Source organism: Cololabis saira, chromosome 19 (genome assembly GCF_033807715.1).
Source record: "Cololabis saira isolate AMF1-May2022 chromosome 19, fColSai1.1, whole genome shotgun sequence".
NCBI classification, from domain to species: domain Eukaryota; kingdom Metazoa; phylum Chordata; class Actinopteri; order Beloniformes; family Belonidae; genus Cololabis; species Cololabis saira.
The window spans coordinates 18,849,476-18,971,371 of record NC_084605.1 but is presented as its reverse complement, the minus strand read 5'-3'; the positions used below and the strand labels follow the sequence as shown (position 1 = coordinate 18,971,371).

The 121,896-nt window shown below is 38.2% G+C and overlaps 3 protein-coding genes across 3 annotated transcripts; 1 reads left to right on the top strand and 2 right to left on the bottom strand.

The window, feature by feature from the left end:
* Positions 1-5,490: 5,490 nt before the first annotated feature.
* LOC133418960 (ras-related protein Rab-37-like) lies at positions 5,491-18,873 on the bottom strand. Its single transcript, XM_061707917.1, has 9 exons — positions 18,654-18,873; positions 9,938-10,048; positions 9,108-9,149; positions 8,946-9,012; positions 8,799-8,851; positions 8,415-8,480; positions 7,805-7,861; positions 7,650-7,726; positions 5,491-6,512 (listed from the first exon to the last, which is right to left on the bottom strand). The coding sequence occupies exons 1-9, from the start codon at positions 18,807-18,809 to the stop codon at positions 6,407-6,409; spliced, it is 735 nt and encodes a 244-aa protein (XP_061563901.1). The 5' UTR covers positions 18,810-18,873; the 3' UTR covers positions 5,491-6,406.
* Positions 18,874-34,233: 15,360 nt separating this feature from the next.
* mrpl27 (mitochondrial ribosomal protein L27) lies at positions 34,234-37,551 on the bottom strand. The gene is made up of 4 exons (XM_061708673.1): positions 37,488-37,551; positions 35,950-36,078; positions 35,527-35,594; positions 34,234-34,814 (listed from the first exon to the last, which is right to left on the bottom strand). The coding sequence occupies exons 1-4, from the start codon at positions 37,525-37,527 to the stop codon at positions 34,608-34,610; spliced, it is 444 nt and encodes a 147-aa protein (XP_061564657.1). The 5' UTR covers positions 37,528-37,551; the 3' UTR covers positions 34,234-34,607.
* A 268-nt stretch (positions 37,552-37,819) lies between these two features.
* Positions 37,820-47,332, top strand: eme1 (essential meiotic structure-specific endonuclease 1). The gene is made up of 9 exons (XM_061708113.1): positions 37,820-37,955; positions 39,301-39,953; positions 40,061-40,188; positions 40,305-40,394; positions 42,769-42,890; positions 45,045-45,183; positions 46,172-46,287; positions 46,372-46,561; positions 47,141-47,332. The coding sequence occupies exons 2-9, from the start codon at positions 39,314-39,316 to the stop codon at positions 47,330-47,332; spliced, it is 1,617 nt and encodes a 538-aa protein (XP_061564097.1). The 5' UTR covers positions 37,820-37,955; positions 39,301-39,313.
* Positions 47,333-121,896: the final 74,564 nt, after the last annotated feature.

Genomic DNA, 121,896 nt, shown 5'->3' with positions numbered 1-121,896 from the left:
ACATATCACATGATTGGACTCTTTTGTGTTCCTCATCCCTTCGTCTCTGTGTATCACTGTTGGTGTGGTCTAGCCTTGTAAGATTTGACCTTGGATGTTCACTTCTGGGAAGATTAGCAGTTTTTTATTTAATTATTTTTCTTTCTTTCTTACTACGATAGGCTCCAAAATACTTGGAAATGACCACGTAACTCTTCTCAGACTTGTGCGCAGCAAGCTATCTGCTGGTGCTTTTATTTTGAAGGCCAGCCAGGAAGTTAAGAAATTGAGCGTCAACCTTAAATGTTTGGAGTTAACCTGATTGATTGCAAAAAGCCACGAGCCCCGCCAGTCTTTTGCTTTCACTGCAAATACCCACGCTGTGGCGGGGACTGCAAACTTTCTTAGGTCAGTGCAGGAAGGCAGCAGCTTGATTGATTTATTTTAATCCTGTGTACAGCACATCACACACAACTTTTGGCTGGATGGGCAAAACAACGAAATACTAAATATATACGGTCCTTACAGGCCCCAATGTAAACCCGTTTGAAAGACATACAATATTCAAAGCATAGGATTTTCACACAATATTTAAATATAAACAGCTTTGCATACCATTGTAAAAATAAATGAAAAAACAAAATCCATATGCATATATTTGGCAGTATTTACAATATATCACAGCACTGTTGCCTAGATATCAGAATTGCCTTAAAGCTGCACCAAATAAATCCTTTTATGCTGTTATTTAATAAAGTGAAAATATATGGAAGAAAACTCAGAGCAATACCGCCCAGCGCTGCAGATCACTAGATTTGACCATGGAGCTGAAGAATGAGACCCAGCAGGGCTCTGTATGGGCCCCTCCTGAATTTACCATTTGTATTCATTTATGTGGTTTGTCCACATGGGACACAGGTAAGACACCCAGTTTAGGTCCATTTTTCACCCATGAGCCTAAACATAACGATTACAAACAACCCACACACACTATGGAACTTACAGACAAGACAAATCAATTAATGCAGCTTTAATGTCTTCATGCGGAAATCAGGTATTTTCAAAACAACTGACCCAATTGACCTAAAATTTACGGAAGAGTATTAGGGCCACTTAAAAAAAAATAAAAATAATTCTGAGAAAAAAGTCAGAATTCTGACTTTTTTTTTTTTTTTTACTTTTTTTTTTTTTTTTGGGGCAGCACGGTGGCTTAGTGGTTAGCACTGTTGCCTCAGAGCAAGAAGGTCCCCGGTTCGACTCCCAGGCCCGGCAGGGGCCTTTCTGTGTGGAGTTTGCATGTTCTCCCCGTGCTTGCATGGGTTCTCTCCGGGTACTCCGGTTTCCTCCCACAGTCCAAAAACATGCATGCTAGGTTAATTGGTGATTCTAAATTGCCCGTAGGTGTGAGCGTGAGTGTGGTTGTGAGCATGGTTTGTGTGTTTATATGTGGCCCTGTGATGGACTGGTGACCTGTCCAGGGTGTAACCCCTGCCTCTCACCTGAAATGAACTGGGATAGGCTCCAGCAGATCCCCGTTACCCCGCAAGGGATAAAGTGGGTATAGATAATGGATGGATTCTGGATTTTTTTTAGTGGCCTAGAATTCTGACTTTTTTCTCAGAATTTTGAGATTAAAGTCAGAATTCTGACTTTTTTCTCAGAATTCTGAGATTAAAGTCAGAATTCTGACTTTTTTCTCAGAATTCTGACTTTTTTTTTTTTTTTTCTTCTTCTGAGAAAAAAGTCAGAATTCTGACTTTTTTCTCAGAATTCTGAGATTAAAGTCAGAATTCTGACTTTTTTCTCAGAATTCTGACTTTTTTTTTTTTTTTTTTCTTCTGAGAAAAAAGTCAGAATTCTGACTTTTTTCTCAGAATTCTGAGATTAAAGTCAGAATTCTGACTTTTTTCTCAGAATTCTGACTTTTTTTTTTTTTTTTTTTCTTCTGAGAAAAAAGTCAGAATTCTGACTTTTTTCTCAGAATTCTGAGATTAAAGTCAGAATTCTGAGATTAAAGTCAGAATTCTGACTTTTTTCTCAGAATTTTTTTTTTTTTTTTTAAGTGGCCCAGAATTCTGACTTTTTTCTCAGAATTCTGAGATTAAAGTCAGAATTCTGACTTTTTTCTCAGAATTCTTTTTTTTTTTTTTAAGTGGCCCTAATACTCTTCCGTAAAAATTTGATTAAATATACAAATATTTTTTTAATGTATTTTTCTTATGATGATGCAGATATAAACATTATTAAATACATTCTGAAGGGAGCTGCATAAAGTAATGTTACATGCAGCCATCTCACATGCAACTGAGCTTTATAGTGGGCTCCAGAATTAAACCATCAAAGCAAAATATATATTTTGGGTGGTGGTTGTGCTGGAAAGGGGGGTTCTAGGGGTGGGGCCACAGATGCATAGCCCCCAACTTGAATCATACTGGCCCCCCGCGAGGCCCCACTGCCAATTAAGCTTACAGAAGAAGAAAAACCCTGAATTATACTGCAGCATAAGAACCGAAGACTAGCACTTAATGTTTTGTGGCGTTTGTTGGTGAGCCACAAATCTCAACCCTGGTTGCTTTTTATATGTGGCAGAACATTTGAATGTTGTTCGGACTCAGCTCAAGTCTGACAAACATTAAGTTAAGAAAGAGAAACTAGCTTTTAATTAACAGCAACGCCAACATAACAACTTCTGGATTGAGGCCGGACTTGTAAGAAAGTTCCTTGATTGACCACCAGGGGCTGGATCCACCAGCAACTCATGGCGTGGATCGGCCTGAGGGACCAGGAGCCAGGAGCCAAGGCTCTGGCAGCACACATTTCACATGTCATTCCAGTTGCTGCGCTTGAAGGGAGGATGTTTGGACAGATTTAATGAGAATTAATGTACAGTAAAATAATAAGTTAGTGGGGCCTAAGTCAGCCAAGCTAAAATAGCTAAACGTGACTCACAAAGGTGGGTGTGCATCCAGTTTCCCCGGTGCATTTGTTTAATCCATTTCCAACATGGAGCCATGTAGCACGACTCACGAGTGAGAAAAGTCTTCAAATGCACTCTTTAGAAAAGCTATGGGTGAAGTCACGAAGGAGTTTGTCCAGTTCTTTTTGTCTATGGTGTGAACGTCAGCATTTTGCTGTCTTGCGTTTTGTCGCACAGTAAAAATAAATGTAACTTTGGTGACATGTAGGCCCTTTGACGAGGTGTGCCTGGCAAAATTTATACGGGAAAGGTGGCACATTAAGGGCTCCTTAGAAATATCCAAATAACTTTTTAAAAGCCAACAAAATGCAGACTGCATTTACAACACAGTATTTACACAGATGTTTCCTTAATTAAAAATCCAACTTCAATGTCAAGCGTCGTCCCCACAGAGACGCATTCGTGTGCATGCCCAGCGTAAAAGCTCACTTGTCTCACCATCACCTGCGTTCACGGCCAGTTAGCTCTAAGCAGCGGCGGAGGGTCACTGATCAAGAACAGGATGCCAAGAATGAGCCATGATCGTCTCAGACAGACGGGGCTTTTGTTCATGTTTCCTTTCAATTGCATCTACGGCACGGTTCATGGCTTTCGTTAGGATCTGCTGCATGACACTAACGATTACAGCAAACTCCTTTTCAGGAAGATTTGTGTAACCCGTTTGTTCCTTAATGAAGGGTTATATGGTTGCTAATTAGAGGGTACTTGTAAATGCCTCTGGCCGCTGCAGCCTGATGTCCATGCAGAGCAAACAAGCAGTGGAAAAAGCTTAGCTCAAAGAGGCAAAAAGTCCAGAAAATGCAAATTTTAACTCCTTTTAGGAGTAAGATTAAAAAAACCAAATACCTGTGATATGTATTCACACACATTTACGCTGATTGTTATACAACATACAAATATTCATTGTCTGGACATGAAGCATACGTCAAAGAAGAAATGTTTATTCTCACAACATCAAACCTGTTTGTGCTGCTTGTTAGCGAAGGCATTTTTACAGTCATTTGCATAAACGATGACCCTCTGGTTTAATCAGTTTCTTTTGTGTAAAAACAAATTAGAAATCATCTGATCGTAGACATAAACAACCTCAGACAAACGATGTATCACTCTTTTCACCATGCCATCATGTATTTGACAAAAATTTGCCAAATAAAATAAAATAAATGAATAAAAACCATGTGGTCAATACTAAGTACCCCCATGAGTGAACAACTTGTCTTTTTTACTTCCCATTGCTTCTTTAATATTTGCTCGGGGATCATGTTCTTGGTTTCTAAAAGAACCCGGTAGAGAAAATGTGTGTTGTAATTGATGCTAATTAAATAGAACTGAAGTTAAATTAATTAAATCTACCTTTAGCATCAAAAACATGAAACTTGACCATTTTTTGTATGACGTTAACCGGAAAAAATGTGCAGAAGAATGTGTCAAAAATCCTTCCTCAACAATGTGAATAACGGATCAAGTCTCTCACTACTAAAACCTGTTAACATAATTTTTTAAAATTGTTATTACACAAAAAATAAAAGATTTAAAGAGAGGGAACTTATTTAATAACAAAAGAAACATTAAAACAAAGAGAATCCACAAAAAAGCATCATCTCAAAATCAACATCATAATTATTTTATAATCCGTCTGTAAAACGGTTCTGCCATGAATCCAGTCCCTGGATGTTTCTATCACTTATAAAACGATCCAAGCACAGCGAGCGCCACCTGTTGTTATGAAATCTTTACTTAAAAGCTGTAGGGTGGTGATGTGAGGGCACACTGAGGGGAGGAAATGCTACTGCAGCACACGTGCAGCCTGCAGGCGTCGTCTTCGGCTCGTGCAGCAGATGAGCAGTTTTTATTCCTCTGAGAGCCATCTGGCTGGGATCCAGTTCTCCCAGGGTTCGGGAACCATAAAACTAGTGGTGGTTCAGTCTTTTACACTGTTTCTTACAACTGCAGCAGATATCAATTCCCTAAAAACTACTCTTATTCCAAAAATTGTAAACTTTTCTACGTTTTTGCCATGAAAACACTCCCGTGGCCTAATAATGGCTCGATTATGGCTGTAGACCTTTTGTCTTAATTCATCAAAATAGAAAAATGTTTATCTGGAACATGGTTGGCTTGTAGATGTTTTGACGGGTGTGACTAAATGTTTAAAACATACCAGCAGCGCGAGCCCTTGGTCTGACATCGTTATCGGCTGCTAAGGCTGCTAAATTCATGTTGGTGAAACCTTTTCTCCAGCTCTAAGACTATACTGTAGAAACCAAACAGCTTATAATGGTCCTGATGGATTAGTCGCCCCCCACTGAGCATTAAAACTTGCGGCTCTTTTTCTTTTCAAAGCTGCGTACAAAGACTCACTGCCTGAAAACAAGAGCTGGGAATGAAAGCAGAACAGAACCGATGCCACCGAGGTGAATCGTACCAGCAGCATCACACTTTGATTGTTTTAGTGGCTGAATTCAGCTGATTTGTTTGTCAAATTCACAAATCAACAGCTCAGACCTGTATATATCTTCATGTTAGTATCTTGGGGGATACGACATGAGGGCCTACAGAATCTGATTTTGTGCTTTGAGAACTGCGAACAGAACATGTCAAGTTTGCTATATTTGCAACAAGAGCGGAAATGCACCAACAAGCTTCTCTTCCTCCTTTCTGCACGATTCTCCATCAAGCTCATCGTTGCTTCTCCTCTTATTTTTTGCAGCTTTTCATTTCATCAGTTTTTCACAGTGCATTCGAATTCCCCTCAAAGCCCATCCTGGATCAATTCCTTCAGTGTTCAGCCGGTCCGGGCAGATAGCCGTCCCTCCCATCCCTGAGTCTAATTCTACTGGAGGTTGTTTCAGCCTTGTCAATAAGTTGTTGCCGGACTTTAAAAGTGGACGCTGAACTGAAGTGCATTGAATTGGATTGAAATTGATCAGAATCGAAGAGAACTGGATTGCCCTTGTTGGTGAGGCTGTTGATTTATATTTTGTGTAAAGTGCCTTGAGATTACTTTTGTTGTTGAAGTGTGGTATTACATAAACGTGACCTGAACTGGTGCTCTGCAGATTCAAGGCAGCAATGACGGCGGATGTTGTCCCAGACATGTCTTGGAACCCATAAAACCACCTGACCACCGTTAGCATGGTTTTTTCTTCCAGAGAGAGATTTTAACAAGTATTCTTGAAACTAAACAGCAGACGACTGAAAAAGATAGTTGATAACAAATGCCCTTTCCTCCTAACTTTAAGGGTTTGGAAAATATGCCATTGGTTAGATAAAAACCGCAGGCTCCGTGAGTTAAGAGCTTGTTTCTTAAGTTCGGACTCCAAAGACAGATTTACGTTCGGCTTCCAATCCTGCATGAATGATAGCGTGCTATTTTGTGGGCGCCAGCAACTTCCTCCCCCTTAGGAGCCTTCGGTTTGTCTTTGTCGGTCCGTTTAGCCGGGATGAGACTCAAAAGTAGCTGCAGCAGCCCGTCTTCTCCTTCTGCGCTTCAATGTACTCGTGAATCTGGAACTTGGGTTCGTTGGGGTGCTGCACGGCCCGGTGCTTCAGGTCCCTGCAGAACAGAGGCAGAAATCTCACATTTTTTGGACAAATACAAAGCAAAGATTAAACCTGCAAACAGCGATGAACGGGCCCTTGCACCCTTGTGCATGTTCAGGCGTACTGCAGTGGAAACGCTTGTATGACTTGCATGTAGATTCTTCAGGCCTGGACATTTAGCAGATGACACCAGCCACAACTCTCTATACCAAACCATTCAAAAGTTATGGCAGAATGTAGGAACTATCAGTTATCGACCAATCAGATGAAGGGGCGGGGTTAATTTGCAGCAATTATGTTCAAGGACTCAAAACTGAGTCCGATGACACCACCCACGAGTCTTTATGTCAAACCATTCAAAAGTTATTGCAGAAAATCGGAACTATCACATATCGAGCAATCAGAAAAAGGGGCAGGGCTAATTAAGGCCAATGAAGGTCAAGTACTCAATACCGAGTCCGATGACACCACCCATGACTCTTTATATCACACCATTCAAAAGTTACGGCAAAAAGTAGGAACTATCAAATATGGACCAACCAGATGAAGGGTGGGTGCGCTTTTTGGCATCTATCGTCGCCACGGTAACGCTTTTGACTGAGAAAAGTAATGCGCGTCGTCGCAGGATGGAGACGCACATTTTGATGTATAACACACCAGGACGCACGTTACGGTTCGGGCCGTATTAACTGCCGAAGGAATGGCTTAAATTTCGCCAAAATGACACGATTAATTCAAAATGGCTGACTTCCTGGTCAGTTTTGGCCATGGCGCCAAGAGACTTTTCTTTAAGTTGCGACATGATACAGGTGTGTACCGATTTTCGTGCATGTACGTCAAACCATATTGTGGGGCTTGAGGCACAAAGTTTTCTAGGGGGCGCTGTTGAGCCATTAGGCCACGCCCATTAATGCAAACCATTAAATATAAAAAATTTTGCCAGGCCTGGCTTGCGTGCAAAGTTCGGTGACTTTTGGGGCACGTTTAGGGGGGCAAAAAGGCCCTCATTTCATCAGAAGGATAATAATAAAAATTCCAACAGATACAATAGGGCCTTCGCACTGTAAGTGCTCGGGCCCTAATTAGGTCCATCTCTGAGCTCAGCATCCAGAGATGCTCGGTAAGAAGTGGCCTGAGGGCTGCGTCGTACTTGGCCACGGCTATGAAGGCCAGCTCGACGTTGACTCCCGTCTTGGCACTCGTCTCCATGAAGGGAACCGAATACTCCTAAAGGTGTAAGAAGAGTAACATAAATAAGTAAGAGTACACAGCTGGTGCGGCTTGTAAATGAGTTAGGATTCTCACTCTTGCCAGCCGCTCTCCTTCATCTCTTCTGATGGCGCGATCGCTGCTCATGTCGGCCTGGAAGACAGACGGTTGGAGTTAAACTGCAGCGTTAATATTAAATGCACATTTCATCGCGCACGTACATGTCTAGTCTAGCAAGAGAAGAGTGCTTTGGGTGAAAATCTGCCTTTACTTTGTCAGATAGATACTTAAAACAGTCAATTCTGAGTTTTTTCAGTAGCCTTGAAGCCCACGCGTCTTCAACCTTTAACCTGCTAAGCTGTGACGCTAATGAAGACCTGGAACTCTTACTATGTTAAAATGTATAGAGGCTAATATATATGAGTGTCTTACATCCTTGTTTTTAGCACAACCTGGCAATATGATGAAATAATTATTACTTATTTAATTTTCACCACCTATATGAACACAACAAGAAATTGCTTTAAGAGCACGATCAGACGATCGTTTTTATGAACAAAAATAACAGAAAGACTGTTCATCTTGTGAGTTCTGTTCTTATTACTACTATTTGCGGACATTAGTTCAAAGCTCATACTCTTACCGACTTTAATGTCACCACAAGTATGTTTATTGCAGCTTCTCAAACCTTGACGCTTGCTCTCACCTTGTTGCCCAGCAACATGATGACGACATCGCTTTGTGCGTACTCATGGATCTCTGTTAACCATGCCTGGGGCAAAGGACAGACACACATGCTCAGGGATGACTAGAAGCATTTATACACACATGTGTGTATAAATGCAGATGTACATGTTTATCTAAGCAGTTGGAATTAATCTCAGCCATCGTCACCCTCATTTCAATTAAACCTGGATTTAATTTTGATTCAAAAGCAAACTGTAGTGTAGTTAATGTCTGTATTATACCTCAATTAAGAATATCCATGAGTGAATAGTATCAACACAAATGAATAATTTCTGGGGCTTTATTATTTCTTTAACAACCATTTTTTGACATTTTACAGATTGTAAACTGATCCCATGCTTACCCTGATGTTGTCAAAAGATGATTTGTTGGTGATGTCATATAAAAGGAGCAAAGCTGCGGAAGAAAGAAGAAATTAAATTAATAATTTAAGACAAATCTCTATGTGAGACTGAATGCAACTGCAGAAGCTGTGATTGATCCGTCTCACCGTGTGCGTCCCTGTAATACGCATGTGTCACGCTTCTGAACCGCTCCTGTCCTGCTGTGTCCCAAATCTGAGACAGAAGACAGATCATAAAACAGAATAACGCAACTGTTATTTTGTCCTGATAGCAGGTTGATGCTCACTGGGACTGATTCCCGCACTGACCTGCAGGTTGACCTTCACATCGTCAACAGTCACCACTTTATTCTGAGAGAACGACAAAAAGGATCATATCATTTAAATACAGGTAATAAAACATGGTGATATCTCCATCCATTCATCCATCTTCTGCCGCGTATCTTAGTATCTATAATACTTTGATCCCACCTCACTGTGCTACAGTCCCTGAAAGACGTGACAAAAGTAAAACAAGCGCTATATATATATGTATATATATTATATATACAGTATATTGCGCTTTCATGGGATGAGTGTGAATGCGCGGCTGGAGAGTGGAGGTGGGATAAAGAGGAGATCTCTGGTGCATCTTTATGTCGGTGTAACCTCGCCAGGGAGTCCTGGTTTGTCTCGATGATTCTTTGGATGTGTCACGTCCGAAACTCCTCCACCTGGAAGCATCTGGCACCACCATCCACTCTCCCCTCCCACTGATGCAGATAGATACCGTTCCTTCGATTGTTTCCGTTGGAGCTCATGCACAAGGCTCTCCTGTGGCCTTGTGCATGCTCAGGAACGGAAGATTTTATTTAACCTGTCAGGTTATATTATGAGAATTGTTATGAATTAGATATTGAATTGTAATAGGATTGAACCTGATGATATTTAATTGGGCCTTTTTGCTCTCCGTGTGCAATGAGAGGACTTCTGTCGTGAACTGGTTCTCTATTAATGTAGTAATAGACCTGGGGATCTCCCGCAGATCTCTGAAGGGGGACTAGAGGCAGGGTGGATGGATGAGCTCAGCAGACATCAACCTATTCGTCCTGCTGCTTGTCCTGCGCATGTAAAAGGTACATCCGTGAATCTCAACACACCGTGAATCCAATGCCGACTGTGGCAGAGAAGGAGCCAGGGATGAACTTGCCCTGATCAAACTGCACCAGCAAGGACGTCTTCCCCACACCGCTGTCCCCCACCAGGATAGTCTGAAAGACCACACACATAAACACACACTGGTTCAACAAATAAAATATTTCACATCGATATATTGCCAAATGTTGCAGATGACATGAAATATGAGTTTATTACGTCAGTACCGGAATCAGCCTTTACGGTTCGGATTTGGGTGAAGCATTGCAGTCCATTCATAACTGTCTGCGTCACAGTGAACCTTTGTTGTTCTGAGCTTCACAAATATGTCTTTTATTAGAGCTTGGCATGACTATTACAGGATGACTCACAGGCAGGAGGATACCACTTCCAATAACACGAAATCATTGAAAGGCAGTCTTCGGAATCACTCAAGTTAGTCACCGTGGCCAAAAGTCAATATTTCATTTTCTGTAGAGTCACTGCGGGGTCTTCACCACCTCCACCACACACGCAGCGCTCTGCCTGCGACGGAAACAGCCAAAGCATCCTCCATCTTCTTAAAGGAGTGATGTGGGCGTCCTGATTCAGACAATACAGGCCAAGTTCCTATTTTATTCTGTCAAGCACCTAAACTTTCTATCATGAATGTATACAGATCTTTAAAAAAAACAATCACAACATGTCAATGAGCCTCTTAAAAATGTCACACAACAGCAAAGTGATTCATCTACCGATCAACAAAGATGAACTGAATGCAAATCACTGTTTTGCTGCTTTATAATTTCCCACAGTGACATAAAAGGCAATAAAAATGTGAGTAAATAGTTGACTTATGGCAATTTAGTTACAGCTTAAGGTTAGGAAAGGATTACTGGCTGAAACTGCTGTGCTACTCATGCATGAATCACAGATCGGAAGTGTACTTTTGTAGCAACAATGCTTAAAAAACAGCCCTTTAGAGGACATGGGAATCTAAATAATATTGCTCCCCTTGTGATCATCGTCCAAAACGTTTCAGGTGAGCGAACTGTCAGGTTTCAAGAGAAAGACCCAAATGTAAATCACAGAGGTAGGACAAATCATAACAAAGTTCTTAACAACAAAGAAAAACTGTCAGTGCAGGTATAACCAAAATAAATTGTACCACGCCAGGAATATTTAAATAAAACATTAGCAGTTATGACTTTGTCATCCATAATTGTCATGCAGATGAAGAAGATTTGCGCAACCAGCTGATTGTGCTAACACAGTGTTGGCTAAACACAACATAAATCTTTTATTTTGCCATCGAGTCAACACGTTAAGCAGTATATTCTGTGTAAACGTCTACTAGCAGCTCTGGAGATATTCTGGTGGGGATTCGCTGAACGAGCTGGTAGCTACTGCTAACTTTGATTGACATACTACGTCATTTTATTTTTATTTATTTTTTTAAAATGTACTTTATGAATTGACATTGTATGTTTGATTTTGTATTTTATTGTCTGGACCCCAGGAAGAAGAGCTTTTGTTTTGGCGTCAGCTAATGGGGATCCTTTTAAATACCGTAAACAAATAAACATACAGTGAGTGTGGTCCCGTCGGCTTCCAAAGAAACATAGCTACGAAGAAAATGCGGCTTCTACACCGGTCTTCAGAAACCAATGGGTCACATCACTAAATGCTTCCTCCATTGTTTTATACAGCCTACAGTTGACGCCAACAAGAAGCGATGAAGAATTGCAGTTATTCGACTGACCTGGGTTTAGGCTAAACACAGCAGTCATGTCTGATTTCACCACAGAAACAACATTTGAAATGGGCGTTTCTTGTTGCAAACGCTCACTGGCAGCTCTGCAGCTCCTCTGGCGGGGATCTGCCAGAGGAGCTGTTTTCAACGATAATCTCAGGATCCTTCCAAGAGGAAGTCTGCTGGGACCTGCACTATATCAGGCGGTGATACCTGCAGGTTTTCCTGACTAGAACGGCTCTAACCCCGCTAGCAGCCGGCCAAGGGACCACAGGTCCCAGTTAGCTCTGCTGGTCCTCATCTCAGGTCTGCAGCCCTTGTTTTGGATGTCGTTTTGGTGGCGACACTTGAAATGATGATGTTGGGAATGATTCGAAAAAAAGGAATGAAAAGTAATATTAAGCTAAAATGGCTTATAGTAAAATGGATGGGAAATGCGACGGACAAAAAGTTGGCCGTGTTGGGGCCATTAGTACTGAAATCCTAGGACTCATGCCACTCACGCCCACTCTGTTCCCCAGTACGAGCCACCATTAGTGTGAATGTGTTTGTGTGAATGGGAGAAAGACAAACACTGTAAAATGCTTGAGTGGTGTTTACTTAGACAGTCTCTGCAAGTGCAGATCATTTAGCACTGTTGCTAGCTGCTAGCCATACAAACAAGACTAAGCAGAAAAGTGATGCATGGAAATAGGGCAGCTACAGTTTAAGCTATGCCACGATTCAAGTGTAAGCGAGTTGGTCTTGATGCTTTGTGAATTTTCAAGGATATAAGACATAGGAGGGATGAAAGGAAAGGATTAGAGATGAGAAGTTGCTGCAGCTTTTCTCAAAAGCTAGAGGATTTTTTTGCCTCTCAAGTTTCCTTTGATCTCAGCATTTAGTGGGATTTTAGAAAAGTGTCACAATTCAGTGGTTGATTAAATGTGGATGCTGCTTCAATAGTCTTCCAGTTAATATTCATTCATATCAGCTTTGCTCTTTCATCTCAAGAAAGTGAATTATGCTGAGTTCTGCAGTTTAACGAGTCAAAAGTTGAGGAGCAGCAAAGTAAAAATGGTAGCATTTCGTACACAAGGAGACCTTCCTCCCCCAAAATCCTCTAAAGAGAATAATAAATATCACCAACATGGGCAACAATCTCTTTATGTTAACTGGTATGCATTCGTAGAGCTTATATAGCTTTTATACGTTCCCACTGCACAGCGTTGAGCACTTTGTCTGAACAATCACACGCCACCAATCTTCCCATGATGGAACACCCACTTTATAAACTGAGCATATAAATACTTGATAATTCACTGGCTAGTAATTTAAGCACAAAAAAATCTAACTTTAATCACTGACTCAAAGGTCCAAAATTGACTTAAATTGTAGAACACTCCCTTTTTAGGATGTCTGTCATTTCCAGTGGTGCATGATTGATTAAGAAGTAAAATAAACGTTTTGAAAGAGCAGTCATAGCAGCAGCCTGTAAACGGTTTAGCTTTTGGAGGTATTTCCACTCGGCCCATGCATCTATCCTCACGTCAGGCTGGTCCAGCCCCCTCCAGATGTGGCACATGTTCCAGTTGTTCTCTGTCGTGATGGCGGTGAAGCGTCTGATTGGTTTAGAAAGGTAACGAGTAGGAGGAAGACTGGCTTTAATGAGGGCATAATGAGGGCATAATTTAATGAGGGCATAATTTAATGAGGGCCCAGAACTGGGCCCTCATTAAATTATAATTTTTTTTCTCTCTCATTAAATGATGGGATAATTTTTCAAAATGTTTCAAAATATGCCTATTTGTGGAAAAAATATGTAGTATTTGAGTTACATAAAAGCTTGTTATTTGTTTTCTTCCTAATTGTCCTTGAGATAGTGGTCAAGAACCCCCACACCCTCAACACAAAAATGGTTTGGCCGCTGATCAAAATTTGATGTTATCATTTAATTTAAAGTTCAGTGCGCTCAAAATGTCCGGTCAGCACAAGTCCGGTGCTCAGAAAAGAAGAGAAAAGAGAAGAAGAAAATAGAGGCCTCAGAGATTCTGTACACAAATATTTTAAAAAGGGTGGTGACGGTGAAGCTGGAATTAATAAAGTCAGCGTAGAGCAAGGTAAGAAACAGCGCAGCCAACGTTTACCAACCTTGTAACTTAACCTAACTGGCTAGCTCTAATGTTAACGTCCATTAGCTTGTATAAAAACCTGAAGAGCAGAGGGAGAGGAGAGGAAGAGGGAGAAGGACAGATCCAGGCGTAGGGGGCCCATCTTAGATTATTTTGTCCGGGGCCCAGGCAAGACTGTCAGCTGGTGTGCTGTAATTAACATCATAGGCTAACATAGGCTAAGGCCTGTCAAGCTTATTGGCTAACTGAGACTGACATAAGGTGTCCAGTAAATTTGGCAGTTTCTGAGAGGAACTAGTGGAATGAAACAACAATTACATGCATGATGATGATGTGGTTGTCTATGTGTTTGCGCTGTAAGAGGAAGATGATGCAGCTTCACTATAAACAGACGTTAGCTGGGAAATGAGGCTGCCTCACCAAACCCCTCTGGAGCCTGGATGCAATTAGGCCTCCACTCCTCAGATGTTCAATAATAAGCCAAGGATGATGTCAAATATTGTGCATATTTGTTAACGAGGCAGACAGAGACAATTCAATTTTACTCAAGGATTCATAACGGGATTATTAAGAACTTCCATTTTCCCTGATCGTGCCAATCGTTTCCAAGAAGTGAGCTTTGCTTTCAGTTGTCATGATGGTGATAAGGATGTATGTCTGTTAATAGTGTGGAAAGTTAGAGTCACAGCTTTAGGAAACTGGGCTTGCTCAGATACATCCCTTCCTTCCTGTTTCTTCCTGGAACATTTGACTTGTATGACACTTTTTAAAAAGCGATTTAGATTTCAAGTTTCAGTGTTGCCACTAATTGAAACTGCTGGATGTTCGTCAGAGATGGGATTTAAAAACTCAGATAATTAGCAGATTTGTGTACAGTGATTTAATCTAGACTAGACTAAGCTTGTGGTGTCCCCAAAGAACACCCATGAGAGATAAAAAAAATAAAATGAAAAGTGTATTCATGTTTCCTCAGGGGAATGAGGTGGCCTTGACCAAAACACAGGATACAGCCTCCAGAGAAAGAAGTGATGGCAAAAAGTATCAAAAAAGGGCAACGTGGGTTGACCGATGACTTGAAGCAGTTTGATTGTAATTACTGCTTTATTTCTGAGAGAAAGAACAGCTTGTATTGCTGTAATTTGCCCATGAGAGATGCACCTGCTTCCATCACGTGTGTGTGCAGACACACATGCAATGTTTAATTACATCTATCTTTGTAAGCACCCTTATTATCACAGTATATTTATTATCCCTGTATCAAAACCTCCACCATTCATTTCCCAGCAAGTCCCACCAAGAGTTATGGCATCAAAATGCATTTTTAAAGTGTCTACTACTGACATAATGCTAAAACGTAGGTTTCCAAAAGCATCTATTTGACATCATCTCTACTATTATTACTAAGTTATCTCTACTCCTGAAAGATATATATACAAGCACTCAAACACTAATCACACACACTTTCAAAGACATTTGAATGTCTGAATGAATAAAACAGACTTTTATTGATTTAGAGCCAATCCCCTAATAAAACCACTACTCTCATCACAAGATCTTTTTACAGCCACTTACTACTGGCCGCATTATATTCCTTATTGTTAACCACTTAGAGGTTTCCTATCAACAGCTAAACATCCTCTAACAACCAAAGAGCAATATTTGAAAATCATATAATTTTGTAACTTTTGGAGTCCCAACATTTTCCAGGGACTTTGATTAATCTGTTCTGGACCATCTATTTTACTCGCCCATCCACCTAATGGCTTCTCTGGATGGCTTCCTGCAACGCAGAGCATTTTTTACATGACCCCATCCAAGTCACTCAATCCAAATGCCAAATCCTGATAATCTTTAGTTCAAATTCCTAATCCTAATGCCTTCAGTCCAATTACACGATGCTCCGCTATGTAGCATTACCGATTCTCACCACGTGGGGGCAGCGAGTCACCTTAATGTGTCACACAAGCCGCAGCGAGATTCACCTCTAGTGGGGAAATATGGCTTTACAAGATGACCATCTTCGCTCATTGGCACAGTGGCTCTTGTGTCAACACCACAGATCTATATGCTCCTGTGTGGTCAGAAAAGGAATTGGTACAAAGAATGACATTAAGCCACATATTTGGATTTTCAGACAGGAAACTTCTGATCCAGCGTTTTCCTCATGTTTACCCAAAGAAAATCAATCTAAAAAAAAAAATCTTGATTTACATTTTCTCAAGGAAGCAGCAAACTTGGTCTAAATCTGACGGGAACCTTGGTCCTTGAAGCAATATTGAAGTTAGAAATTCAAAAACCATTTTGGACTAGTGTATGATAAGAAACAAATATAATGTGAAGGCAGTTATGAGATTGGAGAACTGCTTGTTCACTTTTTTGACGGCACATTCTCAAGTACTAAGTCTGTTTTAACCCGGCGCTTAACGTAAGCTTGAAGACATACTGAGCAGATTAGTCCTGTCAAAATAACAAGATAAAAAATATATATTACAAAGAAAATCCCTTCTAGTCATATTGAAGTAGCTAAATGTTGAAGCTACATGTAATAAGAGAACCCTTGGCTTTTGGGAAAACTTGGTTTATGATGAAATCCCACTAACAACATAAAAGCCACTTAACAACAGTCTTGTCATGAGGGATGTCATCATCGTAATCTGTGCATTAAATGCAGTTACATTATCTCTGTATCAGTGGGTTTGTAATCTTTCTCATCAGATGATATTTAAAAAGGAAGTGGGCCACTGCCGACTGAAGACCACCAGATTCAGGCCTGTACTAAAAAATGGCTTTTACTGACACAGGTCTGTAGACGGCTCTGGAAGCTGCTCCTGCAACGCAGCTTCATAATATATTGTGACATTTCACAGAGGCCTAAAGGGAATTTTCCTTTTATTTTTGCTCCATCTACAGTGAGGTCACTAGGCAGCAAGGAAGAAAAGGACTCACCGGATCACTGAAGCCTTACATTTAAACCTACAGACTAAAACAAGCTTATCGTTCTGACATGAGGTTGAGATGAATGAAAGAACTCAAGGGATCAATCATGAAGCTTTTTAGACTTTTTAATATCACCCCAGTCCAGTCAGGGGTATGAGTTTGTACCCTCTCTTTTAATCCTGTTTTTTTCTTCTTTTTTGGTTAAACCATACAACTGCTACTACTAACAAATCACGTGGGCAATGATATATATGCCTTTATTGCTTCCACAGGATGTAAGAGGGTAAGCTGCAACCAACCAGGTGCTGCTGATTATTTTGACAGTTAGATGGTCTGGAGTATTTAGCTGTGTGTTAACACAATGCCTAAAAGGAAAGACAGAAGCAATGCTGTTAGACATGCAGTTGTAGCTGTTCATTAATCTGAAGTCACCTAGCCTGATATTTTTTGAAAACGTAATACATTAAGGCATTGCCAATAGGTTTGGAGATCAGCACCTGCATTATGGAATAAATAGTAACATAAATCATAACTGATCAATGCTTTTGGCATTCCACAAGAGGGATTGCATCTGAGCTCTATCTGTTTTGCTCATTTATTTTACAGGAGACACAATAGGTTACCATGGCAATGCAGTAATTTGCAACAGCCTCTCTTTATTAATAATACTATTATTCTTATTTCTAAGAGCTGTCAATTTTTGTCTTTCTCCTTATAGAAGAATAATGTGGCAGAACTGAAATCAAAAGATACATCAAACAAACAAAAAAAAAGAAAAAGAAATGTAAACACTGCAAGTCATCCAGGTGTCAGGAATCTATTTTGACAAAATCATTCACTGAAAGCCAGTAGTCACAGACATTTCTGCCACGAAGGCATTTAGGAATCTGAAGGCAGCGCAGATGGAGAAAATAGACAGTTTTTAGAAATGCCCACACAATTACAGTATTAATCAGTGATGGCAACTTAAAGATTATGAATGAAAATAAGTTTTGTTTTAATTTAAAAAAGAAACCTAATACAGATAAAACATTAAAATTATGGAACTCCTTAACAACTGATTTAAAGGATTGTAAAAATATTCACCAGTTCAAGAAATTGTATAAAGACCACACAATTAGAAAATATGAATTTAACGGGTAAAATATATTTTGTTGTTTTTGTTTTTATATTGTTGGTGAGTTAGTGTGTATGTTTTCTTATTTTTTTGTTTTGTTTTTTCATTATTTCTTTTTTTTTGGTATTATATAAGTAGTGATTGTTGAACAGACGGACAGACCATCTTCATATGAATTGTTTTATTTTTTTTTAGAAAGGGGCTTGGTATATAAGGCTTTCTTCTTCTTGCCCCTTTTCCATCATGGAATGGAACATATGTGAACTATTTCCATGATATGGAATAAATAAAAATGAAATGAAATGAAATGAAATGAAATTAAGCTAACCTATCATTCTTTGGGACTATAAATAATAAAATGGCAAAACATTTGAGTGTGCTCAACAGTAAACATTATATTGTACTATTTTTCACATGTAGTTACTCCATGCATGAAAAATTGGTTGAGTAGAATGACTTGCAGATTTTGAAATTATAGGTGGGCAAAAAAGTTCATTTCTAACTCTGATTGCCCCGGATCATCTGAAAAGGTTTTCAAAACGGGGGGGCCTCAAACAGAAGCTTGCATAAGACACCAAAAAAGCTGGACTCGGCCCTGGAAGTAAGTCTGGAAGAAAAGCAGCAACAGGGAAACTACAGCTGTGTTACAGTAAGTGAGGATCAGCACCATGGAGAGCGCTGAGGCGGGCTCGGTTCTGGTGGAGACAACTGATCCAAACTGACCCGCAGAATAAAGAGTCTAAAGACCAACATCAGGAGTACACAACACATTTCTGTTTGAATAAAAACCACAAGTGGTTTGGGCAGCAGCTCCGTGGTCGTACCTTGTGCACCAGCTCCTCGTCGTAGGTGGGAGCCGTGGGGGTCTTCGCCTGCTTCTCGCTGCTCTCCCCGGAGCCGAGGCCGCTGTCGGGCTGGATCTCCGGGTAAGACGTGGTGTAGTTGGCCGAGATCGGCTCCATCGACTCCATCCGCTCCATCCTGTTGTCTCGCAGGGATGCGAGGACCGCCGCGGGTGGGAGGAGGAGAAAAGGCTGACAACAAGCAGCCCCCTCCCCACGCAGCGCTCCACGCGTCTCAGCAAGCTCCTCCTTCCCCTGAATCACGGTCCACAACCTCACAATTAAACACGTCGTGATCGCTCACGCTTCAGGAACTTGGGTGGGCGGGGAGTCACGTGGATGTGAGGAAGCAGGGAGGATGCAGGGAGGATGGAAGGAGGATGGAGGGAGGATGGAGGGAGGACCACTGACCCGAGCTCTCTGTGATGTGGAGCAGGTCACGTCTTCAAATGCTCATTCTTCACAGTCAAGATGGTTGAATGCATGCAAGGCAAGTTTATTTATATAGCCCAATTCAACACAAGGTAATTCAAAGTGCTTTACATCAACATTAAAAGTAGCAAGACATAATTAAACAATAAATAACAAATAAAATGAAATAAAATTATGAGAAAAGAAGGTAAAATAATAAAAAGCACAAGTTGCTGAAAACTAAGGGCAGTAGAGTACCGCAGGTACACATCTCATTGGCAGTTTTCAGAAAGTATTTAATTTAAGAGTACGCTTAAATACCAAATAAAATGAAATAAAATGATAAGAAAAGAGGTAAAATAATAAAAAGCACAATTTGTTAAAAATAAGGGCAGGTAAGCACAGTTGAGTACAGCAGGTAAGTATTTAATTTAGGAGTATGCTTGAGTAATGTTTTTAGGGCTGATTTAAAGGAGCTGACAGTTGGAGCAGACCTCAGGTCTACAGGAAGTTTGTTCCACCGGTGAGGAGCAGAATAACTGAACGCTGCCTCACCTTGCTTGGTTCTGGTTCTTGGGAACCACAACAAACCAGATCCAGATGAACCTCAGGGGTCTGGGAGCTTCATAGGAACTAACAGATCAAGCATGTATTTTGGTCCAAGATTTTAAACTCTATCCTTTGACTAACTGGAAGCCAGTGTAGCAATTTCATGACCGGTGTAATATGGTCCAGTTTCCTGGTGTTTGTAAGGACTCTGAATGCATGAATATGTTCTTACATGTCTTGTTTAGACAGAATGCCCTTAATTCTAGCAATGTTTTTTAGGTGGTTGTGAGGCACCAGAGCGGCCTCCCCACGTACAGTACAAGGGGATCAGGCAAACTGGACCTGGGTGATGAGGTGTAAAGGAGAGACCCCGCAGAGCGTGGAATGCCAAAAAATAAGGCTTTTTATTGTATGCAAAAAAGCACAAAGACATACAGGCGAAGGCAAAAAATCAGTATTCTAAAAAATGGCACATTGAGGATAGCCTCTCAGCAAGCTACCTCCACTCAGCAGCCTCCTTTCTGGTATGCAGCCACTGGTTATGAAGCCAGTTAGGGTGGGGAGGTTGATTGGGCACAGGTGGGCCCAATCAGCAGAACCAGGTACACCTGTGTGCTGCTCCCCGCAGACCACGCCCAATCCTCCACCCTGCCACATACATTAAAAAGTCCGGTGACGGTGAGAAGGGGAGGGGTTGCTCACTTTCTCACAGTGGTAATATGCAGATTTAGTGATAAACTTTAAACTTAGAATGCAGGAGACTCCTTTCAAAATAATTTCTTTTACTTCACACATACCATTTATTCTTTAATTTCCACTGTGTTTAACAGCAACCCCAGCTTTTTAAAACAGTTTTTCTACATAAACCCACTGTAGAAATGTTAACATTTCTCTGAAATACATGGAACAAGTGCCTCAAACAGTCATGTGAAAGTACTCCCCTGTAATCCATGTGTTCTTTTCTATAAATACAGTAAAACATATTCCCATAGTATTGGGAATACCTCAGATGTTCAAAAATATATTACTTGTTTCACCGTGTCATAATTCATTGAACAACAATAAAGGACAGTCATGTGTGGGCAGCGCTTGTACGCCCACTTCTAACAGCATTGAACTGAAGTACCGGTAGTCATTTCCTGCATGACTTCAGTCGTCTCACATTGTTATTCATCTTCTGCCACAACAGCGTCCTTCAGGATTTATGCAGTTCCTTCTTATCTTGACTTATGTTATCAAATCTGTTCTACTAAGTAAGTAAAGTTTATTTCTGCAGCACCTTTCACACACTGGGGAACGTCACACGATGCTTCACAAAAGAATAAACACAATACAATAAATGTAAAATACAATAACATGAGAAGATAGAATAAAAACCCCTCGGAGTAAAACATGATGGTCATAAAACAACCCTCTCACTACTGAAGATGAAATAAACACCATAAAACACAACTGCTACTAGGTCTTCAAGCATATTTTATTTAGATGTTTTAAATCAAACTTGATTGGCTCAGAGTTAAAGTGCAAAAAAAAAATAAATAAATAAATGAAAAGGGAAAAAATGTAAAAGAATAAAGGAAGTAAGCAAAATCATGAATACAAATTAAGGAAAACTCAAATTCAAAATTATTTACATAAACTAATGTACAAATAAATATAAAAGGTAAAGAATGCTTGTAATGGCTCTTATGTTTTTTCCATGACTTATATATCCATTCATTCATTCATTTATTCATTCCTTCATTACATTCAGCAGATGTTTTCATCCAAAGTAACTTTCAATAGAGCAATACAATCAGGTAATTAGTTTAAAAAAACTTTCTGTGTATTAATTTGATCTTTTAAAGTTTTTTACGCCACATGTAGGTTTTAATAAGTTAAAGTTTCATTTATCCAATCATGACTTTTACAAAGCTGCAGGCAACAAGAAGAAGAAAGTGACACGTTCCTGTTTTTTCCAGTTTATTGTCTGCATTTGACTCATTCGCGTAGTTAAAAAAAACAAAAACGCCACATGTAGGTTTTACTAAGTTAAAGTTTCATTTATCCAATCATGACTTTTACAAAGCTGCAGGCAACAAGAAGAAGAAAGTGACACGTTCCTGTTTTTTCCAGTTTATTGTCTGCATTTAACTCATTCGCGTAGTAAAAAAAACAAACCAGAAACAATAATTCTTTATTTCAGACCGTCACTAAAGTGTAGAAGACGTCAACTACTGAGCTTTATCCTGCACGCACTTCCAAAAATCTCCACTAGAGGCTGCAGAAGTCACGCAGAGCATCTTGTTTTAATTCTCCCCAGAATAAGGGCAGGAAAGTCACCCTCTCTCCTGACATGGTGTTAATGTTTACTCACTAGTTCATCCAGGGAGATTTGGAGTGGAAAAAAAGAAAAAAATCCCCTCAACTTCAGTCCAAAAGGAAGCGCTGATTTACATCTTAGCACAGCGGTGCAGGAATCCTGACTGAATGTTGGAAGAGAGGAGAGTTTGGTGTGATTCAGTCTCCCGCCATGGCTCAAGAGCTGCTGACTGTGATCTTGACTTCAAGTGAGTGCATCACTGCCTTTTTCATCCTGTGTAGCTGGAACGAGCACAACTCTGTCTAAAACAGGGTAGTTGTGAGGAGGAAACGCTTGTGTACGAGAGTTCAGGTGCAGTGAACTGATCAGATATGGATCTGATTATAACTATCAACCAAGTTAACTTGTTAAAAACTGTTAAACTTGATGATAACTGCTGGGATTAGACTCTTTAAGTGGAATCTGGAGAAAGTATTTACCCAAACTGGAGATGGATCAGTGAACCCACATAAAAGGTGTTTCACAACCAGCTGGACTTAAATCTGGCTCAAATGTTTAAATTTTGATGTTCTCGAGAGGTATTTACTGCTGTGAAACGATTCTTCTGGTTGTTGGTGGACAGATAAATGGTTCTAGAAACTGTCAGCTGTTTTTGGAGGGTCAGTTTGAAGCCGAGCACCAACCATCATAACTTAAACCAGGTTTAGGCTCATGCAGAACTGAGACGCGCTGCAGTTCCTCGACTGGCCACTAGGGGCGGGCTGAAAAAGTGAAATTAAAATTTTAGAGCAGAAATAAACATATTTGCAGCCTGGTTCATAGAAATATTTTGGTCACAAGTGTTTTATTTCAAATCCTTGACAACTATAAGGGGGGTGATTTTTTTGTTCTGCGTCAGGGGATAAAGCAATAAATTACTTTTCTAAATGATTGATTAGCAGTCAACTCAGCCACTGCAGAAGCAGTCGCTGCAGGTCTTTTTTTTGTAGAATTACTAACGCCATAAGCTATATATCACTAAAAATATCAAGGATTATGCTCTGTTAGCTCTTCAGTCACAGCTCATAGGTCAAGCTCACCAAATAAACCATGAAGCTAAAGATCAGGCTTCTAAAAAAGTCAAGCTTGGTCCGAGTAAAGAGAGCTGCATGGAAGAACTGGTTAATGTTTTCCCAGCCTTGACTGGGTCAGATGTTTATCAGATCTGTGGAAACCCGAGAACTAATTTCAGTAAGAGACAGTAAGAGCTGTGTGTGTTAGTTGGAGGTTAATTTTTCTCTCGTCTCGTTTTCCATTGTCTAGATTATGCTGTTTTCAGCTTTCTGAAGCAGTAACGCTGCCTTTCTCTGTCTCTCTGCTGCACCTCAGTCTCTTGTATAGCCTTTTGTCTGGTGATTCTGCTGCTGGTGGTGGTCCTCTACAGAAAAGACCCCCTCTGCTGCAGATATAGACCCCACAGGACACAGGACTATATAGTAAGAATTCCTATCAACCTCTGTCGCCACACACACTCATCACTAGCACAAAAAAGCACCACATCCAAGCACAAAAGAGGTTCAAACATACTACAGAGACTCAAAGAAACAACCACAGAAAGAACTTTATACAAGTTCGAAGAGGTGAAACATGACCACTTGTACTAAGCAAACCACAAAAACAACAAATCAATTACAAATCCATACATCCATCATCTACAGGACTGTCTCAAAAAATTAGAATATTGTGATAAAGTTCTTTATTTTCTGTAATGCAATTACAAAAACATGTATGTCATACATTCTGGATTCATTACAAATCAACTGAAATATTGCAAGCCTTTTATTATTTTAATATTGCTGATTATGGATTACAGTTTATTCCCAGAATATTCTAATTTTTTGAGATAGGATATTTGAGTTTTCTTAAGCTGTAAGCCATGATCAGCAATATTAAAATAATAAAAGGCTTGCAATATTTCAGTTGATTTGTAATTAATCCAGAATGTATGACATTTTTGTTTTTGTAATTTTGAATAACGGGGGGGTTCGGGGGCCCCCCGATTAACCCTTGAGCCCCCCTGAAGGACTCAAAAGGACTCAAAAGCCAAATTTAGCGGGGGTCTCAATGTTGTCAAAAAAATAAACAAATTAGGCTATATAATATAATATGATAATTTGATTGACATCGCCACTCTTCTTCCTGGAAACCAGGACGGAAAGCACAAGAAGTCGAGAAATGTCACAACCCCCCCCCGCAAACAAAAAAAACAAACAAACAAAAAAAACTCACTGGGTTTGTATGTGTATATATGTATGTGTATGCGTATGTATGCATGTATGTATGCGTATATATATATGTATATATATTAAATATAGTAACAATGCACATATATATGCCTTAGGTTTTTACCAGCATGGTATCAACCATTAATATGTGTGCAGACAAGGTAAAAAAAAAAAAAGAGAGAAAAAAGACACATTTGGTCTATTTTAACTTAAGGTAAGAGGCCAGCCTGCTTAATATGGCCTGAACCCACCTGAGAGCTAATGTTTTTTTTTTAATTATTGTTATTATTATTTTGCGTTATGGCCTGTTATGAGTGTGATTTGTGAATGTGTAAGCTGCGAACCCACTTGTTGAGAGCCATCATATTTTTTTTTTATTTTGCGTGATGACCTGTTATGAGTGGAATTTGTGAATGTGTTCACATGTTTTAACACAGCTGCAGCTGTGTTAAAACATAATTTCCTGGATGGTTACATAACGTTAAATAATCAGTCATCATTGTGCAGGCTGAGGATCTGTTTAAGTGCACTGATTGCACGTCTCCGATAGTGGCATTTGTTGTTATTACTGTTATTTGAATGCACAACTCATTTTTATTGTATTTTTTTTTATTTATCTAAAAAAATACATTAGCCTAATTTATTTGTTTATTCGTTTCTGCAATGCACTGATCGTGCGCCAGTGTCTTATACCTGGTATTTATTCATTAAGTGCACTAGTGTGGTGCCAATTAATGTCTTTTATTTATTTTAATTATCGGATTTAATTTGTAAATAACATTCTGCATCGTAATGCACAATTTTGCTTCCTATTAGTAAAACAACGTGCATCTAAAATGGTTAAAAGTGTGGGTGTATTTGTCATAGGCTATAGTAGGCTGATTGTATTGGTTTATTGTATAGGGCCCCCCCGAATATGGATGGGTATTTCGCACACTGGTTGTAACCCACCAGGCCACTAAATAAACCAGTAACTAAGTACAAGTGTGTTATATTTGTCATAACCACATAAATCCTGCTCAGCATCATGACTGTCTGCTGGAGTCTGTCCCACTTCTCCATCCAGTCCTATCCCTCCAGTTTATTTTGCATTACTCTATTTAATTTTTAGATAGTTGTGGTGCTTCAAAAAGCAACCACATAGGTAAGCTGGTTAAAACAAACCCTCAAATACAATCTGACCAACAAGAGATTAAAAAAACAAATCATAGAGCCACTTCTCTGAAGAAACAAGGACTTTTTATCAGTTTATGTATCAGTTCAACTCCATTTGAAGGGGTAGCTGTTTACTTTCATCTTCCATCCCTACTATGGACAGAAACAGCCAAAGTAACCTTTACAGCAGCACGTCAAGCTGCATGAATGATGAACAAGCTCACAGAGGAGCAGTGGACATCATGTCGTGTTATAAAGTGAACAATGATTCTAATTACACACACACACACACACACACACCGTTAATGGGTTCTACGTGTCGTCATCTCTCCCCACAGGAGGATTCCCCCCACTTCCTCAGCAGGCCCTCTCTGTTCGGCCCCACCCTCGGTCCAATCACACCGTCTGCTTCCGTCTCCGTGGTTGATCAGCTTCCTGGGGGTCTGTTCGTCATCGGGAAGCCGCACGACTACCACCTGGACGGCCCTCGGCCGCGGCTGCCGTCCTACGAGAGCGTACGCAAGACAGACAGGCAGAGACACATCCACGCCATGATTGCTCAGCGCTTCGGCCTGGATGAGGTGAGGAACTACACGACCTGCACTCCGAGGTTTCAAAAACAACCTACGGGCCACAACTCTGACCTGGGTCAATGAGTGGTTGGCATACTTTGATATGAATATTGATCTACTAATAGATAACAATAAGCATAACATTAAGGGTATATGGAACATATTTGTCAAGGTTGACATTCCTCCCAGCTTTCAGTTTCTGTCTTGCCGCGCCTGTGTTCCATCTGCCCTGATTGTGTCTGCACCTGTGTCTCGTCATGTCTCGTTACCCCCTCAGTATATCTGGTCTTGTCATTCCCTTGTTCCCTGTCGGACCGTACTGTTCTTCCCTCCATGTGCTCCAAGTTTTGATCCCTGTTACTTTGAGTTTTTTTATCCTGCTCGGCAGCATTTTAGTTTGGCTTTTTGGGGGAATAAATCTTTTTGTTTTTGAGAACTCCTGCTTCCAGCCTCCCTCTCTCTCCTGCGTTTGGGTCCACACCTTACCCCCAGACGTGACAATATTAAACAGCATAATCAGAAATAACTATAGGCAGATTAATTATCCGCAGTATTTTAAAGAAAATGATAAGATCATACATAACATGGATGGAGTGGTTGATAAATGTAATACATTTTTTGTAAATGTTGGACCAAATTTAGCAAAAAAAATCCCAGATCCAGTGACATCTAATGATAATCTCATAGAAACAAATCCTAACACAGTGTTCCTTAACCCTTGTGCTGTCTTTGGGTCAAGGAAGGAGGAAGGGAAGAAGGGAGGAAAGAAGGAAGGAAGGAAGGGAGAAAACAAGGAAAGAAGGAAGGAAGGGAGAAAAGAGGAAGGGAAGAAGGGAGTAAAGAAGGATGGAAGGAAGGAAGGAAGGAAGGAAGGAAGGAAGGAAGGAAGGAAGGAAGGAAGGAAGGAAGGAAGGGAGAAGGAAGGGAAAAAAGAAGGAAGGAAGGAAGGAAGGAAGGAAGGAATGAAGGAAGGAAGGAAGGAAGGAAGGAAGGAAGGAAGGAAGGAAGGAAGGAAGGAAGGGAGAAGGAAGGGAGAAAACAACGAAAAAAGGAAGGAAGGGAGAAAAGAGGAAGGGAAGAAGGGAGTAAAGAAGGAAGGAAGGAAGGAAGGAAGGAAGGAAGGAAGGAAGGAAGGAAGGAAGCAAGGGAGGGAGGAAGGAGGGGAGGAAGGGAGGAATGGAGGAAGGAAGGAAGCAAGGAAGCAAGGAAGGAAGGAAGGAAGGAAGGGAGAAAAGAGGAAGGGAGAAGGAAGGAGAGAGCAGGAGGATAGAAGGAAGGAAAGGAAAAAGGAAGGGAGAAAAGAAGGAAGGAAAGAAGGGAGTAAAGAAGGAAGGAAGGAAGCAAGGAAGGAAGGAAGGAAGGGAGTAAAGAAGGAAGGAAGGAAGCAAGGGAGGGAGGAAGGAGGGGAGGAAGGGAGGAATGGAGGAAGGAAGGAAGCAAGGAAGCAAGGAAGGAAGGAAGGAAGGAAGGGAGAAAAGAGGAATGGAGAAGGAAGGAGAGAGCAGGAGGAAAGAAGGACAGGAGAATTAAGTAATTTTGACCCAAAGACAGCACAAGGGTTAAACCTGTGGAGGAAAAGGAGATTATAGATATTGTGAATAAATGCAAAAACAAAACATCAACTGACTATAATGAAATAGACATGAAAATAGTTAAAAGGGTTGTTGACGGGATCTCCAAACCTCTAACGCATATTTTTAACTTATCATTACAAACTGGTCAATTCCCCAATGGCATGAAAATAGCTAGTTATGCTGTTGTACAAAACTGGAGACAAACACCACTTCACAAATTACAGACCTGTCTCTCTTCTCCCACAATTCTCAAAAATATTGGAAAAACTATTTAATAACAGATTAGACAATTTCATAGATAAACACAATTTACTATCTGACAGTCAGTATGGATTCCAGAAAACCCGAACAACAGCACAAGCGTTAACTGAACTCATTGAAGTAATCACAAATTCCATAGATGAAAAGAAATACGCAGTTGGTTTATTCATTGATCTAGAAAAAGGTTTCGATACAATAAATCATGACATATTATTCAATAAATTGGAACTATATGGGATAAGGGGGTGTGCATTACAGTGGGTTAGAAGCTACTTAAAGAACAGGAAACAATTTGTGAAGATGGGAGAAAATCAGTCACAATGTTTGGACATTGAGTGTGGAGTCCCCCAGGGGTCAGTGATGGGTCCTAAACTGTTTATCATCTATATCAATGACATATGTAAAATATCACAAATACTGAAATTCATACTATTTGCCGATGACACAAACATATTTTATTCTGGTGAGAATTTACAGCGACTTTTGGACAATATTACCTCAGAATTTGACAAAATTAAAAAATGGTTTGACAACAAGTTATCATTAAACTTAAACAAAAAAAATGATGGTATTTGGAAACAATAAAAACAATCAAGCACAGGTACAGATTGAGGGTGTAAACATTGAAAGAGTACATGAAACTAAATTTCTTGGGGTAATTATGGACGACAAGATTTGCTGGAAATCTCATATTAAACACATCCACAACAAAGTATCTAGAGGCATCTCAGTTCTGGCCAGAGCAAAACAATTCCTGGATAGCAAATCACTCCTCATTCTGTTCTGTGCCCTGGTTTTACCCTATCTAAGTTACTGTTTAGAGGTTTGGGGACAGAGAGGGGAAGTATAATTTAAGGGGTACTCTAAATGTTAAGACTCGTAGAACACGAACAACTATGAAAAGATTTTTCTATATCAGTCAGTGGAGTTAAACTATGGAACAGAATGGATTCAGAATTTAAAAAATGTCCAAACATTAACCAGTTTAAAAATAAATATAAAAACATGATTCTCACGAGGTACAAAGAGGAAGGGGTTTAGCGGCTTTTAGGGGCCTGCAGATAACACTATCGGGTGAATGAGTAGATTTGTGTATATTTATGTACAGAAATGGGCAGCTAATTATATGTGTATGTATGCATGTGTATAGATATGTGTATGTATGTATATATGTATATATATATATATATATATATATATATATATATATATATATATATATATATATATATATATATATATATATATATATATATATATATATATATATGTAGGTATGTACGGGTGTATGCGTATGTATGGGTATACATATATATATGTGTCGTGTGATTATGTGTGTAAGTACATATATACATAGATAAAGAGCACATACAGTATAGTGTAAATAAGTATATTTATATAAATATTTATATGGGCATGTGTGTACAAATATATAGAAATATTCAACTATGTGTATGTATGCATGTATAAGTATGTGTGTGAGTATAATTTCAGTATATAATAATAATAATAATAATAATAATAATAATAATAATAATAATAATAATAATAATAATAATAATAATAATAATAATAATAATACTGTTATTTAGCAGTGTGAGTACAGTGTGTGAATATCTATAAATACAGGTTAAATGATCAGTGAATGGGGTAGGACTTTTTTGGCACATGTAAATCAAGAGAGCAAGTTTTAAAAGATGAAATTCGTTTTAAATTTGTTTTGTTGTTTTTTTTTCTTAAACTTCTCATGAAGTGTTTTTTTTTTTACATGTTCAAAAATAAAATAAATCAAATCAAATCTAAGAACGAGAAACAGTCCAGTGGCCTTTATTAATGGAGAGAGAGAGAGAACAGGTGAAGACACACAGTAAGGGGTCCTGGGCCAGGACTTGAACCTGGACCACCAACACCTAGGGTTGCCAAATCCCTGAGAAATAAATAAGGACCACCTCATCGGCAGGGCCGGCCAACCAGATTGCTTTCACCCTTCCTGGTGTGGTGAATTTTTTTAGCCCCTTTTTTGGCGAGTGAAACGATTTTTTAACTATTTGACTCAAACCTGAATTGAATTTGATCCATATTTTTTAATGCCATGAACACGTGGAAAACAAATTATTATCCAGCAATTCACTTTAATACAAAATAACAAAATGAACTGAATAAAATAAGTATCTTTCTTAAACAGAAACCTGTCCTGTTTAACTTAAAATTTTATAAATTAATATAAAACAATAGAAAGAAAGCAGAACATCCATTCTGTAATAGTGCACATTTTTAGTGCAATAACAAAAGTGCAAACAGAAAGTCTGTAGTAAACATATTTGTGCCTCAAAGGTCATGACTGTAGCTACAGTTGTAGTAAAAAGGAAAAAAATAACTTATGAACTCAACAGCTCAATGCCATTTTCTGACTATTTTTTGACTCTCGCAGTAATACAGGACAAAGTGCGTCCCTTTTCAGCTCAATACTGGATGCGTCCCGTATTTATAAATACGGGATGATTCCGTTTCTCAAGGGACGGTTGGCGACCCTACCGACACCAGGCCGAGTCCTGCATATTATCGCGGTGAGCCACATGGCCCCCCAAAGAACGCCTAAGAATCTGCCCTAAGAAACGACATCCAGACCAGCAGCCGGAGCTGAAATGAGGACGAGCAGAACTCCGCTTGGACCGGCGGGGGGTCAGACCCGTTGACCTTTGCCCTCGGACTCATCCTGACATCCTCCATGGAAACAGTGGCAACTCAGTGCTTTGAAATCTGTTTTCCTGGAGACATCACATCACGTGACTTAAGTTACTATATTGAATGTTTTAGCCATTTTCATGGTGGAATAGTTTTATATTTATGCAGTTGTACATTTTATATATATATATATATATATATATATATATATATATATATATATATATATATATATATATATATATATATATATATTTTTTTTTTTTTTAATATATATTTTGTTCTAATATTAGCATTAATTTGTTTATTTGTTGTTTTCTTTCTTTCATTTCTTTTGTATTTAAATTATTATTTTGGAAAATGACCGCAACATACATACAAACAAACAAACAAACAAACAAACAAACAAACAAACAAACAAACAAACATCAGTCACAGCGATCCGTCAGAACAATTAAAAGCCCAACAAAACACAATCTCTTCAAAATAAATCTGCAAAGTCAAGTTCAGGTGACGGCAGCTAGCAGTTAACACCAAAGACAGTACAGTACAGTCAGTTAGGACACAATCTAGAGTCATATACTGTACATACGCCACTAGACAGGCAACAAAGGGCCGGGTTTTCACTTCCTAAGCCAAACACTAATTTTCTGAAGCATACAGTAGAATATAGATCAATGAAATCATGGAATTCTTTACCACTGCCTTTGACTAAATTAACACAGAAATCAATATTCAAAAAGTAAATTAAGAAACACTTTGGAATATCATATGTATAGGATACCACACACACTTATACAGATACATATACATACTGGACAGGGTAAGGTGTATTTTTTATCTGATTTTCATGGCCTAAATGATGTTTTACTGTATATTGTAATGTTTCCTATGTTTTTTTGCTTTAAGATAATGAATTATATGTACGGTAAAGTTTAATGTAGGTTTGTTGTGTTATTTCGTTTTCTTTCTTTATGTCTTGTTTTTAACTGTATGTTTTAAATGTATTGTTTTTTAATGTGGACCCCAGTAAGACGAGCTTAGCTAATGGGGATCCTTACAAATAAACAGACTGCAGTGCAGCTGTCACTCAAACGTCCTCCTCCTCCTCCTGTCATGGACAGTTTTACTCTTCTGGAGTAAAAACCTTGATAGAGATGTCAGATTCTAACTCCTCCTTTGTCTCATTCCTTCCTAGCCTCCTCCGACATACGAGGAAACATGTCTCCACTCCCTGTCATCTACACATATTCAGCCTCTGGAGGCGTCGTCCCACAGCGACTCCCCGGACCCCCGTGATGATGAGCAGACTCCCAGTCCACATTCCACAGCCTTGCAGGAAGCAGTTCCCTCTTCTCTCTGAACCCTCCTCTGTTTGCTGCAGCCGAGCAACAGGAACAAGGAAAGGCTTCGGGGAAGAGAGCGGTTGAGTCAGAGCTGCTGATAAACCTGCGTGTTTCTGAAGCTTTTCACATGATAATGAGTTAATGACTGACTCAAGCTGCGAACCCCTCAGAGCGCCGCACGTTTCTGGTTCTGGGAATGGAATAACAAGTGGAAACTTATAATAGTTAAACCTTTTATTGAAATGATTCGACACCCATGAAATCCATGTTTGTGTAAACTGCAGATTTGCGGCTCTTTAACTTCTTTTCTGTTCATCACCTTTTATACCTCCATTCCACGACACAACATTTACGAGCTGAAGCAATGCAGCTTGATTGATCTGTCACTAATAAATATTTAACAGTTTTGCCAATCAGTTAAGCCCTTGTTTACGGAAGAAACAGAGGCAGAGAAACCGAGTTCACAAGTTTTCCTTCCGTCATTATCATCTTCATAACTTTGAGGTTTGTACTGACAGTTGGACAAAACTTAAAATGACTGAAAAAGTTAATTTGGGATCTAGAGACTGATGCACTCTGATCCACATGGAGACGACATCAACGCCATGGCCGAGTGTGTGACTGATGACATCAGTTAGCCAGAACAGCGAGGAGCTTCCCCAGGAACAAACCCTGGATCACCAGCAACCTGAAAGAAATCCTCAAGAAGAAGAAGACGGAGAATTACTGAGGTCAAGATCAGGACAGGACGGAGCTGGAGAACCGCGGAGAGGTGGTGGTGGGGGGTTAAGGATGAAGGAGGTCACAGGCTTCAAGCAGGAGGACCAGATCGATAGAAGTCTGGACAGACCCACTGAACTTCTTGATCAGGGCTCCATGTGATCATAAAAACTATTCACAGCCGTCTCCATGGTAACCGGATGTTTAGTTTGTGCAATTTTTCCTTTAAAAATAAAATTAAGAACACTGCCGTCTTCTTTCTGAGGGACGATCACTAAAAACCACAAGGATGGGAACTGATGGAAAGTCAGGATGGAGAAAGTAGAGTTTTCTTCTCCTCTCGCTCAAAGACCTCAGAACCAAACTGATTCTAAGTTTCTGTTCAAATGCACAATAAAAAGCTTAAACAGTTACTCAGTTGGGTTCAGTTACTCTTTAATCCGGATCAAAGTCTGGCCAGGGAAAACACAAACTGGAGAGAAACATGCTGATGGGGGGGGGCAGATAAAAGGTCTGGGGGGGAATGAGGAGACGGCTCCACGACTGCAGGTGTTCAGAACTGTTTCAGAACTCCCCTCCATGTTGTGTTCAGATGGGGGACTGCGCTGACCCGAACACATGCCATAAGGCTCTGAGTCTGCTGACTCCCCTCATCCATCACTTATTGATCTTCATGACAGCGGTGCTCCTCCCGCACACTCCCCCCGCATACCACAACCTCAAAACAACACTTCTGTCTCATCAGGATAGTTTCGTTTTTAAAGTTTAGAGCACGGCCCGAAAGATCCAGGTGGGAGGTTCTCTTCTGCAAATCCAAACCTGCTGTGTGAAGAATTAAATTAAAAAGCCTCCAGACCTCAGCGGCGAGGCGCCAGTGAGGAAAACCCGGCGCAAGCGTGACACCTCCTGGCCAACATGCGGTACTACACGGGTCCAAATATCTCTGAAAACTCAGGCCTCAAATCCAAATGGTTGATGGCACTTATCCATGAGAAACAGTCATCAATAATTAGGGTTAAACTAAGGTCATTTCAATCATGGCATATGTATTTTATTTCACTTAACGACGTTATGGACGCCACCTGGATGTAACCTTGATAGATGAGAGGCCTACAGTTCTCTTAACTAACTTTTTTCCCCCTCTAATGTGTGCCACTCTCGCTACACATGCCAGAGTTATTTTTCTTTAACCTTTACCTCAGCAAATATGTACTGTTAGAGATTTTTAGAGGTTTCCAGGTGGGTCTCATCTCTGACTTTCTTGTTGAAGCGTGGCTTCTTTTTCGTGGTTTTGGAAACGAAGAAATGATTAAAGTTGAATCAGATATCCCTTAAACGTCTGATGAGATATAATCAAGTGTGGACTCACTGCAGCGTCTGATGACGCCAGCAGGAGCGTCTCCACACGCTTCATTAAAGCCTTGATTGACTTTAGAAATTAAAAAATGTATGACCAAATGTTTGCAGCCATTTGATCAGAAAAAAGAACATTCACTTCAACAATTTTATAGACTCCTGATGCATGCGTGAGCAGAAAGACCTTCCCTCCTTATAAGGTAAAGATCATGGTGGCAACTCCATGTGTTTCACCAGGTCTCGTTTTACCGACTGAACATGGACAGATGTTTTTATCCACCGTCTCACATCAAACCTACAAAACAAACCTAAAAAGCAGCAGATCCACCTCAGGGGACGTAAATATATCAAATAATCAGCCATCATCTGTTGAGATATTCACATCAAAACCTTTAATATGATGTTCAGTGCTCAAACTGACAGCAGCTGATGGAGAACAACTGGATTCAGTATCGGGGGTTTTGTTGTGTGCTGTACATTTATCTTCACTGGAACATGATTAAATACAAGAGTCCAACTATTCCGACAGAGAACCTGTTCTGACTGCAGCAGGAACTCGTTACCGATGACGTTCAAATCCGTTTAAGAGTCACATGACTAACTCGGAGGCACAAGGTCAGACGGAGTTCGGGAGTCACTCAGGTCTCAGATCAGAAAGTGTGATTCAAAACGAATCCTGACCGGCTCCTGAATACGAGACTCGTCAGTCAGATCCGGTCCAGACCCGGTCCAGTCCCGGTTTCAGACCATGTCCACCAGTTTGAACTTGCCCCCCTGCTTGGCGGGCAGGACGTTGATGAAGGTCTTGTAGAGCACGGCTCCTTTGGGCAGCTTGGTGATAACGGTGGTGGCCTCGGGGCTGCGCGGCGCGGGGATGTACACCTCCTTAGTCATCTTGACGTGGCCGTCTTCCAGAGCATAGAGAGTGTTGTTGGTTCCCTTCCCCACCTTCAAGACAGAGACAGAGAAGCAGGACGAAATCATTGATTGGACACAGTTGTTATATAAATATGCACTTAAAAAATAAAACAACAACTAGCGGCTGGATGCATTAGCACCTTAAATTTCCCCTTAAAACTGACGATGTCCACTGAAGCTCTGGGAGCTACATCCATCGTTGTTGATGGGAAGTAAGCAACACGGAGACATCGGACGAGAGAACTGGGAGCAAGTTCAAAGTTACTTTGGCCAGTTTTTTTTAACAGCACAATCCGAAGACGTGACAGCGAAACCACGACCCCCAAAGAAAGAAAAGAGCCCCTCAAGTCTGTGTAAACGTTTTACTAAGGTGTCTAGTGCAGGGTTTCCAATGGCTACTTTAGTTTCAGGGTTTTTGATTAACTGGATATTGATTGATAGTTGATGATGTTCATGTTGCATGGGGGTCTGACTCCTGATGTTATGGTCTTGAACAAACTGGGGGGAAGGCAGGGTTCAGTTGCCTGTTCGAGCGTGAGGTTCTGCTGAAGAAACGGATACCAACCAAGGCAGGGTAAACAGTTTTTACGGTGAAGTACGGAGGTAAGATCAAACGCCCAATGATACCTACGAGTCCAGAGGGTTAAAGACTTAAATCTCAGCTGAGCTCCAGAAGGAGCCAGAGTTGCTCTGTCTCTGCTCAATCAGGTGACCTGAGGTCAAAGTTGAAGGTGTGACTTACATGTGCTCCCGGATGGTACCTCAGCTGCCGCTGCGTTGCCAGGATGTTGCCAGCATGGACAAAGTCACCTTGTAAACAGGAAAAGAAGAACATTAGTCCCATCCACAAGGGACAGATTTACAAAAGGGCATCAGGAGGTTTGGTGACACAGTTTATTGTTTTTGTGGACCCAATTCAAAATTAGCTCCTTGTGTTTAATATAAATTCTTGCTTACAGTTAAGTCACAAAGCATCACCCCTGGGTTGATCCCAAAAGTCTATGTGTGATCTGGGGAGTCCGCTTTTATATATACAATCTATAACTTTTGAGGTGAGTGGAAACAGCTTCAGCTCAAGTAATGCAGAACCTGTGAAACGTTTGGACACAAACTAAGACAAGACGCATGTACGGCAGATGGTGTAGCTGCACTGGGCCGGTATTACTTTCCGATTTCTTCAAGCCGTATCTCCGGCCCGCGCTCTTTCCTCCGAGGTTCTTGCTGCTGCCACCAGCCTTCTTAGACGCGAACCTCACCGAATCTGTCAGAACAGACTTACTGGGAACCAACAGACCTGAAATCAGAAAAATAATCACGTAAAAATAAGATCCAAACTTCAGCTTTGTTTATACCGAAGCACATTTACACTAGTTGATCAATAAGAGCATGGGAAGATTACATTTTTATTTTTTGGATATGCTGCAGCTATCACAGCAAAACACACCCCAATCAGTAGTATGCTTTTTTTGTTTTGGCTTCAGAAGAGTCAATTCACCATTGCTAACTGTAATCACCCTCAAGACCCACCTCCAAAGGTCGTTGACAAATAAAGTCAAATGAAACTGAAGTGATGAGGGCAGACAGCATATTTGTGGAAGAAAATGTGTAAGAGAATAAGGCTCTGTGTTGTTATGAAACACACACAGGCTCCTTAGCAGCCAACGGGGGAAAATAGTGACGTTTGATAGTAAGTGATTGCTTACCAAGGCAAGGCAAGTTTATTTGTATAGCACAATTCAACACAAGGTAATTCAAAGTGCTTTACATCAACATTAAGAGCAGAAAGACACAATTAAACAGTAAATAACAAATAAAATGATAAGAAAAGAGATAAAATAATAAAAAGCACAAGTTGTTAAAAAGTAGTACAGCAGGCAAGTATTTCATTTAAGGACCTTTTTAGCCCTGATTTAAAGGAGCTGACAGTTGGAGCAGACCTCAGGTCTACAGGAAGTTTGTTCCACCGGTGAGGAGCAGAATAACTGAACGCTGCCTCACCTTGCTTGGTTCTGGTTCTTGCGAACCACAACAAACCAGATCCAGATGAACCTCAGGGGTCTGGGAGCTTCATAGGAACTAACAGATCAAGCATGTATTTTGGTCCAAGACCATTCAGTGCTTTGTAGACCAGCAGTAAGATTTTAAACTCTATCCTTTGACTCACTGGAAGCCAGTGTAGTGATTTCATGACTGGTGTAATATGGTCCAGTTTCCTGGTGTTTGTAAGGACTCTGGCGGCAGCGTTCTGGATCAGCTGCAGCTGCCTGATAGATTTCTTAAGGCCTGTAAAGATCCCCTTGCAGTTATAAGTTATAATGACAATAAATAACTATCTATCTATCTATGAGGAGAAACATGAGGACGTCCTAAGCTGGTATTCTGTATGAGGCTGGTATCTGAATTGCCTTAATTTACCCAGAACAATTTTTTCCTTCTCTAATATGTATTAATTTTCTTCCACTCTGTATTTTGTTTTAAATTACACCTTTTATAGAAACGTGTCTGCTTGAAAGAACAACCGATGTTAATAAAGTTTATTCAACAACACGACCGCACAGTTAGCCACTCGCGGTTAGCATTCAACACGTTTTCGTTATATTTAACCATCAACAAACATTAAAATGGCAGAAAATGTTATTTTTTGTCTCAATAAAATCTGTCAGCATCTTTTTATTTTAACATACAACTGGAGATCTTTGATACCTGCTCTGAGCTGCAGCACCAAGGACGTCAGCGCCGCCATCGCGAAAATTACGTCACATCCGGATATTTTCGTTACATTCAAACTCCCGTAAAATGTCGGGAAATATCATTCACCTAAGGAAAATTAGAGCCTGATTCCAAAGAAGGGTGGTAATAAAACAGGGGGTAATTTATTAGGGTTTTTGGCAGATGGGCTACATATGCAGTCTATTGTGTAGTGTTTTCAGGGTCTAGTAGTCTATGGTCTACCGTCGGAGCCAACGGCACCGTGAAAAAACCGAATTGTCCCATAGGCATGAACGCAACATCAGCCGCGGAAATCAAACTGCTTCTCAACCGGAACGAGTGTAGTTGTTCTTATGTGTAGTTATTGCAAACATATTATAATCTAATTTAATAATACTGACGTGCATCGCTCTGATAAACTGGAGGACTGACCGCAGCGAGTGAATGATAAACTAATCTGAGGTAAGGTTACTGTCTGGCTGGGATTCTTCTGTGTTTACATTTCGTGCTTGAATAAAGCGACTTTTGCTTTCTAAAAAAACATTTCCGCTAATTCAAAATAAATGACAGTCCTCAAAAGAGTGTCTTCCCCCCTTGAGAATCAGGTAAGTAGGTGCGGATCAGTATTGTCTTGAACTGGCTTTTCTCTGTTGTTGCTTTTATAGAGGTGGACCATTAAATATTTAAAAATATTGTTATTTACATTTTAAAAGTGCTTGTTTACCTATAAACTTATTACTGGTAATTCATTTTTAAAATAAAGTTAGTGATTTTGTCCTCACCTCTCATCAAAGCCGCCATGTGATTCTCAGATAAACTGACCTCAGGGTTTTTTTCTAAACAACACTCACAAAGTTTTGATTATCTCCCCAGGTTGTTACTTGATAACTTTAGTTTTTTTCTGTCGGGTGGTTTATTCACTTACAACCCAGAGATAAAAAAAAACAAAAACCTTTGTGGTAATGAGCTGCTGCTTAATTCTCAGAGGTGGACAGAGTACTCGACCCCAGTACTTGAGTAAGAATACAAATACTACTGGTCAAAATTTACTCCGTTACAAGTAAAAGTAGCTCAGTCAAAATATTACTCGAGTAAGAGTAGAAAAGTACTTGCTTTTAAAGGTACTTAAGTATCCAAAAGTAAATGCTTTTAAATTTACTTTAAGTAAGAGTAAGAGTAAATTTCTTATTTTCCACATCAGTAAATTACTATATTTTTTCTAAATTAATTGTTCATTAATTGTTGTTGAAAGCAGAGAGGTAGTTCTGCTTCGGCAGACACAATAAACATTTGAAAATAAATGTCTGTGGTTTGTCTGTGCCCTCGTTTTTTACTCGGTCGAACTCAAACATTGAGTTAAGATACGGCCGAGGATTTTGTGAAAGTCCCTGCTCCGAGTCCGGCTCATTATGATGTCTTGACAAACGCAGGCTACTTTGGCGGTATCGTTTTGAGGAGGCTTGACGTATTTCCGCTTTACATCATCCCAGTGGAGAGCGTGCACTGTGATAGGTCTCCTCCTTTGACAAAAACAGCTTGTGTCCAATAGGATTTTAGGGAAGAAGAAAAAAGAGCAGACCTGAAAGTAACGAGTACTTTTCAGCCTTCCTAGAAATTTACTCGAGTAAAAGTAAAAATATTTGTCTTGGAAATGTATTCAAGTAACAGTAATAAGTACCAAAGAAATCTAATACTCAAGTAAAGTACAAATCCTCTGGATATGTACTTAAGTACAGTACTCAAGTAAATTTACTCCGTTACTGTCCACCACTGTTAATTGCTGACATTATTCTTGTATGTGTGGCAGCGGGATACAGAGCATGGACAGCTGCAGCGACCTGGACGAGGAGCTGCCTGTGTTTGACTTCCTCCAGCCTTGTCCACGTTTCAGCCAAGCCCCCCAGAGAAGCCCACAGAGACCAGAGTTGGTCGGCCTGAAAGACTGGGATGCTGAACACGCAGCCAACTCCTCCCCGGGGAGGGCGAAGGCGGCAGGGGCGGCTGCTGTGATGATGATTAGCAGCGATTCTGACGATGACACGCCTTATGTCCCTCTGGCTCAGAGACTCAAACTCAACGGGACGAGTGCCTCGTCCACTGGTCCTCGTGGGAAAAGTGCAGAGCAGGATTTGCCATCTGATCGAGCCGACTTTTCTCACTCAGGACGCCCTCTCAGCTTCCATCAGGTGAAAGCAGTTCACACGGAGGGGCTGGAGGACTGGCCCCATCGGCCTCTGAGGCCACTCCCAGACAATGCTCCTGCCAAGAAGAAAGCAACCAAGCGGACGACAGAGGACATCCAGGCCTCCAGAGAGGAGGCCCTGAGGAAGAGGAGGGAGAAGGAGGCACTCAGGCAAGAACAGGACAGACACAGAGCGGAGAGGAAAGCTCTGGCGGAGACTGCCAAGGCCCTGAGGCCAGAGGAGTGTATCAAGCATATGGTGGTAGCTGTTGATCCAGGTGAGGAGAAAGCTTTAGATAATACCTCCTTCTACAGTTACTTTTGTCTTCTGTTTAAGATTAAGGTTTACAGTCCTGAGCTTTATTCAGCTTTATTGTGTTCACAGCTCTGTTGCAGACGGAGGGAGGCGGGACTCTGCTGGCTTCGCTGCAGGCTCTGGGTTGTAGCTGTGCCATCGAGAAGCAAGTCGTCCCACAGAGTGTTGGGTGGTCGAGGAGAAGCCCATGTGGGCAGGTGAAAGACACCCAAGTTCCCTGTTGCTGTTGTTTTTTAAGTCAAACTGAAGCATGAACACTCAGTTTACATTGTGAGGTCATTAATGATGCGTATGCGTGTCCTTTGTGTCCCAGCTGGATGAGGGGCGGCGTGACCCAGAGCCCTGCGTGGTGCTGCAGATGACAGTGGAGCACTTCATCACACTGATCCACGGCTACATCCAGGTCTGGTGGAGCTGCTGATGCTGCTTTTAATACAATATGTTCAACTGCGTCACTTTAAAAACACTCCAAGTGGAACATCGATGACTTGGCCCGAACACCCAGAAAATGTTCTTTTATCATATCAGAGTTATAACTAATTGCACAGGCTGCAGTGTCTGTTTCACACTGTTTCAAAAGATTAGTGAAGTTTGTGTTTTATCACGATTGAAAGAATTTACACCCAGACGTATGTTTTGTTAAATAATTATTGTCTTGAATCACACGATCCACAGAAAGACTTCAGTGACAAAACCTGAAAATGATGTAGGCTTATGTGCTTAAGTTGCCATGGCAATGGTAAACTGAAATGGGAAACCTTTAAGTAGATTTTGTTGAAGCTTAAAGTTTCTTCGTGTACCTGCATGCAGCGACGCAGGTCCTCCTCTCATCATCGGTCCTCTGGGCTTCTTGCTTTAATGCGTCTCCTCGAGTGACGCTTGATGCTGACTAATTTCTTATTTTTTTAAATTAAGGTATAAGCATATATGATATTAAAAAATATAATATCGTTTTTTGCTGTATGTGGCGCTTGCAAGCTAATATCATTATACAATACCACTATAGCCATGGCATTTCCCACTAATTGTACAGAAAACAGGTGACTAGAGTAAATGAAAAAAGAAAAACAAATTGTCATGACCTCTGTGTTTGAAGTAGGGGAGCTTATTTGTGGTTATTTTGGTGGTTCTACTTTAAACCACAAACTGGGTGCATTCAGACCGGATTAATATCACAGACATCCTCTGTAATTACTACAAACAACCGCAGGGCCCCTGGTAAAACTACACCTGTGTGAACAGGCCATAAGACCGTTTACTTTGTTTCCTTTAGGTTCTATCAGCGCGTGCATCATTCGATGCTTCTTCTGCATAAAAGGCTGGATTCTCTTAGACTTAATCCAGAAAATCCAATTTTCCTTCCTTCCTCCTCAGTCCCAGTCAGAGCAAGCTCGACCGGTTTACGATGAGAGATGGTCTCTCACTCTCCGGGGCGATCAACATCCCTCCAGGATCATCTCCATTTTTTTTTTTTCTTCTTGACCTCTAGTCTTCAATCCGCCTGAGTTTCAGGGTGTTTTTTTTTGTTTTCACTGCTGTTTCAAGGCATGTGACAGCGGTCAGGGCTGTCATTGGTCAATATCAGAGCAGAGCAGAATGTTTCCATGACAACCGGCCTAAAAAGCATGGCAACTGCGTGTTTTTTTTTTTTTTTCTTGTTTGTATCAATCCAGACAAACTATACGGTTTAATAGCGGCTAAATAAGGCTTTGCTGGACGTCGTTTGTCTCTGACTGTTGGCTTTACTGTCTTCAGCCATGCTTGTTTGCTCCCTAACAACCCAGAAAGCATTATCCAGCTGTCCACGGAGGCTTGTTTGGCTCAAACTGTACGTGAAGTTCTGTAGATCTGAAGCAGAAATCTACAACACTCATTTTTATTAAAGTTAGGAAGACCCGGGGGGGGGGGACAAACCTTGAGCAGGACCTGGTTCATAAGGGGGGCACACATATGTTGTCAATGGTACATAAAACAAAATATATTAGTATGAATTATCCGTTAACTGGAGAACTAAGAGTTCTACAGTATGTTCATATGACTGATACCTGGTTAGCTGATGGACTACAGAGACGCCTATAAAAGCAGGCGTAGATGGCAGACACAGGGATGGTCAGAGGGTGGACTGGACAGCTTGGATCGTTAATTTTACGAGGAGCCGATGGAGGGAAGCTGACACAGGAGAGACGTGGTCTCTCTTGCTGGTTCCTGTCGGCACTCGTACTGCTGCATTTTCAGGATTTGATTTGATTTGATTTATTTTATTTTTGTACATGTAAAAAAAACAACACTTCATGAGAAGTTTAAGAAAACAAAACAACAAAACAAAGAATTTCATCCTTTAAAACTTTCTATCTTGATTTACATGTGCCAAAAAAGGAGTAGGAAGAAGTGTAAACTTATTTAGTCCTACCCCCATTCACTGATCATTTAACCTGTATTTATACATACTCACACTGCTAAATAACAGTATTATTATTATTATTATTATTATTATTATTATTATTATTATTATTATAATAATATACTGTAATTATACTCACACACATACTTATACATACATACATACACATAGTTGAATATTTCTATATATTTGTACACACATGCCCATAATAATATACTTATTTACACTATACTGTCTCTATTAACTGTATCTGCTCTATATCTATTTATATATCTACATGATCAGCTGGATACCTGAAGTTTGGCCCACGGCTTTCATGTTCCTGTAAGCAGAAACGCCATCAAAGTGAAATGTCTCTCTTCCGTGTCCCACCCAGGAGGAGAGGCTCGGCAGGACGGACTGTGGTCCCACCCTGACGTCCTGGGTCCAGGAGCAGCAGAGGCGTCAGCCCAGCAAGACCCTGAGCCTGGCAGTCATCGAGCTGGAGAAATACTTCAGGTGGGACGGCTGAGCGAGGAGCAGTGGAAACCAAGACGTGCACCAAAGGCTGTGGTTTGCTTGTCCTTGTCTGTATTTTTGCAAGAACAGTCAGCAGATGAGATGCAGAGTGTGTTTCAGTCTCGGTGGAGCAGCCAGCCAGAGCCAAGATGATCTGCAGATTGCATCATCAGCGGGATAAAACTAACAAAAAGTAAAGCACAGGGCCCATCCTAGATCTCTGTATTCCTGACAAGAGCAAGAGAGTTCAAACGAGCACCGCTCTGCAAACCAGCCGGTGTGAAGAGATAAACCCTCATCTTCAGATTGTGTCACTGCTGTGACAAACAGGTCCACACTTCTTCAGATCTAGTGAGGATGCTGCATTTTCTGCTTTCCCAACCGTCCCTGTTTCTACCCCACCTGAACTCACCTGTTTCTCTCAGTATATGATCAGACAGACGTGCAGCAGCTCTTTGGTTATTAACTGTCAGCTCAAATATAACTTCATTTATCCAGATTATAAATGGATTTATTCGCCGACGGTCAGAATAGGCCAAAAAGACATGCTTTTTCCTGATATAAACCACATACGGAGGTGGTTTCAAATGTGATTCTCACAGATGCGTTTCCGTCGCTACGGTCTGGATGCTCTTATGATTATAATTAGTCATTTCTGTCATTTGCAATAGGATGCAAACAACAACAAGTGCATCTAGCAAAGGGATTAAAGTGGAAACATGACTCAGTCCGTCCTGTTTGATCTGTGGTTCTGGCACGGCGGAGCGTTGACGTGACGACAGCAACAGCCTGTGGACAGATGCTGAACTAAAGCTCCCCATGGTGCCGTCCTCTGTCTCGGGCGCTTCCTTGTTGCTTGTAGAGAATGTGCAGCGCGGCTCTTCGCAAACCATCCGAGACAACAGCAAAGCCGGTTCACCACGCTCCATTTTGCTCTGTTTACGTCAGTTCTGTGCATGAAGGTTACCATAGCAACCATTTGGACTGGGAAAACGGCAGCGAGATAACCAGATGGGATCAGAAGCAGTAGAAGCAAATAATGTGAAGCATCAGTCTGGATGTGGAGGGGAATGTGTCTCTGGTAGGAGGGTCAGGATCATCCGTCCATTCATTTTAATTTGGGGCAGAATCTGATCCCCGACCTGGAGAGGCCTCTCTGCCCTTGAGTCTTGGTCTGATTTTCATCCAAGTCGCTTCACATGTGAACCGCTCCAGCGAGAGTTGAAGGTCTCGGCCTGATGAAGCCAACATAACCACATCATCTGCAAAAAGCCTGAGCAGAGTCTGAGGTTCCGGATCATTAAGAGCAAAACCAACAGACTTGTGAAAATGCTTAAAGTGTGTATTTAATGTTTGAGCAGCCCATGGAAAGAAGCTGTTTCTATTTTTTAACCTCTTATTCAAACAAGAAGGGCAATCCTACAGATGGTTATCATTCATTTCCTGTTTTTTTTTGTTTTTGTTTCACATCAAATTGACTCACTGAAGCTGCTTTTATAAATTTCGATGTTCAGGTGACTGCATAATGACGACAAAGACTGTCTTTTTGTGTAGGAAACAGGTGTTTCTTTATGGGACGTACAAATTGGTGTTAGCGACATGATCATTTTATAAATAACTGTACTTCCCTGCGTTGAACAGCAGGATGCATGTTCTGTGTTTCATATCGACTGCCAGCAGACTAGTGGAAAGAGACGGAAACGACACCGGACTTCTTACACATTTTATTGTTGTTAATGCTAGAGAAAGGTCCGATCTGGTCCAGTATCGGCGTCAGGGGCCGGTGCTGATGTAGTGCACCGATACTGGATATTGGAACGACAAAACTGATCAAAAACATTCAGTTAAAATTCAAACCTTTTACGTTTTTACTGTTGAAGTGATCCAACTTGATTTATCCGGGTCACCTGCAGCTCGTTTGTTTTTCCCTGTTGAAAGGTTGGACAATGCAGTTTAGGTTTTTTAAGCAGCTTTTACACCTTTGTTGCAAATATTCAGTTTAAAAGCCACAAATACATCTTTACTGGTATCAGTCATCAGGAAGTATAATGCAGATCCACAAGTGGTTCTCTATTTAATAGTTTGTTTCTCTTCTGAAATCATGTTTAATCAGGCGTATTACTGTGAGATCTCAGCCAAACCTTTTATTTCCAGACTGCAGAAGTCACGAAGCCAGAAGAGGTTGAGAGAAGCTGTGGCGGTTGAAGGTAAAGGGAGTGGAAAAGGGAAGAAGAGAAGGAAGAATGACGACGCTGAGACGCTACCGGAGGTGTCCCGGGTTGATGTTGAGGAGGTTTGTTGGGCAGCGGGTCGAAGCATTATTTCAGTATTATTATTAATTAGTTCATTGCTTTATATGGTTAAAATACACTGCCTGGGAAAAAGTCAGCTTTAGCTTTGGTTACAGCCCTCACCATTTAAAAGACTGTTCAGATCGTCTGATAAACTCGCTTGTTTTTTCAACAGATGATGTTTCTTGATCTAAATCTGACCAACTGAGGCACCCCATATTATAATACTGCCGCCACAGGTTTACACCGCTGTACCAGAGCATGATGGGTACATCCCTCACTCCGCCACTAACGATGATGCATCTATCACTCCACATGCCCCGTTTCCATTTCCAACCTCCAACATGTTTTCTAGAAGAGTTTTCTGGAGGCTTCACATCTTTTAATTCCCATCATGCATCTCTCACTGTTAAACGCTGGTTGGTGTTGCTCTGTCGATGTTCTTCGTGTAGATTTCACGCACGTTTAAGTAACCCAAGTAAAGAGGTATGGTTTTCCTAGAAGATGGCAGGTTACTGCGACCTTCTAGGTTTTAACGATGTGTTGAACATTTCTGAACACAAATGTTCACGCTTTCATGACTCTCTTTGGGTGTTTTGCGTCTTTGATCCGGATAAATAATTTGACCTGACTGAAGGATGCATCATCCTGGTTGTTGAGAGATGAGAAGCTGCTCACTGCTTCAGTTTGGGTTAAATAACTTTATAACAGGCTCTTACCTGTTTGTCAAATCCAAATAGTGACTTTTGTTTGGTTAGTGTACTTGCTACTGCTTTAGTCATTGTTTTTATTCTTTGTTGATATGTTAAAGATTTATTATTTTCTCCATAATTTTTGATCTCTGAGAATTCTGAAGGTTAATTCCTACTAATCTGTTCGATTGTGGGCATCTTTGGCCGCAAACAAGTGAAGCATCAATCAGTTTAAATCAAACAATCTGATGTTTTTTTTAAAAGGATAAGAGCATTTTACATTTTCTCGTTCCATCAGGCCGCGGTGCATCTCCAGCTTCACACCGGCGTCTCGCTCCACTTCTTGTCTACGTGGAAGGACTTCTCAGACTACATCACCATGACAACCAAAGCGGTCGCGGAGGCGCCTTTCAAGTGAGCGCTCTCTCAGGTCTTGGCCGTTGGCCGCTCCTTCCTGATCAAACGCTCGTCTCCCACGTCCCTCTCCTCGTTTTTCAGGAGAGAGCGGGAACAGACGGGCTTCTCCTTCTACCTGGAGAGCGAGTGGGCGGGAGGTCAGCGGGTGGACAGAGCCGGTGGAGGACTGCTGCAGGTGTGGAAGAGGCAGATCCAGCAGTTCAACAGGGTCAGCCCCGACATGGCTGCTGCCATCGTGGCGGCTTATCCGTCCCCGCAGCTGCTGGAGAAGGTACACCAACACGCTCGTTTGCAGCCAAAGGTCCTGCCCACGACAGAGAATCACACAGCTCCCCTTTGTTTCATTACATAAGATTTTCTTCACAGTTCAAAAGGCGGACCAACACAGACGCACACGCAGAGATTAAAACACTAACAGACCTCAGACGAGCAAAATCTCATGAACTCTGTTCCAACATCTGAAAATATCAGGTCATTTTGAATTTGATGGCTGTGAAATTCCCATAAAAAGGTAAGAAATGGACAACAAGTGGCCTGGGAGTAAAGAGAAACTCCTGCAGGAACATCTCGCTACTAACTGGGTTAACTCCACCGGTCAGCGTGAGATGTCAGGTTGCAGACTTTGCTGACATTTCCTCCGAGTTGTTTTGATTCATCGATGTTGAAACACCAAATGAACCAGGACTTTATGACGAACGAACCAAACTGGATGTACCGTTTTCGGCTTTGGTCTGGACCAAAAGTGATGTTCTGCAACTGTGACGCCCCCGAGGCTTTTATAGAGATGAAGTTACCAAGTTTATGTCGTAAATCCTGTCTGAAGTCCAGATATTTCTCCGTCTGTCTGCAGGCGTACGGTCGCTGTAGGACTGAAGGGGAAAAGATGTCTCTTCTGTCCGACCTGCTGATCCGCAGAGGAGAAGGCGTCACGTCCACGACTCGCAGAGTCGGTCCAGAGCTTTCCAAGCGCATCTACCTCACCATGCATTCCTGGGATCCGGAGCAGAATCTGATGACTGCCGCTTTCATCGGTTACATTTAATAAGCTAGCAATTACTTTATTCACTCGGCCTTTTAATGATCAGTATTACGTTTTATGAAACTATCATGTTTGGAATCCACCTTTTCTTTGTAGACGTTCTATCCTCAAAGTTGAACTCTTCATGCTGCTCTTAATATCAAGTTATTAAAGAGGCATTCTGACAATTCTTTTGTTTTGTTGTCGATCTTTCTGATCAGGGTGACTTCCCCCTCTTAGTTGTACATAAGATGTTTCAAATGTCTGTCTCAGGGAGCAAACATGAGCCTATGATTAGTCTAAGTTGTCCCAGAAATGTATGTGCAACCCAGGGTTGTCTTTTGTGCCCTTAGTTCAATCTAATCATTAACAATCCTAACATTCATTCTTAAATGAGGAAGTGAAGTGGACGAACGCCACATTGAGACTGTTCATACAGATCATTGAGAGAAAGGTGATCATGGACAGTTTTCTCCAAGACTCACGGAGCAGGGAGAGGATGTAGCTGACAAGTAGATAACTTGGATTTGTGGATGAGTTCAGATACGGCAGCTGCAGAGGCCAGTATTAAACTACTGAGTGGATGAGAGAAGGGGATTTGGACCTCCTGGAAGGTGAGGAGTAGATATGACGCTGATGAATGTCTTAAAGAATACTGCAATTGAGTTGCAAAGATTAGTTGAGCAGGGAGATAATCTAGTGGATGCATTGATTTGTTAACCAGGGAAAATAATGCCAGTGAATTACCATGACGGAGACTGATCAAATCTGCACCCTAATTGGATTTTGCAGCGGAGAGAGTCCTTACCGAAGAGGATGAGATTCATAAACACGTCCTTGGGCAGCGAGACCAGTTGTCTTGTAGACACGTTGCAGTCGATGAGCTTTGGCTTTGAGCTGGTGGAGTTCGGACGTAAACCAGGATGCAGACTGGGTAAAAGAGACGTGCTTTTAAAGGGGCCAGAGTGTCAAGCAGATTGTGAAAGTTGTAATGGGAAAGCAGTTCATCAGGACGATGTTGGGGAGATTTGTGATTCCAGGGACCTGTGCAGTTTAATGTCCTTGATATTGCGAAAAAGACTTGGGACGAGACAATTTACTCAACACAAGCTTGTGGTCAGAAATGGGGACATCAGTAACACGGCAGCAGATGATGTCAGAGGTATGACCTTTGGAGTGGGTGGGAAAAATCAATACACTGCTGCAGCTCCGAAACCGGTGAAATAAGTGGGAGTATGTCAGTATGAACAATGAAGTCACCAAGTAAAATTAGAGTCGGTGAGAGGGAAGAAACGTAAGTGAGAAAAGCAGAAAATTGACTGATAAAGTCAGAATTGGGTCGAGGTGGGCGGGAAACAGAGACGCCCCGTTCCGTCATTATAAAGCTGTGTAGAGTTCCCTAAAAAAAACGGCACAAACACAAAGGTCCTGTAGATGAGGAATTCAGGCTTAAAGGAGCTTGAGGCCGGATTATGGCAGGATTTATGAAAAAAATCTGTATACATTTTAAGTTTTCTAGTAATAATGTCAGATGAAGCGTTCCAAACCCAAAAGAATGATTCCTCTAGTGTATCTCTCCGTTGCCTTGAACAGGCTGTGTGCTGCAAAATGTGCTGCAATTCGGTCCTGAATTTCCTGCGCTGCGCTGCGGATGTGACGTCACATGACGCTGCATGCACGTTCTCCCCGTTCTCCCGTGCCGGCTTCACTGTTGGCTGCAGTACCCCTGACGGCCGTCGTGGTGAAGGGTGGCGCTAGAGAGTCTCATTTCTTAAAAGGAGCCTCAAGCTCCTTTAATGCTGAGCTCCATGTCATGAAAACAGTACAATTCAGTAGTAGCACATCATGCCCACTCTCCAGCACGGCAGTGGGCGCATGATGATTTTAATAGTATTCCAGAGGCAAATGTGCAGCCATCTGTCCAGCTTGGCCAGGACGATGACCCACCTGTCCATCAGAAGAGCCTCAACCCACCTACAATGTTGTAGCATAAGTAAGCGACCGCTGCAGAAGTCAACCCCTAAAACCTCGATGAACTGGTGGGTGCTGTGGTCAAAATTATGCCACAGCAATGTGAAAGACAGGAACTGACCAGCTCAAGTCATTGCTGCTGAAAGTAGATGTCCAAGCCACAGAGTCGTCGGGCTGTTTAGTATTGGCCTCTTTTATTTCTCTCTGGTTTTATTTTTGTCAAATAAATTATCACAGGTTATATTTGGCAAATACCAAGACCCACTACAATCAGATTATATTATACTAAAACGCAGCCCACTAAGGGAGAAGGCTTTTATGAAATCAAGGCTTTTGCTCCGTCTCTATAAATAATTATTTTTATACCCGTCTTTCCAATCCTTTATTTCCATCTTTCCATGCTTCAGCATGAATTCCAGCCGCTGTTTTTCCACCATAAGGACATCATGTTTCTCTTCTTCTGGTTTGATTGGGCGTTGTGCCCCGGCTGTATTTAACTGCTGTTCAGTTGAACCGCAGGCGTCGTCCGAGTCGCTGACCCCTGTCGTGCGTGTCGGGCCTTGTTTGTGTTGCCGCGTCGTGTGCAGTGGTGAAATGCTGCTACAGATCCGCTCCACTTCGTTTTGCAATGCCCCACGGCTCATTTCCACTGCATTAGCAAAAATGGAACCTGACCAAGAAGTGACAAGTGTCTGGAACCGAGAAGAAGAGGGGGAAGAGGCACGGATGGGTAACGAGCTGTTAAATGGGCTTAAGGGATGAGCAACATGCCTCAGTCCAGGCTCTGTACGCAGAGACGCTCTGTGGTGAGACAGTTAACAGGGACTCGGGAGATTCACAGCCAGGAAAAAGCCACACCATGGACGAAAGCACCAGAATATAGATGTAGAAATGAGCAGAACCATCTCATGATTCCCTGAATCTTTACTGGTGGATTTCTCTGTTTTAGTGCATGTGAAACTCATCTGCCAGGAGAGAATTAACAGCTAACTTTCCAGTTGCTCCCTGAGTTCTTCTAAACTTTTAGAGGGTCTTTAAAACTCAGTCTTGGCTCTGCAGCCAGCAACTAAAGTCTTTTAATTTGTCCTCGAAAGAGATGTCAAGCGTTCAGCTTTAACAGATTACGAAAAAAAAAGAAGATTCCATTAACCCTTGATCTGCATGTTAGCGAATCAGTACCAAGACAGACGAAAAAGCAAAGTTTGTCACAAGCTGGTGCAAAGTTTAAATGGGAAACTTTGTTTAAGGAACAAAACAGAGTTAATTAGATTTGTGGGGCCGCCAGAAGTGCAACCCTCAATTGAAAAACGTTGTTCCGTGTCTGTTGGAGGTGGAAACGTGTCATCTTGTTATTAACAGTTATTTTTTTTAAATCACAGACTTTCGATCTGACAATTCCCAAAGATGTGAAACAGCTTAGGCCAAGCATAAACCAGGTTGAATTTAGGCTTAAATCAGGCTTTATAGACTTGAGCTCTGTTGGAGGCCTGACTGTCCTCAAGTACTTTTTTTACCAAACCAAATGTTGTTTCCCTTTGTGCTCGTTTGGTGGCATTGGTAACAATCATTCTTCAAAGTACTTTAAGCTATCACCACTTTTCTTGTTTTGGTGTTTTGATGAGGCCTTCTTTGCATTTGCGTCCAAGTGATACGTTGGTTTATTCCTTCACGCCTACGGAGACCTGCGCTGACGTAGTTGGGAAACGTCCCAACCCAGTGTCCTTTGCATTGTCATTTGCCTCACGCACCTTTCAAAAACTTTAAAACTTGCGCGGTGGATTTTGGAGAGAACGCATTCACTCTGTTTGTATCTACTGTTAGCACACTGCAAAAAATCAGCAAGCTTTTAAAAAACAAACTTCTTTCAGTTTGTTGGACTATGTAGTGAAGCTGCACAGGTATAAGCTGTTAGCTTTTACGAACTAGAGAATAAGTTTGTCCCCTGTGACAGCAAAGAGTCGGCATTAGCAGCATTAGCATGGAGCCAACCCATCCATCAGGAACCTTGGGATTGATGGAGGATAAATGGAAATGAGGCACAGTAATCTTTTACCCAAGAGTAGATGGATTTGTTGTTAATTAATGAATTTTCTGGGTTGATCGATGAAATACAAAGTTAAGATTCAATCATGACGACGAAGTTTATGATCATATTGAAATTATTATTATTTATTTCAATGATATTTACAAAAAGTACCTATGAAGCTGGTTAAAAGGTAAGAACTTAACAGACTCCACAAACTCCAGCAACTCAAAGACAGTTTTTGTTGTTCCTCGCGTGCATGAGGATGTACAAAGTACCATTGAAAGGAACCAAACCAGAGAAGGGCGGACTCAGTAATAATGCAGCGTATTTGAGACTTTGACCCCGTTTTTAAGATTTCAAGGCAACCCTGTCTTGTTGGAACACAGGCACTCCAATAAAGCACGTAGATGCTTCATAAAGAGCTGTATAAAGTGCCACTCAAGCTCTTTGTTTCTAATCTCTGAACAACAAGATGCACTCAAAGCTGACACTACGGTTAAATTCTGCATTGCTTTTACCGTCCTTCAATTCCACCAAATCTCCACTTAGTCCAGAGATGCTGTTAAATTAGAGAAAGTTTTAAATAACAAGTGCAGTCACGCAAAAAACATAGAACACCGACTGTGAAGGTTCATTTTTCTGAGGTTTTACACATCAGTACATGATCAAACAAATAATCTGGCCCTTAAGTAGTCCTAAAATATAATTAATATAATTTGATGACTAACAACATGACATATTGTGCTGTATAATTACTTATTGAATTAGTTGTCACTTATTTATCCTCAGGTGCTTCTAATGAACTGAAATGGATTAATTGATAATCAACGCACTTCGGTGTTCGGTCAGTTTGCTGGTGTGGAGTATTTAAGTGTGTGTTAACACAATGCCAAGAAGAAAAAACATCAGCATCAATCTTACACATAAAGGTTCTGGGAAGAATAACAAAGTCATCATTCTGCGGTCAGAAACATTATTCATGAGTAGAAAACCCTTCCCAGGAGGTGATATCCCACCAAGTTGACCTCAAAGTAAGACCATGTAACGCTTGGAGATAAAACCCAGGAGCTTCCTCACATACTGATGAGAAAGCAATTTAGAAAGAGTTAAACACGACTGGATTTGTTGGAAGAAAGTCCCCAGACACCATGGCTTAGGTTTGCATAGGTGCATCCGAACAAACCACAAGACTCCTGCACAGGCGAGAGCAGCGTGGAGATGTTTGGTCTTACTAGTCATCAGCTAAAAACAATACAGGCATTATAAATGATGCATGTTTCTGTGGGCTTATTTGCAGCTGTAGTAATTTACTTTGTGTTTTATTTGTGTTGTGTGTTTAAATGTCCTGAAGCAATGTTGTAAAGATGAGCTGGCCACAGTTCCTTCACAGTTTAGTGAAAGGCTGAGAAAGTCACAGAAAACACATTTCACATTGCTGTATTTTCTTCAAACAGCAAATGTTCCAGGTTTACCAAAAGTCCCCACGAGTAGTCTTTAACATTATTGATTGTTATTAATGCTGCAGCCTTGTTTTTATCAGTATTATTATTATTTTTGAAACACTTAAAGAGGTCCTTATTGGTTACAGATAAGGTGTAAAATATCAGCTCCCGCATCCAGCCCGATCCTTATTTTACACAGATTCATCTGATTAGAGAAACACCGCCTCTGCTGAGCTCTGGCACACCTCAAAGGTCGCGTCTTGGACCCCTCTGGTTTCTACATCCTACATCTTGCTCAGTTTGTTCCATACTAAAAAGGTGCATTACCATTTTAACACTGATGAAACTCGGCCATAAATCCCACAGAAACTGGAAGCACTTGAAGATTCACAGCCAGTGTTTTTGATGTAACTGACATTAAGTAAGAAAGTGGAACTAAAAGAAGCATTTGGAAGCACATCTTGCAACTAATGAGGGTAATTGGCAAGAGGTCGGTGCGTCTTATGACAGGCAGAGGTTCACCACTGAATTTGTGAACACTTAGCACCTTTCATCATCAAGATTCAACGATATCATCAAAAGATTCAGAGAATACAGATAAATCTCTGTGCCCCGGGTGACAAAGCTGTAAATCAATATTGGATGCCCGTGATCTTCAGGGCCCTCAGGCAGCACCGCATATATATAAATGACTCGCTGGGGGTTAATGAAGATTTCCAGAGATCTCTGTCTAAGAACTTAGTTTGAAACGCTGTCCACAAATTCAGGTTATCATGGAAAGGAGAAGCCACGTGTGAACATGGCCCAGAAACCGCTGCGTTGTCTCTGGAGTCAAACCGAAAATGGATCGAAGCAAAGGGGGAAACTGTTCTGTGGTCAGACGAATGAAAATTTGAAATTATTTTTAGAAACTACGAATGAAGGAACGGACGTCTCGAGTTTGGAAGGAGAGGGACCATCCAGCTTGAATGTTTAGTTCAAAGATGTGCAACTGTGATGATATGGGGGTGCGTTAGTGCCTACAGAGGGCAGCTCCAGCATCTTTAAAGGGAAGCATCAGTGCTGAAAGGTAAGTAAGTAAAGCCTTTATTGTCACCATGCATCCAGTAAACAACGAGATTACCTGTATAAACAGGTTGTTGGCCAACATCTGCTCCCATCCAGACAACGTTTACTGCATCTTTCACTCAACTGTGGCTTCGTAGTTGAAGGGTCTGGGTTCTGAGCTGGACTTCCTGCAGCCTGGACCTTCCACCAAATGAAAACATTTGGTGCATCATGGTGCAAAAACATACAAGAAACAAGACCCGGCACTGCTGAGCAGTTTCAGTTCTGCATCAGGCAAAAATGGGACAGCATTTCTCCTCCGCTCCCAGAGGTATATGGACTGTTGTTAAAAGAGGAGCAGATGCTACACAGTAGTAAACATCACCCCGTTCCAGCTTTAGTGAGATGGTAAAATCTTTTCTATGTTGTTTTGTGATTAAAATCTGGGTTTGAGAGGTTTGTAAAGCATTGTGTGTCTCTTTTTCTTTACATTCTACACAGCATCCCGGATTTCTTGGAGCTGAAAAGATACAGTCCCCGTGCTCTTACCTGCTTCATTTGCTTGTAACTTCATTGATACATTCAAGAGCTTTGAGAACTGCGTAATAAATTGACTTTATTACAAACACTGTGAAGCATAAATATCTTTACATTTGCTGTGCTTTAAGCCACATCAGTTCAGCTGAGCTTCATCAGGAAGACAACGTGGAATGTTTGGCATCAATAATGCAGTAACTCTTGAGAGCTGGAGGTGAGAATCTTGTGGAAAAGATGATGCATAATAACCACATTCCACTTGACCTTTTGAAAATACTCAAGCAAAACACCGCTAAATAAGAAGTATTGATTAAGTCCTGAAGAGATTTATAAAATAGTTAGTAAAAAGTGAAGGTTTGCAGTATCTTCTCACGGGCGAGGCCTGGGACCTCGCCACCAGGGGGCACACTTGCACCACATTCAAAGCTGCACTGGTTTCCATAAGACTCAGATGGAGGTTGATAGAAAAACATCAGCATGTGTCAGGATTCTGGCAGCAGGACAAATTATCAGGCAGGCAGGAAATGCATCATGTAAACTAAAGGACAGGAGAAAGATAAATATTCACGAAGAAAAAAGGACTGCTGAAGAATTTGATAAATTGCGCTGATAAGTTTGGGAGGATGTCCTGTTTGCTGAGATAAGATTTCAAAGTGAAGGGCGTGTCACATCGGGTTTTGTTTCCACATGGGATGTTTAATATCTGGAGGTTGGTCTGGCTTTCAGAGGTTGCAGGGTGGTATAAGTCTGAGGTGTCAGCGAGGATAAACATGAAACAGGTTCTTTAAACCCTGTTGTTTGCCCCGTTAATGATGTTTCATCATGGAGGCTGACAGAATGTCAGACTGCCGAGGGGGATTAAACCGTCTCCGTGTGTGTGCACAAGGGGTCAGTGTAATACGTGGCTGAAAGTGGAAATGCACGAATACAAACCTGATAAAAGGGAAAAAAACTGAGTCTGTCATCCGTTTAACAAATGAGTTATTGCATCGCAAGCAGCTCTTCCATAAAACCCTGCCATACATATAAATAACTGATACAGCAGTTATGGCGAGTGTCAGTTTCCGATGTGAGTCGGATGTCGACGCATTTTGAAGAAGGTAAACACTGTTCTGCAACTGATATAGTAACATTTAAGCAAACTCATAATTCAAGGTTTCGGGTAAGCCTGAGGTGCTGCCCATCTGGTGACTGAGCAGCTACGGTGAAACCAACGGGCAACAATAACGCCCAATAATGCGATTGTGACGATATCTGCAGTTCCCTGAGTCACCACTAGGTGCTGACCTCCATGTCTTAATACCCAACTTTACAGCAGAAACAAAACACATCCACATCCTGGTGGGAAAATAAACCAAACAGTTTTGGTCAATGACTTAATGGGCCTGATATGGTTTGGGGGCAAAAGTGGCTCATCTGCATCAGCTAGTCTGTGCTAGTTGGGCAGTGGCCTTCGGCTTAGCTACTGCAGCTAGCAGCAGCTATGGAGCTAGCAGCAGGGGTTGAGTCTGCAGCTGAAGCAGGTCTTTGGCGTGCATGAAGGTCGCTGACTAGCCACAGCGACTGCTGCTGGTGTCCTGCTGCTATTGCCAAGGCACCAACCCAGACAGCGATTAGGTTAGCATGTCTTGTTTACCAACAGTCCTCGTTTGAGACGTTGCTACTGAAATGATATCACTGAAATGATGGACGGTGTCAATTTGAATGAGTTAATTTAAGCTAAAATGCCAGGCTTTTGGTAACTGAGGTTAGTTGGTGGGTTTCAACTGACTGTCAGGAAAGTTTGTTCTGCCCATTCCCCCAATTTTGGATCAATCGAGGTTGAGCAGAGTCAGCTCCTGCCACATTTGTCTGAAAATAAAAGTTTTTCAAGACCGTAGACTGTAACTGTTTTCTGAAGAGTGGCTTTGAGGCCTCGTGTTCTTTGTGCTGCACAGCACCATGATGCTAACACGCCTGAATTAATAAATGAGCCAATGAAGATGATGAAGACAATTCAAGTTAGCAATGGCTACCAGCTCCCTCAGCCGAGCAAGGAGCTGCAGGGCTGCCAGCAAACTTCTGCAGTGGAATACCGTAAAACACTGCCGGGTGTAGCAAAATATTTTTTATATTAAACACCCATCCCAAATAAAGGCTGGTCAAACATGGTTTTTGTGGTGGCCAAAAAAATATTCTACCGTATGCAAATATAGCCTACCTAAACACAAACAACTAACATTAAACAAATTGAAAAGTGTGTGACTGTTCATTTCATTTTAGAGGGACCTCACTGATGACGTGTTATGAAGTTGAGCAGCTCGAGTATCACAGAGAAAAGCAAGCATTCAGCACCATGGACAGCACCACGGCTTCTCACAAGAAATATGATGTTCAAGTTAAATGTAGTTCAATATGCAGAGCAAAATAGCAGAGAAGCAACGGCCAGAGAATTCGGCGTGGACAGCAAAAGAGTGAGACTGGGAAAAAAATAAAACCAAACTCCAAGAGTTATACGGAAAACAGCAAGCGGAAGATTTTGCATGGTGGAGGGAGAAAAAAGCTAGAGGCTAAAATCATAGCTTGGATACTTCAAAAGCGTGCCAGACACCAGGATGTGTCGCGGAAGATGATACGAGTGATGGGGAAAGAGTTGTATCAGACCTCCACGAATGACCGCTGTGGTCAGGTTGTAGCCCCGTTTGAGCTTGGCCTTCGTTGCGGTGTTGATGTGGCACCTATACGCATGTCACATGAGGAGTCGGTGTCCCAAGTTAAATTTTTCCACCACTCGTTTCAGTGGCAAAATCAGAAATTATGACTGCATTTAGTTGACACCAGTTTAGCACAAGCTAAGCTTCATAAGCTTAATTCAGATGGCGACTGATGAGGAACTGATCATGTTTAGTCATCGGCTAAAGCCAGATTTATGCATCTCCGTTGAATCGACGGCATCGCAACGCAGAGCCTCTTCATCAACACAAACCCTCATCTGCGAACCCTCTTCATCGCTCAACATGCACCTCTGACTTTCTGACTAAGAGCTCTGATTGGTCTGCTGTATCACTTCATTTCCGGTACTTCACTTTTTTTTGCGTATTTGGCAAACTTGAGGTACCCAAATGAGCAACTGGAGAATCTGTGTGGTGATATTTTAACAAAAAACCGCTGGAGATCCCGATTGCCTTCAGGAATTCTCTTTACTTTGGTACAGTTGCTATCAAGGAGTACATAAATAGATCTAGCTGCGTTTCTGTTGCTAGTGTGTTTGTCATTATGGTGCTTTCAACAGTCTAATCTGAAATTAATTATGGTCAAGCAAAAAAAAAACAACATTTTCCTTTGGTCATGCATGACAATAATACTAAGGATCCTGGAAATACATTATTTGGGCACTTTGCTATCCACAGAGACCAAGACTATGAATATGGCCTTTTTGGTTGTGAAACTATTCCTGATTTATTTTGGATATGCCTGTTGTGGCAAGCTGCACCTCAGGATTTACTTTTCAGCTCAAGAGTTTCCTAAATGAAGAGCTAAGACAACAGTGGTGTGTGCTCAGGACAAATCTCAGACTCCTCTGAAGTGGCCTTGTCAAAGCCCGGCTGCTAACCTCGTCTGTGGAGAGACTTGAAGAAAGCTGTTCTCCCTCGAGAAGATTTGATAAATTGTCCAGATGTGCAGCGGTTGTACAGACTTTCCTAAGAAGACTTGCAACCGTGACTGCTGGCCAGAGGGCCTCAAACAAAAACTCGTGAAAAAGTCTAAACTTCTGAAAAATGGATTCTACTGAGGCTTTCAATGAATTCACAGAAAATTAATTTGGTGTTCACCTCAAGAGCTGATTCATTGGAGAAATTAAAACAAAAAAAACCTGAAGGTGTTTGGATATTATCTGTGACAAAAAAAATTATAATAATTTAAAACCACTTGTTGCTAGGCAACAATAGAACTGACAAATTTCAGTGTATGAAATGGAACAAACAGCTGGTTAAATTCTGGCTTAATGAGATAAGATAAAATCATATCTTTTGCTGTCTTTTGCTGTTCAATTAGTTTTATATTTTGCTTGACCCCTGAGGGAACAGTCCAGCGCTGCAGCACCAACAGAAAATCGTTATTTTCCTCCTGCGTTGGGCGTCGTGCGCACCTCCTAAGAAGAACTGAAAGTTGGGGTCATCTGCAAAACAGATTTAATCCGGTGGCACAAACTGTTTATGCCATTGCAGGACACAAAATACCTTCTGCACAAGTGGAACCACAGAAAAAAAGAGCAGTTTCCTGCAGAGACATTCGGTTTCACTGCAAGCAGCTGTTTAACCCTTTAACCAGCTCCAAAGCAACAATGCATTACCACATTGACACTAGCACTTCCCTATCATGCGTCTTCCATGGCCTAAAGGTACCAAAACCGCTACCATGTGCTCATTAGGTAAACACGAAAGCTATTTAGTCTGAGAAGACACAGTCACACATTATTCTCAAAAGGAGGACCATGGCGATGCCACTTGAAGCCACTTGCCGTTGATCATATCACTGGTCTGTGACATCACAGTTCTGCATCTTCACAGGTTTCCTTTGTTTTGAGACTTGGAATAATTAATGTATGTTTAACTGGTACCACATATACATTTTGAAAACCATTTGAAATGAAAAGATTGGTGTGTTTTTATTCTTCCTTTAGCAAGGGGGTTTGGGATCATGTTGTCATGTTGCATTGCACTTTTGTGAAAGCCGCCACGTTGGTAGCGCCTTGTTTTCTTCTGCATGTAGGGGTAGGAGGTTAGCTGCAGCCCTACAGCCCATTGGAGTAGTCTGTTAGTATAATTAACAGCAAAATGAGCCATATCACCTTTAAATTAAGGACGATTAACTTTTATTCACAGTTATAAAGTTGAGTTCACCCAAAGACAAGTGCTAGGTAGTTAAAGTGAAGACAGTTAGCTATTTGACACCCTAGCTTGCACTATAGCTGTCACTCACAAAAAAACACACTCTTGATTATATATATTATGGTTTAATATATAAAATTGCCCCCTACAGTTGTCATAATTGTCACGTAAACCATTTATTTTTCAGACCAGGCCATAAATATTGATTATTTTTGCAGTAAAGTTTGGCATTTTAACATGGTGGTCAATGAAAGATGGCTCATTTGTGGACCCAGCCCCTAGTGGTCAGTCGGTGAACTGATATTATGCCAATTTCCATAATGGCTTCGACTTTGAAAACCGTATGTTGCCCCTTCCCCATCCTTGTAAGATGGATAAGTACTTTAATTTATTAATTAAAGACATCGTATACTACACACACACACACACACACACACACACACACACACACACACACACACACACACACACACACACACACACACACACACACACACACACACACACACACACACACACACACACACACACACACACACAATGTGTCTGTAATAATATTAAAGCAATGACAGTTGCTTCCATGCTGCTTTTATTAACTTTTCTTTACTCCTTTCATGAACAAGAGCCAGGAAATAAACTTAATGAGCCAGTAACAGAAATGTTTTCTTTCACATTTTAGATCTGCAAAAAAAAAAAAGAAAAAAAAGAAAAGAACAAAATAATAACCAAACTAAAGGTGGTCCTGGGAATGCTAGCGGCAAGTGAAGATGCTGATGAGGTGAGAAGTCTGCTGGCGAGGAGAATGGGGAGGAGGGTGGCCATTGAAAGGTTTTTGTTCATATTTTACTGCCCTTGTACGATATTATCAAAGTTCAGCATCACAACGTTTAACTTTGATAATACAACATCAATCAAGCATGGCCAAGTCAGCTTCTTTTTTGGTTTTTTAACAAATCCTGATAAAGAGTCCCAGATACTCAAGCTAATTACTGGTGTCCTTTGTCAGTGAACACATCATAATATGCAAACAGATTATCCCGTCTCTCTAACAGTAGTGGAGCTTATTATGAGGCAACTACAACCTGCGAACAACAACTTGTTTAATGGTGCCATTATTTATTTAACAAAAATGAAGATACTAAGAACAAGAATTTAGTGTAGTATGTATCTAGTCTTCTGGTATGCAGAGCAGGAGTTTAAGGTCGACCTCATAGTTTCCAGTTCTGGTGGCTGCAAAACAACCCTGTGTGTGACAGTGTGCACGAAGGGTTTCTGCTGAAATGCTGTGCTTGATTTTTGTCAAATATGGCACGGAGCATGAACTCCAAGCAAGTCTACTTTGGTGTCGTCTGTCCATGAGACATTGGTCCAGAAGTCTCTGGGATTGTTCAAATGCAGTTTCACAAACTACAGTCACGGTTCCTCGTTCGTTTGAGACAGAGCAAGGGTTCGCCTCACAACTCTCTCATGCAAACTGACAACTATTCCAGAGGGAAGGGTGGACACCTAGTGGTGGCAGAGGTGGGCTGGGGCCTTAAGGACCCAGGTTCTAGTCCCCGGGTTGGCAACAGTGGTGGACCAGCCCGAGCAAAGGGCTGGAAAACATAGCCCACTGCTCCTACTCTAACTGGTAATTGGTGAAAAGCAGCTGACTAATTTTGATGTGTTTCGTGTGACACACACACACACACACACACACACACACACACACACACACACACACACACACACACACACACACACACAAACACACAATATTGTTCAGTCTTTTTATGGGCTCTAACATGTTCAGTGAGGTTTTCTTCCTCTTCTTGTGAGCATCCACTCCTGGGTAGTTTGGCAACTTGCTTGAATGCCTTTCACTCGTGATTAGTCCTTTTTACTGTAGAACTCTAAAGTGTGTGTCTAAAATGTCTAATTAACCCTTTCCACATTGATATGCAGCAACGGTTGCTTCTTTTTACAGCCATAGCTTATGTCTTATCCTGTTTGCATTGTGGTAACATACGTCTGAATGCTCCGGACCAGCAAAAATGTCAAAATCTCTTCTTTTATAGAGCTCTGCACATAAAAGGAGATATCACTTAATCAAGGGCTGATGATTAGCAGCACCTGGAGAAAGATCTGACAGGTCAGATTTAGACGTCGTAAAATTTTTAAATTAATAAATAAAAAATAAAAAAGTAAAATGTGTTCATATAGTCAATTATAAAAGTGTCAGCAGAGACAAAAGAGATCTGTTTTAGAGAACAAACAGCTTCAGCGCTCTGCAGAGAAGCAACAAAAATGGGCCCAAAGATTTGAAGAAGTGCAGATCACTGACAAATCCAGCCAATGGAGCAAATGGCAGCCCTCTGGGTGCACAAGAGAGGGAACGGGATACAGAGACTTTGAGGTCGGGTCTGAATAGGAATCAATGAGCAAGCTTCTTCCATCAATCCAGTAAATGGGACTCAATTCCTGCAATCCAAGGTGGAAAAAAAAGCATGCATTTTCTTCCTAAAGATTGGGATCTGGCAGAAATAGATGAGATTGCCTGAGAAGTTGAATATTTCACAAGGTTAGTTTCAATTTCTGCAAAGAAAACTTCAAGTTTGAACTGCTGCGGCCTCGGCCTCAAAGAGGTTTCCACCAGCGCAGCTCGATAACACCACTGCAGTCTCTTAGTTGAGCCCTGTTTGGCCTGAGGCCTCCTCTCATTCCCAGTTTTCTACCCCTCCTTACAAAGTCAAGGGACCCTGGTTCAACATCATACCGTCAATTCAGAAGATTGAAACATTACTTGTGGCTAACAAGCCAGAGAGCGTTCTCAAGGCTCCAGATGCCCCTTGGTATATTTTTCAATGTTCAATAAACAAGAGATGGAGAGGAATGTCTGTTGAATAAACTGTATTCATGTGCTTACATGAGTCCTACAGTACTATTTTATATATACACACACACACATACACACACATTTATATATATATATATATATATATATATATATATATATATATATATATATATATATATATATATATATATATATATATATATATATATATTCATTCAATTCAATTCAATTTTATTTATATAGCGTCTAATACAACAGATGTTGTCTCTAGGCGCTTTCCAGAGACCCAGAACATGACCCCCGAGCCATTATTACATAAACAATGGCAGGTAAAAACTCCCCTAGTGGGAGAAAGGAATAGGACCAGGCTCATAAGGGGGGACCCTCCTGCCGAAGGCCAGACTGGGGGGGGTCGGGGACGTCACATCACACAGTAGGCCTGTGGAAGCAGCAGCGGGATGACCGGGGGTGGGCCGCAGGCCAGCACGCAGCTCCCGAAGCTCCGGCCTGCAAACATGCACAAAAGAGAGAAAAAAAAAAAAAGTATATATATATATATATATATATATATATATATATATATATATATATATATATATATATATATATATATATATATATATACATAAATACACACATATATACATACACACACACACACACACACACACACACACACACACACACACACACACACACACACACACACACACACACACACACACACACACACACACACACACACACACACACACACACACACACACACACACACCAACCAAGATGGCCAGGGGGAACACACTGCCCTCCCTTCATTTGGAAACAGGGGTGTTGCTAGACATAGAGCTCTACAGGGGCGCAGGCCCCCACTACTCAGATTATACGTTTTTTTAATCATAAAAGCCAGCTATGTTTGTGAAATGGACAACGTTATGTACCATTTGCTAATCCATTTGTGACTGCTGCTTCCAAACAACTGCTGCAGAAAATGAAACACCAGCTGATAAAAGGCTTAAGAAAGAGGTTTTATGAAAAATAACTATGTATACAAACAATGTGAACATCAATGAACATTCTTTTAGGCAGAAAATAAATATTCTATTAGGTGCAAACACAAACAAAATGAAGTCAAATCTTAAAAATACTGCACATTTGATGAATTCTTCATTCAAAAAAAAAAAAATAGTAGATAGTACGTAGAAAATGGATAAAAAGTTTCAGCTTTTAGTTCATCTCAGGATTATTTATTTTTCATTTTGGCAGTCGATGATTTGCCTGTGACTCAACTTACAAAGAGTTTCCTTTTCAACTGATAAGACAGCAAGATGGTGAAGCTCATCTTGGCCCATTATGATGATAATACATTTTATATATAAGCGCCTTTCATAAAACCCGAGGACACTTCCAACGAAGAGATAAAAACAACAATGCATAAAACACACGAAGAACAGTGTAGTTGGACCTGGAGTGAGTATGCAATTTTAAACAGGTGATGCTTGAGTCTGGATTTGACAAAGGAAAGAGAGTGAATATTTCAGATATCTGGTAGTTAGGAGTTACAGAGTTTGGCAACAGAGTTGCTGAAAGCTGCTGTCCAGGGTGCTGAAGCGGGCTGAGGGGACAGAGCTGGATGGAGGAGGAGGATCTGAAGGAGGTCAGACAGATAAGGTGAGGTGAGGTTACGGGTGGCCTTGAGGGTGAACAGGAGGAGTTTGTAATTATATCTTTGCCAGACTGGGAGCCAGCTGAGCTGCTGCAGGATGGTGGTGATGTGATGGAAATGATGAGGTTCTTGTTATGATCCGGGCAACAGAGTTATGGACCAGTTGGAGCTTCTGGGGGAGACCAAAATGGAGAGATTTGCAGTAATCCATGCGGGAAATGACAAGACGTAGGACAAGGATGGAGGCAGTGTGGACAGTGAAGGAGGGGCGGAGTCGTTTTATGTAATGAAGGTGGAAGTAAGCAGACAGGGTGCTGTCGAGGATGACACCCAGACTCTCAACCACATGTGTAGTTTTCTTAGCACACTGAGTGAACATTCACAGCAGCTGTTAACAGGGACTGTAAGAGAGATCTGAATGACCCGTGTCAAGGTTGGAAACATAATTTTGTCCAGCATGTTGAATTCACATTGCATATCTTTAAAAAGGAATGCTTTCCTTTTTTCAGGTGAAGTAGTTCTTGGCAGCTAAGCTCTCTTCAGATTTTAGATCAACATTGCTATGATCTGCCAGACCTCTGAGGTTTGTGTAAATCGTTGCGTATTAATTCAGCTTCCAGATCTCTTGGATGATGTTGCTATGACAACCATATCCCGAATGCCGCTTCAGGTTGGAGGAGAGGGGTAGAAACTGAGGGTTTCTTTATGGTGAACCTGCAGGCGAAGAGGCTCTCTTCACTGAGTCAGTTACCATGGTAACAGAGTCAAGGTACAAATAACCTTGCTTTCTGGAACTGGAAAACCCAGAGTTTTCCCCGACTCAGGGTTACTCAGAGTTTCAACATAACCTGCTTTCTGGAACAGACCCCAGAGCCAGAGTTAATGTTGAAACCTTCACTTTCACCAAAATCTGAACATTTCCTGGATCCACCAATACAAAAAGAGCACCTTAAATAACTGCAAGCTGCTTCTTTCCTACTTGCCTCAGTTAGGCTGTTTTGTTTGCGGGTCGCTGTTGGTTATCTCAAAAACTGCATTCATTCTCTTCACTTCGCTTTCCCACTTGTTGTTTACACTGCACGCATGCGCAGGCTAGGGTTCTTGTCGCTGCATCCGCGCAACTTATATGCGTCAGGTATGTGCACGCTGCAGAGCCCCGTGCACAAATCTTCACTGAATAGCAATCCGCTGAGAGCTCACTTAAGCCAGTGTTTTAATAAATCATTTTTTTTGGACTATACAGATCAGTCTAAGGCAGGGGTCACCAATCCTGGTCCTCGAGGGCCAGTGTCCTGCATGGTTTAGATGTTTCCCTGCTTTAAGACACCTGATTCTAATTAATCATCGTCATCAGCTTGTCATCCAGGGCTGCACAATTCTGTTAATGACACAGTCACTTGTATCATGGTGCAATGAAGCAGGGAAACATCTAAAACCTGCAGGGACACCGGCCCTCGAGGACCAGGATTGGTGACCCCTGGTCTAAGGTGACTGTCTTCTGTCCCTGTTAGGCCTGTGTCCCCGTATCCATCACTGCTGGATGGTAAATGAGGTCTGGCAATAACAAATATATGATTTTAATTAACGAGAAGAATATACAACTCAACACATGAATCCAAAAGGGCAACAGCAGCATCCTTCAAGGACTCCTGGATAACCAAAGTCATAGCTATAAAAACTAGTTGGATTTATTTGCAAATGGGTCAGGACTAAATAGGGATCATTCAGGAGGTAGAGCAGTTGTCTACCAGTCTGAAGGTCAGGGGTTTGATACCTGACCTCCGCTGTCCACACCGACTCCGGGGCGTCCTTATATACTTCAGTATACGAAAGAGAAAAATTATTGAGCAATTGAAAAAGTGCTTTATGAATGTGGCCAATAAGATTAAAAGAAGCTGTATGAATACAGTTCTTTTAACATTAAAATAAAAACATGCATTCAAATGATATATGCGGTAGACAACTTGTGACGTGCTCATATCTGGTCTGAGGTCTGCCTCTGGGGTATAGGCCCTAGCAATTAACACAGATCCATCTTCCTAGTGACCCTGAACAGGACAACAGGCATTGAAAATGAATGAAATACATTATTAGTAATTGTGCAGATGGAACATCTATGTTTGTCCATCCATCCATTTTCTGACAAGAGACAGATGTAATCTCTCCATCACGTCCTTGTTCTGCATCAAGGTCCCTTCTAATGGCACGTGCTCATAGCGTCTCTCCTGTATGGTGTTTGAAAGGCATCCTGTTCAGATGAATAAACAACTTCAACCGGCTCCTCTCAGTGTGATTTTTTGATTTATTTCTGTTAAATATTTCTGCTGTAGTGGGGACCCTACATCGTAACCTCAACGACAGCGTGATGTGAAACTCCAGAGAAATGTAACTGCATGTCAGGTTGACAAATGCTACTGATCCACTGGGTCAAATTGTATTTCCTTCTGTGCATTTCCTGTTGCTACTTCATATTCATCGTTTTGAAGTTGCACAAAAAAATTATCAGCTCCAGCTCACATAAGGTACGCTTCACTTGCACTGCTGCTATCTCTGAGCTACATAAAGAAAGTAAAGAGAAGGAAGCCCAGCATTGCCAGCTACGGTGCTCCAGAAAGAAACCTTCACTGCCACCTAGAGACTGGTGGTGTAGTTACATGACATAACAAACAGCAAGGCCAAATGGCAGAGTTGGGAGTTATCACTTGCCTACTGGTCAGTTTGATAAATCTTTTTTTTTGTTTTGACAGACCTTTTTTTTATGTGAGACACAATGGGTCACGCACCATTCTGACTGAAGAAGAAAAAAGTTGCAATTCCTGATGAGGAGAGAAGATCTCTGGCGACAAGCAAATGCCACCTGAACACACACACACACACACACACACACACACACACACACACACACACACACACACACACACACACACACACACACACACACACACACACACACACACCTGATCAACTGTGGTGCAGTCACCTGTGTGAAGTTGTCAGATGTTGAAAGAGTCGAAACACCCAAAGACCCCAGGTTATATCACTGATGACGTGTTCAGGTGCATTAGAAGGTACTACTACTGTCATTTAGCAGACACTTTTATCCAAAGCGACTTACATCTGAGATGCACACACCATTTTCATGCAGCAATTAGGGTTAAGGGCCTTGCTCAGGGGCCCAAGGTGGTCAATCTTGGTTATTCTGGCTATTCTGGGGCTTGAACCTGGGTCCTCCAGACCCAAGCCCACCTGTGTATTTGTCATGGATAAATCCTATGTAAATTATTCATTACCAAACACACTAAACACAGTGACTGATAATAATTTAATACATACTGTTGTAGCCATTTCTTCATTTCTTATGCCTTAGTTTAGAAAAGAGTTTAGTTCAGGATGTTTATGAAGTTGATCTGTTACTTTGAATTATCTTGACTTGGTAATTAGTTTATGTTAAACAGTACCTGAGTTTATTTATTGTTGGATGGGTGGGGCCGGGACACACCCCTCATGATTGGGACCGGTGTGGTGTGTGGGTGTGTGTGCGTCAGTCAGGTGGAAATGTCAGACAGGAGGCGGCTGTGGTTAAATGCCAATTTTGACCATTTCACGCTGTTTTAGTTACCTTTCTATATAGTTTTCGTTTCGTTGGATTTTTCCCTAATTGTGGAGCCGCATGGATTTATGATTGTAAGCCCCTTTTATGGAAATAAATATTGGAAAAAAGGAAAAAGTCGCAACAGTGAAGTGTGTAAAATCACCACGGTTTTGCTTCCCGTCAATGGCATCGTGTTCCTCGGATGCCAGGACATAAGTCAAAATTGCTTTGTTACTGGACTGACTGATACTGGATTAAAAAACATCACACAAAGAAGAGGATGGATTTCGCTTGTGGAGAGAGGAAAGAGACGGACGCGTGAGTAAAATACGGGCCGCCGCGTCCGCATGCTGGCTTTGTTTGCTTGCACTGGCGTTTGAAGTGACTGTCAACTCCTTGATCCTCTGTTTAATTTAATTATACAATATATTTCGTGGTGGAAAATGGCAAGCCCTTCTGAGAAGGAAGAAGCTTTGGCGGAGGAGAGGAGATTGACGCAAACAATTAAAATGCGCCGAGGAAAGTTGTGCGCATTAACAAGGAAGAAGAATGAAGTTCTTGGCATGATAAAAATGAATGAAAATAAAGAGATTGTCAAGAAATTTATGGACTCGTTTAATGAACTGCTGTCCTCCTTCATGGAGCTGCAGGTGACTGTGCAATCCCTACTAGACCCGGACGAGAGGGAGGCTGATCACTCTTACTGGTATGAGCCGAAGTTAATTGAATTCAAAGAATTCCTGCACACAGCTGAGGCATGGATGCGCAAGGATGATGATGGTACTGCTGTTGATAAAAATGATGATGATGATGATGATGATGGTGACGGTGGTGATGATGATGACGATGATGATGTCAGTGGTGATGTTGATGATGGTGAAATGGCAGACACTGAGATTGGACCCAGTGCATCTCAAGTGTCTGGATCCTCCAGAATATCAGCTGCCTGTTTAGAGGCTGAAGCTGAGCGTGCTGCTCTAAGTGTGAAGGTCCAAACTTTGAAAGAGAAGCATGTGTTGGATATGGAGGAAACTTTGTTAAAGGCCAAGCAAGAAAGGCTTGCATTAGCAGCTGAATTGGCAGCTGCAGAAGCCAAAGCAAAGGTGCTGAAACGATCTGAAACAGGTTCAGTGCATATACCACCATTCACCATTCACAATTCTGCTTCATCTGTGTCCTCCTCCTCCTCCTCTTCCTCCTCTCCCATCGGAAAAAGCAAAACAAAGACACCAGTGCCAGAAAAGACCCAAGCACCTCTGAAAGCATCTGCTAAAAGAAAACATTTAATGAAAAAGGAACCCCGTACTGCCCCAATCACCAGCCATTTTCAGGAAAAATCAGCTGCTGTCCCAACTACAAGTCACATGCATGCCGGCAGCAGTGCTATACCAACTTACAGTCACACTGTCCCAACAAGCAGCATGGATGTGCTGGCAGATGTAATGAGGAGACAAAATGACATCACTGAGCTGTTAGTCAAGCAGCAAAGAGCCTCTCTTCTTCCAATAAAAGAAATTCCCATCTTTGACGGTGACCCGCTCCAATACTGTTCTTTTATCAAAGCTTTTGAGCAAGGCATTGTAAGCAGGACTGACAGTGCGCAGGACAAGCTTTATTATCTGGAGCAGTTCACGATGGGGCAACCCAGACAACTTGTGCGCAGCTGTCTGCATATGGAACCTAAAAGAGGATATAATGAAGCTATAGAGCAGCTTGAATGGCATTTTGGGAACAAGGTGAAAATCATGTCAGCATTCATGAGCAAAGCTTTAAACTGGCCAGCCATAAAGGCAGAAGATGGAGCGGCTTTGAGATCTTACTCACTCTTTCTCCGAAGCTGCTACAACACCATGTCTGAGGTTGACTTTGTGGATGAATTGGAAAATGCATCGCATTTGAGGACAATAGTTTCAAAGTTACCCTTTAAGTTGCGTGACAGCTGGAGAACCACTGTATATGACATTCAGGAAACCAAGGGCAGAAGAGCAAAGTTTAAAGATCTTCTCCACTTCATTGAGAAAAAGACTCGTGTTCTGCTTGATCCCATCTTTGGAGAACTTAATACCCCAGTGGACAATAAAGCTAAAGCTGCACTAAAGGTGCAGCCAAAGACCAGCAGGGGGAGCAGTTTTGCCACCGCAGTTGCCACCATCTCTGGTCAGGCCAAAAGCAAAGCAGCTTTGGAGCACAAGCAAAGCGTAAACCATGCATTTAAAAGACCCTGCATGTTTTGTGGAAAAAACCACACAATGGAAGTGTGTGACGTGCTTAAGCTTAGGCCCAACCAAGAAAAGGTGCAGTACTTGAAGGATAATGGATTATGTTTTGGATGCCTAGAAAAGGGACATATGAGCAGGGCCTGTAAAAAGCGCATGACATGTCAAATCTGCAGCAAGATCCACCCAACTATCTTGCACATTGAAACCAAGGAAAAGCAGAGACAAGAGCCAGCCCAAGCAGAGCGCCCAGAAGCCACCATGTCCAGCGCTTTGGTCTCCTTGAACACTGGTAGCCACACTGGGGCCGGCGCAAAGGAGTGTGCACTTTCAATAGTCCCAGTGAAGGTTAAGCTAGGCAATGGGACAAAAACTGTAACGACATACGCTTTTCTTGATGGAGGAAGCACAGCAACATTCTGCTCAGAGGCTTTAATGCATCAGTTGAATGCTAAAGGAAAGAGAGTTAGCATACTGCTAAAAACCATGGGACAGGCGAGACCAGTGACTAGTTACAAAATACCTGGGTTACAAGTTGCTGCTCTGAAAGGCAAAGCCTTCCTGAAGTTACCTGATGTCTATACGCATGGAAATATCCCAGTCACTACAGCAAACATTCCTCAGGAGGAAGACATTAAGAAATGGCCTTACCTGCAGAAGCTTGACTTGGCACGCATTGACGCTGGCATTGGGCTGCTCATAGGTGTTGATGCTCCAAAGGCCATGGAACCGCTGAGAGTCATAAACAGTGAGGGTAGTGGGCCCTACGCTGTTGAGACTCTGCTGGGATGGGTCATCAACGGTCCTCTTGGCTCAAATGGAAGTGGAGATGGAAATTCTGGTGTGGTGCAGGTCAATCGAATTTCCATAGAGGACCTGTTAGTCCAGCAGTACAACCAGGACTTTGTTGAACAACACAGCAGTGACAAGGATGAGATGTCAGTTGAAGATCGGCAGTTTGTGGACATAGTGTCGAAGTCAGCTGTGCTGAAGAACGGCCATTACAGCTTGAAGCTGCCTTTCCGCAACTCGAATGTGTGCCTGCCCAACAACAAAGCCGTAGCCCTGCAAAGAGCACATCACCTCATAAAAAGGTTCAAGAAAGACCTGAAGTTCTTTAGTGAGTACAAGGACTTCATGAGCGATGTTATCTCAAAAGGATATGCAGAAGTGATTCCACAAGATCAGCTGGGACATGAATATGGGAAAGTGTGGTTTGTACCACATCATGGAGTCTATCACCCACGTAAGAAAACCTTACGTGTGGTGTTTGATTGTGCATCAGCATATGGTGGAACCTCCCTGAACAAGGAACTTTTGCAAGGTCCCGACTTGACAAACTCACTCTTGGGTGTGTTGCATCGATTCCGCCAGGGCCCCATAGCATTCATGACCGACATCGAAGGAATGTTCCACCAGGTGAAGGTGGCTAGTGAGGATGTCAACTTCCTGCGCTTTCTCTGGTGGCCAGATGGGGACATCACCAAAGATCTGGTTGAGCACAGAATGACTGTCCACATCTTCGGAGCTGTGTCATCTCCAAGCTGTGCCACATTTGCCCTGTTGAAAACAGCTGATGACCACCAAAATGAATACCCACCTGAGGTAGCGAACACCGTTCGACAGAATTTCTACGTTGATGACTGCTTAAAATCTGTCAACACAGTAGACCAGGCAACATCACTGTACCAACACCTCACAGAGCTGTGTGCTAAAGGAGGATTCCGCCTCAACAAGTGGGTAAGCAACCATCGGTCTGTCCTGGCTGCCATCCCTGAAGATCAACGGGCTAAAGGCGTAAAAACATTGGACCTTGACAAAGACCAGCTTCCCATGGAGAGAGCACTTGGAGCTCAGTGGAACGTGGAACAGGACACATTTACCTTCAGCATAGAGGTAAAATCACACTCTGTCACCCGACGTGGTGTCTTGTCCATCGTTAGCTCGGTGTATGACCCTCTAGGTTTCTTGGCACCGGTTGTACTCCCTGCAAAACAGCTCCTGCAAGGCCTGTGCAAGACAAAGCTGGGATGGGACGACCCAGTACCACAAGAAACGGCTCAAGTATGGCAGAAATGGCTGGACGAGTTACCGCTACTGGATGCATTCAGTATCAACAGAAGCTTTGCACCCAAAGACTTTGGACAAATAATGGCAGCACAGTTGCACCATTTCTGTGATGCTAGTGAATCTGGGTATGGTTTGGTGTCTTACCTCCGGCTATCGAACACCAGGGGAGAAGTGAGCGTCGCCTTTGTCACTGGAAAGGCCAGGGTAGCACCACTGAAGCAAACAACCATACCCAGGTTGGAACTTGCAGCAGCAGTCTTAGCTGCACGCATGGACAAGATGCTGAAAACAGAATTAGAACTTTGCACGGAAAAGTCAGTCTTCTGGACAGACAGCAAGACAGTTCTTCAGTATATTGGCAGCAACACAAGGAGATTCAAAACATACGTGGCAAACAGAGTCTCCATAATCCGAGAGCTGTCAGAAGTGGAGCAATGGCGGCACATCAGTACCAAACTCAATCCAGCGGATACAGCATCACGTGGTGTGCGGGCTGAAGTTTTCCTTCGAACCTTGTCGTGGATCAATGGACCATGTTTTCTCTCCAAACCTCAATCACACTGGCCAGGAACAACCGAAGTGGATGGTGTTCCTGATGATGACCCGGAAGTTAAGGGTGAGATAATTGCCTGTGCTGTGGTGCTGGACGAGAAGGAAAGTCCCACAGGCAAACTCTTGGCCTACTTCTCCAAGTGGACAGACCTCACAAGAGCTGTGGCCTGGATACTGAAGTATAGGGAGCTACTGCATCAGCGAAGCAAGCAAAGAAAGCAGACTTCCCCCGAACTCAAAGTAAACCAGAGAAGTAGCACTTCAAGATTGTCTGTGGATGATCTGAGTGGAGCTGTAAAGGCCATCGTTTGTTTTGTGCAGCGGCAGACGTATCCAGAGGAAATTGAAGCTTTACAGAAGGGCACTTTGAAGAAAACCAGCCATCTGTTTAGGCTTGACCCTGTGTTGGTCGATGGAGTTTTGAGAGTCGGCGGTAGGTTGAGCAGGTCTGCTCTTCCTGAAGAGACAAAGCACCCGATGATTCTGCCAAAGAACAGTCATGTCACAAAACTCATTCTGCGTCACATCCATCAGAAGGTTGGTCATGGCGGCAGAAATCACATGCTGTCTACTCTTCGTCGTCGGTACTGGATACCGCATGCCAACACTGCTGCCAGAGCTGTCATCAGGGAATGTTTGGATTGCCAACGACAACGGCAGAAACCTGGTGAGCAAAAGATGTCGGACCTCCCTGTAGACAGAATCACAGCAGACCTCCCACCATTCACATGCGTCGGAGTGGACTACTTCGGTCCGCTGGAAGTGAAAAGAGGCAGAAGCACTGTGAAGAGGTATGGTGTCCTGTTTACATGTTTGACATCTCGTGCAATCCATCTTGAGGTGGCTCACACGTTAAACACTGACTCATGCATAAACGCCATACGGAGGTTTGTCTGTCGCAGGGGTCAGGTCAAAGAGATAAGATCCGACAACGGAACAAACTTTGTCAGCTCTGACCGTGAACTGAAGCAAGCCGTCAGAGAGTTTAATTTAAACAAGATGCAAGACTCTCTCATGCAAGACGGTATCAAGTGGACCTTCAATCCCCCACATGGAGCACACCATGGGGGAGTTTGGGAGCGATTAGTGCAGCAGGTCAAACGAGTTCTTTGCACAGTGGTAAGGCAGCAAGTGCTGGATGACGAGGCCTTACATACTGCTTTGTGTGAAGTGGAGGCAGTCTTGAATGACCGCCCTATTACGCCGTCTACCGACGACCCTAATGATCTCGAGGCACTAACCCCAAACCACCTTTTGCAGCTAAAAGCAAGACCTCTGATGCCACCTGGCTTGTTTGTAAAGGAAGACCAATACACCCGCAGACGGTGGAGGCAGGTCCAATATATAGCGGACCTATTTTGGAAAAGGTGGATAAAAGAGTACCTTCCGCTCATGCAATCCCGTCAGAAGTGGAACAAGACACGAAGGAGCTTTGCAGTAGGAGACCTGGTACTTGTCATGGATGAGTCGGCACCCAGGAATTCATGGCCGCTGGGACGGGTCATAGAAACCATCGCAGACTCAAAGGGACTTGTTCGTCGCGTCCGTCTGAGGACGCAAACAACGGAGCTGGAACGACCCATCACCAAGCTATGTCTTCTGTTGGAGCCTGCTGTTGGAGCCTGCTGATGGAGCCTGCTGATGGAGCATGCTGATGGAGCCTGCTGTTGGAGCCTGCTGATGGAGCCTGCTGTTGGAGCCTGCTGGGGTCTGAAGTCTACAGCTACATGTACACTGACAAACACGCCTCATCATACTTGCATTCAGTACACTAATGCACGATACAGTTTCTCATAATGCACATACCCTTTGCACACATGCATGCATTTCATTATGCATGTCATTTTTGTTTTATTTTTGAGTCCTATGGAAGAGGAACGAAGACCTCGGTTTGCCTTCTTTAAGGCTTATGGACTAATGTAAAGACATTTAGTAGTAAAAAGAAAAAAAAAAGGTTGCAAAATACTGCACATAATGGATGTAAAACATGCTATGTTTAGGACTCACTCCATCCTGGTAAGGCTACTTTGTGTGTTATGGCTATTCAATTTAGTTTGTAATTAATCGCTAAGCAATAATTAGGGGCCGGAATGTTGTAGCCATTTCTTCATTTCTTATGCCTTAGTTTAGAAAAGAGTTTAGTTCAGGATGTTTATGAAGTTGATCTGTTACTTTGAATTATCTTGACTTGGTAATTAGTTTATGTTAAACAGTACCTGAGTTTATTTATTGTTGGATGGGTGGGGCCGGGACACACCCCTCATGATTGGGACCGGTGTGGTGTGTGGGTGTGTGTGCGTCAGTCAGGTGGAAATGTCAGACAGGAGGCGGCTGTGGTTAAATGCCAATTTTGACCATTTCACGCTGTTTTAGTTACCTTTCTATATAGTTTTCGTTTCGTTGGATTTTTCCCTAATTGTGGAGCCGCATGGATTTATGATTGTAAGCCCCTTTTATGGAAATAAATATTGGAAAAAAGGAAAAAGTCGCAACAGTGAAGTGTGTAAAATCACCACGGTTTTGCTTCCCGTCAATGGCATCGTGTTCCTCGGATGCCAGGACACATACAGTAAACACAATATCAGTGATAATGATAAGCAGAACAAATATTCAGTATGAATATGTCTTTGATTGGACACAGGATCTTACTCCTCAGAGGTTCAAATTAACTTGAAGATCATCTTCATATTTTTGACGGCTCTTCAACCTCACCATCAATGGGATGTCCAGATTGTACCTTGGGTAAAAGCCCCATGATATTAAAGTAGTTTGCGTGTGACATTTCATAGATTCAGCAGTTTAGTGCAAGAGATGATGGCAGCTTATCATCTATTTGCCACCTTCTCCAACTCCTCTGGATGAATACCTCTCTCTGGATGTTCCCAGGCCAGCCAAGAAACCATCTCTCCAATAGGTCCTTGGTCTGCCTGAAGACCAGGAACCATCTGAACCAGATGCCCAAATCACCTCCTATGGATATGGAGAGGCAGTGAATCTCGGTCTTTCACTACCCACAATTCATGACTATTGGTGGGGGAAGGAGCAATAATCGACCTTTTGGTTCAACTCTTGCTGCACCACCACAGACCAGTACAGAGTTGGCATCACTGCACCACATCTGAATCGGATCAGTGGTGAAAGACGACCCTGACAGAGTCCAAATCTCAACTGGAAAAAAATCTGACTAACAAACCAAACTCTCACACCGTTTGTATAGGGACTGAATTCCTGACTGTATGAAAACACATGCAAGAGAAAATTCAAGAATTGTGACTACACACCTTTGCTAGTTTCCAATAAATCTTTCTCAGAACACAACACCGTTCCTATTTGAAGAATAAAGTGAAGGACTTATTTGGATGGATACCAACAGTAAATGCTCTGCCCTTTTGTAGCGCCTGTTTAACCCCGTCTGCGTCCCACAAAACACTTTACAATGTGTTTCTCATTCACTCATGCAGCTCTTTTATTATACTGTATAAGTAAGAGCTCTTCATACCTCAGTGAGCATAACAGAGGGACGGGGTGGGGGTTGGGTGTTCAATTTCATGCCCAAGGACACTAAAACACGGCGGGTGGGCTCTATCCACTGACCCACAGCCTTTCTATGAAGATGTCGTCCTTGTAGCTTGGCGGATCTCCTACTGGCTACAGCAGCCATCTGCATCTGCATCATCTCCACATAGGAACAAGCAGCTCTGAGTACATCTATCTGGTGAAACTCAAAGATGTGTGTCACAATAATTGAAATGCATCTCTGAAGTTCTCCATCAAGAAGGGGCCTGACAGTTTCCCTCTTCTTGCAAACAGGGGCACACATGCTTTCACCCCCCCTTTGTGTTATAAACATGTTATGAAAATATTATAAATTAGTAAATAACTGAAAAGACCCCCCCCCCCCTTTGTGTTATAAACATGTTTAAACAATTTTATAAATTAGTAAATAACTGAAAAGACCCCCCCCTTTGTGTTATAAACATGCTATAAAAATATAAATTAGTAAATAACTGAAAAGACCCCCCCTATGTGTTATAAACATGTTATGAAAATATTATACATTAGTAAATAACTGAAAAGACCCCCCTTTATGTTATAAACATGTTTTAACAATTTTATAAATTAGTAAATAACTGAAAAGACCCCCCTTTGTGTTATAAACATGTTATGAAAATATTATAAATTAGTAAATAACTGAAAAGACCCCCCCCTTTGTGTTATAAGCATGTTATGAAAATATTATAAATTAGTAAATAACTGAAAAGACCCCCCCCCTTTGTGTTATAAACATGTTATGAAAATATTATAAATTAGTGAATAACTGAAAAGACCCCCCTTTGTGTTATAAACCTGTAATAAATGTGTTATAATTTAGTAAATAACTGAAAAGACCCCCCCTTTGTGTTATAAACATGTTGTGAAAATATTATAACTTAGTAAATAACTGAAAAGTCCCCCCCCCTTTGTGTTATAAGCATGTTATGAAAATATTATAAATTAGTGAATAACTGAAAAGACCCCCCCCTTTGTGTTATAAACATGTTATGAAAATATTATAAATTAGTAAATAACTGAAAAGACCCCCCCTTTGTGTTATAAACATGTTGTGAAAATATTATAAATAAGTAAATAACTGAAAAGACCCCCCCCCTTTGTGTTATAAGCATGTTATGAAAATATTATAAATTAGTGAATAACTGAAAGACCCCCCTTTGTGTTATAAACATGTAATAAATGTGTTATAAATTAGTAAATAACTGAAAAGACCCCCCCTTTGTGTTATAAACATGTTATGAAAATATTATAAATTAGTAAATAACTGAAAAGACCCCCCCTTTGTGTTATAAACATGTTATGAAAATATTATAAATTAGTGAATAACTGAAAAGACCCCCCCCTTTGTGTTATAAGCATGTTGTGAAAATATTATAAATTAGTGAATAACTGAAAAGACCCCCCTTTGTGTTATAAACATGTTATGAAAATATTATAAATTAGTAAATAACTGAAAAGACCCCCCTTTGTGTTATAAACATGTAATCAATGTGTTATAAATTAGTAAATAACTGAAAAGACCCCCCCTTTGTGTTATAAACATGTTATGAAAATATTATAAATTAGTAAATAACTGAAAAGACCCCCCCTTTGTGTTATAAGCATGTTATGAAAATATTATAAATTAGTGAATAACTGAAAAGACCCCCCCCTTTGTGTTATAAACATGTTATGAAAATATTATAAATTAGTAAATAACTGAAAAGACCCCCCCCTTTGTGTTATAAACATGTTATGAAAATATTATAAATTAGTAAATAACTGAAAAGACCCCCCACCTTTGTGTTATAAACATGTTATGAAAATATTATAAATTAGTGAATAACTGAAAAGACCCCCCTTTGTGTTATAAACATGTAATAAATGTTTTATAAATTAGTTAATAACTGACAAGACCCCCCCTTTGTGTTATAAACATGTTGTGAAAATATTATAAATAAGTAAATAACTGAAAAGACCCCCCCTTTGTGTTATAAACATGTTATGAAAATATTATAAATTAGTGAAAACCGGAAAGACCCCCCCTTGTGTTATAAACATGTAATAAATGTGTTATAAATTAGTAAATAACTGAAAAGACCCCCCCTTTGTGTTATAAACATGTTATGCAAATATTATAAATTAGTGAATAACTGAAAAGACCCCCCCCCCTTTGTGTTATAAGCATGTTGTGAAAATATTATAAATTAGTGAATAACTGAAAAGACCCCCCCTTTGTGTTATAAACATGTTATGAAAATATTATAAATTAGTAAATAACTGAAAAGACCCCCCCCTTTGTGTTATACGCATGTTATGAAAATATTATAAATTAGTGAATAACTGAAAATACCCCCCCCTTTGTGTTATAAACATGTATTAAATGTGTTATAAATTAGTAAATAACTGAAAAGACCCCCCCTTTGTGTTATAAACATGTTATGAAAATATTATAAATTAGTAAATAACTGAAAAGACCCCCCCTTTGTGTTATAAGCATGTTGTGAAAATATTATAAATAAGTGAATAACTGAAAAGACCCCCCCTTTGTGTTATAAACATGTAATAAATGTGTTATAAATTAGTAAATAACTGAAAAGACCCCCCCTTTGTCTTATAAACATGTTATGAAAATATTATAAATTAGTGAATAACTGAAAAGACCCCCCCTTTGTGTTATAAACATGTTATGAAAATATTATAAATTAGTAAATAACTGAAAAGACCCCCCCCTTTGTGTTATAAACATGTTATGAAAATATTATAAATTAGTGAATAACTGAAAAGACCCCCCCTTTGTGTTATAAACATGTAATCAATGTGTTATAAATTAGTAAATAACTGAAAAGACCCCCCCTTTGTGTTATAAACATGTTATGAAAATATTATAAATTAGTAAATAACTGAAAAGACCCCCCCTTTGTGTTATAAGCATGTTATGAAAATATTATGAATTAGTGAATAACTGAAAAGACCCCCCCCTTTGTGTTATAAACATGTTATGAAAATATTATAAATTAGTAAATAACTGAAAAGACCCCCCCCTTTGTGTTATAAACATGTTATGAAAATATTATAAATTAGTAAATAACTGAAAAGACCCCCCACCTTTGTGTTATAAACATGTTATGAAAATATTATAAATTAGTGAATAACTGAAAAGACCCCCCTTTGTGTTATAAACATGTAATAAATGTTTTATAAATTAGTTAATAACTGACAAGACCCCCCCTTTGTGTTATAAACATGTTGTGAAAATATTATAAATAAGTAAATAACTGAAAAGACCCCCCCCTTTGTGTTATAAACATGTTATGAAAATATTATAAATTAGTGAAAACCGGAAAGACCCCCCCCCTTGTGTTATAAACATGTAATAAATGTGTTATAAATTAGTAAATAACTGAAAAGACCCCCCCCCTTGTGTTATAAACATGTTATGCAAATATTATAAATTAGTGAATAACTGAAAAGACCCCCCCCCCTTTGTGTTATAAGCATGTTGTGAAAATATTATAAATTAGTGAATAACTGAAAAGGCCCCCCCTTTGTGTTATAAACATGTTATGAAAATATTATAAATTAGTAAATAACTGAAAAGACCCCCCCCTTTGTGTTATACGCATGTTATGAAAATATTATAAATTAGTGAATAACTGAAAAGACCCCCCCCTTTGTGTTATAAACATGTATTAAATGTGTTATAAATTAGTAAATAACTGAAAAGACCCCCCCTTTGTGTTATAAACATGTTATGAAAATATTATAAATTAGTAAATAACTGAAAAGACCCCCCCTTTGTGTTATAAGCATGTTGTGAAAATATTATAAATAAGTGAATAACTGAAAAGACCCCCCCTTTGTGTTATAAACATGTAATAAATGTGTTATAAATTAGTAAATAACTGAAAAGACCCCCCCTTTGTCTTATAAACATGTTATGAAAATATTATAAATTAGTAAATAACTGAAAAGACCCCCCCTTTGTGTTATAAACATGTAATAAATGTGTTATAAATTAGTAAATAACTGAAAAGACCCCCCCTTTGTGTTATAAACATGTTATGAAAATATTATAAATTAGTAAATAACTGAAAAGACCCCCCCCCCTTTGTGTTATAAACATGTTATGAAAATATTATAAATTAATAAATAATTGAAAAGACCCCCCCTTTGTGTTATAAACATGTTATGAAAATATTATAAATTAGTAAATAACTGAAAAGAACCCCCCTTTGTGTTATAAAAATGTTATGAAAATATTATAAATTAGTGAATATCTGAAAAGACCCCCCCTTTGTGTTATAAACATGTAATAAATGTGTTATAAATTAGGAAATAACTGAAAAGACCCCCCCCCCCTTTGTGTTATAAACATGTTATGAAAATATTATAAATTAGTAAATAATTGAAAAGACCCCCCCTTTGTGTTATAAACATGTTATGAAAATATTATAAATTAGTGAATAACTGAAAAGACCCCCCCTTTGTGTTATAAACATGTTATGAAAATATTATAAATTAGTGAATAACTGAAAAGACCCCCCCCTTTGTATTATAAACATGTTATGAAAATATTATAAATTAGTAAATAATTGAAAAGACCCCCCCCCCTTTGTGTTATAAACATGTTATGAAAATATTATAAATTAGTGAATAACTGAAAAGACCCCCCCCCTTTGTGTTATAAACATGTTATGAAAATATTATAAATTAGTGAATAACTGAAAAGACCCCCCCCTTTGTGTTATAAACATGTTATGAAAATATTATAAATTAGTGAATAACTGAAAAGACCCCCCCCTTTGTGTTATAAACATGTTATGAAAATATTCTAAATTAGTAAATAACTGAAAAGACCCCCCCCTTTGTGTTATAAACATGTTATGAAAATATTATAAATTAGTAAATAACTGAAAAGACCCCCCCCTTTGTATTATAAACATGTTATGAAAATATTATAAATTAGTGAATAACTGAAAAGACCCCCCCCTTTGTATTATAAACATGTTATGAAAATATTCTAAATTAGTAAATAACTGAAAAGACCCCCCCCTTTGTGTTATAAACATGTTATGAAAATATTATAACTGAAAAGACCCCCCCCCTTTGTATTATAAACATGTTATGAAAATATTATAAATTAGTAAATAATTGAAAAGACCCCCCCCTTTGTGTTATAAACATGTTATGAAAATATTATAAATTAGTGAATAACTGAAAAGACCCCCCCCCCTTTGTGTTATAAACATGTTATGAAAATATTATAAATTAGTGAAAAACTGAAAAGACCCCCCCCCCTTTGTGTTATAAACATGTTATGAAAATATTATAAATTAGTGAATAACTGAAAAGACCCCCCCCCCTTTGTGTTATAAACATGTTATGAAAATATTATAAATTAGTGAATAACTGAAAAGACCCCCCCCCTTTGTGTTATAAACATGTTATGAAAATATTATAAATTAGTGAATAACTGAAAAGACCCCCCCCCTTTGTGTTATAAACATGTTATGAAAATATTATAAATTAGTGAATAACTGAAAAGACCCCCCCCTTTGTGTTATAAACATGTAATAAATGTGTTATAAATTAGTAAATAACTGAAAAGACCCCCCCTTTGTGTTATAAACATGTTATGAAAATATTATAAATTAGTAAATAACTGAAAAGACCCCCCCTTGTGTTATAAACATGTAATAAATGTGTTATAAATTAGTAAATAACTGAAAAGACCCCCCTTTGTGTTATAAACATGTTATAAAAATATTATAAATTAGTAAATAACTGAAAGGACCCCCCCCTTTGTGTTATAAACATGTTATGAAAATATTATAAATTAATAAATAATTGAAAAGACCCCCCCTTTGTGTTATAAACATGTTATGAAAATATTATAAATTAGTAAATAACTGAAAAGACCCCCCCTTTGTGTTATAAAAATGTAATGAAAATATTATAAATTAGTGAATATCTGAAAAGACCCCACCTCTGTGTTATAAACATGTAATAAATGTGTTATAAATTAGTAAATAACTGAAAAGACCCCCCCCTTTGTGTTATAAACATGTTATGAAAATATTATAAATTAGTAAATAATTGAAAAGACCCCCCCCCTTTGTATTATAAACATGTTATGAAAATATTATAAATTAGTGAATAACTGAAAAGACCCCCCCCCTTTGTGTTATAAACATGTTATGAAAATATTATAAATTAGTGAATAACTGAAAAGACCCCCCCCCCTTTGTGTTATAAACATGTTATGAAAATATTATAAATTAGTGAATAACTGAAAAGACCCCCCCCCCCTTTGTGTTATAAACATGTTATGAAAATATTATAAATTAGTGAATAACTGAAAAGACCCCCCCCCTTTGTGTTATAAACATGTTATGAAAATATTATAAATTAGTGAATAACTGAAAAGACCCCCCCCTTTGTGTTATAAACATGTTATGAAAATATTATAAATTAGTGAATAACTGAAAAGACCCCCCCTTTGTGTTATAAACATGTTATGAAAATATTATAAATTAGTAAATAACTGAAAAGACCCCCCCTTTGTGTTATAAACATGTTATGAAAATATTATAAATTAGTAAATAACTGAAAAGACCCCCCCTTTGTGTTATAAACATGTTATGAAAATATTATAAATTAGTAAATAACTGAAAAGACCCCCCCCCTTTGTGTTATAAACATGTTATGAAAATATTATAAATTAGTGAATAACTGAATAGACCCCCCCTTTGTGTTATAAACATGTAATAAATGTGTTATAAATTTGTAAATAACTGAAAAGACCCCCCCTTTGTGTTATAAACATGTTATGAAAATATTATAAATTAGTAAATAACTGAAAAGACCCCCCCTTTGTGTTATAAACATGTAATAAATGTGTTATAAATTAGTAAATAACTGAAAAGACCCCCCCCCTTGTGTTATAAACATGTTATGAAAATATTATAAATTAGTAAATAACTGAAAAGACCCCCCCCCTTTGTGTTATAAACATGTTATGAAAATATTATAAATTAATAAATAATTGAAAAGACCCCCCCTTTGTGTTATAAACATGTTATGAAAAAATTATAAATTAGTAAATAACTGAAAAGACCCCCCCTTTGTGTTATAAACATGTAATAAATGTGTTATAAATTAGTAAATTACTGAAAAGACCCCCCCTTTGTGTTATAAACATGTTATGAAAATATTATAAATTAGTAAATAACCGAAAAGACCCCCCCTTTGTGTTATAAACATGTTATAAAAATATTATAAATTAGTAAATAATTGAAAAGACCCCCCCCCCTTTGTGTTATAAACATGTTATGAAAATATTATAAATTAGTAAATAACTGAAAAGACCCCCCCTTTGTGTTATAAACATGTTATGAAAATATTATAAATTAGTAAATAATTGAAAAGACCCCCCCTTTGTGTTATAAACATGTTATGAAAATATTATAAATTAGTAAATAACTGAAAAGACCCCACCCTTTATGTTATAAACATGTTATGAAAATATTATAAATTAGTAAATAACCGAAAAGACCCCCCCTTTGTGTTATAAACATGTTATGAAAATATTATAAATTAGTGAATAACTGAAAAGACCCCCCCCTTTGTATTATAAACATGTTATGAAAATATTATAAATTAGTAAATAATTGAAAAGACCCCCCCCCTTTGTGTTATAAACATGTTATGAAAATATTATAAATTAGTGAATAACTGAAAAGACCCCCCCCCTTTGTGTTATAAACATGTTATGAAAATATTCTAAATTAGTAAATAACTGAAAAGACCCCCCCTTTGTGTTATAAACATGTTATGAAAATATTATAAATTAGTAAATAATTGAAAAGACCCCCCCCCTTTGTGTTATAAACATGTTATGAAAATATTATAAATTAGTGAATAACTGAAAAGACCCCCCCCTTTGTGTTATAAACATGTTATGAAAATATTATAAATTAGTGAATAACTGAAAAGACCCCCCCCCCTTTGTGTTATAAACATGTTATGAAAATATTCTAAATTAGTAAATAACTGAAAAGACCCCCCCTTTGTGTTATAAACATGTTATGAAAATATTATAAATTAGTAAATAATTGAAAAGACCCCCCCCCTTTGTGTTATAAACATGTTATGAAAATATTATAAATTAGTGAATAACTGAAAAGACCCCCCCCTTTGTGTTATAAACATGTTATGAAAATATTATAAATTAGTGAATAACTGAAAAGACCCCCCCCTTTGTGTTATAAACATGTTATGAAAATATTCTAAATTAGTAAATAACTGAAAAGACCCCCCCTTTGTGTTATAAACATGTTATGAAAATATTATAAATTAGTAAATAACTGAAAAGACCCCCCCTTTGTGTTATAAACATGTTATGAAAATATTATAAATTAGTGAATAACTGAAAAGACCCCCCCTTTGTGTTATAAACATGTATTAAATGTGTTATAAATTAGTAAATAACTGAAAAGACCCCCCCTTTGTGTTATAAACATGTTATGAAAATATTATAAATTAGTAAATAACTGAAAAGACCCCCCCTTTGTGTTATAAACATGTAATAAATGTGTTATAAATTAGTAAATAACTGAAAAGACCCCCCTTTGTGTTATAAACATGTTATGAAAATATTATAAATTAGTAAATAACTGAAAGGACCCCCCCCTTTGTGTTATAAACATGTTATGAAAATATTATAAATTAATAAATAATTGAAAAGACCCCCCCTTTGTGTTATAAACATGTTATGAAAATATTATAAATTAGTAAATAACTGAAAAGACCCCCCCTTTGTGTTATAAAAATGTTATGAAAATATTATAAATTAGTGAATATCTGAAAAGACCCCACCTCTGTGTTATAAACATGTAATAAATGTGTTATAAATTAGTAAATAACTGAAAAGACCCCCCCCTTTGTGTTATAAACATGTTATGAAAATATTATAAATTAGTAAATAATTGAAAAGACCCCCCCCCTTTGTGTTATAAACATGTTATGAAAATATTATAAATTAGTGAATAACTGAAAAGACCCGCCCCTTTGGGTTATAAACATGTTATGAAAATATTATAAATTAATGAATAACTGAAAAGACCCCCCCCCCTTTGTATTATAAACATGTTATGAAAATATTATAAATTAGTAAATAATTGAAAAGACCCCCCCCTTTGTGTTATAAACATGTTATGAAAATATTATAAATTAGTGAATAACTGAAAAGACCCCCCCCTTTGTGTTATAAACATGTTATGAAAATATTATAAATTAGTGAATAACTGAAAAGACCCCCCCTTTGTGTTATAAACATGTTATGAAAATATTATAAATTAGTAAATAACTGAAAAGACCCCCCCCCTTTGTGTTATAAACATGTTATGAAAATATTATAAATTAGTAAATAACTGAAAAGACCCCCCCTTTGTGTTATAAACATGTTATGAAAATATTCTAAATTAGTAAATAACTGAAAAGACCCCCCCCTTTGTGTTATAAACATGTTATGAAAATATTATAAATTAGTAAATAACTGAAAAGACCCCCCCCTTTGTGTTATAAACATGTTATGAAAATATTATAAATTAGTGAGTAACTGAATAGACCCCCCCCTTTGTGTTATAAACATGTAATAAATGTGTTATAAATTTGTAAATAACTGAAAAGACCCCCCCTTTGTGTTATAAACATGTTATGAAAATATTATAAATTAGTAAATAACTGAAAAGACCCCCCCTTTGTGTTATAAACATGTAATAAATGTGTTATAAATTAGTAAATAACTGAAAAGACCCCCCCCTTTGTGTTATAAACATGTTATGAAAATATTATAAATTAGTAAATAACTGAAAAGACCCCCCCCCTTTGTGTTATAAACATGTTATGAAAATATTATAAATTAATAAATAATTGAAAAGACCCCCCCTTTGTGTTATAAACATGTTATGAAAAAATTATAAATTAGTAAATAACTGAAAAGACCCCCCCTTTGTGTTATAAACATGTAATAAATGTGTTATAAATTAGTAAATTACTGAAAAGACCCCCCCTTTGTGTTATAAACATGTTATGAAAATATTATAAATTAGTAAATAACCGAAAAGACCCCCCCTTTGTGTTATAAACATGTTATAAAAATATTATAAATTAGTAAATAATTGAAAAGACCCCCCCCCCTTTGTGTTACAAACATGTTATGAAAATATTATAAATTAGTAAATAACTGAAAAGACCCCCCCTTTGTGTTATAAACATGTTATGAAAATATTATAAATTAGTGAATAACTGAAAAGACCCCCCCTTTGTGTTATAAACATGTTATGAAAAAATTATAAATTAGTAAATAACTGAAAAGACCCCCCCTTTGTGTTATAAACATGTAATAAATGTGTTATAAATTAGTAAATTACTGAAAAGACCCCCCCCCTTGTGTTATAAACATGTTATGAAAATATTATAAATTAGTAAATAACTGAAAAGACCCCCCCCCTTTGTGTTATAAACATGTTATGAAAATATTATAAATTAATAAATAATTGAAAAGACCCCCCCTTTGTGTTATAAACATGTTATGAAAAAATTATAAATTAGTAAATAACTGAAAAGACCCCCCCTTTGTGTTATAAACATGTAATAAATGTGTTATAAATTAGTAAATTACTGAAAAGACCCCCCCTTTGTGTTATAAACATGTTATGAAAATATTATAAATTAGTAAATAACTGAAAAGACCCCCCCCCCTTTGTGTTATAAACATGTTATGAAAATATTATAAATTAGTAAATAATTGAAAAGACCCCCCCTTTGTGTTATAAACATGTTATGAAAATATTATAAATTAGTAAATAACCGAAAAGACCCCCCCTTTGTGTTATAAACATGTTATAAAAATATTATAAATTAGTAAATAATTGAAAAGACCCCCCCCCCCTTTGTGTTATAAACATGTTATGAAAATATTATAAATTAGTAAATAACTGAAAAGACCCCCCCTTTGTGTTATAAACATGTTATGAAAATATTATAAATTAGTAAATAACTGAAAAGACCCCACCCTTTATGTTATAAACATGTTATGAAAATATTATAAATTAGTAAATAACCGAAAAGACCCCCCCTTTGTGTTATAAACATGTTATGAAAATATTATAAATTAGTGAATAACTGAAAAGACCCCCCCCCTTTGTATTATAAACATGTTATGAAAATATTATAAATTAGTAAATAATTGAAAAGACCCCCCCCTTTGTGTTATAAACATGTTATGAAAATATTATAAATTAGTGAATAACTGAAAAGACCCCCCCCTTTGTGTTATAAACATGTTATGAAAATATTCTAAATTAGTAAATAACTGAAAAGACCCCCCCTTTGTGTTATAAACATGTTATGAAAATATTATAAATTAGTAAATAATTGAAAAGACCCCCCCCTTTGTGTTATAAACATGTTATGAAAATATTATAAATTAGTGAATAACTGAAAAGACCCCCCCCCCTTTGTGTTATAAACATGTTATGAAAATATTATAAATTAGTGAATAACTGAAAAGACCCCCCCCTTTGTGTTATAAACATGTTATGAAAATATTCTAAATTAGTAAATAACTGAAAAGACCCCCCCTTTGTGTTATAAACATGTTATGAAAATATTATGAATTAGTAAATAACTGAAAAGACCCCCCCTTTGTGTTATAAACATGTTATGAAAATATTATAAATTAGTGAATAACTGAAAAGACCCCCCCTTTGTGTTATAAACATGTATTAAATGTGTTATAAATTAGTAAATAACTGAAAAGACCCCCCCTTTGTGTTATAAACATGTTATGAAAATATTATAAATTAGTAAATAACTGAAAAGACCCCCCCCTTTGTGTTATAAACATGTAATAAATGTGTTATAAATTAGTAAATAACTGAAAAGACCCCCCTTTGTGTTATAAACATGTTATGAAAATATTATAAATTAGTAAATAACTGAAAGGACCCCCCCCTTTGTGTTATAAAAATGTTATGAAAATATTATAAATTAATAAATAATTGAAAAGACCCCCCCTTTGTGTTATAAACATGTTATGAAAATATTATAAATTAGTAAATAACTGAAAAGACCCCCCCTTTGTATTATAAAAATGTTATGAAAATATTATAAATTAGTGAATATCTGAAAAGACCCCACCTCTGTGTTATAAACATGTAATAAATGTGTTATAAATTAGTAAATAACTGAAAAGACCCCCCCCTTTGTGTTATAAACATGTTATGAAAATATTATAAATTAGTAAATAATTGAAAAGACCCCCCCCCTTTGTGTTATAAACATGTTATGAAAATATTATAAATTAGTGAATAACTGAAAAGACCCGCCCCTTTGGGTTATAAACATGTTATGAAAATATTATAAATTAATGAATAACTGAAAAGACCCCCCCCCTTTGTATTATAAACATGTTATGAAAATATTATAAATTAGTAAATAATTGAAAAGACCCCCCCCTTTGTGTTATAAACATGTTATGAAAATATTATAAATTAGTGAATAACTGAAAAGACCCCCCCCTTTGTGTTATAAACATGTTATGAAAATATTATAAATTAGTGAATAACTGAAAAGACCCCCCCTTTGTGTTATAAACATGTTATGAAAATATTATAAATTAGTAAATAACTGAAAAGACCCCCCCCCCCTTTGTGTTATAAACATGTTATGAAAATATTATAAATTAGTAAATAACTGAAAAGACCCCCCCTTTGTGTTATAAACATGCTATAAAAATATAAATTAGTAAATAACTGAAAAGACCCCCCCTATGTGTTATAAACATGTTATGAAAATATTATACATTAGTAAATAACTGAAAAGACCCCCCCTTTATGTTATAAACATGTTTTAACAATTTTATAAATTAGTAAATAACTGAAAAGACCCCCCTTTGTGTTATAAACATGTTATGAAAATATTATAAATTAGTAAATAACTGAAAAGACCCCCCCCTTTGTTATAAGCATGTTATGAAAATATTATAAATTAGTAAATAACTGAAAAGACCCCCCCCCTTTGTGTTATAAACATGTTATGAAAATATTATAAATTAGTGAATAACTGAAAAGACCCCCCTTTGTGTTATAAACCTGTAATAAATGTGTTATAATTTAGTAAATAACTGAAAAGACCCCCCCTTTGTGTTATAAACATGTTGTGAAAATATTATAACTTAGTAAATAACTGAAAAGTCCCCCCCCCTTTGTGTTATAAGCATGTTATGAAAATATTATAAATTAGTGAATAACTGAAAAGACCCCCCCCTTTGTGTTATAAACATGTTATGAAAATATTATAAATTAGTAAATAACTGAAAAGACCCCCCCTTTGTGTTATAAACATGTTGTGAAAATATTATAAATGAGTAAATAACTGAAAAGACCCCCCCCCTTTGTGTTATAAGCATGTTATGAAAATATTATAAATTAGTGAATAACTGAAAGACCCCCCTTTGTGTTATAAACATGTAATAAATGTGTTATAAATTAGTAAATAACTGAAAAGACCCCCCCTTTGTGTTATAAACATGTTATGAAAATATTATAAATTAGTAAATAACTGAAAAGACCCCCCCTTTGTGTTATAAACATGTTATGAAAATATTATAAATTAGTGAATAACTGAAAAGACCCCCCCCTTTGTGTTATAAGCATGTTGTGAAAATATTATAAATTAGTGAATAACTGAAAAGACCCCCCTTTGTGTTATAAACATGTTGTGAAAATATTATAAATTAGTAAATAACTGAAAAGACCCCCCCCTTTGTGTTATAAACATGTTATGAAAATATTATAAATTAGTAAATAACTGAAAAGACCCCCCCCCCTTTGTGTTATAAACATGTTATGAAAATATTATAAATTAGTGAATAACTGAAAAGACCCCCCCTTTGTGTTATAAACATGTAATCAATGTGTTATAAATTAGTAAATAACTGAAAAGACCCCCCCTTTGTGTTATAAACATGTTATGAAAATATTATAAATTAGTAAATAACTGAAAAGACCCCCCCTTTGTGTTATAAGCATGTTATGAAAATATTATAAATTAGTGAATAACTGAAAAGACCCCCCCCTTTGTGTTATAAACATGTTATGAAAATATTATAAATTAGTAAATAACTGAAAAGACCCCCCCCTTTGTGTTATAAACATGTTATGAAAATATTATAAATTAGTAAATAACTGAAAAGACCCCCCACCTTTGTGTTATAAACATGTTATGAAAATATTATAAATTAGTGAATAACTGAAAAGACCCCCCTTTGTGTTATAAACATGTAATAAATGTTTTATAAATTAGTTAATAACTGACAAGACCCCCCCTTTGTGTTATAAACATGTTGTGAAAATATTATAAATAAGTAAATAACTGAAAAGACCCCCCCTTTGTGTTATAAACATGTTATGAAAATATTATAAATTAGTGAAAACCGGAAAGACCCCCCCCTTGTGTTATAAACATGTAATAAATGTGTTATAAATTAGTAAATAACTGAAAAGACCCCCCCTTTGTGTTATAAACATGTTATGCAAATATTATAAATTAGTGAATAACTGAAAAGACCCCCCCCCCTTTGTGTTATAAGCATGTTGTGAAAATATTATAAATTAGTGAATAACTGAAAAGACCCCCCCTTTGTGTTATAAACATGTTATGAAAATATTATAAATTAGTAAATAACTGAAAAGACCCCCCCCTTTGTGTTATACGCATGTTATGAAAATATTATAAATTAGTGAATAACTGAAAATACCCCCCCCTTTGTGTTATAAACATGTATTAAATGTGTTATAAATTAGTAAATAACTGAAAAGACCCCCCCTTTGTGTTATAAACATGTTATGAAAATATTATAAATTAGTAAATAACTGAAAAGACCCCCCCTTTGTGTTATAAGCAGGTTGTGAAAATATTATAAATAAGTGAATAACTGAAAAGACCCCCCCTTTGTGTTATAAACATGTAATAAATGTGTTATAAATTAGTAAATAACTGAAAAGACACCCCCTTTGTCTTATAAACATGTTATGAAAATATTATAAATTAGTGAATAACTGAAAAGACCCCCCCTTTGTGTTATAAACATGTTATGAAAATATTATAAATTAGTAAATAACTGAAAAGACCCCCCCCTTTGTGTTATAAACATGTTATGAAAATATTATAAATTAGTGAATAACTGAAAAGACCCCCCCTTTGTGTTATAAACATGTAATCAATGTGTTATAAATTAGTAAATAACTGAAAAGACCCCCCCTTTGTGTTATAAACATGTTATGAAAATATTATAAATTAGTAAATAACTGAAAAGACCCCCCCTTTGTGTTATAAGCATGTTATGAAAATATTATGAATTAGTGAATAACTGAAAAGACCCCCCCCTTTGTGTTATAAACATGTTATGAAAATATTATAAATTAGTAAATAACTGAAAAGACCCCCCCCTTTGTGTTATAAACATGTTATGAAAATATTATAAATTAGTAAATAACTGAAAAGACCCCCCACCTTTGTGTTATAAACATGTTATGAAAATATTATAAATTAGTGAATAACTGAAAAGACCCCCCTTTGTGTTATAAACATGTAATAAATGTTTTATAAATTAGTTAATAACTGACAAGACCCCCCCTTTGTGTTATAAACATGTTGTGAAAATATTATAAATAAGTAAATAACTGAAAAGACCCCCCCCTTTGTGTTATAAACATGTTATGAAAATATTATAAATTAGTGAAAACCGGAAAGACCCCCCCCCTTGTGTTATAAACATGTAATAAATGTGTTATAAATTAGTAAATAACTGAAAAGACCCCCCCCTTGTGTTATAAACATGTTATGCAAATATTATAAATTAGTGAATAACTGAAAAGACCCCCCCCCCTTTGTGTTATAAGCATGTTGTGAAAATATTATAAATTAGTGAATAACTGAAAAGGCCCCCCCTTTGTGTTATAAACATGTTATGAAAATATTATAAATTAGTAAATAACTGAAAAGACCCCCCCCCTTTGTGTTATACGCATGTTATGAAAATATTATAAATTAGTGAATAACTGAAAAGACCCCCCCCTTTGTGTTATAAACATGTATTAAATGTGTTATAAATTAGTAAATAACTGAAAAGACCCCCCCCTTTGTGTTATAAACATGTTATGAAAATATTATAAATTAGTAAATAACTGAAAAGACCCCCCCTTTGTGTTATAAGCATGTTGTGAAAATATTATAAATAAGTGAATAACTGAAAAGACCCCCCCTTTGTGTTATAAACATGTAATAAATGTGTTATAAATTAGTAAATAACTGAAAAGACCCCCCCTTTGTCTTATAAACATGTTATGAAAATATTATAAATTAGTAAATAACTGAAAAGACCCCCCCTTTGTGTTATAAACATGTAATAAATGTGTTATAAATTAGTAAATAACTGAAAAGACCCCCCCTTTGTGTTATAAACATGTTATGAAAATATTATAAATTAGTAAATAACTGAAAAGACCCCCCCCCCTTTGTGTTATAAACATGTTATGAAAATATTATAAATTAATAAATAATTGAAAAGACCCCCCCTTTGTGTTATAAACATGTTATGAAAATATTATAAATTAGTAAATAACTGAAAAGAACCCCCCTTTGTGTTATAAAAATGTTATGAAAATATTATAAATTAGTGAATATCTGAAAAGACCCCCCCTTTGTGTTATAAACATGTAATAAATGTGTTATAAATTAGGAAATAACTGAAAAGACCCCCCCCCCTTTGTGTTATAAACATGTTATGAAAATATTATAAATTAGTAAATAATTGAAAAGACCCCCCCTTTGTGTTATAAACATGTTATGAAAATATTATAAATTAGTGAATAACTGAAAAGACCCCCCCTTTGTGTTATAAACATGTTATGAAAATATTATAAATTAGTGAATAACTGAAAAGACCCCCCCCTTTGTATTATAAACATGTTATGAAAATATTATAAATTAGTAAATAATTGAAAAGACCCCCCCCCCTTTGTGTTATAAACATGTTATGAAAATATTATAAATTAGTGAATAACTGAAAAGACCCCCCCCCCCTTTGTGTTATAAACATGTTATGAAAATATTATAAATTAGTGAATAACTGAAAAGACCCCCCCCTTTGTGTTATAAACATGTTATGAAAATATTATAAATTAGTGAATAACTGAAAAGACCCCCCCCCTTTGTGTTATAAACATGTTATGAAAATATTCTAAATTAGTAAATAACTGAAAAGACCCCCCCCTTTGTGTTATAAACATGTTATGAAAATATTATAAATTAGTAAATAACTGAAAAGACCCCCCCCTTTGTATTATAAACATGTTATGAAAATATTATAAATTAGTGAATAACTGAAAAGACCCCCCCCTTTGTATTATAAACATGTTATGAAAATATTCTAAATTAGTAAATAACTGAAAAGACCCCCCCCTTTGTGTTATAAACATGTTATGAAAATATTATAACTGAAAAGACCCCCCCCCTTTGTATTATAAACATGTTATGAAAATATTATAAATTAGTAAATAATTGAAAAGACCCCCCCCTTTGTGTTATAAACATGTTATGAAAATATTATAAATTAGTGAATAACTGAAAAGACCCCCCCCCTTTGTGTTATAAACATGTTATGAAAATATTATAAATTAGTGAAAAACTGAAAAGACCCCCCCCCCTTTGTGTTATAAACATGTTATGAAAATATTATAAATTAGTGAATAACTGAAAAGACCCCCCCCCTTTGTGTTATAAACATGTTATGAAAATATTATAAATTAGTGAATAACTGAAAAGACCCCCCCCCTTTGTGTTATAAACATGTTATGAAAATATTATAAATTAGTGAATAACTGAAAAGACCCCCCCCTTTGTGTTATAAACATGTTATGAAAATATTATAAATTAGTGAATAACTGAAAAGACCCCCCCCCTTTGTGTTATAAACATGTTATGAAAATATTATAAATTAGTGAATAACTGAAAAGACCCCCCCCTTTGTGTTATAAACATGTAATAAATGTGTTATAAATTAGTAAATAACTGAAAAGACCCCCCCTTTGTGTTATAAACATGTTATGAAAATATTATAAATTAGTAAATAACTGAAAAGACCCCCCCTTGTGTTATAAACATGTAATAAATGTGTTATAAATTAGTAAATAACTGAAAAGACCCCCCTTTGTGTTATAAACATGTTATGAAAATATTATAAATTAGTAAATAACTGAAAGGACCCCCCCCTTTGTGTTATAAACATGTTATGAAAATATTATAAATTAATAAATAATTGAAAAGACCCCCCCTTTGTGTTATAAACATGTTATGAAAATATTATAAATTAGTAAATAACTGAAAAGACCCCCCCTTTGTGTTATAAAAATGTAATGAAAATATTATAAATTAGTGAATATCTGAAAAGACCCCACCTCTGTGTTATAAACATGTAATAAATGTGTTATAAATTAGTAAATAACTGAAAAGACCCCCCCCTTTGTGTTATAAACATGTTATGAAAATATTATAAATTAGTAAATAATTGAAAAGACCCCCCCCCTTTGTATTATAAACATGTTATGAAAATATTATAAATTAGTGAATAACTGAAAAGACCCCCCCCCTTTGTGTTATAAACATGTTATGAAAATATTATAAATTAGTGAATAACTGAAAAGACCCCCCCCCCTTTGTGTTATAAACATGTTATGAAAATATTATAAATTACTGAATAACTGAAAAGACCCCCCCCCCCTTTGTGTTATAAACATGTTATGAAAATATTATAAATTAGTGAATAACTGAAAAGACCCCCCCCCTTTGTGTTATAAACATGTTATGAAAATATTCTAAATTAGTAAATAACTGAAAAGACCCCCCCCTTTGTGTTATAAACATGTTATGAAAATATTATAAATTAGTAAATAACTGAAAAGACCCCCCCTTTGTGTTATAAAAATGTAATGAAAATATTATAAATTAGTAAATAACTGAAAAGACCCCCCCTTTGTGTTATAAAAATGTAATGAAAATATTATAAATTAGTGAATATCTGAAAAGACCCCACCTCTGTGTTATAAACATGTAATAAATGTGTTATAAATTAGTAAATAACTGAAAAGACCCCCCCTTTGTGTTATAAACATGTTATGAAAATATTATAAATTAGTAAATAATTGAAAAGACCCCCCCCCTTTGTGTTATAAACATGTTATGAAAATATTATAAATTAGTGAATAACTGAAAAGACCCGCCCCTTTGGGTTATAAACATGTTATGAAAATATTATAAATTAGTGAATAACTGAAAAGACCCCCCCCCTTTGTATTATAAACATGTTATGAAAATATTATAAATTAGTAAATAATTGAAAAGACCCCCCCTTTGTGTTATAAACATGTTATGAAAATATTATAAATTAGTGAATAACTGAAAAGACCCCCCCCTTTGTGTTATAAACATGTTATGAAAATATTATAAATTAGTGAATAACTGAAAAGACCCCCCCTTTGTGTTATAAACATGTTATGAAAATATTATAAATTAGTAAATAACTGAAAAGACCCCCCCTTTGTGTTATAAACATGTTATGAAAATATTATAAATTAGTAAATAACTGAAAAGACCCCCCCTTTGTGTTATAAACATGTTATGAAAATATTATAAATTAGTAAATAACTGAAAAGACCCCCCCCTTTGTGTTATAAACATGTTATGAAAATATTCTAAATTAGTAAATAACTGAAAAGACCCCCCCCTTTGTGTTATAAACATGTTATGAAAATATTATAAATTAGTAAATAACTGAAAAGACCCCCCCCCTTTGTGTTATAAACATGTTATGAAAATATTATAAATTAGTGAATAACTGAATAGACCCCCCCTTTGTGTTATAAACATGTAATAAATGTGTTATAAATTTGTAAATAACTGAAAAGACCCCCCCTTTGTGTTATAAACATGTTATGAAAATATTATAAATTAGTAAATAACTGAAAAGACCCCCCCTTTGTGTTATAAACATGTAATAAATGTGTTATAAATTAGTAAATAACTGAAAAGACCCCCCCCCTTGTGTTATAAACATGTTATGAAAATATTATAAATTAGTAAATAACTGAAAAGACCCCCCCCCCTTTGTGTTATAAACATGTTATGAAAATATTATAAATTAATAAATAATTGAAAAGACCCCCCCTTTGTGTTATAAACATGTTATGAAAAAATTATAAATTAGTAAATAACTGAAAAGACCCCCCCCTTGTGTTATAAACATGTAATAAATGTGTTATAAATTAGTAAATTACTGAAAAGACCCCCCCTTTGTGTTATAAACATGTTATGAAAATATTATAAATTAGTAAATAACCGAAAAGACCCCCCCTTTGTGTTATAAACATGTTATAAAAATATTATAAATTAGTAAATAATTGAAAAGACCCCCCCCCCTTTGTGTTATAAACATGTTATGAAAATATTATAAATTAGTAAATAACTGAAAAGACCCCCCCTTTGTGTTATAAACATGTTATGAAAATATTATAAATTAGTAAATAATTGAAAAGACCCCCCCTTTGTGTTATAAACATGTTATGAAAATATTATAAATTAGTAAATAACTGAAAAGACCCCACCCTTTATGTTATAAACATGTTATGAAAATATTATAAATTAGTAAATAACCGAAAAGACCCCCCCTTTGTGTTATAAACATGTTATGAAAATATTATAAATTAGTGAATAACTGAAAAGACCCCCCCCTTTGTATTATAAACATGTTATGAAAATATTATAAATTAGTAAATAATTGAAAAGACCCCCCCCTTTGTGTTATAAACATGTTATGAAAATATTATAAATTAGTGAATAACTGAAAAGACCCCCCCCCTTTGTGTTATAAACATGTTATGAAAATATTCTAAATTAGTAAATAACTGAAAAGACCCCCCCTTTGTGTTATAAACATGTTATGAAAATATTATAAATTAGTAAATAATTGAAAAGACCCCCCCCCTTTGTGTTATAAACATGTTATGAAAATATTATAAATTAGTGAATAACTGAAAAGACCCCCCCCTTTGTGTTATAAACATGTTATGAAAATATTATAAATTAGTGAATAACTGAAAAGACCCCCCCCTTTGTGTTATAAACATGTTATGAAAATATTCTAAATTAGTAAATAACTGAAAAGACCCCCCCTTTGTGTTATAAACATGTTATGAAAATATTATAAATTAGTAAATAATTGAAAAGACCCCCCCCCTTTGTGTTATAAACATGTTATGAAAATATTATAAATTAGTGAATAACTGAAAAGACCCCCCCCTTTGTGTTATAAACATGTTATGAAAATATTATAAATTAGTGAATAACTGAAAAGACCCCCCCCTTTGTGTTATAAACATGTTATGAAAATATTCTAAATTAGTAAATAACTGAAAAGACCCCCCCTTTGTGTTATAAACATGTTATGAAAATATTATAAATTAGTAAATAACTGAAAAGACCCCCCCTTTGTGTTATAAACATGTTATGAAAATATTATAAATTAGTGAATAACTGAAAAGACCCCCCCTTTGTGTTATAAACATGTATTAAATGTGTTATAAATTAGTAAATAACTGAAAAGACCCCCCCTTTGTGTTATAAACATGTTATGAAAATATTATAAATTAGTAAATAACTGAAAAGACCCCCCCTTTGTGTTATAAACATGTAATAAATGTGTTATAAATTAGTAAATAACTGAAAAGACCCCCCTTTGTGTTATAAACATGTTATGAAAATATTATAAATTAGTAAATAACTGAAAGGACCCCCCCCTTTGTGTTATAAACATGTTATGAAAATATTATAAATTAATAAATAATTGAAAAGACCCCCCCTTTGTGTTATAAACATGTTATGAAAATATTATAAATTAGTAAATAACTGAAAAGACCCCCCCTTTGTGTTATAAAAATGTTATGAAAATATTATAAATTAGTGAATATCTGAAAAGACCCCACCTCTGTGTTATAAACATGTAATAAATGTGTTATAAATTAGTAAATAACTGAAAAGACCCCCCCCTTTGTGTTATAAACATGTTATGAAAATATTATAAATTAGTAAATAATTGAAAAGACCCCCCCCCTTTGTGTTATAAACATGTTATGAAAATATTATAAATTAGTGAATAACTGAAAAGACCCGCCCCTTTGGGTTATAAACATGTTATGAAAATATTATAAATTAATGAATAACTGAAAAGACCCCCCCCCTTTGTATTATAAACATGTTATGAAAATATTATAAATTAGTAAATAATTGAAAAGACCCCCCCCTTTGTGTTATAAACATGTTATGAAAATATTATAAATTAGTGAATAACTGAAAAGACCCCCCCCTTTGTGTTATAAACATGTTATGAAAATATTATAAATTAGTGAATAACTGAAAAGACCCCCCCTTTGTGTTATAAACATGTTATGAAAATATTATAAATTAGTAAATAACTGAAAAGACCCCCCCCCCTTTGTGTTATAAACATGTTATGAAAATATTATAAATTAGTAAATAACTGAAAAGACCCCCCCTTTGTGTTATAAACATGTTATGAAAATATTCTAAATTAGTAAATAACTGAAAAGACCCCCCCCTTTGTGTTATAAACATGTTATGAAAATATTATAAATTAGTAAATAACTGAAAAGACCCCCCCCTTTGTGTTATAAACATGTTATGAAAATATTATAAATTAGTGAGTAACTGAATAGACCCCCCCCTTTGTGTTATAAACATGTAATAAATGTGTTATAAATTTGTAAATAACTGAAAAGACCCCCCCTTTGTGTTATAAACATGTTATGAAAATATTATAAATTAGTAAATAACTGAAAAGACCCCCCCTTTGTGTTATAAACATGTAATAAATGTGTTATAAATTAGTAAATAACTGAAAAGACCCCCCCCTTTGTGTTATAAACATGTTATGAAAATATTATAAATTAGTAAATAACTGAAAAGCCCCCCCCCTTTGTGTTATAAACATGTTATGAAAATATTATAAATTAATAAATAATTGAAAAGACCCCCCCTTTGTGTTATAAACATGTTATGAAAAAATTATAAATTAGTAAATAACTGAAAAGACCCCCCCTTTGTGTTATAAACATGTAATAAATGTGTTATAAATTAGTAAATTACTGAAAAGACCCCCCCTTTGTGTTATAAACATGTTATGAAAATATTATAAATTAGTAAATAACCGAAAAGACCCCCCCTTTGTGTTATAAACATGTTATAAAAATATTATAAATTAGTAAATAATTGAAAAGACCCCCCCCCCTTTGTGTTACAAACATGTTATGAAAATATTATAAATTAGTAAATAACTGAAAAGACCCCCCCTTTGTGTTATAAACATGTTATGAAAATATTATAAATTAGTGAATAACTGAAAAGACCCCCCCTTTGTGTTATAAACATGTTATGAAAAAATTATAAATTAGTAAATAACTGAAAAGACCCCCCCTTTGTGTTATAAACATGTAATAAATGTGTTATAAATTAGTAAATTACTGAAAAGACCCCCCCCCTTGTGTTATAAACATGTTATGAAAATATTATAAATTAGTAAATAACTGAAAAGACCCCCCCCCCCTTTGTGTTATAAACATGTTATGAAAATATTATAAATTAATAAATAATTGAAAAGACCCCCCCTTTGTGTTATAAACATGTTATGAAAAAATTATAAATTAGTAAATAACTGAAAAGACCCCCCCTTTGTGTTATAAACATGTAATAAATGTGTTATAAATTAGTAAATTACTGAAAAGACCCCCCCTTTGTGTTATAAACATGTTATGAAAATATTATAAATTAGTAAATAACTGAAAAGACCCCCCCCCCCTTTGTGTTATAAACATGTTATGAAAATATTATAAATTAGTAAATAATTGAAAAGACCCCCCCTTTGTGTTATAAACATGTTATGAAAATATTATAAATTAGTAAATAACCGAAAAGACCCCCCCTTTGTGTTATAAACATGTTATAAAAATATTATAAATTAGTAAATAATTGAAAAGACCCCCCCCCCTTTGTGTTATAAACATGTTATGAAAATATTATAAATTAGTAAATAACTGAAAAGACCCCCCCTTTGTGTTATAAACATGTTATGAAAATATTATAAATTAGTAAATAATTGAAAAGACCCCCCCTTTGTGTTATAAACATGTTATGAAAATATTATAAATTAGTAAATAACTGAAAAGACCCCACCCTTTATGTTATAAACATGTTATGAAAATATTATAAATTAATAAATAATTGAAAAGACCCCCCCTTTGTGTTATAAACATGTTATGAAAAAATTATAAATTAGTAAATAACTGAAAAGACCCCCCCTTTGTGTTATAAACATGTAATAAATGTGTTATAAATTAGTAAATTACTGAAAAGACCCCCCCTTTGTGTTATAAACATGTTATGAAAATATTATAAATTAGTAAATAACCGAAAAGACCCCCCCTTTGTGTTATAAACATGTTATAAAAATATTATAAATTAGTAAATAATTGAAAAGACCCCCCCCCCTTTGTGTTACAAACATGTTATGAAAATATTATAAATTAGTAAATAACTGAAAAGACCCCCCCTTTGTGTTATAAACATGTTATGAAAATATTATAAATTAGTGAATAACTGAAAAGACCCCCCCTTTGTGTTATAAACATGTTATGAAAAAATTATAAATTAGTAAATAACTGAAAAGACCCCCCCTTTGTGTTATAAACATGTAATAAATGTGTTATAAATTAGTAAATTACTGAAAAGACCCCCCCCCTTGTGTTATAAACATGTTATGAAAATATTATAAATTAGTAAATAACTGAAAAGACCCCCCCCCCCTTTGTGTTATAAACATGTTATGAAAATATTATAAATTAATAAATAATTGAAAAGACCCCCCCTTTGTGTTATAAACATGTTATGAAAAAATTATAAATTAGTAAATAACTGAAAAGACCCCCCCTTTGTGTTATAAACATGTAATAAATGTGTTATAAATTAGTAAATTACTGAAAAGACCCCCCCTTTGTGTTATAAACATGTTATGAAAATATTATAAATTAGTAAATAACTGAAAAGACCCCCCCCCCTTTGTGTTATAAACATGTTATGAAAATATTATAAATTAGTAAATAATTGAAAAGACCCCCCCTTTGTGTTATAAACATGTTATGAAAATATTATAAATTAGTAAATAACCGAAAAGACCCCCCCTTTGTGTTATAAACATGTTATAAAAATATTATAAATTAGTAAATAATTGAAAAGACCCCCCCCCCTTTGTGTTATAAACATGTTATGAAAATATTATAAATTAGTAAATAACTGAAAAGACCCCCCCTTTGTGTTATAAACATGTTATGAAAATATTATAAATTAGTAAATAATTGAAAAGACCCCCCCTTTGTGTTATAAACATGTTATGAAAATATTATAAATTAGTAAATAACTGAAAAGACCCCACCCTTTATGTTATAAACATGTTATGAAAATATTATAAATTAGTAAATAACCGAAAAGACCCCCCCTTTGTGTTATAAACATGTTATGAAAATATTATAAATTAGTGAATAACTGAAAAGACCCCCCCCTTTGTATTATAAACATGTTATGAAAATATTATAAATTAGTAAATAATTGAAAAGACCCCCCCCTTTGTGTTATAAACATGTTATGAAAATATTATAAATTAGTGAATAACTGAAAAGACCCCCCCCTTTGTGTTATAAACATGTTATGAAAATATTCTAAATTAGTAAATAACTGAAAAGACCCCCCCTTTGTGTTATAAACATGTTATGAAAATATTATAAATTAGTAAATAATTGAAAAGACCCCCCCTTTGTGTTATAAACATGTTATGAAAATATTATAAATTAGTGAATAACTGAAAAGACCCCCCCCTTTGTGTTATAAACATGTTATGAAAATATTATAAATTAGTGAATAACTGAAAAGACCCCCCCCTTTGTGTTATAAACATGTTATGAAAATATTCTAAATTAGTAAATAACTGAAAAGACCCCCCCTTTGTGTTATAAACATGTTATGAAAATATTATGAATTAGTAAATAACTGAAAAGACCCCCCCTTTGTGTTATAAACATGTTATGAAAATATTATAAATTAGTGAATAACTGAAAAGACCCCCCCTTTGTGTTATAAACATGTATTAAATGTGTTATAAATTAGTAAATAACTGAAAAGACCCCCCCTTTGTGTTATAAACATGTTATGAAAATATTATAAATTAGTAAATAACTGAAAAGACCCCCCCTTTGTGTTATAAACATGTAATAAATGTGTTATAAATTAGTAAATAACTGAAAAGACCCCCCTTTGTGTTATAAACATGTTATGAAAATATTATAAATTAGTAAATAACTGAAAGGACCCCCCCCTTTGTGTTATAAACATGTTATGAAAATATTATAAATTAATAAATAATTGAAAAGACCCCCCCTTTGTGTTATAAACATGTTATGAAAATATTATAAATTAGTAAATAACTGAAAAGACCCCCCCTTTGTGTTATAAAAATGTTATGAAAATATTATAAATTAGTGAATATCTGAAAAGACCCCACCTCTGTGTTATAAACATGTAATAAATGTGTTATAAATTAGTAAATAACTGAAAAGACCCCCCCCCTTTGTGTTATAAACATGTTATGAAAATATTATAAATTAGTAAATAATTGAAAAGACCCCCCCCCCTTTGTGTTATAAACATGTTATGAAAATATTATAAATTAGTAAATAATTGAAAAGACCCCCCCCTTTGTGTTATAAACATGTTATGAAAATATTATAAATTAGTGAATAACTGAAAAGACCCCCCCCTTTGTGTTATAAACATGTTATGAAAATATTCTAAATTAGTAAATAACTGAAAAGACCCCCCCTTTGTGTTATAAACATGTTATGAAAATATTATAAATTAGTAAATAATTGAAAAGACCCCCCCTTTGTGTTATAAACATGTTATGAAAATATTATAAATTAGTGAATAACTGAAAAGACCCCCCCCTTTGTGTTATAAACATGTTATGAAAATATTATAAATTAGTGAATAACTGAAAAGACCCCCCCCTTTGTGTTATAAACATGTTATGAAAATATTCTAAATTAGTAAATAACTGAAAAGACCCCCCCTTTGTGTTATAAACATGTTATGAAAATATTATGAATTAGTAAATAACTGAAAAGACCCCCCCTTTGTGTTATAAACATGTTATGAAAATATTATAAATTAGTGAATAACTGAAAAGACCCCCCCTTTGTGTTATAAACATGTATTAAATGTGTTATAAATTAGTAAATAACTGAAAAGACCCCCCCTTTGTGTTATAAACATGTTATGAAAATATTATAAATTAGTAAATAACTGAAAAGACCCCCCCTTTGTGTTATAAACATGTAATAAATGTGTTATAAATTAGTAAATAACTGAAAAGACCCCCCTTTGTGTTATAAACATGTTATGAAAATATTATAAATTAGTAAATAACTGAAAGGACCCCCCCCTTTGTGTTATAAACATGTTATGAAAATATTATAAATTAATAAATAATTGAAAAGACCCCCCCTTTGTGTTATAAACATGTTATGAAAATATTATAAATTAGTAAATAACTGAAAAGACCCCCCCTTTGTGTTATAAAAATGTTATGAAAATATTATAAATTAGTGAATATCTGAAAAGACCCCACCTCTGTGTTATAAACATGTAATAAATGTGTTATAAATTAGTAAATAACTGAAAAGACCCCCCCCCTTTGTGTTATAAACATGTTATGAAAATATTATAAATTAGTAAATAATTGAAAAGACCCCCCCCCCTTTGTGTTATAAACATGTTATGAAAATATTATAAATTAGTGAATAACTGAAAAGACCCGCCCCTTTGGGTTATAAACATGTTATGAAAATATTATAAATTAATGAATAACTGAAAAGACCCCCCCCCTTTGTATTATAAACATGTTATGAAAATATTATAAATTAGTAAATAATTGAAAAGACCCCCCCCTTTGTGTTATAAACATGTTATGAAAATATTATAAATTAGTGAATAACTGAAAAGACCCCCCCCTTTGTGTTATAAACATGTTATGAAAATATTATAAATTAGTGAATAACTGAAAAGACCCCCCCTTTGTGTTATAAACATGTTATGAAAATATTATAAATTAGTAAATAACTGAAAAGACCCCCCCCTTTGTGTTATAAACATGTTATGAAAATATTATAAATTAGTAAATAACTGAAAAGACCCCCCCTTTGTGTTATAAACATGTATTAAATGTGTTATAAATTAGTAAATAACTGAAAAGACCCCCCCTTTGTGTTATAAACATGTTATGAAAATATTATAAATTAGTAAATAACTGAAAAGACCCCCCCTTTGTGTTATAAACATGTAATAAATGTGTTATAAATTAGTAAATAACTGAAAAGACCCCCCTTTGTGTTATAAACATGTTATGAAAATATTATAAATTAGTGAATAACTGAAAAGACCCCCCCTTTGTGTTATAAACATGTTATGAAAATATTATAAATTAGTGAATAACTGAAAAGACCCCCCCTTTGTGTTATAAACATGTTGTGAAAATATTATAAATTAGTAAATAACTGAAAAGACCCCCCCTTTGTTTTATAAACATGTAATCAATGTGTTATAAATTAGTAAATAACTGAAAAGACCCCTCTTTGTGTGGGGGTCATGTGAAGGGTCCCCCCTTTGTGTTATAAGCATGTTATGACAATATTATAAATTAGTAAATAACTGAAAAGACCCCCCCTTTGTGTTATAAACATGTAATAAATGTGTTATAAATTAGTACATAACTGAAAAGACCCCCCCCTTTGTGTTATAAACATGTTATGAAAATATTACAAATTAGTAAATAACTGAAAAGACCCCCCCCTTTGTGTTATAAACATGTTATGAAAATATTATAAATTAGTGAATAACTGAAAAGACCCCCCCCCTTTGTGTTATAAACATGTAATAAATGTGTTATAAATTAGTAAATAACTGAAAAGACCCCCCCTTTGTGTTATAAACATGTTATGAAAATATTATAAATTAGTAAATAACTGAAAAGACCCCCCCCCTTTGTGTTATAAACATGTAATCAATGTGTTATAAATTAGTAAATAACTGAAAAGACCCCCCCTTTGTGTTATAAACATGTTATGAAAATATTATAAATTATTAAATAACTGAAAAGACCCCCCCCCTTTGTGTTATAAACATGTTATGAAAATATAATAAATTAGTGAATAACTGAAAAGACCCCCCCTTTGTGTTATAAACATGTTGTGAAAATATTATAAATTAGTAAATAACTGAAAAGACCCCCCCCCTTTGTGTTATAAACATGTTATGAAAATATTATAAATTAGTAAATAACTGAAAAGACCCCCCCCCCTTGTGTTATAAACATGTTTTAAAAATATTATAAATTAGTGAATAACTGAAAAGACCCCCCCCCTTTGTGTTATAAGCATGTTATAAAAATATTATAAATTAGTAAATAACTGAAAAGACCCCCCCTTTGTGTTATAAACATGTTATAAAATATTATAAATTAGTAAATAACTGAAAGACCCCCCCCCTTTGTGTTATAAACATGTTATAAAAATATTATAAATTAGTAAATAACTGAAAAGACCCCCCCTTTGTGTTATAAACATGTAATAAATGTGTTATAATCATGTTATAAATTAGTAAATAACAAACGACCCCCCTTTGTGTTATAAACATGTAATGAATGTGTTATAAATTAGTAAATAACTGAAAAGACCCCCCCCCCTTGTGTTATAAACATGTTATGAAAATATTATAAATTAGTAAATAACTGAAAAGACCTCCCCCCTTTGTGTTATAAACATGTAATAAATGTGTTATAAATTAGTAAATAACTGAAAAGACCCCCCTTTGTGTTATAAACATGTAATAAATGTGTTATAAACATGTTATAAATATTATAAATTAGTAAATAACTGAAAAGACCCCCCCCCCTTGTGTTATAAACATGTTTTAAAAATATTATAAATTAGTGAATAACTGAAAAGACCCCCCCTTTGTGTTATAAACATGTAATAAATGTGTTATAAATTAGTAAATAACTGAAAAGACCCCTCTTTGTGTGGGGGTCATGTGAAGGGTCCCCCCTTCACATGACGCTATCCGGTAGCAATTTAAAAATACACATTATAAATAGTTGCTTCCATATGTTATTTGCATTTGAAACACTAAAATGTTATACAACTTGGTCAGGACAACACCTTTTTAGTGCCTAAAACCAGTCAGGAAATATTGCTGCCGAGCTCTAACCAGGACACTTTGATGCCTAAACCTAACCAAAGACTGACTGAAAGTGAAAATGGATAAGACAAAGAAGAAGTGATCTCGACTGGCCCCCTTCACCTTGTCAAAAATTGACAAGCTACCACTTCCTAGCAGCGTGAAACCAGTTCACCGGCGTGGTGACACCAAAGGATACCTCAAATAAGCAGCAGTTAAACGCGTTAAAATGGTTGATTTACTGCGGAATTGATTGTAGTCTCTCCGGTCATTTACAGCCTCGGTATAGTTAACAAATATACAGTATTGGTTTTAAAATCTTTTGGTTTTTGACCAGTGTTTGTTTATTTTACTTTTCGGTGTATCTCCCAAACTTCATTAACTATTTAAAGCTCATGATGAAACAAGTCAAAGATGATCAGTAGCAAATAAATAAAACATTGTTGGCAAACATGTGCTTTTTTTTTTTTTTTTAGTAACAGCAACATATCAATAAAATGTTACCCCCCCACAAATGTAAGAGATTTAGTCATGCTTGGGAAAATATTTAAAAAACAACAACTTTGAAGGTGCAATCATAGGTGAAAGTGTGTGTGTTGATGTGAAATTTGCTCATGTATTTAATTATTTATCTATTTCTGCAGTATGTGTCCTGTATACGAGTGGAGATAAGAGATGAAATCCTGCATTAGTGGTCTCTCTGGTCTCAAATAAACCAATAAATGGATGAAAGTTTGAAGCTGTTGCACTTTCAGTTTTCACACAGCGTCTCCATAACGCCGAAAATGTCTGACAGCTTACATACAGTATAAGATCAAAATAATAGAAAAATGTAGTAATATTACTTAGCTGCTATTTACCAAAGAACACCAGCCTGATTACCAGATTACTGAACCGTGTGTAGAATATATTACTTGTGTGCCAAACTGTCGGCTCTGTATTTGCTCATATGAACCCATTTTGGTCATTTGGGTCTTTTCCCCTTTCAGGTAATTTCCCCTCAGTCTTTGTCCACTATTCCAGCTCTGTTATTCCACATGAGATGTTCTTTTGTGAGTTATTTTGTTACTATTCTGACAAGTGCTTCATGCAGGGATGTTTTTTCATGGGAGAATGGGACAATCTCATGGTAAACAGTAAAAATAACAGATTTGACTTTTCAGTGTTTTGTTTTATCCAAAACAAAACACTGACAACAGTGTGATCATGTGATCTGTGAGGTGAAATAAGGTTTGGATGGGAGTCTCTTTGTTCTCGTTAGAGAAATAGTTTGGTTCCGTCCAAAACAGACTTTACAGTCATTCTCATGCTGTTGCCTTTGGTCGTGCATCGACCGGGACTGTTAGAAAGAGACTTTATATCCTAACTCGTTCATCGGGAACCAACTCAAGTGTTAGAAAGTATATGGACGAGTGCGTCCCCCCTCCAAACAAAGTGAAGGATTTTGAGCTGGTGATCATTGCAGAGGGACATGCATAGACATATTAGTTCAAGATGACACTATGACAAAATTTTGAAAGTTTGAAAACACAAAAGATAGCTGCACCGGACAGTCTTCATGATCTTCAACACTTAAGGACCAACAAGAGCACCAAAACAAGCAAAAGTAATTGTTGTTGGAGAGGTTTTTGAGACGGTGACGACGCGCTAGGACATGTGAAGCCCAGCGAGCCACCTCGCAGAGCAGATGCATAACCACTCGTTACAGCAGGAGGGGAGAAACACACTCTCCCACCTCAAACAGATGATTTGATAGCAGTCGACGTTCTGCCTTGATGAGCTGGGAGCCTTGGACTCCTATCAAACTTTCATTGGTCTACTCAGTATTAATCAGCATGCTGAAACTCGAGAGGAAACTCTGAAATCCCAAGCTCGTGGAACCGCCGAACTTTATTAAAATATGCAAACACGCATCCCTAAGTTAGTGGAGGTGTCGAACCAATCGATTGTCTTCATCACTTCCACTTTTTGCTGTCTGTAACTCAGCCCCCATCCTCGCCATGCTTGAGGTGGGAGCAGCTTTATTTTTTTTGATCAGTCTTTTTATTAGTTTTTTATCATTATAACAGGACCACAGTCAAACAGAAAAGAGAAAAAAAAACAAGAAGAAAAAAACAAACAAGAAAAATAATCCCCCAAAAAACATATTGCCAGATAATCAGACACAGGGCCAATATAAATGAAAATGAATGAAAACCTTTACATTATATTATCAGCATCCATACCTTCCACAAAGTTCAGGAAAGGCTGCCAGATCCTCTATAATGTCTCAGTGGGTCCCCTAACAGTGTACCTGATCTTTTCCAGTTTGAGATGACCCATGATTTCCGTGATCCAGTCTTTCCATTTAATTAAAGCGGCACTATGTAACTTTTCCACCTTAATATAATATTTCCAGAGTCATTGTGATGGTACATCAACTTCCAACAGGTTTAATGACACCTCTGTCATGGTCTGAGGGGTCTGTATCACCTTCACTGGCACTATGTAACTTTGAGGAGCATGGTAGGAACCCTGCCACACTAAAAAAATAAATTCCAGTTCCTTTCCAGCAGTTTAACATATTTTTTTTGCGTTCCGTCTGTTCACTTGGTGAAACAGAAAAGCGTCTCGTCTTCTCTCAAAACAAATGCACGCGACGGGACAGGAGTTTTCCGGCAGTACGCGCTGGTGCTCATGGGAAACGTAGTGTTCTTTCTGGTAAAGCACTTCCGCTTTTGTCCAAAAGATGCCGCCAAACTCAGAAAAGCTGAAAGTTACGTTGTGCTGCTTTAAAATCAGTCTCCTAGCCAGGAGGGAACAAAAGGCCATCATTGGTTTCCCGCCGCATAAATAGAGGAGAGTCCACAGGAGCCAAACAGAGCAATATATGGTGACGGCTCGACCGTTTTCCCACATATCTTGGGAAAAGTCTCAAAGATGTTTTGCCAAAACGAATAAAGTTTAGGACAAGTCCAAAACATGTGCAGAAGAGTAGCAGTGGCCCGGCTGCATCTATCACATGTGAGATCTATATCAGCATTGATCCTTGAAAGCTTGACCTTAGACCAGTGTAAACGATGAACAATTTTGAACTGGATGACAGCATACCTTAGACATATAGAGGATGGGAGCAGCTTTTGACTGGACATTCAAACAGGCCCAGCTCCTTAAGCTGCACACAGGCAGAGACTCACAAATAAATCCAAAGATGCACACCTTTAATATGTACACCGCAGCAGAGGATGCAAGCACTTCCCTGTCATCTCACTCGTGTCAACCGCAGCAGACTCGGCCCCTTTTATCAAGATCTTTTCAAATCAGAAGCAGCAACTCTTTGCACCTGGAGTGGATTGCCCCCCCCACCGTTCTCAAGACACATGGCGGAGTGTGACAAGCCCTTGAAGTGATGCGTAAGGCCTTCTCTGCATAAGGCTACAAGCTGTTTCGCGGCTGTACGACGTCCTCGTTTTATGCAGCTGCACAGCGGCACATGACAAACAAGGATGGCAGGCATATTCTTCCTCACCGGGAGATAAAGAGACAACAGAAAAGAAGACAGCTGGGGAGAACAAGTGGCAGAGTTTGGGTTTTGTAATTCATCACTGCCTTTTTTTCTGCCAGACTGCCTCAGTCCTCAGTGGGCCGCAGGAGAATGAAGCATGGACAGAGGAAGGACAAACACAGGACGGCACAAGCAGAGACCCTGGACTGGATGACTGAGCTCTGAGCCGATTCCTCCGGCGTCACACAGTCTTTTACTGCCTGCCTCTTGGCTTCACTTAGTTTAACTGCATGGTGCACATCAGTAATCCCAGGTTCATGCCTCTTGGTAAGACATACACTCACATGCCGTTTACTTTCGTCAGCATTTTCTACGGAAACAAGTCCTGATTTACAGCAGTTGTTTCGGTTACTTGTGTTGTCTGGATAAATTCTCCTTGCGCTCTAAATCAATATTGGACCATGAAGGTCTGATTCACAGTCACCTTCAAGCAGCTGATGCTCTGACATGTTTGTGATGTGAAGCTGCGAATTAAAAGACCTTATGATACAAAATGGTGCCATTAAGATATAACTTATTTAAAATGAACAGAACTTATATTATTTTAATTAAGTGTTAAGTCTTTGAAGTGTTGTGATGGTCAGTAGATGGACCTGGGAGGAAAGTCCACAGTACAAGAACTTAAAGATCATGTGTTGGTGTCGAGGTTCATAATTTTATATAAAGTTATTGCTGAGCGTTGCTTAAATTTCAGCTGTTTGCTAGTGATGGGAGAAACAACACTGGTGCATCAGCACCGTGCCGAGCGCACAATGGTGAAACCCCGTATTGGTGCGTGTATCGCTGTAAGAAAAAAAACATTTAAAAGAAATCATGCGACCAATACGGGAAGTGTGTCGTTTGGATGCACTGCGCCAAATTGTGTTTATAAGGAAACAAACTGTATCAACATGTTGGAGATTTTAGATGTTTGCTTGCCCTCACCTTGTGCCCCTGATTTCATGGATCGCTCCAAGACCCGTCACAATATTGGAAAAATAACCAGAAAACATAAAAACCACCCCTTTATCAACTCACACTTACACACTTTTATGCACATCTTTTAAAATCTTAACTGAAACAAATTGAGCAAATTAAATTATACAATGATGAGATCAGACGGTTAAATATTTCACAGGCTGATGTTGGGTATGTAGCATGTAAGCTTTTCCATCTTATTTTAATTTTGTTTACCTGCCATGATTTTAGATCTACTGCAGGGGTCATTATTGAGTGACCAAGACTGTGTCAATACAGTGCCGACACAGTTTGTGTAGTGTGTCAATACACTCCTTCAGGCATCATCATCCCCCCATCACTACCATTTGCTGTAAAGGAATTTTAAATGAACCCAACACAAATATTTGTGGTCTTAAAACACAGCTTATGTCACGACATGAGAGGTTGTAGAGTGGAAGCGGGACCCAAATGCAGGAGGTGTCAGGGGTGGTAACAAAACAGCGCTACAAGGCAGGAATGCCAAAAATATAACGAAAAAGAACTGAACTCTGGACAGAATTCAGGACAGCCCAAAAAAACCTACACACGAAAGCAAACCACGGAGACCCCAAGGAAACAGGCCGGCACCAAGATGAGATCCAAAACAGTATGGACCAGCAGGGAGGAATGGGAAAACAAGACAAGATATACTCACAGGACTGACGAGACACAGGTGCAAACAATCAGGGCAGATGGGAACAAGGGAAGTCAAACTTTAACTAAACACAAGGACACAGACTTTCAAAATAAAACAGGAACCAAAATAAACCCAAAACCACAGCAGCTTATTTCTGAAACATTGACCTCTGACTTTGAAATGTACTTATTTTGATTTCTTTTAATGTTTTTCCTGTTCTGCTGATGCACTTGAATTGTTCTGCTTTGGGATAAATAAAGTCTTATTTTATCCCATCACATTTGATCTTGTCATATAATAATGCAATTAGAAGCCGGATCGTGTAGGAATCTCTGAACATAATCACGTTTTTTCTCAGTAAAGATTTTAGGCGTGGTGTTGGGAGGTAACTCCGCCTCTCACTCAATGATGTTTGGGATAGGCTCCGCCTCCCACGCTATATCCTGATGAGAAAGAAGAACAGAAAATGGATAGCTGGTCTACTTTGAAATGTCCGGTTTGAGTTATTCCACAGAGCGTGATCTTCAGGTCAAATATGCTCTTATTTAGAGTAAAATAGATAAAAGTAGGATTGGATTAAAGCAGCACAATGTAACTTTTCCACCTTAATAAAATATTTCCAGAGTCATTATAATGGTACATCAACTTACAACAGGTTTAATGACACCTCTGTCATGGTCTGAGGGGTCTGTATCGCCTTCACTGGCACTATGTAACTTGGAGGTGGACGGTAGGAACCCTTCCACACTACTGGTAAAGCACTACCGCTTTTGTCCAAAGGAGCCGCCAAACTCAACAAAAGCTGAAAGTTACATTGGGCTGCTTTAAGCTGTAGTCACATTAAAGCAGCACAAAGGAGTTTTCTCCTTGTTAAAATTTCATTTGACTTGTGCCTGTAGCCCAAATAGACCTTGGATACGCCCCATTAGAGCCCTGTGACCCTGGATAGGAACAAGCAGGTATAGATATGAACGGATGGATGGAGTATTTGATTACTTTTAGGACGCTTTCTCCAGTTTACACTTTTTTCACATTATTATCGTCAAAAACCAGCTAACATACTTATGGACCTCTGGTTGTCTCTCATGATAAGTGTATATGGCTTTGAAGAAAGAAAATATGAAAGTAGTTCACAAAGGAAGTGATGGCAGAAAAAAACAGATAAGACTGAACAAGAATACACTTTAGACTGTGTCCTGAAAGGGATTTAACCTTCACACCTACAGAAGGGCCCTCTGAGCTGAGCATCTTTACAACATGTTCAGGTTTAGCTTCAGAGTCTCTCCAACAGATTCATCACCAGTTCACATTTATCATCAGCGCTGCACTGGCGCCTTTAAAGAATCAAAAACATGGAACATATTTCAGTTTTTCAGATGTACTTTTGTCCTTAACGTTATTATCTAAATTAAAGGTTTCCTTACAAGACATACATTATACAATTGAAGTGCTGTGTTACACTCAAGTGGATATTTTTAGATATTAACACACCTATTATTGTACTTATTGTAACGTCAATGTGATTGACCTCGTACTTGATTCTGCTTTTGGGATGAGGATTTTAGATGGATGGAAGGATGGAAGGATGAATGGATTTTTGAGGCTGCATAGAGCTATTTTATTGCACGCCTGCTGGCATTTAGCTGCTCACTTGTGCAACAGAACTGTTTGTCCACCTGAAGGTTGTAAGTCCACTTTTCTTTAGCTCAGCTTTGGCACCCACCAACTCCCAAAGGAACTCTGTGGCTCTTTGGGAGCTAAATGTCATCCTCTTTTTTTTTTTACTTCCTTTTTTCTTTTTAAATCTGTTCTGTACAGCTTTTTCTGTCAACCATAATCCTGTTAAAAAAATAGGTTGTGTGGAGTTTGTGGGCTTGGACATAAAATCAGGAAGAATTCTTATGGCTCGGATACTAAAGTGACTATGAACATTATCTCTGTCGTAATTATAGTAATTTAATCTATTCTTAATACAAATAGATACTGGTTTATAAGTGTTCAGGATTGCAAACCCCTGCTAGGTATGTGACATTTAGAGCAAGAGTAATTGTTCCTGCTTCACCCATGATTGAAAACTAAGAGCCAATGGAGTCAATAGCTCCAGTGTAGCACCCTCCAACAAGGTTTACGCTTCATAAAAACTGAACAAATGATACTGACTGCAGCTTTAGCCCCTGGTCTTACTCTCTATTACCCCCCATCTCTTCCTTGGCCCCTCCTGTCTACCCCATTACCCACAAAAGAGTGAAAAATCCATCACTCCAAACTAGCCGCTCCTTTCAGCCACCAGCTGAAGAATGCCGGTGAATAACGCAAACGAAAAGTTGACGATACAGAGTGTTTATTCAAACACACTGCGTCATGCTGGCTAATGGAAAAATAAAGATGTGATTATCGAGTACAGATTTGCTCGTGTTACTGTATGGCCGTCATTAGGCTGGGTAACGCTGTTGTTGTCCCCATTGTGTTTGAATTACAATTTCTTTTAAGAAGTACAAGAATGAGTGTAAAAAAAAGACAAGAAAAAAAAAAAGTGCCAAGTCATTTTCGAAGTCATTTTCTCCTGCCAGGACTGGCCGAGCACTGCGTGTGACGAGAGACTGATGTGCTGCCAGATGGATTCAGGCTTCAGTGCCACTTTTGAAATGACCCTGATTAAAAAGAAATGGCATTCAGTTGTGGAGAGGCTACCTGAGCCGAGGTGTGAATGTATGTGGTCTTTAAATCCAGTGACTCCATGTTCCTTTGCTCCTAATACTCTTCAGCTGCAGACCTGCAAGAAATGACTGACAAAGGAGGCATATTATACATTTTCAAAGAAGCTGACGCCATTTCCTGAGGTCTCAATGAAACGTCTGTCATGTTATCAAATCTGGACGGATCCGCACATTAAATACTTTTAAACTTAGGGTTGGGTTAAAACAAATCCTCTCAATTACAAAAATATCCTGGTCCAGAGTTTCTGGTCTTGTGTTTTACTTGTTTTTTTTTTTTTGTTTTGTGTTGGTGACTTGTTTCCTGTTTTATTTGGAAAGTCTGTGTACTTGTGTGTTTAGTTTTTTTTTAACTTTCCATGATCCCATGATCCTGATTGTTTGCACCTGTGTCTCATCAGCTTCTGTAAAGTGGTCCGTCTGTCTTTCAGTCCTGCCCTCGTGCCTTTTCTCGTCCTTGCCGCGTCATTTCACTGACATCTCTTGGATTTTCTTTGTTTTCTGTTGGAGGCCTTATTGGTAGTGATGGTCAGATGAAGCTTCATGAAGCACTGAAGCCTTTCATCCAATTAGTTAACTCCAGTGCAAAGCTTCTTGAAGCCTCATTTGCTTGAATAGGACATCTACAGGATGCAAAAATATCAGTTGGCATGAATTTGAAGTGTGTGTCGCATTTTGCTGAAAACCTTTGAATAAAACTGTCAGCAAATTAATGAAGTATGCAAAACATGTATATTGTAGTGATGGCAGTATATTGTGTGTGTGAACAGAAAATAATTGCAAAGACATTAAAAATATTTCAGAAAAATGTCTCTTTTAATATGAGAGCAAAAACATTTTTCCTTTAACAACCTGTCGGAGTAGTAGTATGATTAAATGCTGAATAATGATATAATAATAATTTATTAAGTTTTTATCCTGCTAAATCACTTAGAAATAAATTTTGGTCATTTTAAAATACTACGTGGGTTTATACAGACTTGGACTACAGTATTCCATTAGGTGTGTTATTATGATTTTTTATTTATTTAACATGCGCTAATATAATTTTTACAACTACATATCCTCAAAGCAGACAAAGTTTCGCGCCCCCCCAGAGATCTCAGGCGTCCCCCCAGGGGGGGCCCGGACCCCAGGTTGGGAGACGCTGCTTTAGGGGACACATCATTGGTTTTTATTTAAAACAGTTTTTCCAAACTCTGTCCAAATTATCTCCAAACGCTTACTGACCTGATAGGTTTATATCGCTGGTTTTGTAATACATATTAATCTAGTATCCAATAATAACTTTTGTGATTATTATGAAAGGACTCCGTCATATGAGGAGGCCAAGGCATTGTCAAAAACCGGGGATTTTACTAAGCCAAGTGAAATGATCTGTCGTCCTTTCTGCCAATCAACCAGACTGTCGGCTGTTTTGGTGGTAGTTACGTTAAAGCAGGTAGAGACGGAGATGTCATCATCAGTGGACCAGAACACACAGAAAACAGGTGTGGGAAAAGGAAAAAAAGAAGTGGGACCAGAAAGGACTGAAGAGTGATGACACATGAAATATGGTTTATGACGGCTAAACACTAAAGCTAGACCTACTTCAAAGAGGTCCCGTGGAAAGAGAAGCTGTGTTGCTGCTGCTCTTCGACTGCTGGCTCTGGGGGTTTTTGTGGCAGCGTCCTCATCCTTCTACTATCTTTGGTTTTCAACTGATAACCAGCTACTGTTAACGAGTGCAGCAGATGCTACAGTACCATCCTTGTCTTTTAAAGATGCTTTTATTTAGGTGCTTGGTCTTAGAAATCTGTTTTGTCTTGGTGGAAATGGTTTTTAGAGGTTTAAATCTGAGCTTTTGTCAATTTTTTGTGTTCATCATCTTTTGCACTTTAAGACATTTCACTTTCCACCTAGAAGAAGTTCTGAGTTCAGATAGATGGTGGGGAGCTTTGGGCTTAGAAACTGGAGTCATAAACACACAACACTGTACCTGTGCCCGGCCTGTGGGTCGTTAAAGGTTTTTTTGCCCTCCATCAGATGTTTACCTGGTTTTGGAAGGAGCAATCACAATCGGGACCTTTCACAGTTTTATTTTATTTTTTAAGATAAAGTCTTCTTAGTGTCAATTGCATGTGCAGATTGGCTCTCTAAACTCCAAGCAAATATCCACCAAATAACAAGCATTTTCCTTCACGTGGGGTCAGCTCAGCCCTGTCACCTTTAGACGTTAGTCAGCTCAAGGAAAAACTGTTCAACTGTCTTTGTGGCCCTGACGCATGACCCAACAGTAACATAGTGATTGGTTTAGGAAGGTGTCCAAAAACCGGAGAGTGAGCAGGTAGCAGTGGCAGGGGGCATGCCAGACAGGGGTGCTCGTCAGGAAACACAGGAAATAGACTTTAGGTGGCATGCACTCAGAGTTTCTGAGTCCAGATCAGAGTAAAACACTTGTATCGGGATGAAAATTGCAAGATGGGACCATGAAAATTTCAGTTCAGCTCCTTTTATCACCACTGCAAGCGGTACAAACGGCCAAAATTGAGATTTAAATGTGCAAAGTGTCTTTTTAAGACTTGCAGGCCAATAAAAAAGTAAACAATAAAGAATATACAAGCTACTATATGGAACGTATAAAACGAATGAGTGCACAGAAGTGCAAACTCATGGTTTAAAGAGTAAAAAAGTTCTGAAAAACAGCATTCGTTTTAATAAGTGCCCCTTGGTGTTCGGGGCACAGCCAGCTGTGGGAAAAATACTCTAAACCTGGATGTGCATGTTTTCGGTGACCTGTAGTGTCTGCTAAAGGGGCAGCAGATCAAACTAGTGGCGAGCAGGGTGAGATGAGTCTTTAAAGATGTTGCCGGGTCTGTTGAGGTGACAGTATCACCTGCTGGTGCAGTGGTCCCCCTCCTCCCCCCTCCCTACTGAGCAGCCTCCACATCATACTGAGGTGTTGTGGATGAGGATGCTCAGTAGAAGGAGATCAGCAGCCTCCTCAATGTTCCTTTTTCTTGAACTCTCAGCAAATTAAATCTTCTGATGCAGCTCCACTGCGCTGGAACTGAGTAATCTAATATCAGTTCCTTGGATTTAGTGGTGTTTAAAAATTAGGTTTTTCACAGATCTCAAAGTCTCTTCCTCCCTGGATGGCGACTCGTCTTCCTCAGCGCTGAGCTCAACAGCTTTATGAACTTTAAGAAGATATTTGATGATTGGACAGGTGTGCAGTCATGGCTATACAGTGAAGGGTAGAGCCTCGGAGAGGAGCAATGTTCAGAGTGATGGTAGGGGATGCAACCGGAGCGGTCCATTGGAAGTTTTTGGCACTCCATTGGAGCTCATCAGACAAATTGGATCAGAATAAGTGTGAGGTGAGACAGAAGCAGTGCGGAAAGAAAGGAGGAGCGCCAATCAGCACATTAGTACAGACGAAATGTTACATAACTAAACTGTTTTCCCTCATATAAACATCAGTCCGTGTCGTGCAGAGACCACTATTTACTCGTAAAACACTCTTAGGCCTCCTGAGCTCAGAAAATAAGCTGAAACATCTTGTCCAATTACTGCAGTGTTTTCCTTAATCCACGGCTTCATCTTGGGTGCAAATTCCCTTCCTCAGTTGGCCTAATATCGGCAAACCTTAAGATAACTAAAACTAAAACCAGCTTTGACCAGCGTAGTTGTGGCAACCAATTTTTCTGAGCAGATTAATTCCTATTCCATGGAAAATGACTCAACCGCACTCACAAAATCCCACCCTCAAATGTATTTGTTTTTGTAATTACAGCAATTCCCCTTTGATTTGCTGGATTGAGCGCTTATTGAGCAGTTATTGAGTGCAACTTACACCTCAATTACAGATGAAAGCTTTTGTTTTTTGATTATTTGTGATGACCTGCTTCACGATTGACGTGAAAACAGCCACGTGTGTCTTTCTAGGATATAAACTAAAAGGTTCCTGGTGAGAGAGAGAAATGTCAGCATCTTTCCTGAAGTGTCGAATCCTGCAGCGAGGCCTCTTTCCACAAACATACATCTCCTGGAACATTATAAGAATGTAGCCACAGGGAAGCAGCTTTGCATAAATTAGTTTGGAAAGGAAAATGAAAATTATCTTTTATTATTGCCATCTGGAGGAACACAACGAAAAGACTTAAAAATATTACAAACGACCCTGTGAAAAAGAAATGGGAATGAGGCCTGGTGCCTCGGTGCTGGCGTGCTATAGCCTATTTGCTGTGAGTTTCTTTTCGTGAAAACAGCGTGGGCCCAGAAGAAAAGGAAGGTGAAAGACTATTTTTCTTGGGAATGAGTAAACCAACAGCCATTATGGAGGCAATATCTTTTTCATCTAAATGTCAAACTTGTCCAGAACTGCACTGAAAGTCAATAAAAGCATATATTTTTTTACACTGCATTTACTAAAACTTAAGATACACACTTTAGACACATAATAGTGACATTCAGCTTCATTTTATTCCCCCACAAGATCTTGGAGATCAGTTGCATAGCAACGGAATCAACAGACATGGCACTACGGGAGCCATGTCTCCTTTAGATTTGATTTAACTTCATTGTCATTGCAAATGTACAGTACAAGGCAATGAAATGCAGTTTAGCATCTAACCAGAAGTTCAATTAGCAGCAAGTGCAGGATATACAGCGTTCAAACAATATTTACAGGTTTAGGCAGTACTACAGAAAAGTCTTGAGGAGCTTGAGGAGCCTCTTGTCATCCATTGCCACCACTGCGGGCTACTGTATACAAAGATAAATTAGAAACAGAACAACCATGGGCGTGGTAGTGGGGGGAAAAGTGGACCTGACTACCCAGGGCCCGAGTAGAGAGAGGGGCCCATGAAAATCCTGATTTTTTTTTTTTTTTTTTGTGATGTTTTTATTTCGAATGAATTGGGCCCTCCAATTAATTGGTGTCATAATTTATTTCAAATATATTGATAACATCAAATGAGAGAATGAACTTAATGTCACAGTTCTCCCAACATATTAGACATTCTGGGGCCCCCCTCTTGGAGATGCAAAATGGTTTAGTCCGCCCAACAGCGACAGGCAACAGGTCAGACAGTGCGCCCAGATCAGACACCTGTGTGCAGGACATCATGCTGCCCAAAAAACATAAATCGGGCTATCGGAAAAAGAAATAGAGGAAACAAAAAGAAAGACGGAAGAACGAGGGGGTCAGCTGCTGACTGCTTTCTTTCCCAAAGGTGAACCAATTTAGCTTGTCACACAAAGTCCAATTAAAGTTAACATAGTCCACTCCAGACAGCTGCTGCTCATACAGGCCCGGTTCTACGAGGGTGCATAAGCATTGCACCCTCAGTTTGTGTTTGCATGCTCAGTTGAAAAGATGGAAAGAAAACTGACAAATGCGCGCATTAAGCCTCATTTATGGTTCCGCGTTAAATTGACGGCGTAGGGTACGCGGCGACGCGCCCGTACGTTCGCGTCCCTGCGTATTCTACGCCGTAAGACCTGCGTTGGTGCAACGCGGAACCATAAATCAGCCGGTGTACGTCACTCATCTGCAAGACGCTGCTCTCTGCTGCTCCGTTAACACAAAGTAATGATGGATATTCAGAAGTGGTTCAAGCACAACCACGCCAGCAAGTTTACAGGACTGTCTCAGAAAATTAGAATATTATTATTATTTTCTGTAATGCAATTAAAAAAACAAAAATGTCATACATTCTGGATTCATTACAAATCAACTGAAATATTGCAAGGCTTTTATTATTTTAATATTGCTGATTATGGCCTACGGTTTAAGATTAAGATTCCCAGAACATTCTAATTTTTTTAGATAGAATATTTGAGTTTTCTTAAGCTGTAAGCCATTATCAGCAATATTAAAATAATAAAAGGCTTGCAATATTTCAGTTGATTTGTAATGAATCCAGAATGTATGACATTTTTGCATTACAGAAAATAAAATGAAACTCCATGCTGAGATTTAATGAATGATCCATCTAGCAATGTTGCTGCTGCATATATCAACATGTAAATAACATACCAATATCACTGTCGGCTCAAGTGCACACTAGTAATATATTAATTGAGCAATAACGCAATTTATTATTTTTGTCTGGTAAAAAGCCTTAGCATTGCGGTGCAGTGCTGTGCTTAAAAGCTATTGTCAATGTTCAATAAATTCATGATGTTACCAAACCCAATGAATAATCATGTTAAATAACTGTGATATCACTATTAATCAAAAATGATTGTGATTGTGATTTTTGCCACAGATAGATAGATAGAGAGAGAAAGAGATAGGTCTGGGTGGTGAGAACATAGAAAAACAAATAGCTATTCTTCTCAATCTGGCTGAAAAATGGCTTAAAACATTTTTGCCTCTGCAACTTATTGCAGCCAAATGTAGCCCAGATGTAGCCCAATGTTTTAGGTATTTGAGCACAAGTAGGCCAAATGCATCAATTCAGAACCACTCATCAATATAATCTGATCTGATTGTAGTTGATTGTAGTAGATTGTATAAATACACCCCCCCCCTTTTTTTTTTTTTTCTCTCACGCGCCTCGCGGGCATGGGTAGGGGCCCACTGACATCGAGAGTGTACAGGGCCCAGAATTTGGTGCTACACCCCTGAGAACAACCATCTCAGCTCCTTCACTGTTGATCTCCTTGTTCCAGTTTATTTTGTTCTCCTTTTCTGTCGGTTGGCAAACAGCAAAGGTTGTGCACTACTTACACCAGGTGGTATGGAGAGGTTGTTGACTACGTCATTGAATCCTACCGAGTCCAACACTCTCAATGGCGACAACTTCTGAAAAGACTGAGGAGGACGTCGGGCCTGTTACAGTTTTCCTCGGCTAAAGGAAAGGTCACCATACGACGTTCCTCCCAGAGTAATGTTGCAAACTTACAGCTGCTTTTCCAAAGTCAAAGCTTCCCTCTCTCTCAGCAAAACTACACGTACGAACGTAACCCCCGCGAAAAACGAGGGATTACTGTACATTTAAAAAATGTTGAAAGTCAACATTTCCATCCTGTAGATGTCACATTTTGTTTTGGTTGAAAACCTGGAAAGGGAGTCTCAGAACAAATCATAAGCCTTACATTAATCACTGTGGCCAGATTGGGTGGATTTCCGTCACATATTTTGGAGGGAATCGTGTGGGTAAATAAAATTTGGGCTCATTTACGATCAGTCTGGTGATTTTTGTAAGTAATTGTTAAACAGCGGTCTGAAACGAACTCAAAGTGCAGTAACTGCAGTCAGAAGACTCATCTGAGTAATGTAGCTTCCACAGGTTTCCCACCGCACCTGTCTTGTGATCCGTTTCCCGGCTGGAGGTCAAACCTTTTAAAGGCTCTTGAGGAAACGGCTGCTTTGAGGAGTTAACGGTTGGTGCTGTTAAACTGTTCATGCGCCATATTTCCACTGGTTATATTCCATCTTTCCCAGGACGGGGATACAAAGAAAAAAGCACAAATTTGATCAGCTCTGTATTTAAACTTAGTGAGCGCAACATTGCCTCTAAACAAAGGTAACAAAGCTGTCGTTTTGTGGGATGTTTGTCTTTGCGAGGAGTAATTTCCCAGACGACTGGTGACTGGCTGCTTGACATACATGTGGATCCTACTCTGCACGCTCTGATGCTGCTGAGAAAGGCTGAAATGGGACATCTCTGAGCAGGAACACAGCAGAAAGAGAAATTCAAAATTTTTCAGTGCATGAGTTTTCATACTGTTTTTTTTCACTGATCTGTTCATGTACTGTATCAGTTCTTTAAGAAAATCAAGGAGATTTTCATTCCGTTGCTCAAAAAAATGCTGTGAAGGACTTACGATCTGTCCGTCATATCGACTGGTCCAGGATGCATCCCTGCCTGTCTGAGATACGCTCCAGCAGAT

Excerpts from the sequence above, each read along its gene's own strand:
- LOC133418960 (XM_061707917.1), bottom strand. The coding sequence starts at position 18,809 with ATGGAGCGGATGGAGTCGATGGAGCCGATCTCGGCCAACTACACCACG. Across the intron at positions 10,049-18,653 it reads ACGAGGAGCTGGTGCACAAG|ACTATCCTGGTGGGGGACAG; the intron begins GTACGACCACGG and ends GTGGTCTTTCAG. Across the intron at positions 6,513-7,649 it reads GCCTTCATAGCCGTGGCCAA|GGACCTGAAGCACCGGGCCG; the intron begins GTACGACGCAGC and ends TCTGTTCTGCAG.
- mrpl27 (XM_061708673.1), bottom strand. The coding sequence starts at position 37,527 with ATGGCGGCGCTGACGTCCTTGGTGCTGCAGCTCAGAGCAG. Across the intron at positions 36,079-37,487 it reads GGTGCTGCAGCTCAGAGCAG|GTCTGTTGGTTCCCAGTAAG; the intron begins GTATCAAAGATC and ends TTCTGATTTCAG. Across the intron at positions 34,815-35,526 it reads GGTACCATCCGGGAGCACAT|GTGGGGAAGGGAACCAACAA; the intron begins GTAAGTCACACC and ends TCTGTCTTGAAG.
- eme1 (XM_061708113.1), top strand. The coding sequence starts at position 39,314 with ATGGACAGCTGCAGCGACCTGGACGAGGAGCTGCCTGTGTTTGACTTC. Across the intron at positions 42,891-45,044 it reads GAGCTGGAGAAATACTTCAG|ACTGCAGAAGTCACGAAGCC; the intron begins GTGGGACGGCTG and ends TTTTATTTCCAG. Across the intron at positions 46,562-47,140 it reads CCCCGCAGCTGCTGGAGAAG|GCGTACGGTCGCTGTAGGAC; the intron begins GTACACCAACAC and ends GTCTGTCTGCAG.